Consider the following 144179-nt stretch of genomic DNA (forward strand, 5'->3'; position numbering starts at 1 on the left):
TTGTCTTTAATCGCTTACTATTTAGTACAAATATCGAATCCTAATTAAATTCTCGGATTATCCACAACCCGCGTCTTTTTCCGACATTTTTATCTCAGAAAGTATTGTACGTCTAACTCTTCATAAAGTTTATCAAACTTGTACATCAAGCGCACAATGTTCGCTTGTGACCTTTGACATCACGCGTGCAGAAGTTCCTAATCGTCGGGCTGTTGATTAGGGGAACCCTTACATTTTTGTCCAGTATACGCTCCATGAATGTGTTTCGGGGAATCCAGTATTTTTCTAGTAAGATTGGATATCTCTACTTTCCATACTTTTATTGGAAATAACCACCCGATAAATACTTTTCTGGGAACCCCTCTTTAATGATGGAATTGACAGTTAATTATTAGTACATTATTATGGATGTTACAAAAATGGACAAATTCTACCCATGAAACGCCAGGTAAAACACTTAGTATCATATATATTTAAACCGGTTTTAAGCGTAAACCACATTTACATGGTTGTTTTAATGGTCTTTAAATAATATTCGATGGACTGTCAAAAAATAACCTTGGTTATTGAATTTAAAATTACTAAAACACGAGCAACTACTCCCCGAATTTCATCAGTTCAAATTCTTATCTAACGTTTATACGATTTGACATTCATGAGAAAGTTCTTATACATGTATAACATAATCATGACAGCAACTTTTGCCATACGTCTTTATACAAGAATGGTGGTGGCATAATGTGTTAATCGCATTATATCTTCTGTATCACTGTGGCCATGAACGTTTGCAGAAGGACATGGGATATTCGGAACGTTTTCAAACCACCACCCTCCACAGGTTAGCTGTGCACAATCTTTACGTGGACCATTATCAAAGCAAGTGTAGGTAAACAGGAGCCAGACACGCCGCTAAATTGATAAGATGGGTGTGTCACGTTAAAGTTATCATACAAACAGACCGTTTGATGTGAATGCAAAAAAATTTATAATAATCTCGAGTCGATAATTGAAACTATTGCTTAAGATTTTAAGGGGGTACTTAAAACCTATCCAGAGTTCTGAATGCATATAGCCAAATCCATTAACATATTCTGTCCAGGTCCGATTAAAGTCCAGAGCGAAATAGAGCCCTTATAGGAGGAACTGATGTAACGTTTCTGGCAGATAGGCGCTCTGGATAGAGCGAACTGAGTGGATTGAGATGTTATTTTTAAGTTTATAGATTTATGTGGTAAACTTCGTATCTCGCTTAATATAAAATCATATTTATCATTTCTCACTTTTCTCGCTAGTCTTGGGGGCATCCAATCGAGGCAACGTGAAGTTGGCACGTTATTCGGGATTCGCGAATATCGAACGCGAATAACGAGCCAGTACGTTATTCGTGATTCGGCACTAAAACAGACCAGCCCACCTTGCATCCGACCATTTCCTCTCTACCTCCGACCGTGGGGATACGTGAACGTTAGAAGGCCGACTAGCACGGAGACGATCGTTTGTCAAGCAAGTTGAAGAGCAAGTTATTCGAATCCCGAATAACGTGCCAACTTCACGTTGCCTCCAATCGAAGAGTTGGTTTCGCTACCGTCCCTTTGCAAGCAATCAAGTAACGTGACAAACACGGCAGCTTAAAATTGAATTTTGTCGCTTTGGGTTGTTTTCTTCCGATTAAACTGTTTTGAGATGGTCCTGAAGCTAAGTTTTGATAGACAAACTAGTTTGAATATGTTAATAGTCCATATATGTCATCAACTCACACAATCTGACGTGGGAAGGAATCTTGGAGAAAATATTGGGATCGTATTAAAATATTGTCTTTTTAAATACAAAAAATCTCAAAGCGTCTTCAATCAATCTTTTACTTGGAAGCAAAACATGTAACTTACATACAGCTTTAAAAAAAAATCCACTAAAATTATCCGTTTCACAGTTTTGATAACATACGTTTTTTCCGGTTTCATAAACGATTCATCTTTATATATTATGAAAATAAACATTTAATGAATTCATGTTTAAAAGCTTTCATGTCTAATAAAACAAAAACAATTGTCGGCGGTCTTTTGCTATCACACACTTGCGTGGGCCACGGTGGGACTTTATGGGAACGGGTTTGATTACTATTTCATTTTTTTTTTTTTTTTTTTTTTTAGGTAGATGATATATTTTTTTTTATATCACCAGGTGCCTCGTTAACAGTTTGATATATCTATAATAATTGAGCTCAGAAAAACGTGTGACTAAACGTCAGATGTAAGATAGTTATATTTATAACAATAACATTATTATAACATTATTATCTCCTATAGAAATCATATCCTAATCTCTGTTTGCAGGGAATAAAAACAAATAGAATGCATTATGTAAGAGCTAAATCTGGCTATTTTTGCTTCGAATGTTAAAAAAAAATATTATTTAGACATTTATTCGCATGACAAGCCTATAATCAACTTTATAGATCATCGGATCGCGCAGATTTAAACGGGTTGAAATACGATCGCCATTTAATGATTTTATTTAAAAATGGATAAGCTAGGCTGAGTCTCGATTAACGAGTAACGTTGCTACGATAATAAACAATGTATGTCAAAACTTCAAACAGTGATAACAAATCGCTCAGAATAAAGTATCTAAATCTTACGGGGGGTTTGGTGGTCTAGGGGTTTAACGCGTGTGCCTTAGATCACAAGGTCTGTCATTGAGTTAAGCCGCGTAAGCGAATTATAGATTGTTACCATGAAGATTTCTCTTTAATATAAATGAATACGTGTTGGAATACTGAACCTCTCTTGAGTGGGGCTTGATAAAACAAGCTCAAGTAAAGAATAACTTATTTACCAAATAATGTGGGTGCTCGTCTATTTAAAAATCGTACGCAGTAGGTGAGCTTGGGAGACTGTCTGATGTAACTTCACGTTCTTGCCATTTACTCGGCAACTACGAAATCGATTAAGCTAATATAATTTTCATAAGACCGCATTTTCATCTGGACGTTGATGTTGATCTCACATCCTGGAATAACTGCCCCTGATTGTTTGGAAATCATCTATATAACCCGTGGACCTTCTAGAGGACACAACTGTCTTCATAAAAAGTATATGTCGCGGAGGAGTTCGGTTTTGGCGGCAATATGACCGTACGTAACTTTTCCTTAAAATTGATGGGGTTGGGTGGCCGAATGGTTTAAGGCGTGCGCTTTAGATCATAAGGTTTGTTATTGAGTCAAGGACACGAAATATACCCGTATCTATGGAACAGAAAATCTTAGAATGGTGAAAATCAACCTTGTTCATTCTAACCAAATATATACCACTTCCCCCAATTATTATGGTATATGTCAAGAAGGGCTACACACGTCTCAATAAATTATTTTGTTGAAAATCACATATGATTAGAAAATTTAATCCTTTGAAATCATAAACGAAACATATGCCTACCTCAGCACAATCGCATATTTTTCGGTCGTTTTTTAGTGATTTCGCCGAGGAAACTGTGATTTTTTTGTACTATAACTGATCGTGACACTTTTTTTCTGTTTCGTATGTTCACATAATATATTCCGTTTGTTGGTGTAAGTGGCGTAGCCATGATTTCTCATCAATAAAGAGATGTCAGAAAAGAAAGAAGAAAATAAATTTATTCTAGATAAATACAAGGGTACGTTATACAAAATATACGTAACAAATATATATAAAGGGTATTGGCATGTTGATTGTGGTTTTATAACATTTTCAATTTGCTGAGTATTAACTACATCTGCAAACCTGATACAGGTCATATTACAAAACAAGATAGTATGTATTTAACGCTACAGACATAGCACGACTGACGATGTTTTGATTATTAAATTTAAATGAAAATTTCAGAAATAATTTTTGAAACCAACCTTTCTTAAACAGGGACATGTTATATCGATTTCTGGAATAACACAATCTTCGCCATCTTTAAACAATTTACAATAATTATCATTTTCAGAGATTCGGCAAAACAAATATTTATGGCAATTTTTGTCCAATACACATAAATTAGAGCATCCGACTCGACTTCGCACAGGAGTATCGTATAATGCACCTGTACCAGGTACATTGTCTCTTATTACATTGGTTTTGAAACATTTACTGGGTATACACAACTGAAACCTTCTTATTACGAAATTATTATAATAATCATATGAAGAGCCCCGGGGAAGAACGATCTAAGTCACTTTTTCAATGAACCCCAGTTAATGGCGCCATCTGGTAGCAAATTGTATAAGCTTTCTGTGGAACAATCTATTTCAGGTAAAAACGATCGGAGTCACATCGAACCAAGGCCCTTCTGAAATGGCCTGCCGGACAAATATAAGTTCATCGTACCCTTTATTTAACATTAGTTTGCCTGAAAAGTTGAAGTCAGTTGTACTGGTAATTATGATTCGTATTATACATCATTTTGAAGTTAAAAACCCACTCGTTGTTTTGTTCGCGTCAAACATTATCGCCCAAAAGTATGTTTTGCTTTTTATGCGAAAAGACAAAAATGTGATTTAGATCAATCTTCCCCAGGACTCTTCATATTATTTTCATCGTCGTCATCCTGAACAGTGCAGAACCTGTATAGGGTTTCAGTCTGGAATAAATATGAGCTCAAGCCCTATCGTAACCTTGCATACATGGATGTTTCACAATCGATTGAGGCTTGTCTCAAATGTTTTCTTTTCGGTCAATATATATTTTAATAATAAGTATAAACATCACTGAATCACTTCTTTAACGGTTTGGGGGCCCTTCTTTGTTTTGGATTTTTTGTTTTGTTCTTTATGATATCCTTATTCTTCATTTAAACAGATATAGCTGGGTAGAATAAAAATAATAAAATGATAAATTAGTTTACCACTATGCACATCATTTCTGGACAGACAGGTATGGCAAGATTTTTCGGTCTGGTTACTTAAAGGAACGATGCGTCATTTGCATTTTCATTGAAAAATATAAAATTTTCACACGGCCAAATCAACGCTAAATAATAATGTACTATTATTTAACATTTAATTAAAAAAGAAATAAATCAAAATACCAAAGCTAGATAATCTCCCGGCTTGGATTTAAACTAGGTCCACCAGTTTTCGCCGCTACCAATAAAAGATGGCGGCGTCTTGTTACGCTTGGCCAGCATAGATCGATAAAATTTAAATTGACCATAACTTTGTAATACTGAACGGATTTGGGTCATTTTTGGACCGATATTTATATTATACAAATTTAAATATACACACATAATTCGATTACAAAACAAATAAACACATATGTCTACATGTAGTAATTGTAACGGCTATGAGGGATACTCATTTACTTTAAACTTTATAACAACAAAAAACGGAACGTGTCACAATCATCTAATCAAAATTTGAAGGGTTTGGCCGACACAATTTTTCACCTGTAAAAAGGTTGGGGGTTTTTATATAAGGAATTGCCCAAATTAATAATATTTCGTTTCATGACGTTCTACATGGGATCTTTTTTTCCTGGCATATATATATTAAAATGGTATGGTAATATACAATGCTAGCAAAAAATAAATACACTATAGTATAATAAAAACCAATTCAGCTGGTTTCTAGAAGAAAAACATCACATTAAAGTCAAACAATTTATATATAACTATACACGCTTCCACCCCCGTCAATAAAAAGCCCCTTTGTATCTGCTTTGAATATTTATCAAAAACATTTTACAGCTTATAGTTCAAGATGATGAAGTCCTGGAAGCTATTATCCATGACATCACTTTATTTCCGAGATATATTTATTTATTTTAGTTTGGCTATTTCTATATCTGAGAAGTTCTTGTCTTAATAAATGTCGGTTATATGTCCTTGTGGTATGTCGCATTTCGGCGTCTGTAAACATTTTGAAAACATCGTCTTCGCTTTCGAAACAATTCTTATGGGATTGTGAATCAGTTGTTTGGTGTTTGCTCAAATCACTCAACGGCTGGTAAGAAACACGAGAATTTTGAATAGGCGATCGTGTTTCAATGGTCAGTGTTCCTCGTAACGCTCTTGTATCTGCAGACTTACTCCTATAGCTACTTCTCTCAAGTGATTGCCGTGGTGTTGTTGTATGTGGTCGAAGAAACTTCATTTTTGACATACTACTCTGACTAACCGACATGGCTGATGCCGGGCGATATGTATCCGATGTTTTTAGTCCATAAACAGGGTGGTCTTTCACACTAGCTCTGTGAACAAACACGCCGACTTTCCTGCGTTTTTCAGAAGAACTATCAGGCAATTTCCTGATTAAATAATTACGTTTCACCGTTTCATATTTATGAACCAAATAAGATTGAATAAAACTTGATTTGTCTATTTTGAACTTAGCAGCATCTACACGTATAGATTTTTCCATTAGAGTCTGTTGATGGGTCAAGTTGAGTAGTTCAGAATGAAGCCTTGTCTCCACGAGGCGATTTTTTCTGTAAGCGTCCTTTTCCCCATCACTAAAGAATGCAGCTGGTATTGGAAGTCTCCTGTCTTTATCCTGTAGTCTGTAGATACTCCTGTCGTCGCTTCTTTTGCTTTCTTTTTTCAGTGGATATTGGTACTGGGCTGATATTTGGAAAAGCATCTTAGTAATGTTTTCCTCTCAGGCCTTGCTTTTTAATAAATGTCTTGTATTTTTGGGACAGCCTCCCCGCAAAACATTCGGCTGTGATACTAAAGTTTTTGTTGCTATTTTTTGTTGCTACAAACCACTAAAAATACTCAAGGCGTCTGAATGACGTGGAACCTGATGCAATTATCACGTTTGTCATACCTGTCAACTGTACTTTTCATATGTGAAGTATTAGCGATAGTTCATAAAGATATAGTTAAATGTAATAAACATTCTTTTTATATAGTAGTGTATTCACACAGTATTGATAACCTTTGATTATTTGTAATTTGGACGTGTTAATAACTCTCTATCGAAATATGGCTTGAATGCATCAAAGTGTTATAAACACGTTTCTTTAGATTCCAATTTCTATAGCTTTCTACTGCCAGTGAATGACTGTTAATTTGGACCAATTTTGTGGTATATGAATCTTCGGCTATAAGATGTAATATATTTCGGGGCTAGGTTGGCCGTTAGATAACAAGGTCTGTCATTGAGTCAAGAGGTATGGTTTCGAATCGCCGCTTGTTCGTTACAAGGAGTAGGGTAGATTGTCCATCCTATTGGGTTTTCTCCAGGTCCTCCGATTTCCTCCATCAGCTAAAGACTCCTATCCGCAAGCGAATTGGGACAAGCAACTCGGTGAGTGGGTGGGATGGGTGGGGGAGATATCTCTCCCGGACTCGAAATTGTTTCAAAGATACATGTTATTTAGCGTTATTTTGGCGTGTATCTAGGGTAACTGGCTGCCACTTTGTTTATACTCGGAAACTGAGGTTTAACACAACATATGACAAACCAAATACTATACGTTTTAGTTTTACTGATGTAATGATAATCAGATGTATACGATTTTGACAGGAAAGTTTTAGCAAGCAAACAATGAAAAACAAAAACCGTGACCATCAGCACCAAAATATCAAAAAGATAGTTTAGTTTCATCACACAAATTATTCGTTTATATTTTTCAAAACCCAAAATCATGTTAACTTAATTGATTCAAACGAAAAGGGGCCTGGATGCCCTGACGGTAACGAGAGCCTCGAGCGTAACGAGGACAGACTGGGGCCTGTGAAGGTCTGCGAAGGTTCGTGCAGGTGGTCTATAGTGGTCTATAGTCTAAAGGTTGACTGATAGAATCCGATTCAAATCCTACCTACGTGACTATGTACCAACATTCAGAAAAGTCGCCGATTTTCTTCTACTTTACGATCAAATAACAGTGTATTTTATTTTGTTAAATTTATACCAACAATTTAAAAAGAAACAAAAAAACATTACTCGGCATACACCCCCACCCCCCCACAAGGATTCAGGCCCCTGGACAACTGTCCCAGCTGCCCCCCCCACCCTCTTACGGGTCCTGTCTAGAAGTGCATGATGTGTCATTCTAGTTTCTGTCTTCGACTTGATAAATTCAAGTTTAAAGGAGCTAAATCGCTAATATTTGGGACCTAGAAATTGACACAAATGGGTCGCAACGCATATAATAATGTAATATGAATGTATATAAACTTATTTATATTCAATCGTTTCCGTTTTAACTCTAATTTCAAATCAGTTATGTTCAGTGAAATACGCCAGAAGTGTCAATCGAATGGCTATCTCTAGCGTCTGGTTATTCCAGTCTACGCCGATAGTATTTATTGCGCATGCTTTACAGATAAGAATATAGCTTCACCTTTTGACATGACTTGTGGAATATGTCTAGCCTCGTTCTTCGAGTCCCTTATTACAAATGGCTCTGAAACGCATTATGGTACACGATTCGTGTACCAATGGTAAAATGTTTATTTTGTCTTAAATATTGGATATCAGAAGCCCATCTTTTCAAGATACGATAACAGCACCAATGTTGATTTAAATTGACAAATAATCCGTGTTTTCGATGTCGAAGACTTTGGATGATACTGACCTCATTTCAACCAAATTGAATACTTTTCAAAAACAGATTAACGAGAATCAATGTAATCTGTGTGAATCTCATGTAGCTCGCTGAGCAATTAAGCCAGATGTCATTTTAATTCAATAAGAAAGGGAACGAAGAACAACACGAGACCAACAGTAAAGTCACCCAGAAACTGTATGAAGCTCAAGGTCTAATAAAAATAATTTTGAAGGTGCGATCGCTGACTAACTGAACACAAAAATTAACGAAAGTATAGATCTCAATAATCACAGTCAGAAACTAATAAAATGAGCGGATAGCTCACAATATGGATGGATGGCAGCAGAAGAATATAAACTAAACAGCATTGCAGGACGCAGACGATACTGAATATGGAGTCTGAATCTTCTGCCTATATATTTTGGGCGAATCTGTTACATTTCGCACAATTATTAGCCGGAAATATTAGCAAAAAGAGCATAGAGAGTCCGGTAGGACGTCAAAGAAAAGCAATTTTCAAATGGACGAGAATAGATTGTAATACATATTATTGAACAGGGATATAAACTTCCTCTGCATACTGTGCCCCGTTTTGTAGCTTTAAAATACAATAAATCTGCTTTAAATGAGCCGGGTTTAAAGAAATTCAAAATTTCTGAAATATTTCATAAGCCAGAAGTCATTAACCCTTTAACTGTAGCCAGAAATAAATCAAAACTTCGTCTGGTGTTAGATTGTAGACATATTAATCACCACCTATTCAAGTATAAATTTGAATATGAAGGTGCGGCTTGTCATCCCATAAAAATTTATCCTGACCATATTAAATGCACAGTGAAATCCCTCTATTAATAGTCTTAATAGTGAGTTGGTCTCATTACTGAGTGAGCATGCTTGAGGCAATTTAAAAGCAAAACAGACAGTGTTAGGTAAATTATCAGATGTAATGTTAAAACACATCATGAAAACATAATAATAATTATATACATAAATGATAATTACACATCATGAAAACATAATAATAAAGGGTACATGTATACATAAATAATAATCATGAAAACATAATAATAATTATATACATTAGATTTACTTAAAATATTTCAGAAGAGTTGTCTGTGTATTGCTGCACTTAATCTTTACTGATTCAGCTTCTAAATCTGTTTCAAATGTTTGAATTTGTTCCAAAAGTTTATCTAGATATTTTGATGCACAAAAGTTTTTAAGTTTATCAACATATTGGAAAGCTTCTTATTGTGTAATTTGGTTGCATTGTCCTCGATATCATCTTGGCTATCACTCTCTATTGCACTAATTTCACCATCTTTTGATTTCTTGGCCTCTTCTATTAAATGTCTTTCCCAGTCATCGTCAAATTCTTCACAAACCGGGGGGGGGGGGGTGGATGGCTTAGTGGTTAGCACGTGCGCGCTGTATCATTAAGCCTGTCATTGAGTCAACTGGCGTGGTTTCGAATCCCTGGTTGTACGTGACAAGGAGTAGGGTCGCCTGTCCAGCTCGTGGGTTTTCTCCGGGTCCTCCAGTTTCCTCCGACTGCTAAAGACCCCTACGCGCAAGCGAATTATGGAAATTAAATTGAACCATATGTTAGTCCCAAAATGACCTAGTTTGTGTCGAGTGGACGTTAAACCCCATTTCTCTCTCTCTTTCTCTCTCTCTCTCTCTCTCTCGGTCTCGTCACAAACCGGTAAGTCGCTGTCCATTTCAAGATACTCATCCACTGTCATGAGTTCTGTCAATCCTTATCGTTCTACATTTGGAATTTCTACAGCTGAATACATATTTTCTAATTGGAGAAATAAGGGGTTAAACATAGTCATGTTCTTGAATGATGACACGGGGGGGAGTGAATTTGCCTAGGCTCGTATAGTAAGCGATATTAATAAGATCTGATTTAACAGAATGTGGTTTTCTCATAGCAGAGAGTAAAAGTCAGTGGTGTCCACAACACACCATTCAGTGGTTAGGACTCAAAGAGATTTTTCTAAAGGGAATGTTTATGTTTCCGATTTTCGTATAGGAATCTCTCACACGAGACGTTAGAGATGCTCAGTTAAGTGGCTAAACATCAGATAGTTTTAAAAGCTTAACAAGAAGTTTAGCTCATCATATAGTTGAATCTAAGAGAAAGAATACTGTAAAAAGTTTTTACAGTGGTTTAAAACGATGGTTAGAATTTGCTGAAAAGGAAAATATTACGGTCATTCATGCGCAACCTATCCATGTGGCATTACATTTAGCGAGTTTAATCGACAGATATACAGAATTCTATTTATTCAATTAAGTGGGCCCATTCCATATGCAACAAACCGGGCCCAACTGGAAATAATTATGTGAAGAACCCCTTGGAATATATCAAGAGACATAATAGTGTATCCAAAAACAGAAAATCGATAGTAACGTCTCAATAGATAATTGATTTGTGTATAAAATATCATAATTCAAATGATTGTTTAATATTGAGAGACCTGGCCTATATTGTTTTATGTTTTAATTGTTTTTCTTCGCTTTGAGAAAGCCAGTTCAATGAAATGTAGCGAAATAAATATATTTCACCTTTATCTCAGGTCTTAAAGTGGTATGTGGACAAGAAGAGGTCGATGGCGATATTGGCATATATTCGCTTAGGTTAGGAGGTCTATCCATGGCGGCTCAATGAAATGTAACGGGGAGATGTTTAAAGCGACTTGGACGTTGGAAAAACGAAATAGCCAAGGACGGCTATATTGTAGATTCACTAGATAGTCGGTTACAGGTTACCCGAAAGTTGTAATTGTTGATCTTAGAGTAATAAACACGTCGATTCTCACCAGTTCTTTTATTCTAAGCGTTGCGACGGGCTTAATGCATATTATTTGTTATTTATTGTTTGGGTTGTATATGGGCGAGAACAGACCCCCCTCCCCTCTCTCTCTCTCTCTCTCTCTCTCTCTCTGTAATGTATTTCTGATTATTATTGTATCAATACACACATTATGTCAATTATATTTCAAGTTGGTGGAAACGGGTGGTCCATCCATTTAACTAAATGAATGAGATAATATTCGAATATGCAAGAAAGTGTACCTCATCGGACGTTATCTTTGACTTGGAATGTCAGCGATTTTCCTAAATCCATGGTGTTTCACGGCTGACTACTCTGAAACTTTTGACAAAATGGCATGAAAAGCATAAAATCTGATCTGTACACTTCTTGCCACATTGGCAATCGTCTTTCCTCTTTCACGCTCACGGTTTGTTTCTTTAATCTCTCATTACAAATAATGACGATGTTTCATAGTAAAAGATGATTTTGTTCCTAGAGGGGTCGCGATCATATGATGGTTTCTGGAATGGGGTCGCAACCAAGTCCATCCATTTTAAAAATTTGAATGTTGAAAATGGTACCTTTGTTCCTTCTGTGTTTCTGAAAACTGTCTGAAATCATTTCTGTGCAAACCATAGGATTTGCTTTACTGGATTGGAAATAAATAAGACAATGTGGACAACTAACACGTCGTTAGGGTTTGGTTCCACTATTAACATAATCGAAAGAGCAATCTATTCATTTTATTCAGCGTGAACTTTTTAAAAAAAAAATGAATTTGCAAAAAGTATCTTCAGGTCATTTTGCGGTGTGTATGAAATTATGTATTATGATGGTTAATTTGTTGTGAATTTGGTTTTGGGACTACTCTACTTGATCGTGTCCCTTTGATAGAAATACTAAATACAAGACAACAAACAATTAACAAAAATATCCTAAAAGAAAAAAGATATCAATAAAACTCTTATCTCTTATTATTTTATATAAATTTCAAAGTGAAAACCGGTATTCTTAGCTATAAATATTTCTTGTTTAAAATGTAAACAAATTCTAGTATGGGTTATTCTCTCTTTGATATTTAATATAACGAACAAATGGTTGTATAAAATTTTATTTCAATATTTGAAGACAGAAAAAAGCTATGAGGTAAAACATAGATATTTTGATGTATACAATTCCATATCTGATGTGGTGATAATGTTTGTATATGTTATTATTTAAGACCCTCATATAAGTACAAATAGAAATTAAATATTTATATTATATCAAATTTTTCCGTTTCGCCACTAATAATATAGCGTCTTTAAAATAATAGCCTGTCTTAGAAAAATACCAGTATTCTGAAAAGTATTCAATAATATACTAAGCAGCAAAAGAAACGTCAGGTTGGTCTTTTATTCTGAATAGACGCATTGCATAAAACTTGCCAAATGTTTTTATTGTATATTTGTGACCACATCTTCAACTTTACCTGAGCAATAAGCCAATAAGACTCCTTCCCAAACACTGAATTGAACCCAGGAATGTTCTCAAAACGCAACCTGACTTCTGAGATGGTAATGTGTTCTCCATGATTTTCATATAACTCATGCTGCATGTACTGCATGTAATGTGTTCTCCATGATTTTCATATAACTCATGCTGCATGTACTGTTCACCGGGACCAGCCCTATAAAATGCGCCCCCATACCTGGTTGAATCATTCACACTACAACGTGAGCCGCATGTCACGACTCACAACAGCTCAGAGTAACCAGGCGCTTGAAAGACTCGACGCTGGCCACACTGCCCAAGCCGTTGCCAATCATTTCCAGGTCAATGTTCGGACCATCTACAGGCTTCAGCAACGCTTTCGGGCCACCAACACCACGAATGATCGCCCCCGAACTGGTAGACCAAGGGTTACCACAAGGCGACAAGACCGCCACGTTGTGCGACAGCACGTGCAGAATCCCTTCACACAGGGATCTGAGTCAGCACCGTCAGACAGTGGGAACACACGGAAGACCCATCAGTACCGATACAGTGCGCCGACGTCTCACCAGAGAGAACATCCACTGCCGTAGACCTTACCGTCGACCGATCCTCACTCCTCGCCATCGACGTGAACGTCTACAGTTTGCCCAACAACACCAGAACTGGCGACACAGGCAATGGAGAACTGTTCTGTTCACAGAGGAGAGTCGGTATAGCGTATCAACTGCAGATGGCAGGACCAGAATATGGCGTCAACGTGGCCAGCGTTATTCTGACGAATGTGTCATGGAACGAGACTCATGGGTAGGTCCAAGCATAATGTTTTGGAGTGGAATCGGCATGAACCAGAGAGTGGGTCCAGTGGTGTTCCAAAATCTTCGTCAGGGAGAGGAGGCGGCATCACAGCAGTGCGCTACATGGATCAAGCTCTCAGACCCCACGCCATACCACATTTCGCACGTTATCGAAACAACGCTGCTGTTATTGACATTTCGCGGTGGACACACCAGACACTGATGTATAGACTGTGTACAGGCTCTAAACCTTCCCGTAATGTCTTGGAATTGGGATGAATTAATCACTACTGTGTCAACATACTGTTCACAAAAAATTGCTTTGATCCATTTAGTAAGTCGTTTTCTAGAATGATTTGATTAAAGTGCCTGTCTGATTTTGAAATCGTACTGACGTTTTTGGGGTGGGTTTTTCTTTTTGCTGTTTAGAATATATATATATATATATATATATATATATATATATATATATATAGTGGGCTATATATATATTTGTAGTGGGCTATCTTGGTGTGTATATATTGAGTTATACCTAATGCATGAACAAATAATGTGCTGCATGAATAGTGAAAACACCCAGTCTTAGTAGGTGAAGGGTGTCCAATCCGGTTTTAAGTCCCACTCAGACACTGTATTGCTGCTAGCAACATACGGAGGATAGTCGCCGCCCACGTTCTGTAATCTCTTAGTGTGGTTGTGGGTGACCGCAAAATGTGTTTCTGGGCATTTGTCAACCCATTTATTTGAGAGAAGGTGTTTTCTTTTGTTACTGGTGGTGTGTTTAGTACAATACCAACAGTTCAAATTGGTCGATCAACCGTGGGTGGCCGCAAAATGTGTCTTTGGGCATTTGCTGGGCATTTGTCAACCCATTTGAGAGTAATATGTACTTGTGGTGTGTTTAATACAATATCAACAGTTTAAAAGGGTCGATTAGAAAAGAATTTCTGATACTGAACCACAAAACAAATAACTTATCAAAAAACGCGATATAAATACTGCTACAATTACTATTGACAAAATCAAATACTAGGACCTAACTAGGTTGGTAATTGTATTATATCATTCTATAGATGACCCCACATAGACCAAACAATTCCCCCAATTCATGGTTAACAGACGTATTAATAATCTAAGGCAAGGGGTCAAAAGATATTCATGTTTGGTGTCAGTTATTGTATGAATTTAACAATACTACTTACTCGACTTTTTATATGTTAATATCATTGTAAATGTGTGTAGTGTATATATATATTGTAATAAAGTTGGTTATCGTAGATATATAAATGTACTAATAACTATATTAAGTTTTTGGATTGGAGCTTTTATTTTCACCCTTACCCGTTAATAACTTTAAGTAATGAGCCTGGCCTTGGTTTATATGGTCGTCTACTGTCTGTTAATAACCTTCTTAACGTTGACGATTATGATTACAAAAGAACTATGGGAATACCTGTGTACTTGTCATTTCGACATTAATACTGATTAAGCACTAGTACTGCATGAAAGTGCCAGTCGGATCCAAATCAGTTCGTGTCTATTAGAATCGATATAATCGATGCCATTTAATGTCCTGTTTTGCTCCTATGTACTATCTGGAAATGTGTAAGCCAAGTTGCAAACGGAAGTGAAAATTCAAACAACGCGGAAGAATATGCCTCAAGGTATGTATTTAGAACTTACTTTTGTTGGAATAAGGAAACAAAAATTGAAAACGGACACCGCGCTGTTTATAGTATCAACCATGACGACAACATCCATAATGCATTAAGCTGATTATAACCGGAAGACAGTTCATCATAGTTCAGTATACTATCTTTCAAACCAAAACATATTCCAGTATTAAACAGTCGTAATTTTCAGGTAAGCGAGGTTGTTCAAAAAGTACGTCTTACAAACACACGGACATTGATGAAAGGATCTGGGGCCGACAGTAAGCGTCTAAATGAGGCAAACTACAACAGACAGGCGGGGTAGCTTCCATTACATTGACTCTCCTTAATTTTTTAACAGTACTGTTTTAACAGTTTTATTGACAAAATATGTATTTTTCCAATATAATTAAAATTAGATCTCTTCTGTGAATTAATTTAATATTTTGTTTGTCGATGTCATACTACTTCTTTATGGCTGTTATGTGTGATTCCTATTCTTAGCATGCGTCACATTATACACTGTCCAAAAGCTAACATTTGCCATTCTAAACATACGTCTCTGTTTTGTCTATAGCTTATTTAGTCACAGATGCTAAGTCATAGAAAGATCACAGTAAATAATTAAAGATTGTAAACAATGTATATTATATGGTGATTCTGCAAGGAAATCCTTTAATTGGAAATACTATTTTTACGTGTATCAGTTAGGTTTTGGGGGGTTTTTGCGAGAAATTTAACAAGGATTGCATCCCTGAAATACCCTACATTACAAACTGAGGGAATTCTTAATTTTTCAACTGGCAAAGACGCATTGAAAAAAGACTGTCCTTCTAAATCTGCCCATAATCCATCAATTAACAAGACTGGAAAAAGTGGCAAATACTTTGGACTACCGTTGGTTATCAAATGTTTACTACACGACATGTCATAGCTACTATAGCCATTGATCTTTGAATTTGTCATAAACCTGAACTATCCCGTAATATTGAAATTACTAAACTAGCTGCAACATTGACATCAAATTATGTTAGCACTGCATGTATGTCTTTGTTCATTATTGGTGTTCATTGGACTTGCCGGATATTTTTGTATGAAAGAAGCCGAATTACTGTGTGAATAAGATTTTCGATAATCGATTTAAATCAGTCACATTGACTACTATTACAGTATTGCCTATTTGATCCAATCATTTAGTTTTAAAGAAGGGGTATAAATTCTTTTAGATATGGTTTTAAGTGATTAACATGTGTGTGTGTGTGTCGGGGGATCGAGTGATTTCGGTAGGTATGGTAGACGGTTGTGTCATATTAATTTACTTCAAATACAGAGGTGTTTATCTTTCTAGCGAGTACAGGCTATTGATTTGTTTTTATGGATTAAAGTAACACGGGAATTTTGATTGCTTCTGCTTTACGATTTGATATATTTATTGGTGTTTAATGCACATTGTCAAGTTACAAAGTGGTTTCTGTGCAACCGGGTACACTAAAAGTATGAGATTATATGTAACAGTATATAAGACCATAATTGTTGTATAGCTGGTGTAATTTCCTTTTCCATTTGTAATAGTCTCTTAATAACTAAGACAATCTACTATATAAATAGTTTTGCCAAAGGTCATTGTTTGAAAAAATAGAACTGGAGTGGAAAAAAATCTAATAACTGCCTCCTGCCCCCACCCTCCCTCTAGACAAGGTACTCTTTCGTTTTATAACTGGTATTTTGGTCTATATTGTCTCTAAGTAGATCCATGGGCCGAACAAATGTTGATTGCCGATATTTACCTTAAGGGTTTGCTTTTAAACAGTTTATATCTGTTGTCAAGTTTGCACACTTTTATATAATAATGAATACACTTCCTGTTAGATTTTGAGACACTGATTATTAAATGGCTATTTAACCACTTAATAGAATAATCTTAGATGGAATTCGCTGAATAAATATGACAATAAATATTAAAGTTTCTGTATTCACTGTCTCTTGTGTGATAAAAACTCCATTAATGTTTAATAAGCTTCAATGCGTTTGATAGTGCGTATCCTGAATAAGAATAGTTTGTTGTGTTTAATAAATAAAGAATTGAGTAACATTGTCTGTTGGTTATATGTTGCTATGATTTAATGGTATTATTGTGGTACTCTTTCTTCTTTTTAATAAAAGACTGTGCAAAATAGTCGTAAATTTGATAGGACTATAGATAGCCTAAATGTATACATTGTATGTGTTACATATATATTATGCAAGGATTGATTCACTCTGGGGTTTTTTTTATATTTTATAGTTCGGATCTGAAAATGGCCAGTACTAAACAGTTCATAAGTGATGGCGAGGTGCTGGCCCAGGCGAAAAACAGACATGAAGAAACTTTGTTGGGAGTTCGACTGCAGTCCCTGCGACTCAAAGAGGTGATGCACGAAGATTGTTTAGCAAAACAGAAGGAACGATTAATAGAATTAAGGAAACAAAGTTTAAGGACATCAGGATCTAGTCCGAATCCAAGGATGTATGGAGATCCTATTCCTTCTGTGCAGACAAATGTTTATCAAAAACCCTGGGCGTATACATTCAGTGAGACAACGCATAATGCAGTATATAAAGAACTTGCTCAACTTCCAAGAAAGTTACCACAGAGGAGGAAGCCAGGAATTGTCCCTCGCTCGTTAGCACATTCAGCGCCTGCATCAAATATCCGGAGAGGGGAAACACCTATTCAAACGAAAAATCGGCCTAAATCTGGATGGGTTACACATAGTGGCATTAAGAACAGTAACGTTACTTCCGACGCTGAGGGGGAAAATGGAGTGCAAATTCGACCGCAGTCTTGTTATTTGCCTCGTTATAGTGGGAACCATTATTCGGGAGCTACTAAGCCGTTAGATTCTAATAGTGTGCGATTTTGTCCGACAACTGAAAGGCCACAGACCTGTCAAAACATTCGGTTTGGTGTTCCAGACAAATATATTGATAATAATAGGAAACAGAAAGTGGAATCTGATCCGATTGTGAACATACGTTCAGACGAGATTAATGTGCCAGACAATGACGAAATCGATTACACCAAAAACCTAATAGGAAATCCCAGGAAAATGGCGCGCTATGTGTACCACCACAGAAGTAAAGAAGAGTCGCCTTATGTTTGTTATAAAGGACGAAAATTATTTAATTATATTAAACCGCAAGAACGATACAAAAAAGATCCCCTGGATTTAATGAGACGTGAAAAACTTGTTATGAAACTTTCAATGACTAGTTCGGAATCGCTAGAAGAGTCTCGAAAATCTGCTCTGAAAGCCAGGGAAGCCTTTCCCAAAGCCGCTAGAATCCGTTTGTTGAATCATTTAATAGAAAATAATGCTAACAACAAGTCGAAACGTCCATGTTTAGATTATAACGCCCAGCTCCAGGCTAGAATCAATGGTTTTCTTAAGTCTATAGATGAGTATTGTGAAACTAGTACAATGCCATCGGCTATGTCTACTGCAAATAAATAAAGTACCAAAATCATTTAAAACAATATGAAGGAAATAGTCGCGACTGAAATGGGCTTTATTTTGAGAAAACGATTTGAACTAACTGTCCATTGTAGTGTTCTCTTTCTTTAAGTCATATAAAAATATCGCTGTTTTCTCTCACCAAAGAAAGTGTATATTTTGAGAATATAATAGAACGTGTTAAAAGTTAAGTTGAAAAATGTCTATCCACCAATCCATTACCAAAACATAGACGTCTCTCCATAAAATACGCTGCTCGCATAAAAGAAATGGTTATTTTCAAAAGGGTTAGGTGGGGGCCATGTCCGGCTTGATTCGACTATACCGATGATGTACTTGATCATAATGAGCCACGGTACTGTCGAGGGTCTGGTGTGCATTGATTTCTATATAAAATGTTTTAAAAAAAGAAGAGGCTCTCAAATATGTTACTAGGATAAAGTTTTATTCACTATAATATATCTGAGACTACTTCCTTCAGAGAGATTTCAACCGAATGTCATATTTTGGGTGTGTTGGTTACTGGTTTGTGGTGCATTAAAGCTAATTCAGACCCCATTTGGTCTATTTTGTAATACAATATTAACCAAATTGATAATTTCATTTATAGTTGTGGATGGAATGCTGGGCGGTCGCACAGATCAGGTACACTTGACAGTTCCTGGAAGCTGCTTATATCATAACTACAATAGGCAAATTTTAGATTGCGAATAACAGTGAATGTATGTATGTAAATCATCTGCTTCCAGTGCAAAAAGGGTTAGTGCTCTATATGCGTTAACGACGACGGCATTTTTTTCGGAAATGATATGGGGTTTAACGTTCTTCGTTTCTGCACCAACCAGGTTAATGACGACCGACATACGCCATGCAGGGTGCAATTGGGGAAATTTTGCCCTGACAGCGGCGGTACGGCTTGCTCTTATTACGAGTTCCAACTGTCAAGAGTTATTTTACGTACACCCCAACGTGTACACGGGATCTCAGTTTTTCGTACCATCTGAACGATTGGAAGCCATTCCTTGCCAGGTCTCCCGCACCATTGACAAGGGGGGACGTTTTGGGCCAACAATGAGGTTGAACTCGGAACCTCCTGGTTAGTGAGCCAGGGCCTTACAATATACATTATAATCTGTTAAGAATTGTGTACAGTTTAGTTAGAGATATTCACATTAACATTATTATATCGTTTTTCAATATAAAAAAAACAAAAAGAAGAAAAAAAAAAGGCAAGGATATCCGTTTTTTGTGGGCTTTATATGGAATTAATGAATAGTGACCGATAAGTATACAGTAAATAAAATCTATAATGCCAGAAGCGTGCTTTTATATTTTCAAAATAGAAATCATGTAGATCGAATTATAAAATCTATTGGCGTTATATATTTGACTATAAGAAGTGTTCGTGTTAAAGCGAAATCTTATGAAAAACAATGCAGTCCCTGGGCGTGTCATTTCATACTTTCGTTCAGCAACACCGGCTCTTGAAATAGCTACTACAACCTGTAGCGAAGCTATGGTGGAAAAGGCGTGTGCGCTTATTTATATAGCCTACAGTAATGAAAAAGTTTTCTTTACGCTTTCTGAAAACGAATTTGTAGGAACCTTAAATTCGTTTCCATAGCAACTCTATAGACAAATCACGTCAAATTAACTGTTAAGTTACATAAAGCAGAAGCAGATGCACATGTCAACACAATAATAGGCACAACTATTGTCGCCCAACAAGCCTTAAGCTCTGTTCATACTACATCCGTATCCATAAACGTATCCGCATCCGTATCCGCACCCGTCTCCGCATTTTGCCGTTCAAATAGAAAACGCGAAAACGTCCGGCTTTCAAGTCAGTCTTGAACGGCAAAACGCGGATACGGATGCGGGTGCAGATACGGATGCGGATACGTTTATGGATACGGATGTAGTATGAACCGAGCTTAAGAATGTATATTGGCTTTTTGACTTGGGGAAGGCATTCGTGCAAACTTTGGAACCTCTAAGGTCGAAATAGCATTGTTTTTTAGTATTTAACAACCCACAATCTGTCAAGCAAACTGTAAAGTCTATGACGACAGAAGTTTAATTAGATTTCACTGTAACCCTTCATACAATGGTACTTCTACAATGGAAAAATAAGCCTTCTGTGGTGACTGATTTATATCATGTCGTAATGTCGTGCTGTTGCCTTAATTTCACGACATTTTAACGCTTTGTCGTGATGTCCGGTGTCGGGTTGTGAAAGGCGGCATCTCTACATCACGACGTAATCAGCCACCATACTTGATCGTCTGATTGGCTGTTCATGAAAAATGTTGTTAATTCTGTTTCGTTTTGTTTTTCATACTCTATACATTATCATCTAATACATTTTGTTTGAAGTCGGCGTTCAAAATCACGATGGTAGACGGGATTACGCATCGTGGTGAATTATAACAATGATTTTAGTCCGGTGGCTGAAGGGAGGGAATCCCCACCCGAGCTGTGAATTTATGAGACCAAGTTTTTCTAGACCTGTTTTTTGCGTAGAATCCGAATCTGGGTGGTGATCAGGCGTTTAAGGGGGTGTTTTCGAAAGTCTACAATTGAGGGGAAATGTCATTATGTTGACATAAATGATTATCGTGTTATATATTAATAAAACATAAATTTCTAGGACTGTCCGTCTCTAAAGAAGTGTATATGATGCACTGGACAACTGTTTTGATTTGTGGGGAGGCGGGGTGGGGATAGCAGGTGAGCGTGTATGATGTATGGAGGCGGGAAATGAGTTCACTTTGATTTAAATGATGATTTTCTTAGAGCTTGATAAAAACATTATTACTTTTTAATTCCGCTGCATATCTCTAAATAATATGTATGTAAGATTCCCGTTGTATTTGACGAGGGGGGGCGGTGGGGGGGGGGAGTAAATGTAATTTTGGGGACAGAAATCACTTGGTTCAAAATTGACCTGAATAGTGTTTTCTCGTATTTTAATCTTTTAATCAGATTGCTTTTTCGTTCAGTGCCAATTTCGCCATTCCAAATATTAAATTATAATGGTACTTTTCAAGAGATCTGGAAATGTACATAAAAAAACCACAGTAAATGAGAGACATGTTTAGATATTAATTTATTTTTAGTCTTCATCAGAATATTCAAAATCAAAGTTCATAATATGAGCGGGATAGATATCTTCTTGATGGCTAATCAACAGCTCGCATATATCCTTTGGATATGCTTCAGATACCAATTCACATTGTATATCTTCATTCCAGCCTTGTATCGCTTGTTCGATCATATTGTTGCAACATAATTGTTGCGTTTAATGTGCAACAAAAGACTACTCAGGCAAGATGGTAATAAAGAAAGAAAGGTCTGTTATTTTTCATCACAATTAAAATTCCTGCGGAAAATCTTTCTTCTAGTGTCATCTACTGATGTAAGTCGCCTTTCGCCGTACATTGTACAAACATTTTTTTGTAAACCAGCAATTACGCCATCAGAAACATCATTTGTCTGTCCCAGCTCTTTAAAAATTGTTAGAAAGTTGGAAAAAGAAAGACAGATAGTCATTACCACTGAAAGCATGTAGGCCGAGATATTCTCGAAACTTCAATACTAATCTTGATGGGATCAAAAAATATATCAAGATTAGTATTGAAAGTGTCCAGAATATCCTAGAACTGACAACAAACAACGAAGACACCAAAATAACTTACCTACTCCTCTTCGCATTGCAAATTAATAGAGGCGCTGAAACAAATTGTATTTTGCGTTCTTGCTCGGGCGAAATAGATATCCCAATCATTCTCCTCGCAAACAATATACACATTTTGATCGATAATGAAACGGGCAAAGGTAGAAAATATCGCGGAAGGCGACTTATATCAGTAGATGACGCTAGAAGAAAGATTTTCTGGGTGAAAAAATAACAGACCTTTCTTTATTACCACCTTGCTGCAGTGGTCTTTTGCTGCATGGCTGGAATGAAGATTTACAATGTGAATTGGTATCTGAAGCCTATCCAAAGGATATGAGAGCTGTTGGTCAGCAACCAAGAAGATATTTATCCCGCTCATATTATGAACTCTGATTTTGAATTTTCTGATGAAGACTAAGAATAAACTAATATCTAAACATGACTCTGATTTACTGTGTTTTTTTATGTACATTTTCAGATCTCTTGAAAAGTACCATTATAATTTGATATATTAAATGACTAAATAGGTACTGAACGAAAACGCTAACGAGAAACCACTTTTAAATATCTAAGGTCAATTTTGAACCAAAAGATTTCTGTCCACAAGAACACATGTTGCCCCCCCCCACACACACACCACCACCAACACCAACACGGGCACCCACCCCGGCGCACACCCTCACACAATGGGAATCTTATAAACATATTTAGAGATGTTTCAGCAAGCTCTAAGATAATCATCAGTTAAATCTAGGTGATCTCATTTCCCGCTATATAATTTTATTACCCCCCCCCCCCCCCCCGCTTCCCCACACACACGCAAACCTGCAACCACCCACCCCACCTCGCAATAAAATCAAAACAGTTGTCTAGGGGCATCATAAACATTTATTTAGAGATGGGCAGTCCTAGAAATTTATGTTTTATCTATCTATATATATATATATATATATATATATATATATATATATATATATTATTTTATATATATATTTGTGACTGTCGTTTGTCTGTCTGTCTGTCTGTCTGTTCGGGGTTGGCGTCTACACTAGGTCTGCCCCGAGTCTGAAATTTGGGGTATAGGGGTAGCTCGGACCGGGGAGTAACATAGACCAGGTGGCGTTAGTCTACCACTTCCGGTTTCGGAGTTATGACCCCCGAGCGAAGCCGGTCTGTTCGGGGTTGACGGCTACACTAGGTCTGCCCCGAGTCTGAAATTTGGGGTATAGGGGTAGCTCGGACCGGGGAGTAACATAGACCAGGTGGCGTTAGTCTACCACTTCCAGTTTCGGAGTTATGACCCCCCGAGCGAAGTCTGTTCGGGGCTGGCGGCTACATCTGCCCCGAGTCTGAAATTTAGGGTATAGGGGTAGCTCGGACCGGGGAGTAACATAGGCCAGGTGGCGTTAGTCTACCACTTCCAGTTTCAGAGTTATGATCCCCGAGCGAAGCCGGTCTGTTCGGGGTTGGCGGCTACACTAGGTCTGGCCCGAGTCTGAAATTTGGGGTATAGGGGTAGCTCGGACCGGGGAGTAACATAGGCCAGGTGGCGTTAGTCTACCACTTCCGGTTTCGGAGTTATGACCCCCGAGCGAAGTCTGTCTGTTCGGGGTTGGCGGCTACACTAGGTCTGCCCCGAGTCTGAAATTTGGGGTATAGGGGTAGCTCTGACAGGGGAGTAACATAGGCCAGGTGGCGTTAGTCTACCACTTCCGGTTTCGGAGTTATAACCCCCGAGCGAAGCCGGTCTGTTCGGGGTTGGCGGCTACACTAGGTCTGTCCCGAGTCTGAAATTTGGGGTATAGGGGTAGCTCGGACTGGGGAGTAACATAGACCAGGTGGCGTTAGTCTACCACTTCCGGTTTCGGAGTTATGACCCCCGAGCGAAGCCGGGTATCCTGCTAGTTAATATATAACATGATTATCATTTATATCAACATAATCACATTTTCCCCAAATTGTAGACATTGGACATCCCCCATGTCCCCTCAAACACATGATCAACACCCAGATTCGGAATCTACGCAAAGAACTGGTCTAGGAAAACTTGGTCTCATAAATTCACCGCTCTGGTGGTGATTCACCCCCCTCCCCGCCCACATCCCCCGCCTCAGCCACCGCTCTATTTGGATAATACATGAATAAGGGCCGTTCACCCGCCTTTCAAAATTTTCATCGGATAAAATGTGGGGTGATATAAAGATTAGGCATAATGAACTCCAAGCACCTTCCCAACTTGTCAACAAATTCCGCATATTTTTAACTTTTCATAAATATTTGGATATTGTGAAAAAGGTTGCGCAGTATTCTTGTAATATATAGCGTTGATAAAATGACTGAATGTTTCAATCAAGTTGGTCCAAATTTGCTGTAGAAAAATGAAGTGAATCTTAAAATCAGATATTACATATATCAGCATTTCGGGTGAAATATACATTTTTACCTAGTTTCTTTAGGAACTGTATCTGGGCGGACGATGTCCACTGACGGTTCCTATCCGGCCTTATATAGCTGCAATATGAAAATACCGCTCTTTCCCACCTCTGTTCTAAGGCTATTTTAGAATTCTTACCTACTATATTTCACCTTAATTCTACTTTATTCGCCACAGGAATCATTTCTTGCCACAGCTAACGCACATTTATAATGATTCAACACTATTTTTAAGTAGAATCCTGAGATTAAAAACATACACAAAATACGTTTGAACTGATCAGCTATTACGACACCTGTTTATTTCATCGCTAAATTTTACTTGAAAATGGTGTTGAATTATTATAAATTTGTGTCAAGTATAGTGAGAAATGGTTCCTTTTGGTGGAAAATAAAGAATCACGGTGAAAAATAGGTGGTTAGGGTTCTAAAGCAGCCTGACTAGAACAGAGGTGGGGAAAGGCGGTATTTTACCATATTTTCATATTGCAGCTATACATAGGGCCGGATAGGAACTGTAACTAATTTTTACCAAAACAATGTATTCTGAAAAATGCCTTCAATTTCAAAGTTGGTGCATCATACCTAATAGAAAATGAAAATAGCACTTTATGTTAACGTAACACGATTTATTCAGCAATTGCTCTATCCATAAATTATTAGGCAGTTTTATTGGACATATACTTGGGACCTATGAAATATATCTTTTTAATGGTAATAAAAATAAAGTGGGCTATATAGGACTAAGACTAGTAATTGTTTCCCCTGATTCTTGTCCGTCTATTTGCAGCAATTCTTTTCTTTTTCCCATTTCACCTCTTTTGCGGGGCAATTTTTAGAAGAGCTGGAAGGATTTCGGAGTAAAGGAACGTGAATTAGGGAAATCACCTACCAAAATTAGGGAAATCACTTTCCAAAATTACGTCACAGCCTATAGATTCCTTTGATAATGCCTAGAAAAAATTCAGACGATCAAACCCCTTCAATATTTTTATTAGACAACTGTGATTATGAAGACTGAGATCGTCGGAAAGATAAAAGAAAAAAACGATATAGACCAAGCAATGTCATCGATTGAAGAGAATTACTTGTCTCAATCCACGCACCTGTTTGTGGTTGTCTCCCTTGTAGGAAGTCAGTTCCAAAATGGCGGCGGTCAGTAACATGGCGGTAAATTCAGGTATATTACAACACGAAATATAGTTTTATTGTGATTTTAAAAAACTATTTACTAAGTAAATTGTTGACAATAGTTAATGAATAATCCCCAAGTGTTAATTTTGATAACTAATTGCTGGAAATTTATTTAAAACAAGAAACAACACACTTAATTTTGTAGGAAAAGTGAAAGTAAAAAATAGAGAGTGTAAACCATAATGCGCTAATATACTAATACGCTAATATTTGGGACCTAGAAACTTGACACAAATGGGTCGCAACGCATATAATAATGTAATATGAATGTATATAAACTGATTTACATTCAATTGTTTCCGTTTTTACTGTAATTTCAAAATTTACATGTATGTTCCGCGAAATACACGTCATGTCCAACAGAGGATTTTGTGAAGTATCTCATTGAAGTTGAATACGCCAGCAGAAGTCTCAATCGAATGGCAAGCTCCAGTGTCAGGTTATTCCAGTCTGAGTCTACACCGATAGTATTTATTGCACATGCTCTCCAGATAAGAATATGGCGTCACTTTTTGACATGACTCGTGGAATATATCAAACCTTGTTCTTCAAGTCCCTTGTTACAAATGGTGCTGAAACACATTAGGAAGTGGATATTTAACCGTATACGGCAAAGTATCTACTTCCTCTATTATACCGTACATCGTTTCTGATTGGCTAATTTGTATGATGATGTCATACCTTATTCAAAATGGCGGAAAGTACAGATGTTCTGAAAATAGGAGATAAATTTGAACCCTATACCTAACCCATTTTTCTAATCCTTCAAAATGGGAAATTAAAATAATTACAATAGTGTGTTCTTAATTTATTTTCAAATTTGGGGATTAATACTGATTTTTAAGATAGCCGTATGCGGTTAAATTCATCTCATGTACGGTCAAATAATCCAGGAACTGACACTTGATGACGTCACTATATTCCAGCCAATCAGAAACGATGTACGGTAAAATAGCGGAAGTAGATACTTTGCCCTATACGGTTAAATATCCAGTCCGAACACATTAAGGCATTATGGTACGGAATCGTGTACCGTCCCTATGGTAAAATGTTTATTTTGTCTTTAAAATTACTGGATATCAGAAGCCCATCTTTTCCCAGTAAGATCACAACATCAATGTTGATTTAAATTGACAAATAATTTGTGTTTTCAATGTTTGAAGACTTTGGATGGTATTGAGATTTCAACGTTTTATGTTATTACATGTTCCATAGGGTTTTCTCTGATGTGATAGATCTAGTAGATGTTGACCTACAATGTCAGTAGCTTTCATGTGTAGAATTAACTATAGTTACTTTAGTAACGATATCTGATCAGACTCATGTACTCTCATCGTTACTGTAACTCCCTATTATTATTATTAACATGTGAACATTTTACACCACGTCGGTTATAAGGCTATTTTGGAATTCTTACCGTCTATTTTTCACTGTGATTCTTCATTGTTCACCAAAAGGAATCATTTCTCAACACATCGGACACAAATTTTAATAATTCAGCACTATTTTCAAATAGTATTTTATGATTCAAAAACACAAACAAATTCATTTCAGTTGAACTGCCATGATGAAACCCAAGCTTTCGCAGACCGGAGGTTACAGGTTCATGGCTATTGTTAGCCACTATTCAAAATCTAGGAATGGAATGTTTACGTAGGCTAAACAAAAATTCTTTCTTGCTTTACTTCAATTATGTATTAATCAGTTCTAGTAATAGTTGTTAATGTATGTTGACAGTTTAGTCTGTTAATTATTTACTTCTTATACAGCATACCAAGTTTTTTTTCTTTAAGCTGCTCGTTTGTGGGGACCATTTCGATCTTTGTATGATACAGTTGATGCTGCAGTTTTCCGAAAACAACCAGGTGCAGCATATGATCTTGAAGTAGCTTTAAGGAAGCATAAACCTGACTTTATTTCACTCTTGAAAAAACCGGTAAGTCCATAATTCTTAAAATATAAATTTTTATCTATCGGTACTAACAACCAAGATTATGTGTGTACGTGTATATGTAGCAAACGAAAGCAGAAATTTAAACGAAATTCAACATGTTCAAAGTTCTTAACATTATTAGCTGGCTCTTTGCAGATCATTGAACAATCATCAATAGATGATCAAATAAAAAAACTATCTTTCTACTTACAGAGGACGGTTGTGTGGTCTATTGCATGTGTTGATGATCTGATTGTTTATCTGTGCACATCATAGAGTTCCAACCAGGGTTTGTACAAGACATTGAATAGATCGGTCACCTGTCTGACTTACCTAATAGTGTTGACAGCAAAATGTGAAATTAATTTTTTAAATTTCCACTTTAAATTTAAAATGACCGATTTCAATTGATATTGTATTTTACAGGCCAAGAACAATGCTCACAGAGAGGCTGTTAAGAAGGCTACAACAGAAGGACTGGTAGTTCAGGGAGAGCAAAGAACCCAGACATTATCACAACAGTTTATATCTGAAGCTCTTATTATCAGTGATCTCTTTGATATGAATGAATTAGCAGCAGTAGAATTATTGATGGCAGGTAAAAATGGTCAAAACAAATTTATTGTTGTCCTTACAATGTAATCTAATTCACATGATAACACATGATCAGTAGACATACTATTAGAAGTTAAGTTCAATTTTTACAGTCTGTTTGAGGTGTAGCCAAAGATATATTATATAGCACATTGTCTCACTTCAGTGCCGAGGCACCAGTTCAAGATGCCCTATGGATGCATGGAATCTGAATTAAATAAACATGAACAGTAGTATCAGTTGGCAAACTCAAAATGATTCAGTGGTACCTGTAAAAGGTCCATGTGAATATTCAGCTTTATCAAATACATGTATGTACATTAATCATTTACTTTTGATTAGGTGAAAATCAACTGCCTAACTATCCTGGTCTAACACGTGGTCTGGTAGCTGTTTTATTATATTATGATGGTAGAAGAAGTTTGGTTAATTCTTTAAGAGCTATGATACAGGCTAGAGAAGGTAGAACCTGGTCACTAGGTGTACCATCTGATGTTGTATATATTATCACACAGTTTACAGATCAACTAATAGAGGAAGGAATAGTTAATAAAATACTAGGTATGTATGAGAATTATGAACAGTGTAGTTTATCTATTTTAGTTCAAACATTGAATTTCAGTCTATATTACAACATAAGTAAGTCTGTATCAAATGGATATTTCCTACATAAATTATTTTGCCAAACTAAATGATTATTTGTCTTTTGATAAGATATTATCAGTCTCTCCAAGAAAATATTGTAAGTCCTACCTAAGATCACCTGAGAATCATCATATTTTCTAATATCTTGCAACTAACATACTTAGAGTAAGGTATTTGTCATTCCTGAAGCAGTGGCACAAGAAATCCCTCTCTTGCTATTGCTGGATTGGCTTCTGATACTTGAAATTTTGAGGGAGTGTGTCTATTCTTCCCGTTCAGTCAAATCTATCCCAAGTACAGCAACATGACAGCCCTTCGTTTAATCAGGGGTCTTCCCTGAAACTTGGACAGTGATTTAAGGTATTAAAAACGGTAAAAGTATTGTTTGTCTCCAAACAGTATTGTTTACATTATATTCATTTTGATAGCATCGTTTGTCACACAATTAGTTTATCTGCAATATTCTGCTATGCTTTGGTTAATTGGGTGTAATAAAATCGCGAGTCATGACATAACGTTAGGTAAACATATTTGGTCCCATTTGGTGCTCTGTTTAAAGTGTAATGATGTTGTTACGCAGTTAGCTATTGGTTGTTAATCGGACTATTGACCAGTCAGAATTTGAAACTTTTATTTAAATTTGTTAAACATGTTTTTTTATCTTTCAGATGTTATTAAAACAATGGATTTAACAATTGAATTAGATAAATTACAAAAAGAAAGAGCCCTGGGACCACCAAAACACAGAAAACAAGTAAGATTATTAATATACCCAAATTTACAGCAATGGTTAAGAAAGTAATGATGTCTTTTTTTTTTTTTTTTTTGCATTTTTGAAAATGCAGTTATTGTCCCTGTGAGCGATGTCAGAAGGAATAATATATTCTTTTATAGTTTTCTTATTTTTTCGTCCCATCCTTCTTTCTTGCTTGGCACAACACTGGAAAATCTAGAGAAACTTTATTGGCCAATACCGGGATCATGCCTGGGACCTTCTGGTTAGTGAGCAAATGCCTTACTCACAGAGCTACTATTGATCCCCCACTTCCATGGGAGGAAAATATTGACTTGTACCCCTATAAATATGTCAGTCTTGTTTGATACTAAGACCAAAGTCCTTGCTATATTGTATTCTCAGTACCTCTGCCTTATGAACGAAATGAATCAATCTCCTTATTATGATATAACTCTTCTTATTTGCCAAATCCCTCACTGGGGGTATTAGGGCGATTTTTGATTTTGGCAAATTAAGGAGAGCTTTTTTCAGCTTACCAACAAAATATAGAAATCAATGACTGAATAATAGATGCTATGAAATTTATATTTTGCAGGTAATATAACTCTTCTTATTTGCCAAATCCCTCACTGGGGGTATTAGGGCGATTTTTGACTTTGGCAAATTAAGGAGAACTTTTTTCAGCTTACCAACAAAATATAGAAACCAATGACTGAATAATAGATGCTATGAAATTTATATTTTGCAGGTAACGGATATGTTTAATGAAATGAAATTAAATCTTGCTGAAAGTATATTTTGTTTAGCTTGTCAACAGCCATTAAGGAAATCGGACACTCAACGTTTGATTGCTCATTTAAAGTCGGATAACTCTAGTCAGGCAAATGCCTCGCTTGATCCAGTAACACTATGTCTTTTGATGTCTTTATTGTATTGTTTCGATGTTAGTATATTGGAACGAGAAGATGCAGAAGGTAATTTCTGACCTTTGTTACTAGACTTTATATTCTTTATGATTATAAGGAGTTTATGCACTGTAGTTATTAGAGAACTAGACTAAATAAATATGATGTCCGCAGCTCAAATCCCAGTGTCAGCCTTAAAGACTTGAGATATTTTATGCTTTGTTGATATTATGGAGGGACAAAATTTAAGAAAGTCCATGCAAAAGATCCATAGATGAAAGGAATTAAAAGAAGCTGTGTGGATAAAATGCTTTAATGGTCATACATTAATCATTGCAGAAACAGTTCAAAAATTTCCATTTATGACTGATGCTAGTTATATGGTAGATTTACATAGAGAGATGACATCACAACAACAATGGATTAATCCTGGTATTAAAGCATTATTTTTGTTTGCCTGGGCCAATATGTTACGGCAATTATCACAGTATCCATTACCCCAAGGTAATATATCATTTCTTATTAACAATTAATAATCAGTATTAGTAATATAACATACTAGTGGTTGACCTGAACAAGAAGTACTGTAACTTTGAAAGTGAAACTGGCAGTACCTATTTTACTCCCCGCCTCCAGCTGCCCCCATAACCCAATTTTGAGCATCAGGGCAAGATTCGGGTCCGCCAACTCCAAATGGGAAGACAGACAAATGACAGCAACAATTATAGATGTATAGATGCAATATCTATCAAACTAGACTATTACCCAGTTCAATAATTCATGTTGCAGTATGTTAGCACTCTGTCTGATTTAAAAGATTTGAGTCGATCAGAATTAACAGAGAGTCGGTAACAATTGATTTGTAACATGCACTGTGGTTGATGCAATTGCTAAAATTTGCATTCATAGTTAACACAGTGGATTGAAATAACTTTCCTGACAAGTCGGTTATTTTGTAATATCTGCTGAATTGTACTAGTCATTTGAAGCAAAGTATGCATGAATCACTTCATCAGTAAAACAAAGGTTGTTTTTGTTGTGTCAAGTGAAGTATTCGATAACAATACTTGTAAAATATATTGTTTTCCTGTTCAAAAGTTTAAATGTTAGTCTTAATACTGCTTCTTCTATAAGTCATATAATGTATTTATTTTAATGTAGGATCTAATGAATTTTGTGAGGAAGATGAACATCTCATGGATTCAGCAATAGATGGTCAAGTCTTTAATTTTATCAATAATTCTGTTTTATTAACTAGAGAGTTTTTCCAAGAGGTAAGAATTGATTTCCATTGATAAAGATAGAAAAAATTTTGAGGTTTCAAATTGGGGAAAGTGTAAACATCGTGTGCACAGAATAATAGAGGTGGAAAAAAGAATGTTAGCAGTCACATCAAATGTGTCTTTGTTTTTCAGAGCTCAATTTTTACTGGACATTACTTAAATTTCTCTCTCTTCTGAATTAAGATTTATATGATTTTTGTAGGAATTCTATATTCGAAGAATACATGGTTTGATAACAGATTTTATATATCACATGCCATTAAAGGTCAGTATTATATCATGGCAACACCATTTAATTAGTATCTGATTTCTTTCTGGTTTTATTTTGGGTTGGGGCACATGAAGATTTAACTACTTGGTTTTTTTTTCTCTGATCTTTCATTTCGTGGCAGAATGAACAACCAGAAGGTGAACTCACACAAACTTCTCAAAAGATGTTCTTAGACCTTACTGTAGTGTTGATGTAAAAATAAATAAGAACTAAACTAAAATGAAAGTAAAGAACATTGGTATTAACAGTTGTTTTTTTCTTCGCTAAATTGAAAAAATTAAAAATTATTGGCATTTATAGATCAAGACCTTTAAAGATAATGCCCAAATAAAGAACCACGTAATCAAATATACAAATCAAGGCTCATAAATGATTGATATTTAAGGTGAAGGAACTGAGAAATCGTGGTGATGAGACAGCAAGAATAGTTATGGCTCATCAAAATGAGGGCCTACAAACTCCTGAACATAGAAGAGATTTTGAAGAACTTTTATTAATGGTAATAAATAACTTTATAGTTGACAGAACAAGTTTCATTTTTATAGCTAAATCTCTAATGTATTGTTCCACTGCCAACTTTTTAAGAAAGAAAATTAAAGATAATGGTTACAAAAATAATATTTTGGTTCTCCAGACAATCCTGCAAAAGAAATCTCATGTGGGATTGAGGGGTTTTATTTTTTCAAAGGATCATATATGGCTAAATTACTTTTAAAAACACATGTCTTTCCAAGTTTCTCCATTTATCTTATAGTTTTTTTCTTGCTGTTTACTGAAATTTGTTTAACTAATTACTAATTCTCCTGTTACTTATCTAAACCTGACTGTTGTGGTACACTAATTTCAGTGTTACATATCTAAAATTTAATATACACTAAGCTGAATACACATCTATTTACAAGCAGTAACTAATTGTCATCAAGGTCTAAGGTCAAAACCAAAGGTTATGTGTTCTCAGGTGACTGCTGCTCCTTCCATCTCCATGTAGTATAATTTCAGTCATATCTGTTTGATTATTAGAAGAAGCTTACAGGATTATTATCATTCACAAAAGAATTGACATAAAAGATCGGTAAAAATTAAGCTGACACATGATGGTTGCCATTTCCTGGGCCCGATTCCTAGAAAATTCTTAAGCACGTTCTTGTGCTTAGATTTAAGTAGACTTCGCATTTAAGTAAACTTACCTTATTTTGTGTTCCCAGAAAATTCTTAAGAACGTTCTTGTGCTTAGATTTTAAGTAGACTTCATTGTAAGCACAAGAATGTTATTATGCGTTCCAATAAAAAACTTAAGCACAACTTCGTTCTTAAACATAGTCAATCTAAGCACAAGTCCCAAGCAAGGTATACGGCTTGCTTACCAACCTTAAGCCTGTTTCCACTTCAAAAAGATGGCTGACCGTACAGTTATTCGATGGCATTCCCCGACACCTTTTGATACCAAAGAGACAATTAGGCCTACAAGACAGAGAAAATCCTCCAGAAGAAATTAAGAATAGGCATAGGCCTACTATAGAAAATTTCACTTCTACCCTGAAACCATTTTATTTATTTGTCAATTAGTAAACAATAGGCTACAAACACACAGGCTACTTAAGATCAGGCGCTCTCACAATTATTCAGTTAGTTTGTATGTGCCTGCGTTTTTTTATCTTGTGGCACATTTTATATGTGTATAGGGGACATGTCAAATGCATCTAAATCAACCATATATATGACATCAATGAAGCAGACGACAAATTTATGACGTAATTCGCATACCAAAGTGGTTTTTGTGACGTTAAAGAGCATCGTAGTCTCAGTTTATGGTAAACTTTACCAGTCACAATGTGCTTAGACTTACACTTGACTTGTGCTTACGTAAGAATGGTCTTGAGAATTTTCTAGGGACGGTATTTTTATAAGTTTCTTACGTAAGAAAAAGTGAAGCATGACTTTGTGCTTACTTTAAGAATTTTCTAGGAACCGGGCCCTGATAACAGTAAGCCAGTTGTGTTTTATATGACCTGAATGAAAATATTTTATATGTAGATGGTTAACTTGTATAGTGAAGATACATTAAACTTGGAGTTATCATTAGATTATTGGTGTCCAGCTGAACCAACAGGTTTACAAGAATCAATGTATCATTATAGACCACCTCCTAGACAGGTCAGTTGGTATTCATTATTATTCTGTTGTCTTCACAGTTCATCTCCAAAATAGTTGAAATGTTCTAATCTGCTCTACATTATTTTGTAATCATTATTGTTAGTGTGAAACATCAACAATAGCATGATCAGACAAACAAACACAAAGGGATTTAAATCAGGCTTTCTTTCAATGATAAACATGTTCACAAATATTTCCAGTATTGTTCTTTTCGGAAGATATAAAATATGGAAGATGTAATTTTAGATAAAAGAAGATGTTCCTGGAACTTGCTTTTCAAAATATATAGCTGGTAGCTATAAGGATAGCTTGAATAATTTAATTAGAATCTAATGTATTTGATGTTTTCGCTGATCTGTTTTGATGATAATTGGTAATTTAACTTCTTTTTAAATTTTAGGTGGCTTTATATAAGTTTGTACGACTAGCAGGAGATCTGTTACCGGCACCATTGTATGTCCCCTATATAAAGATGATTACGGGATTAGCTAATAGTCCACAGTGTGCTCAACATTGTTTTAATCTACTTAAGATAAATGGAATGAATTCAGGTAAGAACAACTAAAATTTTTAGCTTTAAAGATTTTCTTCTAATTAATTTCAAATAAAAAATATATGGTAGCTGTCTTTCCTGAAATGATTTTAATTCTTTTAAGATGAGAGGTTTTGTCCAAAAACCACACTCACTTTGGGGAATCAAATTTAGGGACTTTGTAAAAAATGGCTTTGCATGTTGTCAAATATGATTTGTATATCATATGAATTAAATTAAAATAAGGGAACACAAATAAAATAAGTTGTTTCTCGGGCACCGCCCGCACGCAAAATTGGTTGCGCGTGCGGTCTATTTATTAGTCATGATGAAAAATAAAAAATATGTAACGAACATCGATAAGCAAGTCATAAAAAGAATATGCCGCATGTTCCTACATGCGTCATATGTGTATATCCATTCAAATGTATTAAACTGATTCAGATGTAAATGCTCATTTACAAGTCGTTTTTATTGATATCGAAAGAACCTCCATTTTTGTATCACGTGATTTTAATTACCTCCCCTGGTGAACTAGAATTTGATTCGTGTTAAACACCGAAAGTCATTGACAACAATGCAATGTATTTCAATCATTCGATATTAATCGGCTCATTATTGCCGGCTTCAGTCGGTCCATGTTTAAAAAATCCTCCTTATAAAACAATGAATCGTAGAACAGGTTAATTATTACTTGTGGCTACGAATACGATACGATTATAGTCACCATACCTTAGTCAGAATCTGGGTCATTAGCACATAAGAGTAGTTTTGATAATCCGGGAAAAAATAATTGGATTACACATATAATGGTTTTACTGACCATTCGATATAAACCCCAGATAGAACACCGAATATTTCACGAATCCCGATGACACGTGACATGCATTGGTTGGAATTAGGTCAAACCAGCGATACTAGATTTAGTTCTAAGTGTCGTTTACCGTGATGATTATTTTTGATACACATGCTGACTGAGGCTTACTCTTTAAATTATTGTTGTTATTATGGACGGCTATTAATTGTCGTACGGAATGTTATTTTAAACCAATTTCAATTATGGTTGTCACCATTACCATTTGTAAGCTACATTACGTGAAATAAATATGGAAATTATTTTCCTTTCAGTCAGTGTTCAGTGTTTGAGTAGACTTGATTTTGGGGTTTATGTTCTAAGTATGTACACTATACTGAAAGCAAAACCGTAGACAAGTAATGACTTTCTCATTAAAAAAAAAAAAAAAAAAAAAAATACAAGGCCGCCCTCCAGCCCCAACAATTTTCAACAATAGCCAAATTTTATTTTGCACCATCCTCTAGCTAGCAATGAGGTAAAAAAAAAAAAAGAAACCGCCCTCCCCCCCTACAGTTTCAGCTGTCAGTTGCCCGAGAAACAAGACATTTATTTTGTGTAGCCTAATGCGTGAAAATATTATATTTTAAGCATTAAGAACTCTTTGAAGTGTTTGAATATTCACACATGTAGCTTTCCTGGAAAAGCATGAAGTCATACATATGTCACTTTTCATATTAAAGGGTTAAATAAGTGTTTTGATTGTTCTTTATTGTATCTACATATTGAATTGTTTCAACTATCTATGTGTTTATTTTAAATAGGTGGTTCAGCTAGCATGGTATCATGGGATCATATATTCATGTCATTAAATCAGTATTATACTAGTTTACGTAGAGAAACACCCAGTACCATGGAAGCATCACATGCTTATAGAGCTGTACATAATAGAGGTATATCAGCTCATGAGTTAGATGGAATAATAGCTGTCTTAAAACTAACACAATGTGTTATAAAACAGGTATATTGTACATTCATTTATAACCGAAACATGATCAGCATGTGGGCTATATAATCCAACAAGTTAGATGTTCTGCTGTCATAACATCTAAAATCTGATCTCTCAAACCTCTCTGCAAAGTTGATAACTGCTTTACTTCCTTCAACTTATGGCAAAATTCATAATTTCCCTTTATCTCCACTGCTAGCACTTTAAACTTACATATCTAGTCCATTTATTTTTTACTATCCATTTTTCGAGAATTCATAAAAGTCATCACACTACACAAGCCAAAATGCAACTCAAAAACGAGGGGAGCTAATGTTGCAGTGTGTTATTTCATAATTTTCTATTTTCTATTCAACTTTTGCTTGGTGTGCGTGCTGTCGCCTTACATTTTGTCGTATCTTTTACTTTTTGACTTTCGCATTCTGAAGGGGCGAAAAGTAGAAATTACAAATGGTAGTTATAGGCTTCTATACTGATTTGATAAGCAACTAGAAACATATTTAGCAGGAAATGACCTGGATGTAAAACAAACTTAATCTGCCAATCAAATTCAGAACAGGATTCTACACAAAACAAAAAGTTCAGTGAGTTTCTAAGACTTGCATGTGGAATTTAGCGATTAACATCTTTAAGTTAGTGTGTAGGTTTCATTGTTTAGGGAATTTACAGTTATAATAGATGTGTAATGATATACATCGTGACATCCTGTAGTAGTGGACAAGTAGTTTACAGTATTGTAATCCAGATCTTTGACTGATTTCACTGTAGGTTTAAGAAGTGATTTACAATGTGGTGGTCCCAAATGAATCAGTTTTGTTGTGTGACTGATAAATTCCACCAACTCTCTAAAGTTATTTATTAGAACAATCTGGGAATAATTTTAATTGAAACTTATATTTTGTATCCTGTTTCTTTTAACCGATTATTTTTTTCTGTATTAAAGAAAAGATCTCTTTAAGAATGTTGTTGTTGAATATATTTACTGATGAAACAGCATGAAAAAATCTTATTCACTGGTTTCGGTTTTGTTTTGTTTTTTCAGAATGAAAATTGTCGAAGTGCTGTGTGGGAGAATCAACAGTGGGGAGTTAATATACTATTATTTGGTTTAATTGGTTGTAGTATACCATCTATATTAAAAGCAGAATTATTAAAAACCCTGGCATATTTAGCAATGACACCAGCTATAGCTGCCAACATATGGCAAACATTAGAAATAGCTCAGGTAAAGTATTGTTTTTCAATAATACAAGTTTTAAGTATAAAATGATATTAATGACTTGTGTTCAGTGTACTTGAATGGTATACTCCAAAGATTTCCAGTTTCTCCTAAATTCCACAAAAGAGACAATCCACCAGAGTTTTAGATAACAAAAGGAATGCATAATGATTGAATTAGAAAATATTTCCACTAATTATATTACGGTGCTTATACTAAACTTGTTACTGGAACTTCAACAGATCTCTATTGCAATTCTGACCATTTCAGACTTTCATTCTATCCATCACCTGTCTTGTTCTAGTGCAACCAACCAATGATATTAGAATGGTTTATACTCTTCTGTTTTTCTAGATTTTACCGACTATACCAACAACAACAGAACAAACTTGTGGTATTGTGGTAAGTTTACTAGCATGTTATTTTTTTTATTTACGATTTTAATAGTTTAACAGACACAAATTGATTATAATCTGACATGGGTATATCCAGTAAATAAGCTGTACATCATACAAATTGATTTAGTATGTGAAATGATGAAACAAAAACAAAGCCTGGCATTTATCTTGTCTTTCTTTCTCCATTATCTATTTCTAGGTTGAACTAGAAGAAATTGAAAGCAGAAATGAAGAGTATCACATGACCCGCGCGTTTCTACTCTTACTCAATCAATTAACTAATATACCAATACCTGCAGCATTAGGTGCTGGCTATAGACCACCAGGATTCGATCCATATCTAGAATTTATCATCAATAATGTCTTCCTTAAATTCTACACTAGAGCTTACAAAAATACAGAAGAAAAGGTAAGATAATGAATAGTTAAATCAGTACAATGACTGCTGACGTTCTTTAAAGTCTCTGAATATCATTTGAGGGATTTTTAATTCCCTACTATCTACAATAGTGTGAAAGTTGAATCTGGACAAGAAATATTCGTCCAAGAATGGTTAATTCCATTCAGTATTTACAAAGATATGATGAATTGAAATTTATCAACATTGGGCATCCACTGAAGACGATATATAGGATACGATCAAAACAAGTCAGTTCCACCTATAATTTTCACTGAAATCTATTGGTGGGCCTATTTTTAATACAATTTAATCCAGGCCGCGAAATTATCTACCGTCAATATTTTGATCAGTTAAATGTTAAGTAATTGAATACATTTTAGCGTGGATTGAGCTGTTAAAAATTAGATACAGTAGAATCTGCATTAAGCAGCCACCCAAGGGAATTTTCACAACTGACCGCTTAACGGGAGTGGCCTCTTAATAAAATCTTGTTGCTTTTTGTGCCGACATAAATTAAATATTACGCTTGGATGCATTGGAAGCGGTAAATTTGGCCGTCGCTGAATCTTGCGCCGAACGAAAATTCTTTACTCAAATCTCGGACATAACTTAACGGTAGTGGCCTCTTAATAAAATCTCGTTGCCTTTTGTGCCGACATAAATTAAATATTACGCTTGGATGCATTGGAAGCGGTAAATTTGGCCGTCGCTGAATCTTGCGCCGAACGAAAATTCTTTACTCAAATCTCGGACATAACTTAACGGTAGTGGCCTCTTAATAAAATCTCGTTGCCTTTTGTGCCGACATAAATTAAATATTACGCTTGGATGCATTGGAAGCGGTAAATTTGGCCGTCGCTGAATCTTGCGCCGGACGAAAATTCTTTACTCAAATCTCGGACATAACTTCTGTAAACTTGTCATTTTGTACTAACCTTCGATACTACTGTCTACCATTGTGATGCATTCGATAATATTTATCCATTTTTGTGAAGAAAATCGATGAATTCATTTTATTTTATCAAAAAAACACATGAACAAAAAACATCGCTAATTTTATCACCTATTTACAGGGGGTGTAACTCTGTATGTAATATTATAGGAGGCGCTAAGAGAGATACTAGATGATCGTGACAAAACTCGGTACTTTTATTTTATTCAATCAGTATCAAATAATGTGTCGTTACGCGTGAAAACAATGATCAGGTTAGTCGTTTAATAAAACAAAAGATTAATTAACAGATAATCCCGGGTTGATTGGTATGTTTACATTTCTTTTTACCTGATCAGTGGGGGTCCAGTTAATTAACTACTACTCACGGGATTAGCGGGGGTGTTACAAAGAACGACAAGATGGTATCATTTAACAATGGCCGTTGAATGGGCGATGTTTTGTTGAATTTATTAGTAAAATAGTGACCGCTGGCCGCGTTAGAGGAGTGACCGTTGAATAAAGAGATGAAACAACAGAATTTCTACGGGGGGAATTTATCGTGACCGCTTACAAGGAGATGTCGCTGAATAGGAGTGGCTGCTCATACAGATTCTACTGTATATTCTGAAATGTGCAAATGACATTCATCGACTTTTAAGTTAAAAAAAAATGGTATGAGAAATTACAAATTGGAAAATGTTTTGAAATTAAGTATTACATTTAAATATACTATTTTATTCCATAGTTAGTTGCAGATTGTGATAATTGATCATTATCTACCATGATTATCTAATATATCAATTTGTGTTCAAATCAACTACAATTCTCTTCTATCTTTCTATTATAATTAGTGGCAGAATTTTCAGATTAAGCAAGATGTAATCATATTTATTTGTTTTATAGTGGGAGATAGCTGTATGTACATTAGAGATAATGTGTAAATTATTACATGAACATGAAGTAAAAGAGATAGATTTTATAGATCAGGTAGTGGAGATACAGGGTGGTGGTGCTGTATCTACTAATAAACCACCAGGACATGTTCTATTACTTCATATGTTAAATGATTCAGGATTATTGAAGATGGTAAGTACTATTTCAAAATTTATATCCTTTTTGTCTCAAAGTAGTTTTCTATGATTCATTCTCTGTTTACAAATAAATATAGACAATTGAAAAACAAATTCACACTTATTGTTTCAAGTTGAAAATATAGACATTGATCGGTGACAAATGTTTTGTTTTTATTTTGATATATGCTAAAAAATTTAATGCTGATCTAATATCTTCTATTGTTGTGTAGATCCTGCGAGTTTTAGATGATAGTGTTCAACAGTTTGAGAACTATACATCTTTTCCAGGTAAGACTATTTCCTGGAATCATGATATGACTTTAATGAAGATTGCATGATTATTGAGGGCTTCATTGAACAGATTTAGTAGATAAATTGAATGTAAAGATTGAAGAGATAACAATGTTGTTGTATCTAGAAATAAGCGTCTCAAATAAGAATTGTTTCTACCAAATAAAACTAATGTGAAACAAGAGTGAGATTCCTCACCAAGATAATATATTGTAATTTACTGTTGTTTAGGCAAGAAACATCTTGAAAAAGCCTCCCTGTTATCTCTACGAATGATTGAACTGGCATTAGAAAAAGAAGAAAAATTTGAAACTATGATACGTGAATCTGGATCTCCTGTTATGATAGCTACCATGGATAAATTATTACTTAGTATTAATCCTAGAAGTAGAACAGCTAATCATTTAGTTAATATAGCCAAGTAAGTTCAGTAATATTTAATATAGACTGTAGTCATGGAATACCAGAACTAGTCTATATAGAATCAAGCTCTATACTACTAAATTTTCGTTTTAAATATGGTGAATGACACAGTAAGTTATATCTCAACGTGGGCTTTATAGTCTCAACGTGGGCTTTATAGAACTGAATTGTTGAACAAAGATTGTCATTCCATAAAACAAATTAACACATCAAATCCATTAAAATCAACACTTTTATTCTTGACCCAGACCATGGATTTTGACCATCTTATTAAATCATAAAGTGCTTCATTGTTTGCTGTGATTTAAAACCGTTGCAAATAATTTTACAGCTTCAATGTTGTTTACTATTATTACTTTATACATCCTCATTGGAAATCCTTGTTATCTACAAAAGAGTAAAATTGTTCCAACATTTATGGCCTGCTTGGACAACTTAGTGGCTGTGGCAGTATAAGTTCTGTTGCCAGGAAACCTATCAAACATGTTATTATTCACTGTCATATAAATATTTATTTCAGATTTGTAATGTTTAATACGTTATTACCAGAACAAGCTTTTTCAGCATCTAGGATATTATATCTAGCATGTAGATCAGCTCCTATACAAACAGAACTAGTTAATCTATTTACTGTAGATGAGGTAAGAAATTTATTTTAGATGTGAAAAGTCTTGCAGTGACCTAAGATACAGAACATTCAGAGTGATTTAACATGTTTTTGCTGTGTGTTTATTAGTATTAAGGATAAAATTCTGATAGTGGTATCACTTGTTGTTAAACGTAACATGTAAATGTATCTATGGTAGGCCACAGCATTTATTGTATTTTGTAGAATTTAATTATGTTTATATTTATTGTATTTTGTAGAATGTAAATGGAGGTTTAATGCAGGGTTTTGTAGAATGTTTAGAGTGTGATGAAATAGAACCTATATTAAATAATAAACATGATATACATGCTATAACACCAGGTAAGAATAAAAAATAATTATTGGTTTGGTAAAGCCAAGAATTATATATATGTATGTATGTATATACAGAAATATAAAAAACAACTGATAATTAAATAAATATGGAAAAAAATGAATTTAATGTCGGTGGGGAGTTAAAAGGTCGTATCTGGCATATTTTGCAAAATTCACTTTTTTGCTTCTTCAGAATGAGAATTTTCATGCGCATCTTTTCATCTGGTATTCCTTTTTCTAAGCCAATAAAAAGAGGTTTTATAGATACTGTTTCAAAATGTCATATATGGGATGTTCCAAAAAAAATAAATATAAAGAGTGAAAATGTCGTATTTTCTTGAAAAAATCAACTTTGTGTCTAACCAAAGCATTACAATCAAACGAAATATGGCCAGTATTGTTTTATGGTTAAATACGTATTTTTGAAATTATTGTTGAGACTCTACTGTGTGAAATCTATGAAATTGAAGCAGGGAAAGCTGAATATTTTCCTGAGATACGTCTTTGCTGTATAAAATTGCAAATAACTAGCTTTCACTCCTTATTTCTGCACTAGATGTTGAGCTTGATATGTGCGGATCGTTACATACTGTTTAAATGGCTACACATTCATTTTGTAAATAAATATTTGAGAAAAGCTTCAGAAATACGACATTTTACATACAACATTTTGATGTGACGGTTTTGTAAGACATTTTGATTCTTAACCTCTGGGCTAGTTTTGGCTCTCCTTGACAATTTCATAAAATCCTGATACGACCTTTTGACTCCCCACCGACGATAAATACATTTCTGTTAAGTACAAACCCTTATCCTCACCCCTGTAACATACAATCAAAACAAATACCATCTTTAGAGAAAAAAAAACAAATGAAACCCAACTTACTATAATTATACTAGCAGATTTTTTCAGGGCACTATTTATCTGCTTTTAATATATATCTCATAAATTCTTTTGTTGCCCCTCACCTGAATATTTACAGGGTTTTTTCTATATGAATCATCACATCAAGGCAAAAAAACCTGTTATTGTGAATCAAAGATTATTTTGAACCTGGTTTAATAAAATAACATTACGTTTGTAATACCTGTAATAAATGATTGTTATTCATATAGTTTTAAAGTAATGGGTAATGGTAATTAATTAATAACTTTCAATGTAATGATAATTAATTACATGATAAAAAAGAGAAAGTAATTGTAATTTTTACATTTAATATAGGTGTACAAACACTAAAGTTCAAAAAGAACCTACATATATTTCAGAATTATTATTTCTTATATATGAATACTAACAAGTAATGATAGTGGTATAAAATTCGTAGAAACTAATGGCCACAACTTTGTTAGGATTGATCAATTTTAGAGATCAGTGTCCCTACTTGTAGTGGTAATTCTGTTTAAAAAATTTAGTTTTTCTTCTTGTCAGCTTACCCAAAAAATGTTTAGGTGGTCAGTATATTAGTTTTATGTGTATTTAATTACAGAAGAAGAGTTTTCAACAGCTCATATAAAGAATGCTACAAGACAACACATAATACAGTTGATGTTATATGCTATGGAACAATCTGCACCTAATCTGGCACATTGGTTGCTGGGATTTGAACTACGTAAACCTGTTACAAAAACAAACTTACAAGATCCAGGTAGGATTCACATTTTATAGCTTCGATTGACGTGATCTCATAAAGAATACCATATTGACAAACCATAAAACACTGTTTCGTTTCATTTCTTAATTTGAGAGGCTCTCATTTTAGAATAATTAGAGAATGTTTATGCTGTGTAATTTTAATTAATGATGCAGATAGAATAACGAACTTCAGAATGTAAGATATGTCAACATCACAGACTCAACCTAATAAAATTTTATAAGCTGCGGGTGACTAAATTTGCATAGTCACCGTCTTTGAACTTTGAAAAAAAAATTCACTGAATATTGAAATAAGAAAGAAATTTGATAAATTTTAAAAATATCTATAAAATATGTTAAATATATTATTAATTATATTTTGTATTACAGGCATACTAGGTTCACCTAAAACATGTCTTCACTCTATATTAACATTACTAAATGATGGTGTTGGTTCACGTAATGGTCCAACATGTTTAACACAAACACCACGTCTAGCTGAATTATGTTATCATCTGATATATATACTATGTGCTAATAAAGATACAACTTCTCCTATATTACGTTATCTACGAACAGCTCATGATTTCTTGTATAGACAATTACAACATTTACCATTTAAAACAGATGAACGAGGTAGGTGTAGTTTTGGAAAATAATTATTGTTAGGAATTTGTAAAATGAATAAAATATTACTTACTTAAAATCAGAGATGTGCTGTAAAAGTAGTTAAGAAATATCTTATCGATACTGTGGAGTGGTTTCGATCCCAAGCTTGTACGTGACAAGGGTCACCTGTCCAACCCCCATGGTTTTCTCCGGGTCCTCTGATTTCCTCCCACTGCTAAAGACTGTTGAAATATTGAAATAAAAAACTGTACCATATATGGCCTAGTCTGTGTTGTTAAACACTTAAACCCCATTTCTCTCTCTCTCTTTAAAATAATCAACTATCATTTCATATTATATTTCATTTAATGTTACTAAAACCATGATTTATCTAACATATGTTTCTAGCATCCAATTGTGTTGGTCCACAGTCCTGGTTGTTGAAGACTGTGGCTATAGAGTTAAGACTAACATCTTTGAATAGACAACGTTCACATACACAAAGATTATTACATTTATTACTGGATGACTCAGATGAAGCACCAAATTTTGGTTTGTATAAGCTCATATTCTTTGATTTGTGTATTATAAATCGGTGTTATTTATCATTTTAATGAAATGAATTAGTGATTTCAAACTTCATTCTTCATCTTCATGTTCAGAAGAACCTTAGACTAACCAAGTTTATTCAAAATCCAAGCACTTTATAGTCAAATCAAAAAAAATATTTTATACTGACCGGTGAAGATCTCCAAAGTAATCATGTGTCTTTAATGTTTTGCCGTTGGTAGAAATGTTTTGAGTGAATTCTGTCTGCCAGACAAGACTTGGTCTACTTTGATAAGTGAAATTCACACCATTTGTTATGGTTTTAAGCAAATGATATTATTAATTATTACAGCTATACATGCTGGTGTAACTGATGTATATTATATTATTACAGCTATACAGGCTGGTGTAACTGATGAAACAGATGTATCAGGTTGGGATAGAGAATCTTCTATGTTTATAAGTGGTGCAGCTACACAAAATAAAACTATAGCTTCTTCAGGTATATTGTCTAGTCATATCCCCTACACAGTTTTTATTAAAATGTCAATACATTAACATTCTTAAGTCATCAAGTTCTAGCCTAGTGCTATAAATCAAGAAAACCAAATGAAAACATGCTGGAATTCTCAAAATGTTGATTTGATATGGGACCAGCTCTGATGACAATAAATTTAAATTCTATATTCTAAGATATTTGAATTGGCATCTGCACTTACCAAAAATACAAAGTCTGTGATATTAAACTTTGAAGATGGCATACACTAAAACTAAATTTTCTGAAAAATCCAATTGAAAGTTATTAACACAAATATAACAAAACACCATAGCATCCAAAAACAGTGAATTCTGTGAATTTCTGATAACCTTTTGCTTTTAGGTGTTAAGAAAATAAAAAATAAGTCCTCTTTGAAAGCAAATACGAGTATGCTGGAAACTCACAAATGCCAATTTCGCATATTTTGGGCCGTATCTGAAATAAGGGGTCTGCGACAGAGCTGGTCACATATACAATATTTTGAATTGAAGTTACATGTAATTCATTTTATTTTAGGTAAAAGAACAAGGAGAAAGTTATTGTGTTTGCTAGATTCAGTTAGTTTTAATCAAGATTATCCAGAACAACTTCAGCTTGATTTCTTTGATCCTAAACTAATTGAACAAGTTATATCTAATTGTGAGAGTAAAACAGAAAATGATGTCATATATTGTGAAGTACGAACTTTACATCGTATATTGATGTCAGAGCTTAACAATCAACAAGGTAGTTTAATGGCTGGACAGAGACCTTTAATCATGGGGGTATGTTTACTGTATATTAAATATTTAACTTTCTGTGTTCCCCTAACACTGTCCCATTCCAGATTCAGTTTACCAGACTTCTTTTCATGGTGCTTTTGTGAGTTGATTACAGATCAATTTCAGATAACTTCAGCTGTACTCTCAGAAAGCTTGTTATATTTTAGAATGACATCGATTCCTGTATTATATTGAAGAAGAAAACCTATCTAAATAACCTGTGGCTGAAATTGAAATAATAATAAAAAAACAGTCTGCCATATGTTAGTCCTAAAATGACATGCCTGTGTTGACTAGATGTTAAACATAAGTTTTATCTCTCTCTCGGGTCTGGATCTAGAAATATTATGTGTGTTGATAAATGTTTGAAGATCAATCAAGGTATGTAAACATTGAGTGACATTTGTCGAAATTTTGTGCCATATATGTGTAACAAAAGCATTGGGGTATGTATGAACCTTGTGATACAGGGATAAACATTAAACAATTTCATTATTTGCAGGAAATCCAACAAATATTAGGTACAGTGGTATTGAGAAATAAAGTTCGTGGAAGTCTTTATACCAAAAGACAGTCATTTGAAGCATGGCGTCAAGTAGCAGAAGTACTATTAACAGCATGTCCTGAAGATGTATTAAATGGTGAAACTAGACAAACAGTTATTTTTGAATTATTACAAGATCTTCTGTTAAAAGTAAGTTGAACTTTCTCTCCATTATCTTGAGTGGAATTTGAAATCCCATCTCTTGTTGACTATATGAATATAAAGTACAAGGTTTAAAAATCAAAAAGGTAAAAGAATTCTAAAGCTAAAAATATTTAATGCAAAAAATAAATCCAGATTCAGATATTAAGCAATTAAACGTGTCCTTTGATTGTTTGATTTCAAAAATGTTCTAAATATTTCAGGTAGCTACAGATGATTCTCTACCTGAATTAACTGCCCCTGTTGCTGGTGTCGTGCTCACTCTGATGGCCAATCTCCTTCAGTGTTTTATATCTGATGTCAGCCAATCAGAGAGAGTAACACACGCTACTGGACAGTATGATAATACTGGGGCTGGAGCTGGTGATGCACCAGGCATCAGATTAACTCGGTCAACATGGAGTCAGTCAGCTGGATCTAGAACTTTATTTGCAACATCTTTACAAATAGTATTGAAGGGACTTATTGACTATATTTTAAAAACTAGTAGGTGTTGATATTTTTAATCTATTCACCTGATTTATCAATTTTCTCTTGGCTCGTTGTAAACTGTAATACTAAATTTGTAAATTCTATATTGGTAATGACAGAATCTCAATCAAGTCATGTGCAATTGAGTTATGTCTGTATTGTGAGTAGAATCAAAACATAATCAAGCAAAGGGAATTTGTTACGGTGATGATGATTGGTGGAGGATGGGGATATTATTGTATTTAGGTAGTATAAACACTGTTGCCCTCAAGTTTACTCGATTGTAGTCTTAAGTGAATTTGAGAATTCATTTTCAGAAAATTGGACCAAGTATTCCCAAGAATTTTCTATTATTATTTTAGGTGCTGGATCTCAGAGAGTAAGAGCAAATCTGTATGGGGCTTTACTGTATTATCTTCAAATAGCACAAAAACCTGAAACATTGCAAGTCAAAGGTAAAATTATATATTTCTTGTTAGGGAGCTTGTAATTGTTTTGCATATAGTAGCTGGTCATCATCTTTCCAATACCATGCGGGCATTGCTATTGGTTGATAAGCTTTTCATTGTGTACAGGTAATCAATGTCCCAATATTCAATATTAAGCAGCAAATATAGACTTTATTATAACAACATTGGTTAAAAATTTATTGAAATCATCCAAAGTTAACATTACTTTCTATTGATTTCACACCACCATCTTTATTACATTTTATTCAACTTTCAATACCTGAATAAATCTACAAATATCAAAGTTAAAATAGTATCTAACCTACCTATTTGGTTTAAATCATCTACTTCTGCCACATCGTGTCTTTTATCAAAGCTGTACATATACTATTTATATAGAAGTAAGAATCAAGACAAGTTGGCATTATATCTTACAAACAATAGTGTGTAATATATAAATATCTTTCTAATGTTGACTGCATGCAGCTAAGGTATTTGATTTATATTATAGATGATAATAGAACAGTTAGTCGTGTATTAGGATCATCAGATACAGAATATGAACAGTTATCAAAAGAGAATTTGTCTACTATAATGGCATATGGTGATAATTTAATGGATGTTGTATGTAAAGATGCTTGTGATGGACATGATATAGGAAGGGTAGGTTATATTTTATATTAAACTATAATGTGTTACCTTTCAATAAGAATCTAATTGGCTCTATCTGTATTAGATATATAGAGGATATTTGTCGTTTTAGAGTGAATAACATATTTTATTTCATCGAGAAGCAAGAAAACTTATATTTTCACGAATGCATAGCATGAGTGAAAATATAAACGTTTTCTTGCTTAGAGATGAAATAAAATATGTTATTCACGACAAAACGACAAATGTTCTATTTATTTTATGATTTTACAATCATTTTAGGTAAAAACAACATAGACTACTTTAGCCAGTGGAATAACACTTTTATTTCACTGATAAAACGCGGTATTCCACTACTGATCATAAAAAAAAAGTGTATATATTACAGATATTAACTTTATATTATAGATGCTAGCTCTATCTGTATTAGATATGATTGTATCAACTGATGTATATCAACAATGGTTAACCTATCTAAGTGGAAAAGGTTATCTGCAACATTTAATAGATAGTTTATTACAAGATGATGTAGAATTACAGAAAATACTTCGACCTAATCCAGACCAAATACGTGTTCTCTATATTTATCAGTCAAAAATGGTAAGGTTTGCTCAATTTATTTTTGCATTTAACTCAATATTTTTTCAGATAGTTATTTTTGAAATTCAACAATTTTCACCATGTTTGATATTAAAAACTATCTGAATATTATTTTCAATGAGGGGGTGTTGGATGGCCGAATGGTTAGCATGTGCATGCTGTATCATGAGGTCTGTCATTGAGTCAACTGGCATGGTTTCAATTCCCCGGTTGTACGTGAAAAGGAGTAGGGTCGCCTGTTCAACCTGTTGGGTTTTCTCGGGGTCCTCCAGTTTCCTCCCACTGCTAAAGACCCATACGCATAAGTGAATTATTGAAATAAAATTAAAGCACATGTTAATCCCGAAATGACCTAGTAGAGTGGAGGTTAAACTCTCTCTCTCTCTCTCTCTCTTCAATGATATGGTTTGTTGTTTTGTTCCAGAGTTTATTGACTAGATTTGGAGAAACAACTGCTGGTGCTCATATATTAATTAGATGTGGAATCATGCAGAAATTATCAGCCTGTTCATTTTTTGACCTACGACCTGACAGTGACAGGTATGTCGGTAATTTATTTAGACAAGAGAATTTTAAAACAGAAGTATAGAATGAGGGACCACCTGAGACTTCTACTGTACTCCGTTCTCCAACACTTAATAAAGGGAACATCCACACACAATCTCCCTTAAGCCAGACGAGTGCACAAAAGAACAAAACTAGTAGCTTTATGAGATAGATCTGGGATGGCTACCTGCCACAATATAGATTTCCAAGAAAATTTAAGATATGATCCATTTAATAATACATTATTATATATTTGTTTTAGAACTGTAAATGCGGGGAGTACAGAGAGATGTGATGATGAGTTTATACCAAATCCATTAGTTAGATATCGTATATTACTATCATCAGCTATTAAACTATGTCTAGCTGTATTAACATCTGTTGGTGTAGAAAGTAAAGATATAGCTGCTCAAGTTATGTTATTTGTTGTTACACACAATGAAGTATTTACTACCATATTACGTGACCGAGGACCTAGTTTAAGTTTAGCTGCATTAAGAGAATTAGCTCTCACTACATCTCTAATATCTAGAGCCAACTATCATAGTAAGTATTATTTTTAGGAATTTAAATCCTGTTTCTGTTCTACATTTTGGTGCTGCAGTCTTATTAAAAGTATACATATGTTTCTGTCTGTTTGGGTCCAATACATTCCTTCAATAGGGTTTTCAATATACCAGCTCAAGAGCTAAAGTAGGATGTCGGCTTATAGTCATGTATGTCTTTTGTGCTTTAGAAATTTAAACAGAATATTCAAGCACTGTCCCAAGATTAAATAAGAAACCTGCACTGTCTATAGAAAATCAAAGGCACTATTATGTTTATGTCACAGACCCAAAACACAGTTTTCTTAATTAAAGATACATTATGGGAGATTCGATAACGAGTTGGCAGTTTTCACTATGATAGTTAAAAACTAGATAATGTAAAGGCAATTTGCTGAAAATTTCATTCAAATTGATCAACTATGAACCGAGAACTAAGCGTTTGAAATTTCCGCCTAGCCTCGATCATCATTACTAAAGTCAGTACGATAAACAGCATAGTCTCGATTATCCATTTAATCGTAAATCGTGAAGGAAAGTTGTCATAAATCTCATAATCCACTGAAGATCGCAGACTTGATTATGGTCTGGATAGATTAATTTATGTCTAATTAATAATTTAGATAACATTTCAGGCCTAAAGAAAGACCTGCAATAGACAGATTTAGCTCTTGCATAATGTATGTTTAAGATGAGTTTAGTGACGAGCCAAATAAAGAGAATGAAAAAAAAACCTTTTAGTTTTTTCACTGCCTGGTGCTGTTGTCTTTTGTTATGGAAATGAAATCTTGAATTATTTTGTGTTTGGAGTATGCTCATTTAAAATAACCGAATTCAAAGATTTTTTTTGCTCCCCCTCCTTTCGAAGAAAGCAGGGGACTATTAAAATGGGCTCGTCTGTCTGTCCGTTACACTATTTGGGACACAATAACTCTCATTCTAATTGAGCTAGAATGTTCTAACTTGGTGTAGGTGTTAATTAGGTCAATGCCTTGATAGAGTTCGAAGATGAGCATTTTCTGCTTGGGGTAAGCAGAGATAAGCAATTTGATTGGTTGATGCTTTGGGACACGAGAACTTTAGTACTAATTGAGTGAGAGTGATGAAACTTGGTGTATAGTTTCATTACATCAATACCTTGACTAGAATGTTCACACTTGGCGTAGGTGTTTATTAGGTGAATGCCTTGAGTTTGAAGATAAGAATTTTCTGCTTAGTGTAAGCTGTGATAAGCAATTTAATTGATTGATGCTTTGGGACACGATAACATTAGTTCTAATTAAGTGAGAGTGAGGACACTTGGTGTATAGTTTTATCACATCATTACCTTGACTATGTTCGATAGTGAGCATTTTCTGCTCTGGGTAAGCTGAGCGATAAGCAATTTGATTGGTCGATACTTTGAAACACAATAACTCTCCTTCTAATTGAGGTAGAATGTTCAAACTTGGTGTAGGTGTTCATTAGGTGAATGCTTGATGGAGTTCGATGATAAACATTGTCTGCTTATGGTAAACAGAGATAAGCAATCTGATTGGTTGATGCTTTGAGGCACGATAACTTTAGTTTTAATTAAGTGAGAGTGATGGAACTCCAAGTATAGATTTATTATATCATTACCTTGACTAAGTTCGATGATGAGAATTTTCTGCTTAGGCTAAGGAGCGATAAGCAATTTGATAAGTCAAGACTTTGAACATAACTCTGATTTTAATTAAGGTAGAATGTTTAAACTTGATGTAGATGTTCAGTTGGTGAATGTCTTGACTGAGTTCAATGATTAACATTTCGAGCTAAAGCTAAGCAGAGCTAAGAAATTTTATTGGTCGATGCTTTGGGACAAGATAACTTTGATTCTATCTGATAGAGAGTGATGAAACTTGGTGTATAGTTTGATTGCTTGATACTTTTGAAAAAAATAAATGTGCGATTAATTGATATGTGTCATCTATTTATTTCAGGATTTCGGCGGGGAAATCAGCCTCACTGTTGGCTTGTTTATTCTGTAGTGTTCTTCAGAACTTTATAAGATCAGTTAAACATCATTAAAATATATTTTTTCAAAGTCATATAATTGAGACTGCATGTGGCATATTTGATACCTTTTTCAGCTGACCTAGGTTCAGAATACTTGGATAGTGAAACAGCTATTATAGAATTTAAAGGTCACAGAGCAAGAATTCAAAGACAGATGCTGTCACTTCTACCACGCTATTGTTTCTCAGAGAAATTTAGTAAACAGTTACGTAATATGGACCAAACACAACATCAAGGCAATATTGATGTACAAGCTGGTATTATTTTGGCTTTCCAAGAAATCTCAGCTAATCTAATATCTTATTGTAAATCTCTACTTACTGAATCAGGTAAATATTGTAATTCAGTAAATATCAGCATTATATTGTAAATCTCTACTAACTGAATCCCATAAATATGGATATCGTATTGTAAATCTTTGCTAACTGAATCGGGTAAATATCCTATCTTAATTCAGTAGATATCAGAATTATATTGTAAATCTACTAATTGAATCCTGTAAATATTGAGATCATAGTGACAATCTCTACTAATTTAATCTGCAAAATATCAATTGAAATTTAACACTGTTTATTATATTTTATTGCTGTTTTATTTGTGACCATGAATGTTAAATATATAATGATTTATTTTGAACAGCTACCAGTAGTCAGTATAGTAGAATATTGTTTGGACCATGTTTAGATGAAGCTGGTGCTAGAGATTTACAAACACTTGATGGTAAGATTACTAAACCTTCTACACAACATTATTTATTTTGGGTTTTAATTATTTGTAGATGATTTGATGTATTTATTATTAAAAAAGAGAGAGAGAGAAAGAAATGGGGTTTAATGTCCACTTCACACAAACTAGGTCATTTCGGGACCAACACATAGTTCAATTTTATTTCAATATAATAATTTGCTTCCACGTAGGGGTCTTTAGCAGTGGGAGGAAACTGGAGGACCCGAAGAAAACCCACGAGGTTGGACAGGCGACCCTACTTGTCACGCACTACCGGGGAATCGAAATTCCGCCAGTTGACACAATGACAGGCTGTATGATACAGCGCATGTGCTAACCATTCGGCCATCCAACCCTCCATTATTAAAAGAGGGGAGTGAATAGTCAAAGAATGTTGACCAACAGTTAACCCTTAACCGGTCGACGTCATGACGTCACGTGGTCAGGCTAAATAAAGGCTCCTGTGAAATATTTTGTATGCCTATTTCAATCGACTACTGTCGAATAATTATAAGTGATAGACTCTTGACATCAATAAAAAAGTTAAAGGGGGTAAGTTGATCTATAATTTGCAAATCATTCTAAGTCCTTTTCATGAGAAATATCATCTCCAGAATCGGTGTTATCAATATAATCCGAGTCGGAATCATTTATAAGTATTTCAACCACTTCGAGCGTCTTTAACCTTTAACCTTAGCTGTATAACATTACATGTTTTGAAGTTATTGTCATGTAATTGAAGATTTCAAAAATAATGGAAGATTTAAAAAAACAATGGAAGATTTCAAAAGTAAATATTTAAGAAAGAGTGTGAGCTGATTAAAACATTAACAAGTGTCTTTGGTAGTAGCTAAACTTATAAATTTCTGAATCTTACCTATCTTGTTAATGTTACAATATCAATCTTTACAAACATTATTAACTTGACATTCCATATTTTTATCGAAAATGGTACCGGTACCAATATTACGATCAGATGACTTTGAAAGAAGCTGAATCACAATTTAATTTTGACTACTTATTTGACCCAATTAATATATATTCGGTTTTATCAGGGATGAATTTTAGAAAAAAAAACTCAACATCTATAACTCAATTTTTTTTCAAGTGATAATGATTTGGAAATAAATTCACAACTTTCTACAGCATGGGGCATAATTTTATAATGATTTTATCAATGTTTTATATTTCGTAGATTATTCAGTAACAAGTTTATCAACAACACAGACACCTAATCTTGGAATTATAATATATCAGTTAAAACAGAGTACTAATCAGTTTATGACTGTGTTTGATAGTCATAGACAACATGAACAAAAACTAGCTAGTCTCTCAGACCTTAGTACAGATGATTTAAAAGAGGTAATAACATTTATTTACTGTATTTTGTGTTATCAGTATTTGGTTAATTTATTTTCTTTGATTACTTCATATTCCTCAAGTAATGGGAACGAGCATTATCACCTCATAATGTGTTCCATGCTTAAATAGCAATTATGGGTGATGGCCAATCTATACATCTTCTCTATTTTTAAAAATGGAAATCTGGAAGTAACATTACTACTATAATTGGATATGTAGATCAGGGTTCTTAATCCATTTTGAAACCAACCGACCAGAATTGGGTAAAATGAGGTCCTGGTCTCGGTTTTAAAATTTTAAGCTTCCATTCCCTTTAATATTACCAGACTTCAACAAAAATAATTCTTGGTAATTTGTTATGGAGAATATCGTATTCTACTGTATGTAATTACCACAAAATTACAACAACAAATATTTAATTCACGTACTGGCTTGAAATTCATGTCAGTAATATTCCTGAATCAATTACTGTATTTGTTTTTTTCGATGGATATAAGCTGATACGGCACCATGGTATTTCTTTATAACACAATTTGTAGGGTTCTTTTCTATCAAGTAACTTGCAAATGTTTTTATTCATTCGTCCATTATAGACACACGGCACAGTGATCACGCGACAACCATAATTGAAATGGCTTTAAAATTAGATATTCATAATATATTATTAATGACTGTTTCAAAGTGTATTTGGTGTTCTACCCAAGAATTATATTCAGTTGGTCAGTGAAGCCATTAAGTTACGATCCAATTATTATTTAAATATCTACCGGTACACCTGGAATTCATATGGAGCATCGAAGGTGGGCAATAGATGCACAATCCATGTCGAGATCTTCTTCCTTCGATTGCCATGTGGCTTATTTCCTTACTGAACCTGTTATGAATAATCAGCAAGCTTCTTTGTTATTTTTACTGGATTATCAAAATTACTGTTACTCATGCTAAATACTTGGATTATGAACCATATGGCCGATTCTCACTAAGGTATGACTTTTATCGTAGCCGACAAGCAAGTTGATTGACTACTTAATTAACAAGTAATAATTAACCCATTGTAATTTAGCCGAAAGTAAATTGGTTTATGATACGATAGTGACCGGTTCATTGTTTTACCAATCGACTTGATTGAACTTCTAGTGGCTAAAGCCGACAAAAACAGCCATCCCTTGTGTAGATGTAAATCTAATGTTCAGGTTTATAATTTATATATTACAATTTGTTTCTTTAGTTTTCAACTGTTGGTAGCACTGAAAAGATGTCATCGCAGCAAAGACAACTCTTAGCCAAAAAACGACTACAGCAGATTGTTAGAGTTAAAACTAAAGAATTACAACATCTAGCCTGTATCCTTTATAGTCTATGTTAATAACCATATTTAGGTAGTTACACTAGAAAGAATCAGTTATCTTAATTCCAGAACATTTTGACATTATTTATATTTTATTGAATATAAAGATTTAAATGTAGATCAGATTAGCTCTTGACATTTTGAATAGATGTCAAGACCAAATAATACTCATGAACAGTACTTTGTAATCAAAGATCAAACTTGTCAATACTCTATTCCTTAATCCTGAGTGAACAGATTTAAAAAGATATTGGACTGAGTTATATTAAGATTATAGTGTTTATATCAGAAATAGTTGAATATCTTTGTTTTCCCTGAATATTTGTTTTCCCTAACCAAGTGTTCAGTTATAATAGAAAATTGTCTGTTTATTATATGGAGACATCTAGAATATTATTTATTACATTGTGTACCTGTCAATCAACAACCATTGGCCTATCAATCACACATCAAACGACAACACCAAATAAGGCGGTTACAAGGTAAAATACTGTTCTCTTGTTTTAGTTTTATTATACGTCCACAGTCATAATGTGGACTGTGGACGTATGTATATTGCCGTCACCCCTGTCTGTGTGTCGCCTACAGGCCGCAATTCTTAAGTGATCATTTTGCAACTTTACATACTTATTCCTTATACCCTAAGGATGGTTCCTATTGTTTTTGGTGCATGCCCGACCCCAAGGGGCAGAGCCTCACCAATTTCTTGTATTTGTTTGTCTACAGACTGCATTTCTTAACGTATCATCTTGAACCCTGAGGAACATCCCTATTGTTTGTAGTGCATGCCCAACCCCCAGGGGCAGAGCCACACCCATTTTCTTTTTGTGTGTCACCTACAGACCACAATTCCTTATCAATCGTAGTTCATTTAGGTTCCACTTTCCACAAGATTTTTACAACCCACCTTATGGTGACAAAAGTTTCATTTGATTTGATTATGGCAACACAGAGCAGTAATATTTACTAGAGTGCAGGTGCTCTATAGATACATTATATAATATTACATAATGTTAATCCAATGTACAGATATAACAGGAGCATCATCTGTATTAGAAGATTCTGGCTTAAATAGATCAGTACTAGAAGAATCCATGCAGGGCGTAACTAAAGAGGAAATAGATCTATTAAAACAAACGGCACCAAGTCATGTAAATGAATCCTTGTTTAAAAAGATACAAGAAATAAATCAAGTAAGTTTGTGATTGTTTTGGGGTACCGGTATTTCACATCTTTTAGAAAATACCTTGACCAAAGTTTAGAAAGGCTTCTGCTTGGGAGATCTTCACTGGTCAGTAAAAAGGTGATTTAATTGTTTTCAGCAATCAGGGGGCTTCTCAATTGTGAGTCCGGAAGATTCTGAATTCAGTGATATGAAATTGTGTCTTGTCACAAAAAAACACAGGGAACTGGCCCATTGCCTTTAGGGGAAACTCTTTAGTGTCTTGCAGATTATATAAGACACTACATGTAAGACACTCTCTCTTGCAACACACGATAACTAAGCTAGTATTGTATTAAATAGACTATTTATTTTCCTGCTGAAAGTGTCTGATCATTGAAGTAGAAGCAGATTATTATTTAGTATTCCTTCCCCACATAAAATATCTAAATGTATATTATGCACACGAAAGTATGTGGTGTTAAGAGTATTCATGAATCTGTTTATTATATTTACAGGTTTACATTAAAAGTAGAACTCACTTTGGATTTACTGAAGCTGTTTTGAGAAGAATAAAAAGATTAATGCGTCTTCACACGGGTAGTTGAGGAGGAGGATTTCATAAACAAATATGCTATAATGGAATATATTACGAGATAAATTTGTGCAATTGAAATAAGACAAAATAATGTACCCAGTGGAATAAAAAAAAAATAATGTCAGCTGTTAATAACAAAGAAAAAAAAAAATCATGATAAAGGAGTGTTGTCTACATTCTGAACTTTGATTGTTATTGTTACTATGTGACTGATGTATTTTTGTATCAATATTCATTGAAAGAAGATATATAAATGATGTCCAAATAGATATAGTTGTTTTATTCATGTTACCCAGTTAAATCCATGTCCCTAGCCTAGACCCAAATAGAAGGATTGACAGAATATCTGTGTGTTCTGCATGAAGATTATTAAAGATACATTATGGGAGATTTTAATAGAGAGTTGGCCATTCTTGCTATAACATTTTAAAAATAGATGATGAAAGAATATTTTGAAAATTTCAGTCAAATTACTTTATTCTGAACAAAGTTATCACCATTGTAATTTTTGACAGTCGTTTGATTGACAGGCGTTAACTCCAAATACATAATTTCGATTATCAAGTAACATTTTCAATGACTGTGGTCCCGTTAGCCTCTTCGGTTTGAGACAGGGTTGCAATTCAATTCGTATCATATTTATTTTTACTACAAATTAAAAATAAGACTTTTAATATATAGATAAGAAGCAAAAGTTTGAAAGGAATGGACCAAAATCAATGAGGCATAATTATAGCCGACTTGTGTACTCTGTGTAACTGGTAGGTCTACGTAACTCCCGAAGCAGACAAATACTAGGAAACAGTGATCCAATGGGGCTGAAATTCAACTGGGGTGATATTAGCTGCGATGTTTATCAATTTCCAAGTGACAAAAGAGCGTATAATACCGACATTCAAACTCTCATTTTAACCACAACTAAATATAATATCAAGGCCGTATATATCGAACTTTTAAGTTTCAATCAAATTCAGAAATTGACTGACATGCGGCCTCGCTTCGTACATTCTATCATTTAGCCTTGATCTAAAATTTCCAGGAGTATGGCGTCAACGTAACGGTTAATCTCCGCCCACGACGCCATTTAAAAATTTAATCAATCAATGAAATCCTGTTCGAATCCAAGCCATCCGTGGGTCTACAGAGTTGATTTTGTGCGTGTTGTGTAAATAAAGATCTAATTTATAATTTCTATGACATCTGAAGCCTAAATAAAGACTTGCAATAATTAGATTTAGCTCTTGCATAATGTATGTTTAATGGTTTTAAAACTGAGTTGATTTTTTGATGTTCCAGAACATGATAAATATTTGATAAAATGCATACTTTCAAATGTTCCCAAGTGAAAGTAAATTAACATACAGTTTTTATAAGCCCATATTTTCATGTTGACGTATATTGTCATCCCTGTGGCGGAAATCAATTTTTATCCAATTTTGACAAAACTTGAAATATCTCCCAAAGATCTCTGTTCCTTTCGATATTGTCATGTATCGGACAGTAACTTCATGGATTATGGCCCACAATTGTATGAAAATCATTTTTTTTAGCTTGTGGACACTCCAGAGGTCATAATTTTTATCTGATTTAAAAAAATTTTTTGAATACATCACTGTTACACCATAACATTAAAATCGGACTCAAATTGCCCGACAAAATGGCCGCTTCACTTACACAAATAGTGTAAAAGTATATATAATACCAAGGTTGTGGACCGTCTGGAGGTCACAATTTTTATTGTGACAATACTTGTGCATATCAGACCATAACTTTCTAGATTATGGCCCTTGATTGTACTAGAAATTTTCTTTTGTTTAGCTTGTTCTCTGTCCATCTCTTGCAAAATGTGGGCATATCTTGCATGGCAACCACTTGTTTTGTGGCTTTAATGTATAAATTCAACCAATTTCTTCCCTGTTCACAATAATTTAAAACAAAAAGAGTTAAGTTTTAACAGTGAATTTAATGGTCATATTTAATATGTATTTATGAAGCAATGAACCAACAAAACAAAAGCTTAACAGTATATATATATATAAATCAAATTAGCTTTCTACATTCTTATATTGAAAATTAAATTATTTTAATGAAGTGAAAGAGGAATGGTTATATTTATCTGTAAGCTAATGAATATGAAATCTGACAACTACTTTATAATAAATCATGTATAAATATTTGAAATTTTTAAAGACCCAGTAGTTGTTCTTAGCGTTTAACGTCCGCTTCCACCGAAGGTGATATCGCAGTAGTACATACCAATGTTATTTATACATTTTTTTTTATAGAACTTAAATACTGGTATTCACAATTATTTAATTAAATGAGAACCTCTAACATTTGACTAATTTCCAATGCTTCATTTTGATGTTTTAGTTTTGACATTGTTCTGTATAATTGAAGCATGATATAATACAAAAATATAATTTACTAAACAATCCCAAAATTAAAAACAATGCATCTCCCAAACTATTTATTAGAATATGATAATCAGTATCTATTTTCAGATTCACTGTTCTGGGGATATTGGGACTTGGAACATTAAATTCATTTTCATTTAAGGAAATTTTGTCAAAAATAATAACCATGAAAGCAGAAACTGGAGTGCAGCAAAAAGTGGAAACTTTGAAATACATATTCATATTTGTCTGTAAGCAAGTCAACATTTAACACGACATACATATTATGCAGCTATATACTGAAAACAATATCTATAATACTGTTAAATGTATTACTTATCAAATAAAGAAAGTAAACATTGGGATTTATTTTAATATGCATAGAAATTTTAAATACTACATTATGATTATGCATAATGAAATACTTGCTGGATGAAAGAAATTTTAAAAAGATGTATTTTCAAAGACATCCACTAAACTCATATTTTATAATGTACAGTGACCCTGTATATAAACCGAATTTGTTCATTGGGTTTAATAGCAAATAAAGAGTGAAATATATTATTCTTAGAAATATATTAAAATATATGTGTTTTGTGAGATTCCCTGCACAGAGATGTATCATATATATATATATTAGTATTTAAAACATGTATATTAAAATCAAGAGTCAATTTATAAGCACTCACTAGATTTCAACAAGTCTGAAGGGAGAATTTATAAGGCCTCATTCAAATTTATGTTCAAAATTAGTGTCAACTTTTAGTTTGATATCTAATCTTTCAACAAAACAAATTCAACTGGGGATTATTTTGAAAAATGGAACAGGACATCTCATAATTTTCAGCTCCCCAAATAATTTGATCAACTTTTAACCTGTTGCAATACATTTGTAAATATCTCTCTATATAAATTCAAATTTTAAAATAGGTGCATTTAATGCTAAAACTACAATAAAAACATCGGCTAATCTTTAAACAATAATTGCAAACCATATATGATTTAGATGTAAGTAACCGGTAACAATGTTTAAAATTATCAAAGTGAGATCAAGGCCACCACACTCTATATGTACAATATCATCTAAAAATGTAACTGAATAGATAATTATAATGTAAAATCCACTATTACAGTTAAACAACATTGGCCTAAATTTACATATAATAAATTAATAATTATCAAATTTTTTTGAAGATTTTTTTTTTTAATGTGGGGCATCCACATTACAGTAAGCAAGTCCTACACACGGATTTCATCTAAAAATCAAATTCTGTAAATAATGCACTATGTATATGTAGATTCTTAGTAACCTACATATTTATGAGGTTAAACATTATAATAATATATGAGACATATATTATATATGAATTAATATACCTAATAAATATTTCTAAACTTGTATTTTTGTAAGTAATCATAAGACTGAATAATGTATATACAGGATTAAAATATTGTAATATGTTATTGTCTATATCAAATATAAAAGTATAATCAGAGTCCTTTAATGATGGACAGGTTTGCTTAATACAAATATAATAGGCATGATTAATATCACAGAAAACTTATGGTCGTTAAGATTCACAACTTTAATAATAGGTAAAAGACAGGGGTTGCAATAATTAAGATGATGAGTTTCATTGGGAAAGCTGCAGAGTCTGTGCATGCAAAAGTCTTAGAACATTTGCAGCCAATTTGTTTTAATTTTTAAAATGTCTATTGGGACTAAAACAACCTTGTTTGTGCAGGAATTTGAAAAGGGTTTAGAAAGACAATTTTGACAAACACCCTTTGTGTTTAAGGCTAAAAATGTTGGTCGGGACATTAGCTTAACAAAAATGAACAAAAATTAGGCTCACAAAATTTAGTAGTTACACCCTAACAATACAAATCTAACCCTGTACCTTAAAATTAGTTTTGTTAAATTTAATAACAAAAATGACAATAATCAGTATCTATCTAGTTTGAAAAGAGCACTATAAAATACCAGAATAAATCTAAAAACAAAACATACTTCAATGAGATTCAGTCTGTTAACAATCCATCATGTCAATTTTTAATTGATTCTGAAGGAAGATATACCAGTATTATATATTATCTATTAAACATCCATTTTAGATTCGATCAAATTTAAAATTTTAGAAAATAACTTAACTGAGAACAGAGAATTTCTTTTGTTTTATTATATTTCAATTTGTTCTAAAATTAACTAATAATTATATTATTAAATTATAAAAAAGTTTGTCACATACACCAACAACAAATTATACATACACAGCACAGTACAACATTACAAATAGGCCTACACCCAACCCAGTCAAAATGATACAGTTGATTCCAAGTTCTCATTAATAAAAATAATAGCTATAAAACTTAATATGGCAACAACATAATTTAACAATAACAATATAATAATAATAATAATAATATAATAAACCTATTGCTGGTCTATAGTACTTGCAGTACCTTTCTGGTTCATTCTATTCCTTAATTTCTGTAAGTTAGTTTTGGTTAAAGCATCATCTGGTTTCAACCGTAGTGCTTCAAGATAACTTAACTCAGCTTCCTGGAACTTTTCATTAGTATGTAACATTGCACCTAGATTCATATGAGCTGTAGGCACCTATAATAACAAATATGTCTTTATCAATATAGCTTAATACAATAATCATAAAACAAGAGTCAAAGCTCTTTACCATATCAAATGTGTCACTTCACTACAGTTTTCAAAGAAATGAAGACGGTTATAATCCATACAGTGGGCTACGAAGGAAATTTTTCCCGGTCAGTGGCGCTACAGCCTACTCTTATTTAGAATTCCAATTGTCAAGGCTTATTTTACATACAATGTGTACATGTGACTCAGTTTTGCGTCCCATCCGAACGACTAGACACCATCCTTGATGGCCCTCCATTTTGCACCATTGACAAGGGGAACCATGATGTAAAATCCTAGGGAACTTTCTGAGCGAACACCAGGATCGAACCCCGGACCTCTTGGTTAGTGAGCCAGTGCCTTACACAGAATGTGGCATAGACATTTTTGTGGAAAATTTGACACTTATGTGTTCAGAGTTCACAAAATATTTTCTACTTACATTTGGTTTTATTTTGACTGCTTTTCTATACATTTCTTCAGCATCTAAATTATTTCCAATTTGTCTGAAATCATGATAATACTTACATTATGGTAATATACATTAAGATTTCATAAATAAGAAATGGCAAATTCTTAAAAGGCAAAAATTGTTAGTGGCATTCATATATTATGAATTATCAAGACTAAATGAAGAAACAAGTATGGCTATAACAACAGCATATTCAGTATTAACCCTTTGAACATGAGCTGTCAGATTTCCAACTGTGTCCACAGTACGGTTCTTTGCCCACAACCATCACTTCGTACGAATGGCACCATAAAGTAGAATATTGGAGATAAACCAAGAAAGTAACAATGTAGGACAGTTTGTGTCACTTTTATATCATTTAATTGTGTTTCCAGATCTTTACAACAAAGATTTGCCAGCAGAAAACAAGTTGGAAATACAGTCCCAGGTACTTAGTGTAGAAGCAATGGAATTTTTTGTGACTTTGCAGTCAAAGAGACAACAAATTTTAAGTCTGAACATTTTCTCTCTAATAGATTTAATCTTTTATTAAAAAATTTGATAAGGAATAACATAAATAAATACCTAAAGACATTAGCAGCATTGAAGAGAAGTTCAAAATCATCTGTACTTTTACTTATAGCTTTTCTATACATAACAGCAGATTCTTTATCTTTACCGATTTCAACTAAAAACTGAGCTGTAAGACAATAAATTTACACACTAATATATAACTAAAATTATGTGAAAAGATTATGATTCTACAGTTTTACTTTACAACTAATGTTCATTAATAAAATGAACTATCTTATAGGTATAATTCTATGATGATTAGTGGATAACTGACAAAACACTGACAACTGAGATTAATGTGTCATTCTTACTTTGACAATCATAATTATGAAAGCAAACATGACAAATCCAAGCAAAACATGATTTAACATTTTGCTCTGACAGCAGAAACCTTTTTTGGGATTCGAAAGTATACTAATGATCAGTCAATCTTAATACAATATTTATGTTTTGATATTAACTTATCTTCTGTGACTTATATATATATATAGTTACCATAGTGATGTAAAACAGAAACATCATTTTCATCTATCTTTAAGGCTTTTTCAAACCATTGTTCAGCTTCACTGATTTGTTTCTGAAATATGAGTATTAAAGTTACAATTTCATATTTTCTAAGAAAGTCAAAACATAATAATTTCTATGTCTTTTGCTCAATAGGTTGTCAACTCATTATTATACGATCATAGGTGTCATTCTCACACTTAAAACTCATTTACACCGGAAATAATAACACGATTACCTCCCAATTACCTCCCTTGTTGTCTATTCTCCACCATGCAGTAGCGATTTTCAAACGTTTGAATTTGAAGAGGAAAATGATATTTTTGCCAATTTCTCAACTGGCAATAGTGAATTATAGGATTAATAGGACTATTCTTTAACAAGGTAGGACTGTTTATAGATACCATCTATTTTAAGGCTTTATTTTAATAAATTTTAAAAATATAACGTAAAAATATGAAATTGAAACTTTAAGAAATTATACTTCAAAAACAACAAATTTAAAAATGTCCATACTGTCACACTCAATAATAATGTTTTAAAATTTACCTTCTTTTGTAGAAGTTTTCCCATGGTTAAATGAGCGGGAATGTGATCAGGTTTAGCTTTCAGTGCTTCATTAAACCATTTAGCTCCTTCATCTAACAGATTCATTTTGACATAGGCTTCACCTTTATAACACAAAAATAAGAATCTATAAATATCATTAAAGACAGGTTGCCAGGCAATGATACATACTCCCACAGAAGCGAAGTCGTCCGGGCAGTCAAAAAGGGTTGTCACATATTTTTCTTTTTGTCAGTAATGAAACCATTTACAACACACTAAAATCTGATTACGAGTAACAATCCATTAGCCAATTATCAGAAATCATTAGAATTTGTTTGGCTTCTAGTTCTGCCCTATATATACTAACCTTTAGTATACAAAACATTTGATATCAAAAGCCATGACTTTGGAAGTAATTATCGGAAATCATTAACAATCAATAGGGTTATTCGTTTCATGACCTTAACACTGTGTATAAATTTAAAATCAATCAGATATTAACTTTAGCCTCTATAACATCCACAAGTCTGTTCAAAGTGATCAAGGGCCATAACTCTTTCAGTAATTATCAGAAATCAATCAGATATTAGCTTTATCCTCTAGAGCAATTGTGAACGCTGGACCAACAACAACATACAACTACATTTCAATATTAGCATATAAAAACTTATACATTTTAAAGAAAAGAAAAAAACTGTATGCATAACTTATATAAGTGATGAATATAAATCATTTTCTTTCTTTGTTTAATTGACAATATTAAATATTTACCTAACATATTGTACAAACTTTGTGGTGCATAATGATTTGGTCTTCTTTTTAAAGCTTCATGATATGTATCTACAGCTTCCTGTCATATAAAATATAAAGACTGCTATTAAAAGAGGATTAAATATGGCTGTGTCTGTATAGAAAATAACAAATAGTGAAGAACAGGTTTAATGATCTACATAAAGTAATAAAAGTACTAGAGTGAAACCATTGTTTATTATTTTGTGAATTTTATAGAGAGAGAGAGAGAGAGACAGATTGGGTTTAAGGTCCACTCGAACCAAACCAGGTCTAGTCAGGACTCACACATACAGTTTTAATCCTACAACAACTCACTTTGTGAAAAGTACCTGGAGAAAACCACGAGATTGGGCAGACAACCCTACTACTTGACATATACAAGCTTGGTATTGAAACCATGCCTCTTGGTTCAATGACAGACCTTATGATCTAAAGCGCATGTGTTAGACCACTCAATATTTGATTACCTTCAGTTTTTCTTGTTCTGTATATAATCTACCCAAGTTATATAAACATGATATCTTGGTTCCCTCATGTAACCTAGGATCTTTTAAACCAGATGTATCTAAATCAGCACAAATTTTATAAATCTGTAAAATACAATACACAATAATAATTTACAATACATCTTACAATACAATATACCATAATAATTTACAAAACATCTTAAATCAACACATAATATAAACATAAAAAATATAACTACTGAATCCTTATTGCATCAAAAACACTATTACAGTATTGATAATCTTAAATGAAAATGAAGAATACATATTTACCTTTTCTGCTTCATCACTTTGTCCTAACTGTGATAAAATGATACCCAAATTTAGATAAGCCACTAGAAAAAAAAATACATAAATTGTCAAATTATCTCTCTTCAGTCTTCAAGGTTTCAGTTATCCCCCTTTAGTCTTCACAAATTTTTTTGTGGTGGAAACAAGTACTTAGAATTTATGCTTAGTACAATTATAAATATACATATATATATATATACATGTATGAATGCAAAATAAAGAAATAACCATGTTTGTTGTAGTACTTACTAGATAATTTTGGTCTAAAATGTTTAGCTTTGTTATAGCTATCTATAGCTTCATCATATCTTTTCTGTTCTTGAAGTAAAATACCGCTGTAGAAAACAATTCAAAATATACTATTAAAAAGACAACTTAATCAAAATGGTAACTAAGCATTTTTAAAAATGCATTTACCTTTTTTTCAAACACTTTGACGGATGGCTTGAACTCGAGGTCTGGTCTCAATTTGTTTTATTGAGCATGTTATAATAACATCACTATTTAGCTACTTTTATTTAAAACAACTGATAAAATGAATGTAGGTTAACACAGGTAAAAACAAAATCAATCTGCTTTGATTAACTTTACCTATTTCATCCCCCTCAGTGATGATAGTAGTGACTGAGTCAAAATATACTGAGGATCAATTTGAATGACAAAATCTACCAACTTGCTGTGATGGTTGAATAATTACCGATTTATCATCAACAGAAATATATCTAATACAGAATACATCTACTTACAGATTATAATGAACATCAGCCATATTTCCTCTATATTTTAAGGCATTTCTATATGCATCTTCTGCTTCTGCTGATTTTCTCTGGCCATTCCAGATATTAGCCAGATTACCCCATGCTGTAGAAAATGAACATTATTATTACATTATGTACAAACTAAATCAAAATTTAGTATTATGCATGTTTGAAAGTTATCTATTCAGCCAAAATATGATGACTTTTGCTTTCTACAAAATAAATAAAGGATTTAACTCATTAACAGTATTCACAAGATTCCATAAAATGAAAAAAGGGCCATAACTTGAGTCGTATTTGACGGAAATTGTTGAAATTCAAAATACTTCTTCATTTCAAAATTTTTGAATAATGTACATGTATATAAAGTTCCTGCAGACCAAATAATATATTTTGTTCACCATATTCTACAAAGTGAAACATCCACTCGACACAAATAAGGTTATTTTGGGACTAACATATGGTTCAATTTTATTTCAATAATTTGCTTCCACATAGGGGTCTTTAGCAGTGGGACGAAACCAGAGGACCCGGAGAAAACCCATGAGGTTGGACAGGTGACGTTCCTCCTTGTCACATACAAGCAGGGATATTGTAACTTTAGTATATAAATTATGTACATAAGACATCCAATAACACATAGTATATATATATCATGACAGTGGTCTATAATAATGTCAGAGTATAAAATAACTATTCATTTCAGTTCAATGTATTCAAAACTAAAAAGATAGCTATTATATAAATATATGCTTACCTTTAGGTGGATTAACAGCGATACCAGATTTATATAATCTCTCTTCTGTCTGCCAGTCCTGGTTACGTAGGAATGTTTTACTACTAAACAAAATCACAGTTGATATAAGGGAGACAACCATTAATGTCTTCTGCCAGTGTTGGGAGCACTTTTTATACAATATAAAGGATCCATGAGCCACTAGTAAACAAAAGCCCATACTAGGAATGTATAATATTCTTTCAGCTATCACAAACCCAACATAGAAAAATGTGTTGGATGCAGGAATGAATGGGAAAATTATAATCGATAAGGAAATGATCAAAATATCTACACTTGTTAGCGAGTGAGTTAAAACAGGTACATCTTCATAACTATCAGTGGAACTGTTTGAACCACGACGTTTTAAACGGATTTTATTAGAATTATTTAATTTTGTACTTGAGGATGAATGATGTCCGACGCCATTACCATTGGTATGAGGCTTAGGGATGGGAATAGCTGAAGTAGTATTTTTATGTAAATCTTTCAATATTTTATATGCTATGTATAATAGCAAGGAATATAGAAGTATTGTCCACATATTACGAGGATCTGTCACTGTTTGCACTAGAGGTATCGATTCCATTGACCAATCAAAACTCAGCACTCTAGGACATATTAATATCCATACATTATAAGCTGGTAGCAGATTGTAAGTCAGAGTTCGTGTCAGAATACTACTGGAATCGGAAGCTGGATTATCCGACGGTGCAAACTCTGGAGGTTTATTTCCCATAAAATATATACGTAATATAACTAATATAACACCATACACTGTCAATAACACACCACCTTCTAATAAACGAGACTGAAAATACACAAAAATCATTCAATTATTAATAGACGAAGAAAACAATCATATTTGACATAACTGAAAATTCTACATAAGGAAATCCAGGGAAACCTCTTTTTCATTTGTCTATGAGCAAGTATTTCATATATTGAATTTCTACAAATATATGTGTGAAACATATGAAACAGTATCAAATAAATATTTCATATATAAGAGAAAAATGTTTATCACATGTTTTATTATTATAGGACATCCAATCTTATCAGTACAAAACATTAAAGCAATAATGATCAATAAAATATAAACTAAATGAATTTTGTGATATTAAACACCCGCTTCAGTACAATGTATATCACATAAAAAAACATAGCATAACAGTAATTTGACAATAAACCACTATATCAAAGCTGTTGTTAATAACTTGCATAAAATAACAAAATTTCATAACAGTTTGCAAATTCATCAGAGGATTTACTGCTTTTGGGACAAGCAAGTCATCATTGCAATTTTACAATTGAGCAAATCAGATAATCAAATTGTCTTGCATCCAGTTATGCCGCTTCATTGACCAACAACTGATTGTTTTCTACAGATGTTATTACTATTCTGCAGTTTGAATATCTCTGATGATAATTCGAAGACAAAAATTGGTTTATAAAATCACACCAGTTCAACTTGGCCTAAGTAAAGAATGGCAAATTAACATCCCAGACATTTTGGGTTCAACAGGTTCTTTAAAATATTTGTCTACAATATTTCAATGTATTGTATTTGTAATTAAATTTATTCTTTCAGTGTAATGTATCTTGTAGAATATGTTACATATAAAAATCTTCTATATAGAACAGGTGTCCGTTTCATCAGAATATACTCAAAACATTTATTATTTTCATGCATAATTTATGTATAAAAAAGGTGTTATCTTTTTTCTAGAATCCTCAATATGTCAATTTCTTTAAAAGAAAGTAAAGAAAGGAAATGACTGAGTTTGTATAAACGTCCTACAATGCACCTATTTCAATATTACACTTCATTATTTGTACTTGCATCTTGTCAAGGACATTATTATGTACATGTATCTCTTAAATATTAATCCTTTCTACCTGGCTCTGTCTAACTTTTGTTTCCCAAAAATGTTCATCTTTTTACTTTCGGTGTCATTATTAAGTAAGAATTCTACAACCCTTTTATAAACTACCGGTATAGCTTTCTAAATCATTTTTTATGACTTATCTGAAAAGGGGCACTGATCTATAATGGTCTGTGTAATATTTTTATATTGTTTGTTCTGTTTTTAATTTGCTCTTGGATATTTTATATGATTATCAAAAAAATAGATCAATTAATGGCTGTATAGTTAAATCTTGTTTAATCAAGCATTTACAGTGCACTGTCATTTATATCTTTTCCTGTATAATTGAGTAAGCTTCTAACCTTACAATAAATCTTTATGTGTAGATGTGAGATCCAGATCTATAAAGGGCCAATAAGTTGGTGTTGTATGTAAAGTGTAGATAACTATCCGTGTTTCTAAAAGCTTTATACTACCAGTTGGTCCCACCTTTGATTTATGAATAGGCTATAAATGATGTAATTGAAGGCTAATACATGATTCTCCAGAGGTGATACCCAATTAAGCATGGATAGTGAATAGGGCTCAGACTGGCAATTTCCACACCCATAACTTGGGTTTGATCTTCTCTCTATAATTATTTTAGATGATCCGTCAGAGCAGGAGAAATAGGCCTAATTACATTCTGTCATTTAATAGTCCATCCAGACCATAGATGAACCATAAAACAACCATGCTCACACTGAAAGTTTTATAAGACTTATACAATAGAACTTTTTTTTTGATTTGATATGCCTGGAGGAATACAATTTTAATGAAAATTGTATAGTTTTAATAAATCTGTATATGATATACTATATCTAATTTCAATTTAAATGATTATGAACAGGAACATAAATATTATTTTACATAATGATACCTTACATATTAACTCAATTAACTGCTGTTAAAATACTGAACAGTTGTATTTTCAGTAGAATGTTCACATTTAGGTGTGTCAATATTAATCTTTTATGCCAAGATAGTTTCAATGACCTTTAATTATGTATGCATCATGTCTTAACATGTGATATTAAAGAGAATTCCTTATAACACTGAAATTATTAGGAATGGCCAAGAGTTTGATGTCTTGTCATTCTCAGATATTTCCACCCATGGGTTTTTTCTTATATTCCTAATGTCAATGAATCTTTTAGAGTGTGTAAAATAATTCTTTATCCCATTTGAATCTCTAGACCAGAGACATTTGTGAAAACAGTACATACATCGGGATTCAAATTGACGATCTCCGATTGTATATACATGTAAGATTTCTAAAGAGAGAGGAAAGTGTATATCCACAACTACTGTCACTGCCCTCTCCCTAACAAAAACATAAGACTTGGAGGTATTTTCTTCAAGTTCGTTTAATAGAAAACAGTGGACATTAGGCAAAGTAAAATACTAAAATGATACATGTATTTCAAATATTGCCATATCAATAAGAAAAAATTAAATTAAGATCTTTCTTATCCATATTTTCAGTTTAAACATAATTTATTACTTAACTGACAGACTATAAATAATACAGTTTATTTGTATGCCCCAATGGAAAACAGTCAAGATGACTTTTAAAGACTTTAAAGGAAACAGCCCATCTGTTTATATTCTAACAAACAATAGATAACAATGGCAGCTACTCAAATCAACTTTCAGAAATATTCTAGATTCCCTTGTTCAAGCGTTGTTACTTAAAGAATGTGTTAGGGACATCATCAATACTAACAATCTTTCAAAATGGCATCCCCAAACTAAAAATTGTCACTTATATCAATAAATCAGTCACATTTAATTACGAGCATATTTTGTGTTGAGAAATAAACTATTAGTGATGTTTCCTACTCCTTATAATTGACAGTTGCTAGTTCTGATTCTGCCTGTGATGTCCCCAAAACAATAGTGTAGCTTTCAAACAGAGATGTCTAGAAAGTTTTCAAAAGTTGATTCTAGTAGCTGTCATGGTTAGTAGAATATAGAAATTGGTGGACCATTTCCTTTAACAATAGAATATTAATCTTATTATTCATGTAGATGTAATTTAAGGATTGCATAAACAAGTCCATCACTAAATAATGGCAGATTTGCACCCAGATTTTGGGTTCAGATAACCAGAAACTGGTGAAAGATGTGAAATTTTATTGTTATATTAGCTCATATTGTATTTAGTATGTTGACACCTAATAGATTATTATTAACAGTTTATAATGATTTTACCATTACATCATGGTTCATGTTTATTGTTAGTTCACACTGTATTATAAATAGCTAAAACACACATTTTATGCAATCAGTCTACATAACATACATATACTTCATTTCTCAATTTACACATTCAAACAAGAACAGAAAATTTGCTATATTGTTTAGTCATCATCAAAACTTAATCTTCATTGAATTTAGTTGCATGCGTTCTAATCAGAACGTATTTAGGAACAACAGAATCAAATTAATATTCTGAATGGTTTAGCTACATAAAAAGAAATTAAGTCCTATCTTAACATCAATCAAATTCCATTTTAGCTCAAAAATAGAGGTTACTGCATGTATAATCAATATTGATAGAGAGAATAAAGTTTGCTATATGATATGAGATATAACATTTGAAGAAATTTCTCTATTGTTTTAACAAGATATAAAACTCACTATAAAAAGAACACATCATTTTAGATATCTTTTAAGTAGCATCCAAAATAAATGTTAGAAAGATGGAATTCTGGATTATAATTCTTAAATTCATGAATAGCAGACAGAACATGAATTTATGAAATTTAAAGCACCTCTTGCAAATAATGGTTAACATAAGTAATCTCTCCAAAGAAGTTACAAGAGGTGTGTATGTAGACAATTTTTAAAAATATTTACATTTTAAAGAGATTAACATGGTCCAAGAAATCCTCCCAAACAGTATGCTGAATCCAACTAATAAGGAAAAATGTTAACTTAATAATGTAAAATATTCATTGAGTAGTAATCCAATGTCATCGACAAAGCATGACAACCATACAAACATTATCGGACCTGTCATATTTTCAGTATTTCCTATCAATTATTAATACTGTTATGTCTGCATGCTACTCACATCATTGTGAATCATATTATAACATCATTAACTTATCTTGATGAATTTTGTTCAGAAGGTCAAAAAGATCATCTGATAATTAATTTATCAACAGAATCACATTAATTATTCGCATAGATTTCTTTACTAATAAAATGTGGACTGAATGTTTACTCACACCAGTCTCAACTCATTTTAATTTAAAAATGTGATCTTTTGTGCTTTAAGAGATGTTATTACATGTAATTGTTGCAATGAAATGCTTTGAAATCATAAAAGATAGTTTGCCAGGCAACAAAGCACATAGCAGCTATGTTATTTTCAGTTTAATCAATGGTCTTCTTCATCACATGGATATAAACATTGTGTACAAATCAATAGGCTTCTTCATGTGATGGACATGTTATAAACATTGTTTATAAATTTAAGTCAATCGTGTGATAACTCCACAAAAAATCTAACACGTTCAGTGTTCATAACTCAGTATGCAATTATCAGAAACTGATTAAAATCATCAAGCTTGTTTGTTTTAGGAACATACTCTCACAGCATCTAAGTTGTCCAAGGTAAACAGAGTATTTACCTGGCCCTACATTTGAAGAAGTAGGAGAAATGAGTGAAATACGATCCACATCTAGCCATTTTCGTCTCTCTGATCTAAACACTGCAATAATTACTGTTAGCTCTGATGACTATTGATAATTGGATTGGCTAATGTACATGTGCCTAGTCAATTTCTTTTTTCATATGATGATCTAATGACAGTTAGATGATGAACTGCTGATTGCCCAATCATACACAGAATACAGGGCATGAAAAATGGATGCATACAATATAATGTAAGGTATCGTTCATGAAGTACATGCAGGCTATCCATCATTTTGATATACATGTAAACCTTATAGATTCTGATGTAAAAGTTCAACTACTTACCAATTTTAAAATTTTTAAAGATATGATATCTGTTATCTTCACACGATGAACTATAAACATATCAAAACTGAGACATACGCCTAAAACTGTTATAGCTTGTTCTTTAGTTAACATACCAGCTGTAGTAAACATATAAACACCTGCCATATACAACCATCTCTTCCGCATTTTACCCTCATCATTGGTATCACGATATTCTGTATATTTTATATAATTTAAAAATGTCAAAATAAAAAATAAACAGGCCCCCTCATCAGCCCTTCCAACAATTCCTGCAACTGCTTCTGTATGAATGGGATGTGAAGCAAATAGGCATCCTGCTACTAACGTCGGAAACCAATGTTTTAAAAACTTTTTAGCTAAAAACGTAAAAACTGCTGTCACTAATGAATGTAATATCACATTTCCTAAATGGTAACCCCATGGTTCCAGCTTTCCGAGGTAATAATTTAAACGAAATGTTAATACACATAATGGTCTGTAGGATTTGTGTGATCCACTGTGAGTTAAAGGTGTTCCCCAGAAATCATCATAAAATAGGTTAATCAGTGGAGTTTCAGGCAGCAAGTCTGGATTCTTCAATATGGCTCGACTGAAAAATACAAAAATAATATCTTAATTATTTTATCTACTATGCGTTTAAAAGAAATTCAGAAAGTTACCAAAACCAACTGTGCCAATTTGTCAAGTGGTTACTATGGCCTGCACTTATTTATGATATGTCATGAATGAGAATTCCCAATCACCATTGGTTACATCTCGATGTTTATTTCACAGGTCACCCATACAGTGATTGGTTTATACGAAACTGAAATGAATGGCCTCAGGGGCGTACGTACATACAGATTTTGTTTTGGGGGGGGGGGGGGGAATGTTTAGCAAAAATGCGACCGACTGATGTACATGTCCTTAATACGAGTGATGCAGTCAGGGGCCGATCACCACAAATGATAGTTTTCTAGGGGCCAGTAGCTGATATGGAAGCTGGGAATAGATGGTGGGGTTGGTCGGTTCCAAATCTAGGGCACCATCCACAATCATACCCCACAATGAAAGTCATCAAAATACCTAGTATAACACTGGGCGTCCCGGTAGAACATAGATCGTATTGCCTATATAGTTGTTCGCTGATCGTTATCTCGTCGGAAAGCAGTTTTATTCAAGTCGACATAAAATTTATGTCATATAATATGATGATTGTTATTGATTTTGTAATTAAATTTAGGGACAGTGGCTTTAACATTGAGCAACCTGAGAAAATTTTGAAAAATTGAACCAATATCCTGACACTTGAGGTCATTGCTGGGAGCAAATTCTTGTGAACAAGACAAGAGAACCAGAAATAGGAGTCAATGGGACAGAATCTCGAAATCTGCCCCTGTCAATTGGCCTGTTTTGCCAGAGTTGTCACAACATTTGTGCAGTCTGAAGCCTCACGCACCAGCGGTACTACTAACTGGTCAGTTCACTGTAACCGTGAATATGACAGTGCTGGGGCAATATAAGACCACAGAGAAGTGGAAGAATGATGCCATAATGGAATTTAGCGGTGTAGGAGCGAAAAAATGTCAGATATGTAACTGAGCTTTTAATTTTTTGGGACTGGGCCTGAAAAATTATAGTCAATGTCATGGCAAATGGGATCAAATTCTCCTTAACGAGAAGATAAGAAATGGGACAGAATCTTGAGGCCTGTCCATCAATTTCGCCCGTATTGTGAGAGTAGAAATAACAATTCTACAGTCTGTCGCCCTGCTCAGTGGTACTACTAACTGGGTGATTCACTGTAACTGTGAATATGATAGTGATGAGATTGTATTTATAAGACAGGGGAGTTGAAGAATAATGACAATAGAATTGAGCGACGTTGGCGTGTAAAAAATTTAGATTATGTAACTGAGCTTTTAGTTTTTTGGGACTGGGCCTGAGGGGACTTTGTCTCACGGGGGCGCTTACTTGGTCTCTGAAATGCCATTTACTGGACTTTGGGATCTGGGGAAAGGTTTTGCAGAATTCTGATGGTCAGAAAATACTTACAACATGAGTCAAATACGTTTTTATTTCTACTGGGATTAAATATGCAATAAATAAAAATTCTCAAATTCAATAGATCGCCTTAACATTTCATAATTTAAAGATTTTTTACGTATTTCTGAAACAAACTATGCTTCCGATAACTTCTTACCAACTGTTCGGCTAATGTTATTCGTATGACAATCAATAATATAATTTAAGTTATCAAAATATTCGTAACAAGCTCTCTCAATTTTATATACCAACATACTCATAACAGGGAATTTTTTTTTTCAAACATGTAAAGTTGACTAGGTTATTTTATACTATACCGTTGCAATTTACGTGCACAAAAAATTTTCCCTTCTATTTTGGCATTGTTTACCTCATTAATTCATTTAGTCTGAGATCGACTGCAGTGAGCACTTATTTTGAGACCGACTATGTGACATAAGAAATTTAGGAGCACGTATATTAAGTATTTGAGGTTTTTCCCTTCTATTCTGGCATTATTTGTTTACCTCATTAATTCATTTTGTCAGTCGCCCATGCATAATTTTGAGACCGACTGCAGTGAATGCAGGGTAAAAAACATTTTTTCAAACATGATAAGTTGACAAGGTTATTTTACACTAAAGTTTTGGGTGAGTAGCGTGACGAATGCAATTTAGGTGCACGGATTCACGCAAATACATAAAATTTGGGATTTTTCCTTCTATTTTGGCATTGTTTGTATTAATTCAGTGAGCACTTATTTTGAGATCGACTGCACTTATTTTGCGACCAACTGCATTTATTTAGCGACCAACTATTTTTCTCCCCAAGGGAAATTTTTTACTCACAATAGAATAAGGGTAAAAAACATTTTTTCAAACATGATAAGTTGACAAGGTTATTTTACACTAAAGTTTTGGGTGAGTAGCGTGACGAATGCAATTTAGGTGCACGGATTCACGCAAATACATAAAATTTGGGATTTTTCCTTCTATTTTGGCATTGTTTGTATTAATTCAGTGAGCACTTATTTTGAGATCGACTGCACTTATTTTGCGACCGACTACATTTATTTTGAGACCGACTATTTTTCGCTGGAGGAGTGTACCACACACCCCTCCCCACAATTACGCCCCTGAATGGCCTTCTTCCAAGACTTAAAGAAACAATCTCAGTTATAAAAGCATGGATTATCTATACATTTGTCAATATGAATGGTAATCCTTGAGTGGCATTTAGCGATTGAGCACATTAAAAAACACAACACAATTTACATGGAAAATAATCCCAGGTTTTCGACACGTATTCTCTTATGCTTGAAAACGATAAGAGAAATACTTGTCAAAAAGTTGTGCTATATGTGTATAAACCTGTGATTGTTTTCCAGATAAATTGTGTTGTGTTTTTAAATATTAATGGTGTTTAACATCCTACTTTTCTGAAGCAACTTGGCTATTGAAAACGGACATACACCATGCAGTGTGCTGAAACTGATGGTTGATCTAATAAAAAATATGTTTTTTCTGCTGAAAATGGATTTTGCAATATATCACAATACTGTATACTGCAATACAATTGATGAGGTATCACAATGATTTTAGGTTGAAATATACAGTCCTATTGATGATTGTAGTTGTTTTATCTTCTAGAACATGCTTTTAATATGTCAGAAGGGATTACCAAGAGCTTAGACAGATTTAAAAAAGGTGATCCGACAAGTACCATAAACTTCAATTCTATTCAGACCTGGGGTCTAGATTTCACTTGTTGTTACCAAACACTGTAATCTAACTGCACAAGTCAAGAGAGTGGATAGCTTAAATGTAATAAGGGAAATATTTCATGGCCATTAAGATAAACAGATTATGTCAAATGTGATAGCAGAAAACATCCTAAATCAACAGATTTTATATCTAAATAAACATGACCTGCAGTTTACACAGGGACTAACATCAAACTAATCTCTGCATAAAAAAAACACAAACCAACCAGCAACATGGTACAAGTACAATACACTTGACAATTGTCAAGATACGAGTTGTTCTACCACATACCACAGAGCTTTCATTAAATTTCACATTCAGCTTAAATTCAGATATCAGTATTGAAAGGATTTATTTTATTCAATTTATAATGACTGAACACTTTTCTATTTAAATTGAAATGCAATTTAAATACTGAACATAACTTAGAAAAACATGTCACACCCAAGAAATGCTTGCAAATATATATAAGCAAACATGTGTATTTTAAAAGTGGACCACCATACATGTACTTGAACATCTAATAATATTCAATCTGAAATCTTTAAGTACCTACCATTATGGGATCTAGTATGAAGGAAGTGGGTACTAACTTTATGACACTGGATCTTTGATATGATATTTATAGTTTGACCTAGAATAACCCTTTATAAGAATAAGAGTCCCACTGAAACATACTGATGTCTTGTTTGATCTCAAAGCCTATTCATCACTTTCATTGACAATTCTTAATACAAAATGATGTGATAAAATACTGGTTCACTTCACAGAAAATTGTTATGGACTTTTATATATCCCAATACCTATACTAATAAACTACAAATAAAACAGAACTGTAAGTAAATGAGAAACCTTTCAAATGATAATAATTACATACCATGATGTAGTCAAAAACATTATTAAAGAGAATAAGAGTTTATGATCCTCATATTTTATTTGGTTTTTATGTATATACACTTCCCATAAGGATTGTTAAATCATAAATTTCTGTGAAAGCATGCTGTGTCACTCAAATACATGACATACACACATTATTTCTTTATGTAAAATCATCATAGCAGAACAAATAGATATTGGTTTAAAAGACTCCAACAAGGTGCATAAAAATGGAGATGATATCAACTTAAGAAAGTGAGATTATTTTTTGAAGAATATGTGGTTTATTAATTCTTATCAAACTGATATCTATCAAATTGTGTAATAAATATTACATATACAAAACATTTGCACTAGTATTATTCAGTTGTAGTTAAGTCTAGCCTATATATTATTATTACCACAGATTTATATAGCGCCCTTTTCATAAAATGTTCAAGGGCGCTTTACAATAAAATGATTATTAGTATAAATACATAATATGTAATGTAAAATGTAAGTGTACATCGAACATAAATTAAACAAGCCAATAGTGAGGCTGATGTCCCCCGCCGAAATCCCCAAATAAATAGATGACACATATTAATTAATCGCACATCTATTTTTTTCAATAGCATCAAGCAATCAAACTGATTATCAACTATACACTAAGTTTCATCACTCTCTATCAGATAGAATCAAAGTTATCTGGTCCCAAAGCATCGACCAAGGAAATTGCTTATCTCTGCTTAGCTTTAGCTCGATATGTTAATCATTGAATTCGGTCAAGACGAACATCAACATCCAGTTAGAAGCAGAGTTGTTTTGTTCCAAAGTCTTGACCAATCAAAATACACCAAGTTTCATCACTCTCACTTAATTAGAACTAAAGTTATCATGTCCCAAAGCATCAACCAATCAAATTGCTTATCTCTACTTACCATAAGCAGAAAATGCTCATCTTCGCACTCTATCAAGGCATTGACCTCATAAACACCTACACCAAGTTTGAACATTCTAGCTCAATTAGAAGGAGAGTTATTGTGTTCCAAAGTCTCGGCCAATCAAATTGCTTATCGTTCTGCTTGCCCTCAGCAGAAAATGCTCAATATCGAACTTAGTCAAGGTATTGATGTAATGAAACTATACACCAAGTTTCATCACTTTCACTTAATTGGAACTAAAGTTATCATGTCCCAAAGCATCAACCAATCAAATTGCTTATCTCTACTTACCCTAAGCAGAAAATGCTCATCTTCATACTCCATCAAGGCATTGACCTAGTAAACACCTACGCCAAGTTTGAACATTTTACCTCAATTAGAAGGAGAGTTATTGTGTTCCAAAGTCTTGGCCAATCAAATTGCTTATCGCTCTGCTTACCCTGAGCAGAAAATGCTCATTATCGAACTTAGTCAAGGTATTGATGTAATGAAACTATACACCAAGTTTCATCACTCTCACTTAATTAGAACTAAAGTTATCGTGTCCCAAAGCATCAACCAATCAAATCGCTTATCTCTGCTTACCCTAAGCAGAAAATGCTCATCTTCGAACTCCATCAAGGCATTGACCTAATAAACACCTACACCAAGTTTGAACATTCTAGGTCAATTAGAAGGAGAGTTATTGTGTCCCAAAAAGTGTGACGGACAGACAGAGACAGACAGACGAACCCATTTTAATAGTCTCCTGCTTTCTTCGAAAGGCGGGGGACAAACACATTAAAATAAAGATAAGCCTAGGCCTAGAAGAAGTCTAAATAAATATGATATAGATATAAAACAAAATACAAAACAATTATCTAAAAGCAATATTAAATAAATATGTCTTCAAGCCTGTTTTAAAAATAGATAATGAAGCGCTGCTTCTGATGAAATAGGGGATCTTATTCCACAACTTAGGAGAAGCCACTGAGAAAGCCTTTTCTCCATATGACACCATATTGGTTCTATTTTCTACTAAAAGATATAAATCTGCTGCAGACCGTAAGTTTCTACATGGGGTATAAAATCGTAAAAGACTAGAGAGATATGATGGCGCTAGATTATGGATACATTTAAAAGTTATACTGAATTCTGAAATGGACAGGCAACCAGTGCAAATTAAAAAGAATAGGAGTAATGTGATCAGTAAGAGGCCCCTGTTATCATTCTAGCAGCACAATTCTGAAGTTTTTGAAGTTTACTAATGTGTTTTAAAGGCAAACCATATAAAAGCGAATTAAAATTATCTGTGGTTATATATTTCCTGATTTTACTGATATTACGAAGAGTTAGATAACCTAATTTGCAAATATTATTGACATGACTTTCCAATGACATATTAGAATCAAATATGGCACCTATGTTGCTACATGTAACTACATGTACAGAATTGACTGAACTGTTATCAACATTGATAGATAGATTATTACAAATAGGTAAATTCATTTTTGAACCAATAACTATGAATTCCGTTTTTTTGTCATTGAGTTTTAAAAAGTTGTCTGTCATCCAGGATTAAATTTCTGAAATGCCCTTTCTCTAGCTTCAACTTTGTTGGATCAATGTCATTATTTACAGGTTTGAATGAGATATAAAGTTGGGTATCATCCGCATATAAGTGGCATGATAGACCGTATTTTCTGACGATTACACCCAGTGGTTTATTGTAAACTAAATAGCAGGGGACCGAGGACGGAGCCTTGGGGAACACCATATGCCAGGGATGTTTGTGACGATGATATGCCATTCGCATAAACACTCTGTTTTCTATCAGTGATGTAAGATTCTAATAGTTTCAATGCATTGCCGGTTATGCCAAATTCCAGATCTAATCGTCTGAGTAAAATATTATGGTCTACAGTATCGAATGCAGTTGACATGTAGAGAAGGATCAGAAGAACACAATCACGATTGTCTAGGCACGGAGCCTTGGGGAACACCATATGCCAGGGATGTTTGTGACGATGATATGCCATTCGCATAAACACTCTGTTTTCTATCAGTGATGTAAGATTCTAATAGTTTCAATGCATTGCCGGTTATGCCAAATTCCAGATCTAATCGTCTGAGTAAAATATTATGGTCTACAGTATCGAATGCAGTTGACATGTAGAGAAGGATCAGAAGAACACAATCACGATTGTCTAGGCACAGATTGATATCATTGTGAACACATACAAGTGCTGTTTCAGTGCTGTGAAACTGTCGGTACGCACTTTGAAATTCCACCATTAAGTTATTATCACTGACATACGATGTTAACTGTGCAGCAATAACCCGCTCCAATGTTTTCGACAAGAAGCTGAGGTTCAATACTGGTTGATAGTTTTTGTCGACATTCCTGTCCAGATTCGGCTTTTTAATTAATGGAAAAACAACTGCTGCTTGAAATATATTTGGAAATATAAATATAAATATTCTATAAATATATAGAATAAAGAAATATTTACTGAATACATATTATAGTCCCCCCCATGCGCTTGGATCATCAATATTTATCTGATTAAATGGTCTGACCAGAAAAGTCATTAAATTTCTATCAACCTATCTATTATTACTGAGGTCTCACTATCCAGACAGTCCCAGTGGTAGTGGCCGAGAAAGTTCCTCAAGATTTACCCTTGTCAGTGGTGTATGATGGAGGGTCTGGCAAGGAAAAACGTGAGGAGAATGTAAAAGTACCCCTAGCAGGAGGATATTGAAGAAATGTTGGCAGAAACGCAGCTGTTTGGGTAAAACTGCCCTTAATGCACACTGTATTGCACAGGCTCATCTTCATTAACTCAGTTAAACCCCATTTCATTTCATTTTATATCACCTATCTATACAATGAAAATTTTGTATACAGAATTGTAAATAGTTACTAGAAAGTCATCTTTTGTATACTTGATGGTTAAAACTCCATGCTTTCAGTAAAAAAAAAAACATTATAAAAAGATGACCTAGTCCACGATTGTCATTGATTTTACAAACAGTAATGATTCTATCTTTTTATTGCATGTCTTTTCATCAATATTTGATCACAAAAATAGGGTTTTTTTGATAACCAGGACCAGATTGACAGGAGATAATATAATCAGATAAGATCTCTTTACACAAAACTGGAAAACTAATATTGAACAATTTCTGTAGCCTATATTGCTAATGGATGTGCGAGACCGTTTGAAGGAGGTAGATATTGTTATATCTCGGTCTTTATTAATCATTTAAAAGTGTGATAAGTTTCAGTAGAAATGACACCTGTTGTTGGATAACCCTAGACAAAAGACATCCTACAAACATGCTGAAGTACTGTTCATAAGACATTGATATATACCTGGAGGCAAATTCTTATCAATAGACATTACAAGTACACTCTTCAAGATAACATTGAGAGATATTATACAGTATAGTCCCCTTTCAGAGATTATTTAATACATGACTAATGTATTGCTTCTCACCAGCAAATAACATGAAAGGAATTTTTGTTCAGAAATGGAAACTGCATCCCAAACATAAGAGAGAATTGATTTGAGAACAATTGAACTTTTACTCTTGGTTTATGTAAATAGATCTTCTTTGCTTGGTATTATTGTATTCCCCTGTAATGTTGTTCATTTCTATAGAGTTAAACTTTTAGATTTCTACAGTCACATATATATTGTAATTGACTTGTTCCAACAAAAAAATAAGTTTATTTTGAACTGAAATTTAGCATCCTGTTACAGCAACCACAGAATTCAATTTACCAAATTCAATAAAACTTTGGGAGGGAATGTTAAATATAATGATGGTTTAATAAGATGTATTTGTATGAAATCTTTCAAAATCTTTTATTACTATCTTCTATTTTCTACATGTCTAACATTATGGTAGGTCTATTAGGAACTTTCTCAACCATTAATCACAAGAAAAAAACAACAATTCAACTTTCAATTACTTTTTCAAATCTGTTTTCCTAGTTCTTTTCTGAAAACACAAAAGATGATAAATGAAAGGGTGTTTTAATTGACAAGAATTTTCCACCCTTTTTTCTTTCCAAAATGTTGCTGGAAAATTTTAATGTTTTTTTATTCATCAACTAAAACAATGGAGTACAAACTTTACCTAGGGTCAATAAAAACAAAAAATTTTAAAAAATATATATTACCTTAACCTTTGAAAATTTTATCCATAAGGTTTTCATAGATTAGTAGTGTTTTTATTATATACAATATGCCTATACAAGCTTCATATAGTTTCTACTTCTATCAACAAATGAAATATGTAAGAATTTAATGCTTTGTCAAGATCAAATATCCTACAAGGATGTCACAGTGCCACCTAATTGCTCATTTGTGTACATAAAACACACTGGATTCTAATAAAGGAAATGAAAACAGAAGTCCTATTTTCAATATTTACACATTAAACTTTCATGCATTATCAAGTATAGTTTAAAGTGTATCACAAGGGTGGGTGTTCCTGCATAATAAATTTCATTTAGTCAAATCTACAAAAAACTTTTTACAACTTCTATAAATCCAGGTTAAGTAAGTGAACTGACTATAAATAAACATTTTTAAAATCTTCCACTGTCTCCCACTATTTAAATAACACATATCCTTTCCCCCTGGCAACCATAAAATGCTGTTTGACAAACCCCAATTTAAACCACTTAACACAGACTTTTTGATTTTAGCTAATGTAAACTAAAATATGTTTGATTACGGATACATACTTCTGCCTGTCTAAGCCATGACACAAGGAGGTCCCATTATAAATTATAAAACTGTATTGAATAACATTAATCTTTTAATATAAGTAGTTGCATGACGCCATGTTGTATAATAGATCGGATTGTCATGGTGGTTTTTGTTGTCTGGATTAAAGGGGGAAAAAGTTTAGATAAGGCCATAAATTATTAATACTGTAAATTATGTTAAAATGACATATTGCTGTCTATTTAATCATCTTCTCTACCATACTTCAATGTGCAGTAATTGAAAACTTATGGATAATGCTTCAACTTGATACTGAACTCTTAAATATTCTCAGGTTTCACACTAGTTTAAGCCTAAAGTCATTCATCTGGCTAATAAAATAATATAATCAGAATGATATGTTTATCTTGGAAAATATTATTATATTCAACAATACTATTATTATAAACACTAAATCCTTACAGATAATTATGGTTTCACATTATTACTGGCAATATGCTTGTTTGTTAGGTTTGTTTTTTTAAAAAAAAAAGCAAATCTGGTCAAATTAAGTTTTTGGGAGTGGTTGATCATCAAAACTAACAACAAATTTTTATATAGAAAGATTCATAATTGTTGAAGTTTCAGACAGAAATATCTTAAAATATATACTGATACTGTATTATCATGCATAGATGCTGAACCAAATATAATGACGACAGTTTTATAAGGCCACTAATTAGTAATTACACTCTATTAAATTACACTCATTGTTTTAGACCTTTCTAACCTAATTTTTGAAGACCAAATAGTAAGTTTTTACATTATAAAATTTCAGTGAAATATAAGCATGTGTTCGGTTTAAGGTTTTAGAACGAACACATGCATATAGCCATATCAAAAGGGAACAAGATACAAAGAAACTCTCTTGTAAAACTTATCTAGTAAATAGATTTAGGACTCCTTCAGATTTACTGGATGTGTTCCAAATACAAGTATACAATAGATTTTAATTAAAATATTAATCAATGATATTAACTCTTCTTCACACAAAATTCCTCGGTAATCAATATAAGGTCCTCCTATGAAAATATCAGGCACCTAAAATAACACCATCATATTGATACAAAACATCTTCAGTTGCTAAGACAATTTTTTTATTTCATAAGTCTTCGAAAACTTCTTCTAAAATAAAAGATCTACATATAATATTAGGCGGATATTGTCTCCGTTTTCATTTAACCTTTACAACAAGCATACACACATTCTTGATTTCAGATATTTTTAGAGATCATTAGAACAGGAATACTTGTTAATTTCTAGCTGAAACTGTATCTTACATATACATGTATATATAGGGGTAAAGACCTACAGTTTCTTTCTATGGATCAAAGAAGGAAGTAAGTTCCACATCTGGTCAAAAGAAATATAAAATCGATCACCCAATCAGTACTGTTGTGGATTTACAAATCATGACTCATATTAAAACAGATATCTAATGAACCAGATATTAATTCAATTGATCCGAGGCACTCTTATCACTTCACATCACTTCACGGAACTACTATACAAGCACATATATTGCATAATAAACATCAATGGGTTAAATAATCCATAATGTTTTGTTTGTATACACTTAGTGGCACCCCAAGAACACTCTGTATTATCCTAGTTTTAATGTTTATTAAATAAACACAAAATTGCTCAATCTATTATATACTATTCAAAAAAAGTAGGGGATATTTGATTTTGGGGGCATAATACTAAAATATGCAAATGACTACGAAAAAAGTCAATATAGAACCTAACAGAAGAAACATTTCCAGTTACATGTGACGCCCAAACGCACCAATAGCTACCGCATGGAATGCAGGTGATGCTTGGGATCATCATGGGGGTCCAACCCAAGATTTGCACGACTCTGACTTTGAATGTTACAGTCATTGTGGCATTGAATTCCAGGGTGGAAACATCAGTTTAATTGTTTTAGTGACCAGAAAACAAATTTTGATATGCGTCGGCTTACCCAAAATGAAAGGTTACGTGCCCTTGGCATGCTACAGATCGGCACAACACAGGCGGTTGTGGCGCGGACGATGAATGTTTCTCAGTCTGTCATAAGCAGGCTATGGTCCAGATACCGTGATACACAATCTGTACAGGACAGACCACGCTCAGGTCGACCAAGGGCGACAACTCAAGCCCAGGATCGATTTATCCGTACCTTGGCCTTGAGAAATCGTGTCATCACAGCAAATCAGATCAGCGCTCGTCTTCAAACAGACACTGGTGTGCGAGTGAGTGGCCAGACGATTCGGAATCGACTGCATAGGGGTCACCTTCGCGCCCGACGTCCTCGCGTGATCCCTTGTTTGAGAGATCATCACATTCAGGCAAGACGTCGTTGGTGTAGGGATCGTCAACACTGGGATAATCGACGCTGGAGCAATGTGATGTTTTCAGATGAGTCAAGGTTCACTGTTGATTTTTTGGACAGACGTAGGAGGGTGTGGCGTCGTGGAAACGAGTGCTTCTAAGACGTTAACGTCATCAGACATGATCGATTTGGGGGTGGTTCTGTTATGGTGTGGGGAGGCATCACTGTTGCTGGAAGAACGGCTTTACATGTTGTTGCAGGGCGTGTTACAGGCCAGTACTACCGGGACAACATCTTGGCAGTCCATGTTGTGCCGTTCGCACGACGTCATGGCCGCCGTTTCATCTTCCAGGATGACAACGCAAGATGTCACAGGGCCAGGATCGTTACAGGTTACCTCCAACTGAGTCCCGACCTCTCCCCCATCGAGCATGTCTGGGACATGCTTGGACAGAGGTTACGTCAACGTCAACAACGTCCTGCCAATGTCCAAGAACTTGCTGCTGCGTTGCAACAGGAATGGGACAATCTGGACCAAAATGATCTTAGACGTCTCATTAGGAGTATGCCACGTCGGATCAATGCTTGTTTGGCAAACAGAGGAGGATTTACCCGTTACTGACTTGGTCGTGATGCTGTGGTAACTTTGCTGTTTGACCCCGGGTATCATTTTACCCTTATAATGGTCAGTCTGTGCCTTACTTAGTCTAACGATCATTTGGAATAAATCGATGAATGTGAACTTCATTTCATTTTGTTATTTGTTTCTTCGTCAGTTTCATTAGGTGACTTTAATAACACTTAAAAATCAAATATCCCCTACTTTTTTTGAATAGTATATTAGATGCACCATGTGCTCTACATTTTTTTATTGGCAAAACTCTTGAAACTCAAATCAAGAAATAATACTAAACAATAAAACAAAGAATTGGACAAAATGAAGAAAAATATGTTTCATTTTAAAATAAATATCTGTGTATTCATACATGTTTTAGAAAAAAAACATCTGACTGTTAAATCTTAAAAGAATGACTGCACTGTCACAAACAATGAAATTCTAAGCCTTTAAGACACATACCATATGTAAAGTTTGCCTTTGGAGGACAAAATTTCAACATAAAATAAAATGAATTTTGATAAAAAGATATTTTTTAAGATTTTAAACTATATCAGTTGTCTTTAAACTTTTTAATCATCAAAGAAAGGGGAACATGAACTGCACACATGAAGATTTGGTGTGAATTCTTGCCTGAAAGTTGAAGCTGTGAACAAATAGATGTATATTTGTAGATTTCTACTGTCAGTATAGATGAGTTTTGTTACACTGTTTTAGTTTATGTGTATACTGATAGAAGAATTTGTTTAGACTGTAGTATACATGTTAAAAGCTTATGTCTAATGTATGTGAAAACAGAAAATGTAGAAATAACAGCCTACATATCTCGTAACAATAAACTTTGAGAAGCAGATTATTTGGAGATAGATTTCATCTTATCACCAGCTAAGATCTTGCATTTTTCACAAACCAGTTTATCAAATGACAGAACCAAACTGTTAATAATGGATGTTTTGTAAAACAATTATAACTTTCAACTGTATTTGTGAAGGATTCTAAAATAGCTGCCACTCTTCTTTAAGTCCAATGGAATCGTAACAATAAATAAAAGTGCCTTCCTGCAATAGTTTTAAAAAAAAGAAGTAGCAGAAATTTTAACACATCTTATTTTTGTCTCCTTGGAAAGCATACATGTACATTGTATGACAACAACCAGACATATAAAGAGAAATTAGATTTAACATTAACCAGTTCATTTTGAGACTACCCCCCCCCCCCCAAAAAAAAAACCAACGGTTAATAGGAGACCCTACTTCTTAACACAGGTCAATATGGAATTGAACCCATGCCTTGCATAGATAATAGGCCTTATGATCCACAGCACGATAGACCTCCACAAAAAATTAACTGCTTTTGTGATACTTTTAAACGATGCACTTTCTGGAGACTAAACCAGCAACTGTGGGTACAGATAAATGAAAGAAAAAAATCAGCCAATGTCCTGAAATTAAATGGGATTTAACATTAACGCCCTCCCCTTTTCTGCACAATGAGGAAAGTCTGACCGGACACCCACATTTCCCCCTATTCTTCAACAAATTCAAACTACCAAGTGTTCGTATATATATGTACACGGAACCTCATTTTTTATACTATCAGAACGACATGTTGAAACAACAATGACAACTCCTGATGTACTTTCTCGGTTAACATCACTGTGTCCCTCATCCAATGTCCAGAAAAATAAAACCATTACAAATATTTTTCATAAAATAATGTTTGACAATTCACAGGTCATTTATGATCCAGTTAAAAGAAAATTTATAGAAGGAGTTACCAAGATATTTGGTCTATCTTAAAGCCTTCATCTCAGTAGGCACCTTTGATAGTTTCACATTTCCTCTGCTCAAACACTATGCCCACATCTTGTCCGTTTAGACCAAGGGTAGATTACCAGAATCAATTGTTGAAAGCTATGTGGACAGAATCAATTGATTAAGAAGTTTCTATAAGATTAAATTGTTAAAAGTTAGGACATTATTAGGATCTTTACACGGCAATGGCTAGATAATTCTCTCTGCTGCTCTAATAGCTATATTTCTATCAATTTGAACAAGCTTCCAATCACTTGAGCAATGTTGGATATGCCTGGCCTTGGGCATTTTGGGATGATCAGATTGACATTTACAGCTTGACTACACACTGAGCTACAAATAACCTGACAAAACAGAACAATAAAACTTATAAAGATCTGCCATTCAATTAGTCACTCTTACTCTCTTTTCAATTAGCTCTTGCCACCTACATCATCCTTATCTCATCATCCAATTACTTATTGTTACCTACTAAATGACACACTTTTCCCACTTATATTAATCACTTTTTCATGTCAAAAAATATTGACCTAAAATTATAAAATTTAACTTTTGTTTGTCATTAGTATTATAATATAGAAATATGGATCAAAGCAATGATACAATCTAACAGTTTACAATTAATCACTGAATTTACTAATTCAATTATGATTAGTATAATGATATTGAGAAAATATAATTTATTACTTAACCATAACCTAACACATATTTATCTATCTAATTTAAATCGCATGTTCTTTTTGTTCCATTTTTTCAGATGATAATTCCATTAAATCAAATGTCTTGATAATTAAATCCCTTCGATAGATTTCTCAGAATTTTCTGTATGACTTTTTTTAATTGGTAGGTTGATCTGAAGTAGACTTATAACTATAAGTGCTACAGATTCTGGGCATTCTGGATGTGCCCTATACAAAAATTTCTTTAAGATGAAGATGAGTGAACAAAAATAAAATAAAATGGAATAATTTATAGGTATAATTTTAATAATACAAATTTATCAATCCAATGAATTTCTTAAATCTTATTTTCATTTATGTAAATGAGGTTGTCTTTACACCACCACACATAACAGATGATTTAATACATAATCACAGTTGATTATATGACTACAATAAGAGCAAATTTGAAATCTTTAGTTCGTAAATCATTTGTCAACATATTTCTATAGATTAAAAATTCAATGGAAAAATTTGTTAAAATTCTTAAAAAATTTCTATTGGGACTCTGCAAAGCAGAAAGTTTATGACACCAGAACAGGAAAATGTGAAAGCAAACATATAATAGTTCAAACCCTACTCATGATCAGTGAATTGGAAAGATTTCTCACCAGATCTACTTAAAGATGCACTAGAGCACAACCTCTGAGAAAGGGTTCACGCCAAGGGTGAATATAGAACAGTCTGTATTAATGGGATAAGGTGACCTTTAGTGATCAATGGGTCTCAAGAATTTTGAAATGGCATACCTGTTGTTAATCATTTAATTTGATCAAGGTAATGGCAATAAATATGATTTATGAATCAGAAACCTGTAATTGCATATATTAAATTACAGAATTTACATGTTTGTGGTCGGATCAGTTCTTTAATTGGTACATGTATTAGTCTACTGGCTCATCCATTAAACAGTTCAAGACAAATAACAGCAACATCATCTAAAAATAATCTGCCTGTACAGGTTTTTTTTTAAGAGATAATATGAATTTGGGTTTAATGTCCACGACCATCAGGGCTATTGAAGAAGTTGAAAAAGGGCATATGCCATGCAGTGTACATGTGCTATGAGGGGAAATTTTGCCCAGACAGTAGCATTTCACACTTGACCTGCTGAACTACGTTTCAGCATATTATTCTTCATCAAATTCCAATTTTCAAGGGTTATTTTACGTGCACACCAGTATGTACACAGGACCTCAGCTTGTCATACTAACCGAACAACTAGACACTGTTTCTTGCCACAAATAGCTACAAACTGACCATATAGAGATAAATCAAAATAAGCTGAGCTAGTCACTAAGTGGATATAAATAATAAAAAAAAGGATTTATGGGACTGTTTTTATTAAAGTAATATTTATTATAAATTATATACAATAAATGGACAGTGTATAATAACAAGTGCTCTTGTTGTAGAAGATTCTTATAATTATATGGTAATTATTAGTAGTCTTTTATACCCATGTGAATAATGTTTTAAATATAGGAAGGTACTGTATTATATATTTACATGGATTAGTCAATGTCTAGGTCTCTAATCTTACCCTCAATAATAGTACAATTTTCTTTTATCAGTCCATATGGAATTGAAGGCATCAATTACCTGACAATAGCCAGCTAAACATGACACCAGAAAGACAAGTTTGCTCAACCTGAACGCCTCATTCACACAACCCTCAATTTGTCAGGTTTTACAAACCTTCTTTAAACAGAAACAATATAATATTTATCCCTGGATATTAGAATTTTCCCTGGAATATGTACTTTTATACCAAGAGGAGGAAAAACTATTTGCATTCACGAATCAACGGTGTTTTAATTTTCTTTTATTCAATAAAAAAAATTGTTTGGTTCACGAGCAACTTTCAACAAATCAGTTTTTGACTAATTGCCAAAAAGCAATTTTTATTTAATTTCATAATTCTTCAATCAAAACACAATCTAAAGTTGTGCGTCGCATTTTTTAAAAGACGATGCGGAAAGTAGTCAAAATAGAACACCATATAAATGAGTCATCTGAGTTCATGTTTCTTATATTTTGACATTAGCTTACCCAGTAATGAATGACAAGTTTTATCAATTTGTATACACACAAAGGAGTAAAAACAACCACATAATATACTTTTAATAGCTTTCCTTCTTTACTTATCTCAAATCTTTTAAAAAGATAAACCAACCATTATCAACAACTTTTCTTACAGCAGGAAAAAATCCAATTAGTTTAGAACATTTCAACAATATAAGGGTTCAAATGAATGTAAAACCAGTCTTGAGATACACATTAAATTAAACTGTTGTGATAGACATCAATAAAACCCTGAAGGCATTTCTTTAAGATACATGTACCAGTATGTATGGAGTCAATCAAACTCAACAGCTCTAGACATTTTATTGTATTACTGATTGTTATCAACTTAAAACAATAATTACTTTCAGAAAGAAGATTGCTCTTATATTTATAACTGAACATTTCCATTGACAGATGAAAAAAATCACACAAAAGAAACGGCATTACCTCAGAAAAATAATAAAGAGAGGTGGTCAAGTACGAAACATGCACCCCCAGCTGAGAAAGTTTCCCTGGATTTACCGACCTGGTTCCCAATTGTCAGTAGTGTGGAACAGCTTCTTGTTGTTCGGTTGTGATGAAAAACTATTAAGTCCTATGTACACATTGGCATGCATGTAACAGAACCCTAGACAGTTTAAATTCAAAGAAGAGTAGGCAGAATTTCTCTCATAGCACACTGCATGGCAGATGCCTAACTTCATTAGAGATGTAAGTGAAGAAAAGTAAGACATCAAACCCAATTTCATTTTATTGCATAACCTATAATACATGCATGTACACCAATTGTTTAATAACATGGGATGCAATATAGGATTGGGTTTTACATCTACTTGCACTAAAGAAGATTAATGACAACATAAGATTAGTATGGTATTTAGAGTTTATCTGGTGTCAGAGTAACAGCATGATGTAAATACAGGGATTACCAGCTGTCACTAGTATTACTTGTAAATAAGTGAATTCTCTTAATCTCTACAATTATCTCTTTCACACTTTCTCTTGTCAAACATCCAAATTCACTACCTGTTACATGCAAATTGGAAAACTATCAAAGGATATCGGGAGTGTTCATAATAGTTACATATTGCGTTTCATATTGGATTCCCAATATGGTCAAATGTTATTTGTATGTGAATATGACAAGCTGCAAGTAAACCCTGGTTTTTATAATTTAAAATAAATGTTCCGAATTCCAATAAATAGGTGAACTAATCTAAATTCAGGTAACAGATATGATTACCATTTACTGTATCTGCTGTGATCACATTGATATTATATGTACCTGAACTAAATAGGTTTTATTAAAGTTTTGTTTTCACCCTGACAGGATTACAATTTGTGTAAGCAGACGAAAATGATCTCACATGACAGTATTGAAATATTGTATCACCAAATCTGATTAAAAAGACAAATAAATTTTGTTTTGATTCTTTACACTTTCAATGGTTTCCATTTCATGTATAGATCTGACACAGGGGCATTTTAGAGAATAGGGTAGGCCCGGGTAGGTTTGGTATGTTCATGTCATTTATTTATAATTTGTAATAGTAATAATGCTTCACCATGCTTCCTCGGTGACTTTTTTCAATATAGCAAACATGATTTTTTTTTACCCAAGATATACATGTACGTCAGAATCCACCAAATGGCATTGATTTTTAAAAATTTTCTAGGGGAGGTCTCCCTGACCCTACACAGCTGGGGGTTGCACTCAAGGGCGGCAAGCTACGCACATCACACTGGATTATCACTATTTATTAATTGGACAGAGCCTAATTCAATTTAGGAAAACACCCCTGATTTGACAGGTTTGCATGTGATGTTACATGTGAGAAGAATGTTGTAATACGGGGGCCTGTTTCACGAAATTTTAACTAAAATAAAATCCAAATTTTAGTAATTTGATTGGATAATATTAGATTGATTTAAGTGCTTAGCCAATCAAAACTGAAGTATCTACTAAAAGTTTTGTTTTGTTTTCAACTGTTTAATAGGTGACTCCCCAGAATTCTATGCACACTCCTGCAAACCTCAACTAAACTAATCATTTCATTGGCTAATACCCTACATAAAACAGAATGTTGTTTATCCTGCTATCCTTAAAACAAAATGTTAACAAGCCAACAGTGAGGCTGATGTCCCCTGCCGAAATCCCCCCCCCCCCAAAAAAAATACAGATGGCACATTAATTAATTGCACATTTATCGTTTTCAATAGTATCGAGTAATAAAACTGATAATCTATGCTTAGTCTAAGCATAAAATGTTCACTATCAAACTCAGTTTTTGAAGTACCAGGTAGTGGGTGAAACCATATACTAAGTTTCATCACTCTCCATCAATTAGAATCAAAGTTATCTTGTTCCAAAGCATCAACCAAAGAAATTGCTTAGCTATGCTTAGCTTTAATGGGAAATATTAATCATTGAACTCAGTCAACGTCAACACATTTACCTAATGAACATCTATACCTCAATTAAAAGCAGAATTGTTATGTTCCAAAGTCTTAACCAATCAAATAATCAAATTTCTTATTGCTACTTAGCCTAAGCAGAAAATTCTCATCATCGTACTTAGTCAATGTATAGATATAATGAATCTATACTCAGAATTTCATTGCTCTCACCCAATTAGAACCAAAGTTATCGTGTTCCAAAGTCTCAACCAATCAAATTGCTCATCTCTGCTTAGCCATAGTGAAAAATGCACATGATCGAACTCTGTCAAGGCATTCACCTAATATAGACACCTACACCAATTTTGAACATTCTACCTCAATTATAAGGAAAGTTATTGTGTTCCAAAGTCTCGACCAATCAGATTGAAGTCTCTACTTTGCCTAAGCAGAAAATGCTCAGCATCGAAGCTTGTTAAGGTATTGATGTAATAAAACTATACACGAAGTTTCTCCACTATCACTCAATTAGAATCAAAGTTGTAAATTCATCGCCAGGAATAAGAGACAGCCAGGGTTATAACAGACAATGTCATTCTGTCAAATGACATCAGCAAAGTGTATTAACAAAAAACTTGATACTGGATGCAAATACAAACATTTTAATTTGTCCTTTTCTCAAAAAAATAAACCCAACCTTTTTCAAATAATTTGGAAAGGCTCAAGCTCTCTAACTTCTGCATCCTCTTTATATTTTTTTTCATGTGGTTGAAGTGTGTTAAAGTATATATGCACTCCACCATCAATTCACATACCATAATATTGTTAATCTTTCATCTGAAAATAACAAGCATATTCATGATCTCGTCAAACATCAATAATCATACAATTCGTATTATAATTTTTGTTGTTCTTCCCATTTGTGATCAACAAAATTGTTGTCCGAGTAAACTCACAGGATTTAAGATAACCCTTTGTTCTGTCTTACATCACTTACATAATCTGAACTGTGGACCACATACTTTAAGATGAGTGTTTAGATTTACTCTTAACCACAAACATCTCCTCTCTACACTCAACTACAGCTATCTGGAAATCATATTCTGTACAAATAAAATACTTTGAATTTCTCATTTCTTGTAACTGTTTGTTTGCTGGTTTCGCTCCTATCATTGATAGTATCAATGCCAAACATTAATCAATAAGAACTTTGTTAGTAAAATCACCAAAATCATCCTGTTTATCAAATATAAATCTAGCCCACATACAATACAGATATCTTCAAATTAAATGGAGAATAAAACACATGTACATTTTCAATCATTAGCCAGATAAAAGGGATATATTTAATTTGGTATTCACACCCTATTACAAAATGATAGAGTCATGCTGGGATCTTGGATCTTCACAAATTACATGACAATATTTTTTTACTACCCCTTCTTCAGAGGTGCCATCAATGATCAATTATGGGAATTTCAGACATCTGCTACAGTTCTTATCTAATTCAAAATCTCAACTATGCTCTTTTTTAAGACTTAAAAAATATAGGTGAATTGATTACCTCCAATGAAATTTGGATTAGCACGTCATTCGTATCTTTCTGCTGTTGATAATGAAAGGCAAGTTTTTTTATGGATTTAAAGTTAAGCATGTACAACATTTTCTAAGCACTTGACAAGTTGCAGCCTGAACTCTCTCCCGCTTCTCTTGTGTTTATTGTTTACAAACTCTTGGCATAAGCAAATAGCCGTAGTCAGATTTTTACATGTCAGAGGCTAGCTTTTGTTGGGCAACCTGTAGATTTATTTGAAGGGGAGGTGTTCAAACATAAAACATACCCTCAGCGGCAAGGAATAAAGAATTGTGCCAAAACAATATTACTGTATTTCTTTTCATATCACCCTGTTTGTTTCATATCACTGAGGTTAGAAATTAAAACAACATGGCATAATCTAGCAAAATCTTATAGTTTTGTTAACATCATCATTTGTATGGCTCATGTTTTTCAACTCGTGCACTTCAAAATAATTTACATGTTTAAGAAAACATAAACATCCCCCTAAAAGATGTATTTAAAACATGGCATCCTTATGCTGGGTGTTAAGACAGAAATAATTGACATAAATGATGGGAATGTGAAGATTTTTCATCCATACATCACAGTGGCATAATGCGTCAAGGCAATCCAAAATTCAACCATTTCAAAACATTCACCTCTCAAAATAGGTACAGCCAACCAATTAACAAATCCATGCAACTGCAATAATACAATTTTTTGCCATTGCTGGGAGTTAATGAATAATTTATCAAAAACACAACAAGCTTTTGGTGAGAGATTAGGTTTCATTTTATAGACATGATGTAAAGTTAACAACATTACTTTTGCCAGATGTTTTCATTAATTTGAATATTTCCAAGTAGCCTAGTTGAATTCATAAACAGTGAATATTTAATGTATTTTGAATTCTATGATCACAGATTCTGCACCCAGTGCTTGCCAATATGAAAAGCCTGTCAAAAATTTGGTACAGAAATTCATATGAATGAGCCAGTTTTTCAGTATGATGATAAAAAAATAAATGAATTAAGGTGACAAATTGATACATGTGTTTGCAGCACAATGGGAATTAGCTCTGTGTTCTATCCATTTAAAGAAGTAATTTAAAGGACAACATAACGGGGTCATTATTTAAAGAGACATTACCCCATGTTAAATTCAAAGAAAGGTTGCCAGGCAATGAAACATACGTCCACAGCAGCTAAATCGTCTGGGCAGTCAACAAGAGTTGTCGCATATTTTTACTTTTTTCAGTAATGAAACATTTATTATACATTAAAATTTGATTCAGAGTAACAACTCATTAAGTAATTATCAGAAAACCATTAGAATTTGTTTGGTTTTTATAAAGTTCTGCCCATGCTAACGTTTAGTATACGAAACTTTTAACATAATGGATTTAGCTGTTCAAGTCATAAAAATTCATTGAAAATCAATATACTTGTTCGTCTCAAGACCTTAAACTCTGTGTACCAATCTGAAGTCAATCAGATGATAACTTTAGCCTCTAGAGCGTCACAAGATTTTTCAAAGTGATCAAGGGCCGTAACTTTGGCAGTAATTATAGGAAATCGTTGAAAATCAATAGGATTCTTCGTCTCATGACCTCAAACACTGCGTATAAATTTAAAGTGAATCTGATATTAACTTTAGCCTCTAGAGCGTCCACAAGATTTTTTGAAGTGATCAAGGGCCATAACTCTGGCAGTAGGCTTCTTCATCTTATGACCTTAAACACTGTGTATAAATTTAAAGTCAATCGGATATTATCTTTAGTCTCTAGAGCACCCACAAGATATTTTGAAGCGATCTAGGGCCATAACTCTGGCAGTAATTATCCGAAATTGCTGAAAATCAATAGGCTTCTTCGTCTCATGAACTTAAAACACTGGGTATAAATTTAAAGTCAATCAGATATTAACTTTAGCCTCTAGAGCGTCCACGACGGATGGGGGGGGGGACAACAATATACGACCACATTTCAATGTGGGCGTATAACAAAAATGTATGGAACAAGTTTATAACATATTTATTCATATCTAATCATAAAGCTTAATTTAGGTAGAAATATGATTCCAGGGTTATTAAATTATTATTCTATTGTGGACTCCCCCATAGCTTCACAAACATGATATAGTAGGCCCACTTCACTATTTCATTCTCATCCCCGCATTATAGAAAATAACACTTCAGACTTGCCTGGGAATATTTTTTAGGCTGCTCAAAATTTTTGAGAACATTTTATAATTTGATAGTAACTTTAGAAATGATAACTCTGAAAGCCTCTTATTATAACCATTGCTCAAGGCAGAAAAGAGACATAATAGATAATTTTCAAACATTCCAGTACTACAGAGATATTAAAATAGCCATACATTATTATATACCGCAAGTCATATAACATGTAATATATTTTGTCTAGATTATACCTGTTCACAGACATGCACCTTTACATTTTTATCTGGCTATGCACAACAGTACCAATAGCTAGTTATGGTAACTTTTGAAACATTTGACCTTTTGTATAGAAAACAGCATCTGATATTGAGAAAATTCTATTGTTGTCCTCATTTTTCAATTGATAAACTGTGATTTTTGTGAAATTTAAAAGAATGCAAAGGTGGGATGTCACTTCAAGGGTAAAACTACTGTACCTGTATTATAAACAAACATACACAAACAAATACATCTAAATATATTAAATCTATGCATAGTGTTATAGTCATACTGGGTGTTAAAGTGACAGTTTACATTAACCTTTACTCCAATCTTCTTCCATTGGCTTTTAAAGTCAGAATTATGTAATGTAGTCACCAGGTAAAATAAAAACAGTAACAACACTGTGAGACTGCACTGAGTATTTACCTCCATCTTACCAACGTTTATTCATGGTGTATCGTCAAGTTGGAGACAACCATCTCACTACAACAACTCAGTGCTGGGAGAAACATGACCTGCCAACATGTATATTCCTTCAATTGTATTTTTTCTTTTAAATCTACCTAAAATGTAGTCTTGCTATCAACCACATCACTGGAGTCAGTGGTAGGCAGTTTTTGTTTGAATTGTTGGTCACACATTATCCAAAGAAAATGTGAAAACAGTATTTCAGTGTGTATTAGAGGATATTTCAATATCTTCTCTTTTTTTAATAATGTTAGAAGTGTATTTATTTCACTGATATGTCCGTGGACAACAATACCCAACTATTGTATCATGTCTTAACATCTCAAAAATTTCACACACCAAAACATTTGGAGCCTATGTGTTAAATATTACAGTGTCGCAACATTAAGAGCAAAGCACAAACACTCGTATTCAGAATACATGCCACACAACTGATTCCAGAAACAATACAAATCTCACATTAAAACTTGAATCAAATTTCAACCACTTTAGTGGATTTATTATGGTGTTTTTTTTTCATTTTTGGAAAGGTTTTCTTCACTGATGGATCACCATATATAGTTTCAAATACATCTTATTACCTATTGATTTCATAAATATATTGAATGTATTAATTTGAAAATCACCAGAGAAAGTTAATACTCTAACCCATAACTAAAACCTTGTCGGTTCGTCCCCTTCCACCGAAGTGATATCGCTGACAATGAACCAGCTTGGCAATCCTTTATGTAGTAACAAAATGGTTTATCAGATGTATAAAGGGATTAGAGTGACCATGTTTACATTATGACTGATACTTTATTAGCCACGTGTACAAGTCTTTTATACTGTTAGTATTGACAGGTAAAAGAAACCTGAGCCTCATCAGCAATAACAATGGCCACTTGCCACTTGTACCTCTTGTTTAGATACCTGGTCTTTAAAAGATGCCATACATCACTTAAACTCTGTGACCACTCAATACACATATCTACAATATCAAAGGTAAAATCATTGAGCTTATGAATATATTTCCTGAGCAGCATCTTCATTTAGAAAAATGTTCTCCAATCACCAAACATTTCTCAGAAAGTTAAACAAGTAAAAAAGACAATCCAAATGAGTGAATTGTCCCAGTACCCTTGTATTTAAAGGGACATTATGTATAATTTAGATAAAGAGCTGGCCATTCTCACTATATTTAAATTTAAAAAATAATTAATGCAAAATGAATATATTGAAAATTTCATTCAAAATTTATTTTGAGCAAAGTTGTCAATGGTTGTAGTTTTGGCAAGATGTATGCATTGATTGTAACCATCATACTGGTTGTTCAAGACTTAGCTTCTCCATTTTTAGATTAAATCATTAAATAGTCAAACCGTTCTAATCTACTTAAAATCGGAGCCATCCGATGGCATCGAGAGTTGTTGATTAAGGTCTTGTGATGCTAATAATTTAATGTCTAATTAATAATTTATATAACATTTAAGGCCCAAAGAAAGTCCTGCAATAGGCAGATTTAGCTCTTACATACATGTAACGCCTGTTTAATATTAAAGTTGAGTATTGATTTTAAAATGTTATTTTACGTACCGCAGTCAAGATACCAGATAAATAATTCAATGTTTGATGTAATTTATATGATTAATATCATAACAATGAAATATTTGTTTTGATATTTGAACACCTTAGATACTTGTTTGCTTTCTGTTAGAATATGACATGACAAAAACCCAATGTAACATGCACGGGTGACTTGTACATCAGATCTTCTTATACATATAAAATAAATTACATCTTTTTCTTGGATAATCCAATTGAATGTTTAAAAAAGTCAGAAAACAAATCTACCTATGAAGTACATGTTGTTAAAGAAATGTAAACAATAGTTACATGTAGATGTAGTCCCCAAAAATTGTTGGGGTTTTTATACTTCAATATAAAACTCACTGATGCATGTCTGGTTTCATTTCATGTAAATGTTTTCAATTGAAAAGTTGTCTCAATCATCATACATTGTTATGATAATATTACAAACATGATTTCCTTTCAAATCATTCAGTACAGTTTAACTATATAATATGGTAAGGTTAATGGAAAGGTGTTCTTTAAAAAAAAACATCCTGATTTGTGCATTGGAGCCAATTTGAATTTCTTGACCGCAATGGTGATCATGAAGATGAAGTACTATGTATAGTTGGGAGATTATGCTACCCTGTTCCTTCAATCAGTCCATTCATCTTCTGTCAAAGCCATATATACAATAGATATGTGTTTACCATGTAAATTGCTACCACACAACTTTTATCCCAATAAAGATCATGGACAATGGAACAAAAATGTACAGACAAAACTCAAGGGTGTGTTTTGAATTGTTTGTACGTTTTTTGAATTTTCAGTTCTACTATTTTGTGTAACAGGTGGAGAAGTCTAAACATGGCTATTAACCTTATCTCTAAGTTAACCAGATTGATTATATGTTACACAAATTGTAACAACACCTGGCCTTTATTATAAAATACTCCTATTTTTCTCTTCAAAAACTTATCTTATAGTCTTTGATAAACATTATTAGTTTCACAATAAAACAATCAATATGATGGCTAATAAATACATATTATATTACACATATTTCACCTGTGACACATATAATAGATATGCCTACATGTGTACCATTAAAAAAGCAAAAGCAATTACACCACAATTATTTCTTGAAAATAAACTAAAAATTATAAAAATAGCAATGTGTTTACTAGAGGAAGATGGAATAAAAAAATGTAAACTTGTTCATTGAGTATAGATGTACATGTAAGGTCAACTCGAACCCCATCTACACTGGTCCTTGATAAAGCGCGCAAATCTGGACTTGATCGAATTCAAGAAGATGTAGCCTGCCTATTTATACTATCTGTGCCAGAACTGTTTTCGACATGTGGAAGTTTTCACAGGAAAGCCAATTTAAGCTGGATACACCTACGCTCATGTTAGAAACAATTTTACTGTCACTACTAAACACCTGCGCTGAGACAATAGTCTATATCTATTCTCCTTAAGGAGGTATTATCACTCATAACAAAAAAATAAATGTAGATGTAATTAATTTTAAATAATCTTTGAATCATCTGATCATCAAATATACAAGCACTGACCTTATTTGAGTATTAAGTGTTTTATTAAACTCATCGAAAATCACACAAAAAATTGTAGGTCTTGTCTACATGTACATGTATTGAATGTAAAAATATCTGGAGAAGGCCACCAATAACCTAATGCCTCTTTAAGATATAAATATTTGAGTCTAAAATACTGTAATTACAATGTGTGCTGTATAAAGACTGTAATTTATCTATAAGGCAGTATAATGATAATAATTACTATCTACATACAGCCTTGTAGTTGTACCTAAATAATAGTTTGATGATAATCACCTGTATTTTTATAAATGTGAAGATAAAACATTTCCTATTGGATTTAATAACAGAGAAAAACTGCATAACTACATGTAAGTCTCAGATAACCTACCTCTTATAGGTACTTACTGTAATGTAAAATAACCCAGGATCAGAATGGAAAAATTGCTTTGTATCAAAAAATGTACTGGTAAAAAAAATATATATCCTCTTTCTTTAAATTACATGTGTATAATTCATTCATTACCACAATACTGCAGCTGACCAGGGGGCTGTTCCAAGAAATGTGCATAAAGTTGCATTCATGTAAGTCCAATAAAATTCTAATAGTATAGCACACCAGAAGGAAGGCAAAGGTGGGGGGGGGGGGCCAGACCAGCATCCATTCAGATGGGTATCCAAGCATCATCAGCAACATCATATCCATACCCATTTTATATGATTTGTTAAGTGACAACAGTGTTTCATTATTGGAATTTTATTGCAAAAGTTGAACATCGATAGGAGGGAACTATTTTTGCAATAAAATCCATATTTGCAATAATTTCTCCTTTTTTGGCTTGTTTTTAATTTTCTGGCCATCAATAACATATGCAATGAGTTGTTGATGATTATCACAAAAATAGTTTTTATACAATAACTACCTGAACAGAATATCATTGAAAAGAATTGTAAGGCCCAGTCATTAAATTTTACATGAAAACTCCATTCCGCTTTTGTGCAATATGAAATGCCCTGTTATACAGCCCCAAAAAGCTTTTTATACCCATGAGTGGAAATGAATAAAGGTGCGTATAGCTGTTTTTAAAAGCCACCGATTTGAGCCTTGAGGTCTCTTTTGTGTCTCGAGTAATTCATGATGTGAACTGTAATAGGACTGGGATCCCATCAAGTGCCTTAAACGAATCCTAGCAACGTTATGCCAACTTGTAAGAGAGATAGAACACAACATAGCAATTTGCTAATATTTCGTACTGTACTGTTGAGTACTAAAAATTTGCCCGGTTCAAAGATCTCGTGTAGCAGACGATTCTTCGCCACATGTCAATCATTAAGATATCAGTAACTCTCGAATATGTCATGTCTAATATCTAGACAACAAAGGTACTAACATGTAAATAATTGGCAATACACGGTTACCGTCAAACAGCGCTATCTTGAAGTCACCACACTGTTGCATTTCACGGAATCGGAATTCTCAATATAACTCTACTAGTAACGGGATGTCTATTAGGCTATATGAAATACACAAATTTGTACGATGACAATGTGTAATGAAATCTAATCAATGACAATACCGCGGTTTGTCGCCGGACTAAATTAAAATTCTATTTAATTTACCTGTCATCATAGGCAAAGTCTGCAGGCAGTGTGTTACTGTATAGCCCTAGAGCCAGAAAACTTGCTGCTAAAATCGTGTAATCCATTTCGTTTCTTCCTTGCTTTCTGCCATGACTCGCTATAATATTTACTTCGGTTAATTGACGCTCAGTGCGCATGACTGTGTTTTAGCTTCACCTGTTTCGTTGAAATGTATTGTCAATAGAGCTGGTTGAACAAGTTTTACACCGCCCTCGCGGTGCGGTTTTCATGAAAGCGTATTCATTGAATATTTATCTCTTATTGTTCCATACATGTGACCAAGCTACATTGACAAAATATTATATTTTCCGTATATTTATAGTCGCATTAATACATTTTATGGACCGATCCAGTGAAAGGGTTTTGTAGATGTATAGTATTCTGACAACTTTTGGCTTTCATTTTATTTCACTAATTCATTGAAACAAAATTAATGGCTGGAAATAAAATGTTAATCTAATGTCGGTAGTTTCTTTATTGGTATTCTCCCGATCAGGTCTTTATACAAATCATTATGAGGCCTGTAGACCATCGGACAAAAAGATGTTAGAAAATAATAGAAACTGTAAAAAAGGGGCAATAAAGGGTTTGAGGATATTATCGGTGTTAAATCGTTTTGGTGATATTGAAATAATTAAAATGTATTGCACATATACCTCACATGTAGATTTTAATTGTTACAATGGTAACTGTTCTTCATTTGGACGCTTAATGTGGCGCGCGACTACCTTTTAAAACAATCGATTTGGGGAAACATCGAACGCCGACCGAGGTACAAAATACACAAGACTTTATCCGACCTGGGTAAATATACCTACAGTAAATCAATTAAGAAAATCAAGTTTTCTCCATTAGACAACCTACTTCATATGAAAATACCGCCTTTAATTGAGACCATGGCATCATTAATCAATTTTTTCGTGATATTTGGCAGGAAAATACTCGAGCAAACTATTTTCATAAATATTACAGAATAAAACGAAGAACCATTTTAAAAGCATGCGTGACAATATTATCTTCAATATTCAAATAATACTACGATGTGCAAAATATCAAATCCTCCTATTGGTGGAAGACTTAAATCTAATAAAACGTTCCAATATTCTATCTTGAAGATTTCGCCCTTAATTTTCCGATTTTTAATCCAGATGGATCACGCATATTTCTAAAGTCAAAAATATAATATGTACTATTTTTGGAAAAGAGTGATGTTATTGTGTAATTAAGCTCAACCGACTGTAAAAATAAATGAATTGTGAAATCAATAAAACTCAACAAAAGAAAAGATGGGGAAAAACATAGGACACCCAACTATAACTCATAAACACAATAAACATCTTTGATTAAAACTATATTCTACATTACTCTTTCATTTGTCGAAAAGATAAATACATTAATAATAAAATGTAGGTCTGATTATATGACGCTTTTTTTTATTTAGTGTTTTATCTATAAAATCACCATTTTACACAATGTTTTTCGACATTCATTAGATCTTTAACATAGTGTAATAGAACAAAGAATGATTGACACCTTGAGTGATGGTTGTAATTAACATCCCATAAACAGGTGTCAATTACCCTTGATTTACTAATTGGCTATCATTTTAAAGAGATGTCGCACTCCCGAGTTTATACCCCAAAGTGTTTCGCTAAATGTGATTTGAATGCCGGGGTTTATTTTGCCTTGGTTATACAACACAATATACTTGGACTAACCCAAAGTATTTTTTATTATTAAAGATATTTAGTATTCAAGTCCTGCAGTAGCCATTGTGCAGCTATAATTTGGTTAATGAACATTTCTATGGTATTATGCAAAATTTATAACGTTACAATATACTTGTATATCGTTACGCAGGTATTTTTAGGCAACGTCCGTCTATAGAAAACCCATGAACCTTTGATTTACCTGCCTCATTATTAGTTTTTATGCTACTGCGTAGTATAAAAACTATTGTTTTTGTTCGGATTATTTTTTATTTTATTTTTTTTTCCATCGCGTTTTTCGAAAAAGTACATATTCTACAGAATTAAACTCGATACTAACCGAAAGGTATTCAGTTGGAATTGTGAATGAATAACATAAAATTTTAAAAGTGACGTCATCGACGAAAATAGACCAATATTAGACATCAAAGGGAACTTTTTTGTTTTTCAACCAATTTGAATGCGGTTTTCACCAATTTGTAGCTGTTCGTATTTCGGGGCATTGCGGCCTCTGCGACGCATGCGTATGGCCCAATTTTAAGTTCAAAGGTGAAAAGAGTGACAATTCTGAGTAACTTTTTTTTATTTTTGAAGAGTTCGACTTGAAACCTTCATAATACATTACAAATAGGTGGATTAAGCCAAAAATGTCAACAAATATTTTCCGATTATCTCCCCTTAGAAGATGAAGTCAGCTTTTCGACTTCTTTAAATTTGTCTTATTTAAAAATATATGTCAATAGGAGTCGTCTATCAACTTTTTAGAGTAATCTTTTCAAGTAAAAATTCATCGGAAGTGCCACCATTTTCAAAATGTAAGTCAATCTTTAAAATCCTACTCATGATACAATCTTTATCCAATTTTCAATATCGTCATATTTTTGGAAAGCATTCACGATTCGCAATTGATCAATACGTTTAGAATTTTGATATTTGACCTAGAATTTTTTAAAGTGACGGCATAAAATTGAAGTTTTGTTGGAGGGTTTTTTTGGGGGGGGGTTTAGTGTAAGACTTTGAAATCAGGTAAAATGTCAATGACAAACGATAAATTGAGTCATTTGGTGCATATTCTAAAAGTTTTTTCAAAATCAGATTATAAACAAGGTACTGTGCAACTTTTTAAAAAAAAGATAGATTATGGCCCAGCGCCTTTAATATTGGTTATGTGTAATTAAACTGTTTGCCAAAATATGTGTTTTTGGCTATTACAGTGAAAATAAGTCATTTTATTTTATGATCAGTAGTGGAATACCGCGTTTTATCAGTGAAATAAAAGTGTTATTCCACTGGCTAAAGTAGTTCATGTTAATTGTTTTTACCTAAAATGATTGTAAAATCATAAAATAAATAGAACATTTGTCGTTTTGTCGTGAATAACATATTTTATTTCATCTGTAAGCAAGAAAACGTTTATATTTTCACTCATGCTATGCATTCGTGAAAATATAAGTTTTCTTGCTTCTCAATGAAATAAAATATGTTATTCACTCTAAAACGACAAATATCCTCTATTGAGTATGCAATTGTGTGCCATCGAATTTATATATAGTAGGGGAGCAAGCTGACCGTTGTTCCTAAACTCGCGGACAAAATTGGCACTATGCCTAACGAGGCACCATGATGGCCGATGATCAGAATGGGGTTTCTTAAGTTGCACATCCCCTGGGTTTAGGGACTGTACACCCCCGAAATCGCGGAAAAGGTCGATTTACTTCAAATACTGAAAAAGGAATCAAAGTTGTCCATCATATTTGAAATAAATCTACGTACTCGGGTCACTAGGGAGCGTTCTAAAACCAGAGGCCAGGGGAATTTTTTTGTTCTGAAGGGCACTTTTAAAGTTTGCGTTAGCAACGTGAACATATGTAGCGAAGATTAACTTTGTCCGCCAAAGTTTGAAGTAGATCAACTTTTCCCGCGATTTCTGGGGCGTACAGCCCCTAAACCCAGGGGATGTGCATCTTAAGTATTCCCATTCTGATCATCGGCCATCATGGTGCCTTCGTTAGGCATAGTGACAATTTTGTCCGCGAACAACGGTCAGCTAGCTCCCCTACTAATAACACATCTTTTGTCTGCATGACATCTTCATCGAATACCATTAAAACTAAAGCTCCCCTGTGGCGCTGTTTTAAAGTAACTTCCAGCATGATTCCCCGTTGTCAGTGATGCAGGATGGAGGGCCTGACAAGGCCAGTTGTTTAGTCGTTCAGATGGGACGAAAACCCGAGGTCCCGTGTACATATTGGCGTGCACGTAAAAGATCTCTTGACAGTTGGAATTCGATATAAGAGTAGGCCGCAAAATTTCCTACTAGTCCGGTGACTGAAGGGGGTGGGGGGTCGCCACCCGAGCTGTGAATTTATGAGACCAAGTTTTACTAGACCAGTTTTTTGCGTAGATTCCGAATCTGTGTGGTGATCAGGCGTTTGAGGGAGCAAGGTATAATGTTCAGTCGTTCAGATGGGACAGAAATTGAGCTGCTGTCCGGGTAGCATATGTCAGCATTTTGCTCGATCACTGGGAGGAAAGGGTTCACTCCCGTTGTTGGCAATTTATAAAGTCAAGATCAACAACACACATTACTTTACTGTATATTTGTAATTGATGTATAATTTAGTGATAATCTAGTATAACTTGTTTTCTTTTACTGCAAAATTCAAACCGTTATAAATTATTAGTAAAGATGCTATGTATAAATTGTTAAATGATTTGTGTATTGGACCAAATTTATTCGAATTAATATTTTCTGAGCGTTTAATATATACTAGAGAGATAGAGTTCTCACAGGTTGGAAAATACCACGTTATCATGATTTAATGACAATAACTCGAGTCTACGCCTCAACACATCTTGATGGTGGTAAATTAGTTTCGACTCGTCCCTTAGGCAATTGACCAAACTCTTAACCCTTATATTTTATTTAAGGACAACCATATCCGTTATCAACATTAATATAGGCAATACAAATAAAGTCACACGGTAAATCTTCATAATAACTGTCAGAAATAATGTATGGCTTTATATATATACAGTTTACAATACGTATAATAATTCATTACTATATTCTGATCTGATATATATAGGCCTACGACTAAGAACGTCTATTTAGGACTACGTGCGAATTTGTCATAAATTTAACAAAAAATTACAAGGGTTATGTGTCATTAGAAATATTGTCTAGGTGTGATGTTCTGAGTTATTCTGTCTTCATGTTACCACATATTATATTGCATTGTTTATTCATATTTAATAACTGTGACACGCGGGCCATAACTGTGCAAGTAGGATATGATATTTTAAAAAATAAATTAATTTATAAAGGTACACACGTTATTACGAAAGCCCAGAAGGCTCATTCCAAATTCCAAATTCCAAATGCGAAATTCCAAATTCCAAATTCATGTCTTACCAATCAAATGAATCAAATAGCAAATTGACAGCCCCCCCCCCCTCAATTAAACAAATTAGAATTTAAATAAATTGTAATTTAACACAACTTATTACTGTAATTAGTGCTAGTTTACCTATCTGATGCCTGGGCCGGATAAACACCCGTTCCAGATTATTAGATTTGAAATTCCAAATTCCAAATTCGAAATTGCAAATTCCAAATTCGACATAATCACGTGACATTACAATCATCATTACTGCAGAGAAGATAATACGCCCACAGCAGCTAAATCGTCCGGCAGTCAACCAGAGTTGTCGCATATTTTTACTTTTTGCGGTAATGAAACATTTATAATACACTAAAATCTGATTAAGAGTAACAACTCGTTAAGTAATTATCAGAAAATCATTAGAATTTGTTTGAATTTTATAAAGTTCTGCCCCATGCTAACGTTTAGTATACGAAACACTTAATATCATGGATTTAGCTGTTCAAGTTATTAAAATTCAATGAAAATCAATATACTTGCTCGTCTCAAGACCTTAAACTCTGTGTATCAATCTAAAGTCAATCGGATGAGAACTTTAACCTCTAGAGCGTCACAAGATTTTTTAAAGTGATCAAGGGCCATAACTTCGGCAGTAATTATCGGAAATCGTTGAAAATCATAGACTTTTTTCTTTCATAACCTTAAACACTGTGTATAAATCTAAAGTCAATCGGATATTCACTTTAGCCCCCAGAGCGTCCACAAGATTTTTTGAAGTGATCAAGGGCCATAACTCTGGCAGTAATTATCGGAAATCGCTGAAAATCAATAGGATTCTTCGTCTCATGACCTTAAACACTGTGTATAAATCTAAAATCAATCGGATATTATCTTTAGCCTCTAAAGCATCCACAAGATATTTTGATGTGATCAAGGGCCATAATTCTGGCAGTAATAATCGGAAATCGCTGAAAATCAATAGGCTTCTTTGTCTCATGACCTTAAACACTGTGTATTAATTTAAAGTCAATCGGATATTAACTTTGGCCTCTAGAGCGGCCACAAGATTTTTTGAAGTGATCAAGGGCCATAACTCTGACAGTAATAATCGGAAATAGCTGAAAATCAATAGGCTTCGTCGTCTCACTACCTTAATCACTGTGTATAAATTTAAAGTCAATCGGATATTTACTTTGGCCTTTAGAGCGTCAACAAGATATTTTGAAGTGATCAAGGGCCATAACTCTGGCAGTAATAATCGGAAATAGCTGAAAATCAATAGGCTTCTTCGTCTCACGATCTTAAACTCTGTTTATAAATCTAAAGTCAATCGGATATTTACTGTGGCCCCAAGTGCGTCCACGAGAATTTTTGAAGTGATCAAGGGCCATAACCCTAGCAGTAATTATCGGAAATCGCTGAAAATCAATAGAATTCTTTGTCTCATGACCATAAACACTGTGTATAAATTTATAGTCAATCGGATATTAACTTTAGCCTCTAGAGCGTCCACAAGCAATTGTGGACGCCGGACAGACGGGCGGACCGACGGGCGGATGGACGGACGGGGGCGACGACAATATACGACCACATTATACGATCGCATTTGGAATTTGGAATTTCGCATTTGGAATTTGGAATTTGGAATTTCGCATTTGGAATTTGGAATTTGGAATTTCGCATTTGGAATTTGGAATGAGTCTTCTTGGCTTTCGTATAGGTAAACTAGCACCAATTAGTTGTGTAAAATTACAATTTATTTAAATTCTAATTTGTTTAATTGAGATGCCAATTTGCTATTTTATTGGTAAAACATGAATTTTGAATTTGGAATTTTGCATTTGGAATTTGGAATGAGCCTTCTGGGCTTTCGTACGTTATCATCATCATGAGATTTCCACGAGTAGGCTATAATATACAAAGTCAATAAAATAAATCGGCATAATTTTGACGATTTCTTTGATTGTTTCTCTAACTTTGAGAGTTCGATATTTAATCAGTTGCTACATTCTATGATGCAGGGGCTAAGTGAGAGGGACGCAATGACGAGCTTTGCGTCATGGTTTTGAGTTTTTGCGCCCCCTTGAGTTTTTGCGCCCTTCGCAAATGGCAAAAAATCACGCGGTTTCAATGCGGTTTTCAACATTATAATCATAATTACATGTATAATGCCCAACCAGTGTCAAACATATTATACCCTGAGTCAGATATGCTACAAATCGACTCTTGCATGTTCCACACAGCCCAATATTACCCGGTGGCACTGGAAGGGACTGCCACCCCACCCCCTTTCCCGCACAAACATATTAAAAAAAAAGATTTTGGGGCGGGGGGGGGGGGGGGGGCGGGGTCTTATTCCTCATGCAAAATCATGGGTCACCACACCCCTATTTCGTAAAAGCTAAATCTATCTTTAGCCCCCATTCACTTCACTGTACAGCGTAAAACGGATAATGTCCATGCTCATGGGCGCCCCCCCCCCCCCAATTGTTTTTCAGGGGGGAGGGGGGTCTGAATATACTTGGACACCCCCTCTCCCAACCCACATAGTAGGCTGTGGCTCCTATGTATTTACAACAATTATTAGGATTAGTTAAGTTTCTATCTGTATAAAACAATGTACAAATTAAAACACAAACACTTTTTGGAATCCATTTATAATACAACAAATGTACAAAATACTTTAAATATCTATACAACTTTCTTGTAAATGTCAATGTGTATATGTATATAGTATTGTCGTTAACAAGGTGATTGTCAAATATGCATCCTCATAAACTAAAGTTATGTGATCAAGTTTTGTTTCATTTGGATCCGGGGATCACGTGGCTAAGTGGGTAAGACGCTAGCTCGCTAGCCTGGAGGTCGGGTGTTCGATCCCTGCATTGGCCGAGAAAGTTCATCCAGATTTTCCGGCGTGGTTCTCCCTTGTCAGTGATGCAGGACGCAGGGGCTGACAAGGAAAGCTGTCTAGTCGTTCGGATGGGACGAAAAACCGAGGTCCCGTGTACACATTGGCGTGCACGTAAAAGATCCTTTGGCAGTTGGAATTCGATATAAGAGTAGGCCGTAGTGCCGCTGTCCGGGCAAAAATTTCCCTCATAGCACACTGTATGGCGTATGCCCGTCTTCATTAGCCCAGGTTAAGAGCAGAACAGTAGGACGTTAAACTCCATTTCATTTGGATCCTCATTTGCCCCCCCCCCCCCCCCAAAAAAAATTATTTTCGGGCAATGAAAAATTCGACGACCATTTTTTTTCTATTACCGTTTAGAGAAAAAATATAACTAACTTATTTCTATGAGATCCACACTGCCCGAAAAGTATTTTCTCGTTTTTTTCTTGTCCACTGCATGCCCGAAAATATGCCCGAAGCTCTCTTATGATATGTTTGCCCGAAAAAACGGTATTGATTTCGGGCAATTTTCACTTATGCCCCCCTGAATTACTTTGAGCTCCTACGCCTCCTCATAAAAATTCCCCTACTAAACTCTAGCTCTTTGTCGTGTTGTTCATAACTTAAGCGTAACATTCAATATGTAAAAGTCATGAAAATGAAAAAAATATGAATACGGCACCCCCTGACTTAAACATGATAAACATTGAATTGGTGTGATGTTTTAGTTGGGTGGGACGATTTACCCAATACTACCCAATATCACCCCAATACCACTACAATATAACCACATACTACCTAATACTCCAACGTAATGATGTAAAATGTGCATATCAATTGATTTTTTAAAAAAATAATTAATTATAGCGCGGGAATTGTACTTTAAATGCGATTACCGATCTCTGGCTGTTCCATTTGCCTCCCTATATCAACCAAAACAAGTAAAAACTAACCCAATTCTACCAAATACTACCCAATTTTATCAGTTAGCAACCTAATATTTTCAAATAGCAGCACATTAGTATAATTACTATAACGAATGTTCGATAATTTGCAGAAAAATGAAATGTTTGCGCAGTTATCTCCCTTTACAACCGATAAATTGCTTTCCAGATTAATCATCCTCTTTTGCTTTGCAGTGGGTTTCCAGGAGGACGAAGTTAGAATAAGAAAAACAAGTATTTTGTTGTGTATATTTTAATCATTATATATAGCTACTGTATTTTTTATATAAGATGGCCATGGGTATCGTCAGGCGGTATCCATGTTTGCGTGGTTCGGAACCATCTCCAAACAAGTGCGATATCTCAACTCTACTAAAGAGATTCGCACCCTATCAGCTGCGTTGAGACTGCATTGAAGAGACAATCCCCATCGCCCGTAGATTTTACTGCATTGACATTGGTTTATTTGGTATACTGCCTCAATAATTGTCAGCTACTTCGTCAACAGGGAATTTTATTGGTACTATTGTAGGGGATAAATCGACACGCCTCTATTTGTGAATTAGCATTTCTCTTTCTGCGACACTTCTGAGTTTGTCAACATTGTGATTTGCGGCCTGAAAATAAAATACAAAGCCTTACTTTCACTAATCTGCTTAAACACTTACAGCTCTGTCGGTTTCTTTGATGATCAAGCACAACAAAACGTGATTACCCAATCAACAATCTTAACCCGTTGATTAATTGTTAAGTCAGGTGGAATGTATATTCGAGTAGAGCATTACACATTTGCAATTTCGTTCATTTTAAAATGAAAGTATAGTTGACATGAAAAAATATAAACATATGCATTTTTTTTATTAAAGGACGTGCCTCCTGACGATACCCATGGAGGGGTTGAAATTGTTATTTATTGACCGCTGGCCATCTTATATAATAATACAGTATATAATTATATATAATAGATTAAAATATACACAATATAATACTTGGTTTTCTTATTTTAGTTTCGTCGACTTGGAAACCAACTGCAACGCAAAAGAAGATGATTAATCTGAATAATCTAAAATCTCTTTATCGGTTGTAAAGGGAGATAACTGCGCAAACATTTAATTTTTCTGCAAATTATAGAATATTCGTTGCAGTAATTATACTAATATGCTGCTATTTGACAATATTAGGTTGTTAATTGATAATATTGGGTAGTATGTGGTAGTATTGGGTTAGTTTTTGCTTGTTTTGGTTGATATAGGGAGGCAAATGGAACAGCCAGAGATCGGTAATCGCATTTAAAGTACAATTCCCGAGTTATAACTAATTATTTTTGAATAAATTCAATTGATATGCACATTTTACATCATTATGTTGTAATATTGGGTAGTATGTGGTGATATTGAGGTTGTATTAGGGTGGTATTGGGTGGTATTGGGTAGTATTGGGTAAATCGTCCCGCCGGTTTTAGTTTAACCCCGTAAAATATGCCAAAACAGTGTTTACAGAAGCTGAAACGTATAAAAATTTTGATGGGGGTGCCCCCTTCCCACACTCTCCCTGTCGCGCTACATCCGGCGACACAGATTGTCAACATTTTATATAATTTCATTTGCGCCCCACCCCCCAATATATATTTCACGGCTACGCCTCTGTCCATATATATTATATATCCCAGTAGGCAAATGTTGCGTTTGTACAAACACTCGTTAAACAGAAAACCCACAAAAATTGGCATACAAGCACCAAGATATATATTATTACAAAAACACACTGTATAAAAACATGAATCGAATACTAAATTTTGCTCCTGTCTCGGATGATGGAAGGTTACTGGTTACATGGTGAAAGTGACGGAGTGAACCGAGTGTCGGGCATCTTGTCGAGTAACTGCTATGACACCAGCCATGTCTTGTCATTGAATAAAAACTAAACCCAGATGACACGAAAAGGTCAGAAAACGATACCGAAAGTAAACAGACTAAAGACAAACAATGAGAGAATGTTTATTCAGACAACTAGCGAATGTCTTGTTAATACGTTCTGATAGTCACCGTGTTACTCATCTCTCGTTATGTTCAACATGTCCACATCTCCTGGATGCTGCCTTCAAAGGCCGAGTTTACGACCAAAGACATTTTTTTTATGCTACGTTTTTTGTAAGATCCCAGAATATATTAAAACAAGACCTCAAAGTCTTGTTGACTGACGACAAGTATCAAACGAATTTATTTAAGATAACCAAGCGTTAACGGTTTCTTTATTTTCAGACGAAATTGGTACCACAGATTGGCGTATAGTTAATTTACACGAGTAGTATTGCGCCTTGCTCTGTATATGATGCTAATTCAAATAGAAATATACACGCATTAACAGATGACTGTACAAATAACATGACTTTCACTATTAAGACGCTTCAACCCATTGCAATCGCAAATCAATCACACCGAAGAGAAACTGTCCATTTTAGTCCTATTAATTTCATGCCACAACGAAAATAAACGCTTACAAAGACGTTTTCTAAGAGTAAAACAAACACAGGAATTCAACAATTAATATATATACATAAAATTATTGCAGGAATTTTGTACAGGTCTTTTAAATAAAACCCAGTGGTTCATTGTAGGCCTACTTTAATACTTTTAAAAATACATAGCATGACACAATCGACACTATGAATAGATAATTACACGTTTCTCCATATATGGCCATTGTAGTCAGAATGTGATCAAAGATACAGCTTTTTGAAAAGGCAACAATAGTATCATCCAAAGCCTTGGACTTTGAAAACACAACTTATTTGTCAGTTTAAATCAACATTGATGTCGTGATCTTACCGGGAAAAGATGGGCTTCTGACATCAAATATTACGACAAAATAAACATTAATTACCATTGGCACCATAATGCGTTTCAGTGCCATCTGTAATAAGGGACTCGAAGAACGAGGCTAGACATATTCCACAAGTCATATCAAACGCTCACGCCATGTTCTTATCTGGAGAGCATGCGTAATAAATACTATCGGTGTAGACTGGAATAACCAGACGCTAGAGATTGCCATTCGATTGAGACTTCTGGCGTATATCGCCGAAACATAACTGATTAGAAATTACAGTAAAACAGAAATGACTGAATGTAAATCAGTTTATATACATTCATATTACATTATTAGATGCGTTGTGACCCATTTTTGTCAATTTCTAGGTCCCAAATATTAGCGATTTAGCTCCTTTAAGCTAAACTTCATAAAATATCTTTTACAGAAAAGGGATGAAAGGGTTAATGTTAGGCATGTCAGTGCGATTTTCTCTCATCTTCAAAACTATAAAAAGAAGCCAGTCATAATTATTTATTTTCACGTATAATTATTATTCTGCACCTACTGCAGACGGACATGCGCTTTGTATTAATGATGGTTGAATAAATAAAACAACTTGAAGATGGTACCAAAACCCTTAACCGTAGTTTTAATTGATTCAACTGGTCACCAATTCATTATAATTAAACACTTAAACTAGAATCAATATTTATACACCTGCGTTTCTGTATAGGTTTAATACTTGGCTTTGTACGAAACTAAAATCTGAACAAACAACCACCAACATACAGGGAAAGTCATTTTTAAATTAGTACTGTGACTAAGAAACGAAAAACGATTTTGTAACTATCTTTGATCTTGTACTTCAATTTGCGATAAATCAAAGTGAATTCAAAGCCTGTTAAAACTGCAATTTTAAATATCTGTGAAGGATTGAGGAAGACATTGGTTTATATTTCTCACTGATGTAACAAACTATATGTTAACACACCCCTCATCATGTAAATTTTAGCAGTCCACGTTTACTAGTCTTTTTTTTCTATTCACAGATATTTGATTTTGGGGGTAAACAACCCTGTACTATTTTGCACCTTCCAGTAAGAACTCATTTAGTTTCAAAATGTTTCATTGGCATTTAGTAAATAAACCGGAAATAAAGAAATCTATGGATATACAATTATTGTTTATTATCAATTAATGGTACAATTATAAAGCATGGTGAGGCATTTATATGACCAATCAGAGATATGCCACTATATAATTGTCTTGATGAAACTTAAATTAATTAATGTAAACCATTAAAGTTTTGTTGTTCTCCGAAAACGCCTTTACACCATTCAGCCAATCCGCCCAACTTTCTGACTTGCTAATCATACCCCAATCCAACAAAATCCCAATATGCAAATTTTTGCGTTCCCATAAAAAAAAAAGGCAAATAGGCTATGTTCGTTCCAGATTTTTGGTTTGTAGAACATTCACAATACAGACTGAAAAACGATTACTGCCTGGCATGGGTGATATGTCGGGTCGAGGGAATAGGGAGGCAGACGCTCCTAGGCACGGGTGTGAAGGAATTCAAATTTTAATCTGGATAATTGTTTTAGCTTGTTAATTAATAATCAAGCCCTCTCCGTTTTTCAGATTTATATTTCTGCTCAATTTTAAGAGACACATTTTAAAAAGTGCTGCTTGCAATCTGTGTCACAGAGGATTACTAAAGTCTTCTAAGATATCTGTAAAAGATAACTGCATTTAACACGCGACGTCACATCACGCGACGTCAATCATTGGCTAAATGGCGCGTGCATTGCTTACACAAGACGTTACTGAATGGGCAGAATGCTGCCTTTTACTCATTTAAATACCCATTTACACTAAACATGAAATAATGTTTTACCTACAAACATTTCAAACGCCTTTATTTATTTTTCTAATACATAAAAAAAAAGTTTTAGAATTTAATTTGTCGGTGGAAAAAAGTTAATATTTGTGACTCATTAAGTCACATCGATGTCATCCTTATCAGTGATTGCAGCGGCCAAGCGAATATTCACTGCTGATCAGTGTGTGGTGCTTGTTATAACATTAATTCGGTATAATTATTAAATATATTTTATTTATTGTTTGTATTCTTCCTTTATTATGAAATTTACCCAGATTTAATAAATATTCCGAAATATATGGCTACCCCCCCCCCCCCCTCCTTTCAATTTCATTTCCATTGAAAAAGTTTAATGAGATCGTCCTATATTTGCTACAAAAATGTTATACAATGAACATATAATAAAAGCTGCATCAGTGTCGTGTGTTGTATTTGTGCAGTATTACTCACGGGCCTGTATACTTAATTACAATTCTGTTGGCGCATCTTTCATTTATTTAGTAAATTAAATGTAAAGAGCTTGTGCTCTAATTCGTGACTCTGATGTGTGAACAGTTTAAGCCATGGGGCGGATGAAGAATACTTTACAAGCATATCATGGCGCAAAGTTACGAAAGAAAGAAGTGTTGTCTAGAAATGTCATCATTGTTTATTTTTACAGTTTATTGTAAAACTCATTTACAGTAATCAATTAAATTATAAGCAGTACTTTTGTCAAACTAGGTAGAACGACAAGCTAAACTAAATCTGTCAAATATAATGTCTTTGTGAATTATACATTAATTCTGGTAATCGGCATCATGTCCGATACCCCAGAGGATTTTAATATGCTATCCAAATTCATTGTCTTTGGATTCCAATAATGTATGTACAATGTAATTTTCTTTAATAAACACATGTTTTTCTTTGGTAACTTTGTACATAACTTATGTGTATTAGTGGGATTTTGTGAATAAAATATTTCTTTAAACTTAACGATGAATGAAAACGAGGATGGCTGAATTGACGGAATGTCTGCAACAATTAGTTTTGAATCATACCAGCCATTCCACAATCAATGATAAAATTTTGGTTTTAATGAGAATTTGAGTGAATGACAAGGGTTGTATTTGTTAGACCATACCGTAGTCCCATTACAAAATGTAAAGCAAATATCTCTAGATTTGTTTAAAAGGTAAATTATGCGTATCGCAGGCGAGTGGCGAACATAGAGGTGTACGGTTAAATACAGAATTTCTCTTTCATTTTAACATTTCTGAAAATCACGAACACCGAGGAAAAATTCCCACCACTAAAAGTAAACATAGACACAGTGAATCGAGTGTATATATCTTGAATGAAGGTATAGCAAGGAGGCCTGTCTGTTTATGTTAAAGGTACAAGTCAAATTTCTACTTTCACGTCAAGACATCGATGGACCCAACCAAACTTTATTTTCAGACGAAATTGGTACCACAGATTGGCGTATAGTTAATTTACACGAGTAGTATTGCGCCTTGCTCTGTATATGATGCTAATTCAAATAGAAATATACACGCATTAACAGATGACTGTACAAATAACATGACTTTCACTATTAAGACGCTTCAACCCATTGCAATCGCAAATCAATCACACCGAAGAGAAACTGTCCATTTTAGTCCTATTAATTTCATGCCACAACGAAAATAAACGCTTACAAAGACGTTTTCTAAGAGTAAAACAAACACAGGAATTCAACAATTAATATATATACATAAAATTATTGCAGGAATTTTGTACAGGTCTTTTAAATAAAACCCAGTGGTTCATTGTAGGCCTACTTTAATACTTTTAAAAATACATAGCATGACACAATCGACACTATGAATAGATAATTACACGTTTCTCCATATATGGCCATTGTAGTCAGAATGTGATCAAAGATACAGCTTTTTGAAAAGGCAACAATAGTATCATCCAAAGCCTTGGACTTTGAAAACACAACTTATTTGTCAGTTTAAATCAACATTGATGTCGTGATCTTACCGGGAAAAGATGGGCTTCTGACATCAAATATTACGACAAAATAAACATTAATTACCATTGGCACCATAATGCGTTTCAGTGCCATCTGTAATAAGGGACTCGAAGAACGAGGCTAGACATATTCCACAAGTCATATCAAACGCTCACGCCATGTTCTTATCTGGAGAGCATGCGTAATAAATACTATCGGTGTAGACTGGAATAACCAGACGCTAGAGATTGCCATTCGATTGAGACTTCTGGCGTATATCGCCGAAACATAACTGATTAGAAATTACAGTAAAACAGAAATGACTGAATGTAAATCAGTTTATATACATTCATATTACATTATTAGATGCGTTGTGACCCATTTTTGTCAATTTCTAGGTCCCAAATATTAGCGATTTAGCTCCTTTAAGCTAAACTTCATAAAATATCTTTTACAGAAAAGGGATGAAAGGGTTAATGTTAGGCATGTCAGTGCGATTTTCTCTCATCTTCAAAACTATAAAAAGAAGCCAGTCATAATTATTTATTTTCACGTATAATTATTATTCTGCACCTACTGCAGACGGACATGCGCTTTGTATTAATGATGGTTGAATAAATAAAACAACTTGAAGATGGTACCAAAACCCTTAACCGTAGTTTTAATTGATTCAACTGGTCACCAATTCATTATAATTAAACACTTAAACTAGAATCAATATTTATACACCTGCGTTTCTGTATAGGTTTAATACTTGGCTTTGTACGAAACTAAAATCTGAACAAACAACCACCAACATACAGGGAAAGTCATTTTTAAATTAGTACTGTGACTAAGAAACGAAAAACGATTTTGTAACTATCTTTGATCTTGTACTTCAATTTGCGATAAATCAAAGTGAATTCAAAGCCTGTTAAAACTGCAATTTTAAATATCTGTGAAGGATTGAGGAAGACATTGGTTTATATTTCTCACTGATGTAACAAACTATATGTTAACACACCCCTCATCATGTAAATTTTAGCAGTCCACGTTTACTAGTCTTTTTTTTCTATTCACAGATATTTGATTTTGGGGGTAAACAACCCTGTACTATTTTGCACCTTCCAGTAAGAACTCATTTAGTTTCAAAATGTTTCATTGGCATTTAGTAAATAAACCGGAAATAAAGAAATCTATGGATATACAATTATTGTTTATTATCAATTAATGGTACAATTATAAAGCATGGTGAGGCATTTATATGACCAATCAGAGATATGCCACTATATAATTGTCTTGATGAAACTTAAATTAATTAATGTAAACCATTAAAGTTTTGTTGTTCTCCGAAAACGCCTTTACACCATTCAGCCAATCCGCCCAACTTTCTGACTTGCTAATCATACCCCAATCCAACAAAATCCCAATATGCAAATTTTTGCGTTCCCATAAAAAAAAAAGGCAAATAGGCTATGTTCGTTCCAGATTTTTGGTTTGTAGAACATTCACAATACAGACTGAAAAACGATTACTGCCTGGCATGGGTGATATGTCGGGTCGAGGGAATAGGGAGGCAGACGCTCCTAGGCACGGGTGTGAAGGAATTCAAATTTTAATCTGGATAATTGTTTTAGCTTGTTAATTAATAATCAAGCCCTCTCCGTTTTTCAGATTTATATTTCTGCTCAATTTTAAGAGACACATTTTAAAAAGTGCTGCTTGCAATCTGTGTCACAGAGGATTACTAAAGTCTTCTAAGATATCTGTAAAAGATAACTGCATTTAACACGCGACGTCACATCACGCGACGTCAATCATTGGCTAAATGGCGCGTGCATTGCTTACACAAGACGTTACTGAATGGGCAGAATGCTGCCTTTTACTCATTTAAATACCCATTTACACTAAACATGAAATAATGTTTTACCTACAAACATTTCAAACGCCTTTATTTATTTTTCTAATACATAAAAAAAAAGTTTTAGAATTTAATTTGTCGGTGGAAAAAAGTTAATATTTGTGACTCATTAAGTCACATCGATGTCATCCTTATCAGTGATTGCAGCGGCCAAGCGAATATTCACTGCTGATCAGTGTGTGGTGCTTGTTATAACATTAATTCGGTATAATTATTAAATATATTTTATTTATTGTTTGTATTCTTCCTTTATTATGAAATTTACCCAGATTTAATAAATATTCCGAAATATATGGCTACCCCCCCCCCCCCTCCTTTCAATTTCATTTCCATTGAAAAAGTTTAATGAGATCGTCCTATATTTGCTACAAAAATGTTATACAATGAACATATAATAAAAGCTGCATCAGTGTCGTGTGTTGTATTTGTGCAGTATTACTCACGGGCCTGTATACTTAATTACAATTCTGTTGGCGCATCTTTCATTTATTTAGTAAATTAAATGTAAAGAGCTTGTGCTCTAATTCGTGACTCTGATGTGTGAACAGTTTAAGCCATGGGGCGGATGAAGAATACTTTACAAGCATATCATGGCGCAAAGTTACGAAAGAAAGAAGTGTTGTCTAGAAATGTCATCATTGTTTATTTTTACAGTTTATTGTAAAACTCATTTACAGTAATCAATTAAATTATAAGCAGTACTTTTGTCAAACTAGGTAGAACGACAAGCTAAACTAAATCTGTCAAATATAATGTCTTTGTGAATTATACATTAATTCTGGTAATCGGCATCATGTCCGATACCCCAGAGGATTTTAATATGCTATCCAAATTCATTGTCTTTGGATTCCAATAATGTATGTACAATGTAATTTTCTTTAATAAACACATGTTTTTCTTTGGTAACTTTGTACATAACTTATGTGTATTAGTGGGATTTTGTGAATAAAATATTTCTTTAAACTTAACGATGAATGAAAACGAGGATGGCTGAATTGACGGAATGTCTGCAACAATTAGTTTTGAATCATACCAGCCATTCCACAATCAATGATAAAATTTTGGTTTTAATGAGAATTTGAGTGAATGACAAGGGTTGTATTTGTTAGACCATACCGTAGTCCCATTACAAAATGTAAAGCAAATATCTCTAGATTTGTTTAAAAGGTAAATTATGCGTATCGCAGGCGAGTGGCGAACATAGAGGTGTACGGTTAATACAGAATTTCTCTTTCATTTTAACATTTCTGAAAATCACGAACACCGAGGAAAAATTCCCACCACTAAAAGTAAACATAGACACAGTGAATCGAGTGTATATATCTTGAATGAAGGTATAGCAAGGAGGCCTGTCTGTTTATGTTAAAGGTACAAGTCAAATTTCTACTTTCACGTCAAGACATCGATGGACCCAACCAAACTTTTTCACATGTCTAATAGTCTGTTGCTGAAAACCCGAAAAAATAAATAGACGTCTGTCTTGAATGTCATCCTGTCGACTTTTCTTATTTCAACCGTAAACTAGAAAATTAAAGAGTAGGTACACACCACTGTTTGATAAAGCAGCCAGAAAACAACACTATACCGTATGCATGTGAAGTAGCGGTGCTAAGCATCTTACGTGATTCTGTCCGGTTGCCACGACTGTGTGCTCAGCTCTTAAAAAATAGAAAAGGTTTCTCAATTTGCTGTGAATGTCGGGATATGCTAGAACTCTTGCTATAGACCTTTAACTTTCAGATAAAAGTCACAAACTCTAATAAACGTTACATGCACGTCTTTAATATGAGGTGCCAACTCTTAATACTCTTACACGACGTTTATATATCCCACAAAATACACCGTTTTCTATAATAACCAGTAGATAGAAAATTATATAAACAAAATGAAGAAACGGTCCCTTGATTTCTTTTGGCGGTCGGGGGTTTTGTCTAATTAATATCGACGTATAAAATGTCGCCAGGTGTATTCTGGTGTAAATGCAATTTTGCATCATTCAAAATCAATTCCTTCATAGACTAATCTAAATATAATTTGATTTTTACTTTTTGCAGATTTCCTGATTTTTGTTGGTCCACTCCACGTGAAGGTCTACGGTCTGTTTCAAGAAACTGCGATTAGTTTAAACCATTATTGGCATTATTGCCCAAGACAACGCGTCTTTCCATTGGCTAAATGAGAGGAAATGTCACTTAAGCTTAAAGGAGCTAAATCCTAATATTTGGGATCTAGAAATTGACACAAATGGGTCGCAACGCATATAATAATGTAATATGAATGTATATAAACTGATTTACATTCGATCATTTCTGTTTTACTGTAATTTCTAATCAGTTATGTTCGGCAAAATATGCCAGAAGTCTCAATTGAATGACAATCTTTAGCGTCTGGTTATTCCAGTCTAAACCGATGGTATTTATTGCGCATGCTCTCCAGATAAGTATATAGCGTTACCATTTGACATGACTTGTGGAATATGTCTAGCCTCGTTCGTTGAGTCCCTTGTTCCAAATGGCGCTGAAACGCATTATGGTACACGATTCGTGTACCAATGGTAAAATGTTTATTTTGTCTTGAATATTGGATATCAGAAGCCCATCTTTTCGCCGTAAGATCACAAGACCAATGTTGATTTGAATTCACAAATAATTCGTGTTTTCAATGTCGAAGATTTTTGATGATATTGAGTTAGAGACTTAGCTACTTTAAATTATTAAAAGATAACTGCCAGATTTCATGCAAATGGATATACATTGTCTTCAAATTGAACTGTTCGGAAACGATTGCTAAAACTGCTTTAAAAAACTGGTATCATCTATTGATATGCCACCCAACAACATGGTTTAAAATAGTAGAATTAGCTCTCTCATGAAATGGTAACCCCTAAAGTCTCAACTTGAGTAATTCAAATTCTTCCATTAAATAAGGACCAATGTATTATATTCTTAATCTAGACACGCGCGATTAATCATAACGTTAGAGGTTTTAATAATTCACAGGACTACACAAACTTCACAGAAAATATACATGTCATATTATTCTTTATACACATGCATAATTCCATTACCTCTTCGAAAACTTGATGTGAATAGAATAGACCCTATCTATTTCAGATTCTTTGCAGATTTATATTATATTAACGATCGCTTCTTCAGATCTCTATTTTGTTTAATCAAATACAACCTCTACTAGTATGCGTCCTTATATAATATGATGAATATTTATTAATTAAAATATGCACGTGAAATTTTATTTTCAGACATGAGCGAAATAATCCTGTTTTGGGGATACATAATTTAGTCGAATGTTTCTGTCTGCCCAATTATTATCTCCCTTTTTTAAAATTAATTCAAGTAATGTAAAACATTTTAACCCGGTCCCTTTCAGAATTCATGCATACGCCTCTCCTTCTGGCAAACATCAACATCTTTCCTAATCAGACGATCAAAGCATTATTGTTTTTAATAGAAATGTCAGAATAAATATCGTGGTTTACAAGAAATACATTAAATACGTTTAATGTTATTTTTCACACCGCAGGAGAAAACGGTAACCCAAACAAACTTTACTAACATTACAGTAGTTGATTGTTCAGCCATACAAGTAAAATTTCATTTAAGTTCTATAGGCAATAAAATTTGTTTTCTTTCAAATAGTAGAATAGGTATTGTTATCAGTAAAGAAAGCAGATCCCTTTACCCGATAACTATAGTTGGGTCATGCAAATTGAAATGAATAACACTACAAACAGTCGCGTGCGTCGTGTGTGCCATGAATGTAATGGGTAGAAATATAGTTTATTCATCAACACGTGTGTTGGTTGATAAAATGCTAGAAGTTAAATGTATACTTCATGGCGATGAATCGTTTATGTATCATATTTCTACCAGGTTGATAAAATAACATACTACAAACAACATCGCGTGTTTTGTTTTCTTCCTGATAACATAATGTCTTTTCAAACAAAGAAAATTCTGAAATAAAAAAAAACGAACAAATTAACCACAAGCCGCACAATACTAGACCTTTGTACGATCTGAGAAATATCTTCCTCTAGGGTTAGGTTTAAAAATTTGGGGTGGAGGTTAAGTCTCCACATAAGCACTTACTAGCCGTATGAATATTCAAACCTAGGGGGGGTGGGGGGGTGTTGTTTTCAATTTGTCAATCCAGAATTTTTCTCTTGTTAGCCTAAACGTTTTAATTTCTTCTGTAGTTTCAAAATCGATCTTAGCCTTTTCTATTGGTGTGACAATGAGATCAGAAATGTCATGATTTGGTTGGTTGAAGTGAATTGATACCGGTTTGTCTTTTTGAGTGACTATGTCTGACCGGTGACCGTTAATTCTTTCCCGAAGTGCATTTTTGGTCTCACCTACGTATTGCTTGTCACACTGTCTGCATGAAATTAGATAGATTATGTTTGAACTACTGCATGAAAGGTGATCTAATATTGGGAATTTTGTGCCAGATGTTTTGTTATGGAAATGATCGGATGTATTTATGATTTTGCATGTTTGACGTCTTGGGTGGTCACAAGTTTTGGTTTTGACTGCTGATTGCATATTATTTGTTTCTTTGGCGGCAAGTTCAGCTAGAGTGTTGTTTTTATACGTCGGAGATATCGTTTGGAGTAAAACCGAGGTCCCGTGTACACATTGGCGTGCACGTAAAAGATCCCTTGACAATTGGAATTCGATATAAGAGTAGGCCGTAGTGCCGCTATCCGGGCAAAATTTCCCTCATAGCACACTGTATGGCGTATGCCCGTCTTCATTAGCCCAGTTCGGAGCAAAACAGTAGGACGTTAAACCCCATTTCATTTCATTTCATTTCGTTTGGAGTATCCCCTTTCCCTTAGTATGCTAAATACCAATGTACACGCTGACTCAAAGTCGGTCTTCTGAGTACATAGCCTATGAAAACGGAGAATCTGAGATTTAATGATGCCAGAGAACGTATGTTTTGGGTGAAAGGAGCTTTTGAACAATAATTGATGTATGTCGGTTTCTTTGAAAAATACTTTAGTTTCCAGTTGGCCTGTGATTTTGGTGTTGCTACTTTTAAAAACTGTAGTGTCAAGGAAATCTATGCTGTTGTGACTTACATTTGCGGTTAACTTGACAGATGGATGATGATTGTTCAAAATGTTGAAAAACGTCCAAAATTCGTCTAGCGTGTACGTCCAGACTATGAAAACGTCATCTAGAAAACGCCCATAGAAATCTGGTTTTAATGGGCTGAGCGGCAGAACTTCCCTTTCCCACTCAACCATGAAGAGATTTGCATAACTCGGGGCAAATCGTTTTCCCATCGCAGTTCCGGAAGACTGGAGGTATACTTGGTCGTTGAAAGCGAAGCCATTCCTCCTCAGACAAATGTCGAGTAATTTGAGGATTTCTTCGTCCGGTCTGGATGCTTAAGGGTTCCTAAGAAATGCTTTCCTAACTGCTTCAACTCCTGTGGTATTATCGATGTTCGTGTACATGCTCTGTACGTCAATGGATATTAAAATGGTGTGCTCAGGTACTCTTAACTGTTTGACTTTATGAATGAAATCGTTAGTGTCTTTAAGGTAGGATGGGTGTTGGCATGCCAGAGGCAATAAGAAATGGTCTATGTATTGTGTTACGTTGTATGATTCGCTGCCATAGTCTGATATTATTGATCGCCCCTTGGGTAATTTATTAGGTATAAACCATTCCGTTTCTGGATTTTTGGTAGCGTATAGAGATGTCGTTGTCGACAGTCAGATTTAGCGGATAGATAATCATATTGTTTTGCTGTTATGTATTCCTTGTCTTGCAATTCATGTAAGATGTTGTTTATTAAGGTTGCAGTGTCCTTAAAGATGGGTTGGTCTAATTTAGTGTAATGTTTAGGATTATTTAATTGTTTTTCTGCTCAGAGATATAGTCTGCGCGATTCATTATGACACAACACGAGCCTTTGTCGCTTTTCTTGATTATTATGTTTTTGTCTTTTTTGGGGGTGTTTAATGCTGTTTTTGTTGCTCGATTGAGATTTTGTTCTGTGATTGTGGTTGATATTTCTGTGTTCATTTCGTCTAAAGTTTTTAAGATGGTTGGTGATAATGACTGGGGTTAGGTTTAAGAATTTGGGGGAGAGGTTAAGTCTCCACATAAGCACTGACCTAGGATGATGAAAAATTAGTTCGTGATATTTCCTAGTTTTATTAAAAATACATACAATACATTAGATTTATATACAAAGGCGATTTCACTGTTTTTTGGTGTTGGTGGCGCTGATGGTCTTCCTTGGATGGTGCTTCTGGTATTCTGGTATTATTGTCTCTGAAGAAAAAAGAAAATAAATTTGAGCCACGCCCAATTTATGTGTTTAGCGCCCGATGGTCACAATTCTGAATGGATTATCTTGGAACTTAGTATACTTATTCCTTATACCCTAAGGACGGCAACTATTGATTTTGGTGCATGATTTCCCCCGCCCACCCCCCAACCTTTGGGCGGTGCCACACCCACTTTTTGTTAATATTTTGTCTGTAAATGATATATAAGCTGCAATTATTAACAGATCTGGATCCGATTTGGGATGATCCACCATAGGGTTGTACCTATTTATATTGGTCCATGTCCAACCCCCAGGGGCAGAGCCACGCCCAACTTTTGTGTTTTTTGTCTACAGGCTGGAATTCAGAATGAATCATCTTAGAACTTAGCATATTTATTCCAGTAAGGATAGCAACTATTTATTTTGGTACATGTCCAGACCCCAGGGGTGTGGTACCACGCCCACTTTTTTGTCTGTAAATACTCTACAGGTTGCTATAATTAACAGATTTTGTTCAAATTAAGCATTTTAATTATTTCAGTAACAGGGCCGTACCTATTTACATTGTTCCAAATTCAATCCCCAGGGGCAGACCCACGCCCAATATTTGTATTTATCATCTACAGCCTGCAATTCTGAATGGTTCATCTTGGAACTTTGCATATTCATTCCTTATACCGTAAAAGCAGCAACTTTTTCGTTAATATTTAGTCTCTAAATTTGGCAAAGCAAACTCAACGCTTAGCCTTCTTTGGCTCCTGACATATTACGGTCATTGCAGCTATTTCATATTTCATTCTCTTCATTTTAAAAAGTACCATATCAATGAAAGCAGGAATGTGGATGTATATTGCAGCGTTAGCGATGCTCTACGACAGTCGGTGAATAATCACCGGATTGGATTAATTACACAAACAGCGACAAACAATACAAGACTATTTAATGGCGGTAATAATACAGAGAGAACCGGAAGAACACAACATCACGTGGTTAACTGACCACAGGGAATTGTAAGATAAATAACATAGGAGTTCGTACTAAGCCTAATACTAATGACTATGGCGCGACCACTTTTTTACTTGTGAAAGTTTAATATAAACTAAAACAATATCAATATAAAATATAGTCATGATATCGCGATGGTTTTGTCCTTGGTCGTTGGGGTCGCCGAGGATAGTTGATATCAAGCTGAGGCTCTTCAGAATCTGAGTCGGTGATATCTGGATCCTGCGATTCATTGTGGAGTTGCAGAGTTGTGTCTTTTAACTCACGAGGAACAATGACACTATCATCATCACTATCAGAATCAGAGAGAGAGGCGTTCGGCATTGAGCTGGTGTGGCTTGGTATCAGATACACCTCCGATGGTTTGACGACATAAGTTCGGGATTGAATATTAGAGTTAGTAAACTTCTTAACATGGAGTAAACTATCATGAACACTAACCACAATATACTTATCACGTGCTTTGAGTTTGTTACCATCACTATATAAGTAGACTAAATCACCAACATCAGCAGTAGAATCTGGGAGGGTTGTGCCTTTGGGATGTTTTGATTTTTCACTGTGTGGATGGTTAGCTTTGCGACGGCATTGTTGCTTATCGATTAACAGTTGATCGTCTAGAGGAAGCTGTATATTAGTCATTTGATCTCTCTGACACCACATTTCGCGAGCAGATAATCCACCATTACGGACCCTCGAATTTAAACGAGCAATTACAAGGCTAAGTTGGAGGGGTGTGATTTCGCTTCCTCCAGGAAACTGTCTGAGAATTTCCTGTTCGACTTCCTGAATTGCACGTTCGGCGACTGGGTTCTTGTTAATGTTTTTGATACGTCCTATTTCTAAGCGAATTCCATATTGTACCAATAATTTATCATCCGACATAGCCTTAAAACACGGTCCGGGGTCACATCTAATTACACAGTTACCTTCAACAGGTAACATATCAATAGCCAACTGTAATAGAGCATCACGGACAGTTTTTGTTTGTTCGTTGTGGATAATACTAGAAGCAGTACGGGATGTTACACACTCACGAAGAACTAATATACGTTGTTTATAACGACATATTACATCACAAGCGAAATACGAACCAACAGTAGTTGGAGGAGGTTCTGTAGACTGTTTAACTAAAGATGATGGAACCTTTTTCAAGGCTGAACACTGAGAACAATGTTTTGTTACGGAATCGACAACACTGTCCATATCTAACGCGTAAAAGTATCTGTGAACTATTTTACGAAGCTGGTACGCCGTGGGATGGTCTAAACGGATGTGAAGGGCTGTCAAAATTCCCGGGAGTAAAGATCGGGGAACAACAATTAATTCGCGGTTAGTCATAAGAGGATCTGTTTTTTTAACCACAAGAGTTCCATCAGCCGAAATAGATATATTGTTGAGGTAACGTTTGACATCGTGTGCATTCGTAACCTTCTTGGAGGGTCTTGTACCCTGTGATAAATGAGCATGCACGCGACGTAAGTCCTTACAATCCAATTGAGCGGATCGCCACATCGTTCTATTTAAAAATGGTAACTTGACAGTTCCGTCCATGATATCTTTGACAGAGACAGCACGGACGGCAGATTCAGCAGTTTCGGAAACAAAAGTACAAATCTGACATGAAACCAATTCGCATTCTGGAGCATTGCGGCTACCGAAGTCAGTTGGTACATTCGCTGATCCGGCCAGGTGGCGAACGTGGATGTGAAATCGACTTGCAGTGGACAAAAAGGTTGCTACACGAGGGCTAGCTGAATACTCTTCCCTACACAGTTTAGCGAAGGCTTCGACACAAGGTTTACTATCTGTGAGAAGCTGAGTAACTTTATCCGACTGGACGATATAGGGAGAAAAGTGTTTCACGGCGGCAGCTATTGATAAAGCCTCGACCTCACAGGGGCTCCATCCAAACTTGCGATGAGGAAGTTTTGCACTGTAAAATCCTGCGAGTTTAAGTCTACTGTCACGAACGAGATAAAGTGTGGACGCTAAACCATGATCTTTAACCGCACCATCAGTGACAATCCATAGCTGATCAGATGGTATGGGTAAGTCGATGACTTTAGCACTGCGCAAATAGTCCTGAGCTACCTGAAACGCGCGAATAGTATCATCAGTCCATGCCAATTTATTTTTTGATGTGGCACCTCCTACCATAGAGTCAAACGGGGTAAGGTATTTAGAACATTGAGGTAGTACTCTGGCCAGGAACTTGTAAGCACCAATAAAGGCTCGTAGGTCGCGGACAGTTTCAGGGCGTTGACATGTCGATAAAGTAGCAAGTTTGTGAGGACTAGCACTTAACGTACCTTGGCACCAAATCCAGCCAAGTATTACAGTTTTATGAGGAGCAATTACAGTTTTCGAAGCTTTCAAACTAAGTTGGGCTTTTTGTAAGGCTGTGAGAACTTTTTACCAATTTGAGATGAGTTCTTCGTGAGAGTTTCCACCACAGTAAAGGTCGTCAACAATTTTAGCGACAAACCCATCTTGAATCAGGTCACCGAGCACACGGCACATGAGCTCTTCGAGAGCAGTCTCCGACCCTGGCATACCCATGGCACAACGAGTATACACACGAACTCCCTTAAAGGGGGTAACAACCCCACAATACTTCATGGACTCTGAGGATAGCGGAATCTGGTAAAAAGCGTTCGACAAGTCGGTAACGATGATGTATTTCCATCTAGCAATAGATCGCAGTGTCGAGTCTATATCTGGCATTAGTGAAGGCTGTGGCGCTTAGCATACTGGCCCACTTCAGCAAAAGCTGTGACGAGTCTACAAGAGCCGTTCGGTTTTTTGACGAGGAAAGAGGGATTTAAATATTCTGCTACAACATTAACATCCTCGGGGCGCTTGAATACACCACATAGCTCCAACTCGTCGAATTTGTGTTGCAACTCGTCGAGTTTGTCTTTGGAATACTGGGGAATGCGACCCTTTCGTTGTGGAGGTAAAACCGGTCCCATATTAACAGTAGCGGAAAAAGGTCCAAATGCGCCATTGTATCCTCTTGGTTCAGGGTGAAAAACGTCATCGTAAGTATGTAGTAATTCCTGAAATCGATGCCGTGTGGATTCGGGAAGTAGATTATCGGGATCTAGCTGAACAGCTTTGGAGTATGTACGAGGTCCATTGTTGGAAGGCAGTTTTCCAGCTGATGATCCGCCGGTGTCGTTTTTAGCAGGAGTATATGTAGGCAAAATGTGGGAAAAGTGGCTATTGCGGCGTACGGTAATAGGGAAATTAGTATTATTAGGTATGCGAACTTTTCCTCCAACACTGTGAACGAGCGCAGGTGTTGGCCATTCTATAGTATCATCGCTATCGGCATGAAAAAGATCTGGTCTCGGTTCCAAAGCTAGGTCTTGAGTGTCTTTGATGTTATCAGATACAGTGACCTCGATAAACTGGCCAGGCCATAAGGTAGTTAGAACACTGGCACGAAGAATCGATGGATGAGTAGAGCGAGCGGTGGTGTCCTGTGAATTCGGAGTAGTACCATAAGAGTAAGTGTCAGTGTCGCCGATAATAACTTGATATTTAGAAGGACGAATTGATATGTCATTCAATGACATAAATGGTGTTCCACCCAATAAATCGACGTCTAGCGATTCAACAACCAAGGCACTCAGAGTAAGAATGTGGTCGTCTCGAGCGAGATTAAAGTGAACTTCACCCCTAACATCGAGTAGAGTTTTCCCGTCAGCCTGAGTTGCATGTTGAGAATTTTTACGAATGGTAAGTCCTAGGAATAGTGTTAAACGTAGACTGATCATATTGGTTTCAGCGCCTGAGTCGATGGTGATGCGAACGCAATGCTCGTTATAAAATGTATCCATATACGGAGACTGGTTGACTTGAACTCGACGTGACGAAGTTGGTAGAACTTGGATAGCATCACAGTGTATCGGAACATTAGATACGGAAGTGTCATCTTCGTCATCAACAAGAATTTGACGTGCGCGGGACATAAACTTCCTATCAGATTCCGGCAGATACGGACATAAACTAAGGAAGTGATCTGAAGCAGGTCTTTTAGATTGAAGACACAATGGACACGATTTTCTGTGACGTGCAAGCAAATTACCGGAAGGTTTATTACGCACAGGCTTACCGCTACCGTAACTGCCCATTCTCATACATCGTACCTCTTCACTAACTTCGAGTTCGTCTAACAATGATGGTAACGATTGAGAAATATCCTGTTTCAACGACGCAAGTGTAACAGAACGTAATTGAGTTGCATATTTTTGCTTAACTAACTTAGGTAAACCAGGATTGACTAAGCGTAGCCAAGTTATAACAATTATGTTTTCAAGGGATGGCGTAATTTCTTCTTCGACAATGCTGTCACCGTGATGTTTTAGACCGCACCCATCCACAAGTAGATTGTCCTCAATAAAGGCCACAATTCTCTGATATAAATCCTCAGGTCGTTCTTCCAATTCTAATTTAAGTCAGTAAAATCCAAAAACTGAGCACCGTTGTTTTGAAAGCCAAAATGAGCCCGAATGGCTTGCCACACGCAGGTAATGCTGACAGAATGTTTCACGATGGTTCCACGGGCTATTACAGGACAGTAATTTGCTATCTGACCAAGCATTAATTCTAAGAGCACAACTTTTTGTCTTGCTGTTTTGCCATTTGCACCCTCGTCGTCTGTGAAACCCCTGTCTGGGTTATCTCGTCCTTTCTTTTGCCATACACAATCGTCACGTAGAAATGGCGCAAAATGTTCATCAAGGGACAAAATGTAAGTCAAATTTTGTTTCCATGACTCAAATGACGTAACAGTTTCTGTTTTGATAAGTACTCGTTGTTTAGGGGCTCTTAATGTTGATGAGGCCATGGCACCAGTATATTATTTACCACCAAATTAAGTCCTAAAAATGCGTGATTTAACCACACGCAAATTGTTATCTATCGTACGAATCAAGTACGCCCGTTTGCTGTCAAAAGACAAATTTACCTTTTCCGGGAAAATGTGGTATGTTTTCCTTTACGAAAAGTTAATACCTTTAGAAGAATGGAGTCTGATCCAACTCTAGCCACCACGACAGTCGGTGAATAATCACCGGATTGGATTAATTACACAAACAGCGACAAACAATACAAGACTATTTAATGGCGGTAATAATACAGAGAGAACCGGAAGAACACAACATCACGTGGTTAACTGACCACAGGGACTTGTAAGATAAATAACATAGGAGTTCGTACTAAGCCTAGTACTAATGACTATGGCGCTAGTTGTAACTAACAGACGAAAGTTACCGAGCTATACAACAGGAACCTATTCAAATAGCTGCGCCGGGTTCGAATCGCAACTTGTCGCCTGAACAACCCCGGGATATTTCAAATTATTTAATGTAATTAGACGCGTCCATCCCTATTTTATACCCGTCATTAATTTTATAGAATCCGATTCCTGAAAACCTATTTACTAACATTTTCATATTATCTGTTATAATATCTGAATCGTATTTCAATGTGAAACGAAAACAACGCAAAATCCCCTTGACACCGGAAAGGAAATCATTAAAATGTATATAATTGAACCATTTTACCTCCAACTGTTTTAAATTACTCTATATAATTCAGATGACATAGGCGAATACAGTACATTAGATTAAAGCAGGGATGCAAACCAAATTTCAGGATCATTTATAACGATTTTCTTCGAGAAATAAAACCCCGTTACATTAAAATTCCTTGTACGAAAATTACAAACAAACAAACAGTTTATTTATAACTATAAGGCAACAGCCTACAGTACACATACAATAAATCTGAAAGATAATGCTATAAGTAATATCAAATCTTCAAATTTAATTACAAGTTACTTTCTATATTGATGATACATATTTTTAACGAAAGTAAAGCGTATCTCAACAAAATTGAAACTTATGAGATTTTAAATATATAATACAAGCAGGTTACCCGGCTTCGCTCGGGGGTCATAACTCCGAAACCGGAATTGGTAGACTAACGCCACCTGGCCTATGTTACTCCCCGGTCCGAGCTACCCCGATACCCCAAATTTCAGACTCGGGGCAGGATACCCGGCTTCGCTCGGTGGTCATAACTCCGAAACCGGAAGTGGTAGACTAACGCCACCTGGCCTATGTTACTCCCCGGTCCGAGCTACACCTATACCCCAAATTTCAGACTCGGGGCAGACCTAGTGTAGCCGCCAACCCCGAACAGACCGGCTTCGCTCGGGGTCATAACTCCGAAACCGGAAGTGGTAGACTAACGCCACCTGGCCTATGTTACTCCCCGGTCCGAGCTACCCCTATACCCCAAATTTCAGACTCGGGGCAGACCTAGTGTAGCCGCCAACCCCGAACAGACAGATAGACAGACAGACAAACAGACAGACAAACAAACGACAGTCACAAATATTAGTATATAAAATAGATTCTTATTGGAGACGATATTTACAATTTAAATCTTACTGTTTTAGTTAGAATATTCACAATAAATAGAATAACTAAAGTTCCTGTTAATAGCTGAGTATTATTTGTCTTAATTCTATACCTTTTGATATAAACAAGGATAAATTCCCTAATACAATGTGATCAGTCGAATTGAAAAGTGACACTAGATTACTTACTGTTGGGGATCTAATAAATCATGACGGTAAGAAATTGTGTCTTAGATCTCGCATGATTGGACAGTATCATGAAATGGATTTCATCTCCCACTTGATTAGTGTTACACAGTTTGCATATACGTTCTCCGAGGGGGGTTTTGTCCCCACGACATTGTTCTACCTCGAGAAAAATAGTTGAACATTTAAAGTTTGCTAATGCAAATCTCAGCTTATGTGGAAGATTGTTGTTTAAGTATGATTCGCAATATATACTAGATTTAAAGTAGCTAAGTCCGTAACTCAATATCATCCCAAATCTTCGACATTGAAAACACGATTTTTTTTGCAATTTAAATCAGCATTGGTGTTGTGATCTTACCTGGAAAAGATGGGCTTCTGATATCCAATATTTAAGACAAAATAAACATTTTACCATTGGTACACGAATCATGTACCATAATGCGTTTCAACGCCATTTGTAACAAGGTGCTCAAAGAATGAGGCTAGACATATTCAACAAGTCATGTCAAACGGTGATATCATATTCTTATTTGGAGAGCATGCGCAATAAATAATATCGGTGTTGACTGGAATAACCAGACGCTAGAAACTGACTTGCGGTTGAGACTTCTGGCGTATTTCGCCGAACATAACTGATGACAATTCACAGTAAAACGGACACGATTGAATGTAAAACAGTTTATATAAATTCATATTACATTATTATATGTGTTGCGACCCATTTGTACTAATTTCTAGGTCCAAAATATTAGCGATATTTACACCGCGCAGAAAATATTTACACCGCGGAGAAAATGTTTCCACCGCGGAGAAAATATTTACACCGCGGAGAAAATATTTCCACCGATATTTACACCGCGGAGAAAATGTTTCCACCGCGGAGAAAATATTTACACCGCGGAGAAAAGGAGAAAATATTTACACCGCGGAGAAAATATTTACACAGTTTTCTACGGCGATTTCTCATATGAAGTAAATTTCAAGAAAAAGGTATAAATAAATGTATGGCACTAACAGGCCACCGTAGACTCCACCTTTTGATTTTGAAAGATATTTTTGGATTATTGTATTTAAAACAAATATATTGTCAGCTGTAGAGTATCCACGACAAAAAGCTGCCTGTTCTTCAACAAGCACATTTTTCTCATCAGACCACTTTACAAGCCTTTCGTTCAAAATGGTGCATAGTATTTTACAGGCGATATCTATCAATGAAATTCCCCGATAATTTCCAGGGTTATCAGTGTCGCCCCTTTTATGCAAAGGGTGAATAATGCTATGGGGCCAATTTTTAGGGAGCACACCACTAGTAAATATACAATTATATAGTTTATGGAGTAATGGTAACATTTGATTGGATGCATGCTTATAAAAGTCAGGAGGAATCAGATCCTCACAGGAGCTTTGCTGGATTTTAAATTTGCAATAGCAGAGAGAATTTCACTATGTGAGATATCACGATTTAGTTCATAATATTCTGGTTCCGAATGACATTCATCATGTTTACATTTATTATCAGGTATATATTCATTAATTAACATAGCAATCAAATTCATCATCTGAGGATTCAACTGACGGATTAAGTAAAGACTTAAAGTGGTTGTACCAGTTCTCAATATTAATATTTATAGCAGGGGGTACCCGTTTCTGAATATAGACTTTAATCTTAGTCCAAAATATTTTAGGATCCTTTTCGTCGCATAATTTTTCTAATTGTGATTTTTGATACATTTTCTTTTTGGATTTACAATCTAGTTTAAATCTATTTTTGACATCTAAATATTCATCCAAATCAGCCTCATTGTTCGTTAAACGGAACTTGTTTAATAGTTCACATTTTGATTGTTTCAATACTTCTAGGTCTGAGTCAAACCAGGTCTGTTCTCCACACTGGTCATGCTTTTCAACATCAGGTTTTCTTGCGTTAATTATTATCCAGTCAGAACTGGAAAAGCCAATTATAATCTGAACAATATTTGACAAACACATGAAAAATAAATGATTATGGAGTTTAATTTAAAGATTTTATTTCCCTTGTTTAAACCAAGCCACTTTAGAATTAATGTTTGTCGTACCTGTGTAAACATTCCACAACAAAAAAAAAACAAAACAAAAAACGCTGTGACGAAAAACATGCCTGGTCTATGTGTAAATTCGTTCCGATATTTGTCAGCTATGCATTATGAGCGAATGTCACCTTTATGGTGAAAGAATAAAACAATTACAATGGCGATGCAAGGTTCACGAAGATCAATAAGAAACTGTGTTAAACACCAAGTGCATTTACTAGACTTCTTGTCAAGTTTATTTAAGACTGTCAAAGTTTAATTAGTTGAAAGAATATTGCCAAGCCGCCAGAACCTCAAGGAAACGACAAAAATCTATATTTCTCATGCTGTGAAACTGGTTGTAAAAAAAACGCAGAGGAAAAAAGGTTACAAAAATAATATTTAAATTTGAAAGTGTCAAACTTGATTTGTTGAAACACCCAGTGTTATAATGTGTGTGTGTCTAACTTCGTAACCTTTCTGTCCTGGGTTGAAATGTGTCAAAGTTAACTGTTTTAAAGAGAATTTGGCCGTGATATGTTTACTTATAAAGTTTGAATATACTAAATAGGTGCGGTATACTCAAATTTACAGAACAAATTATGTTGGGTATAGAGAAAGAATAATATTGTAACGCACTTAAGCAGTTGTTTGTGGTCAAATTTCTGTTTGTAACCATCAAGTATACATAGTGAACTTAATTTGAACAATGAGCAGTCAGTTTGGTATAGCTATAGATATTCTGAAATATGTCGTTTATTGCTAATTAGCTACGAGAAATGTTGAGATATACTGATGTGCTTGTTTTTAGCTACGATTGAGTGCCTTTAGTTCCCAAGTGGCAAACTCAGTTTCTTTATTAATACATGCAACATCTTAAAAATAAGATAATGTTATATTATTATGGCTAATTAAAGGAGCTAAATCGCTAACATTTGGAACCTAGAAATTGACAATAGTGGGTCGCAACGCATATAATACTGTAATATGAATGTATATAAACTGATTTACATTCAATGGTTTCCGTTTATACTCCCAATTTCAAATCAGTTATGTTTGGCGAAATAAGCCAGCAGTCTCAAGCGAGTGTAAATTTCTAGCATCTGGTTATTCCAGTCTACATACGCTGTTTCATTTGGCGCAATGTGTATAGCCTCGTCCCTCGAGTCTCTTGATACATCTGGGTCTGAAGCGCATTATGGTACACGATTCGTGTACCAATGGTAAAATGTTTATTTTGTCTTAAATATTGGATATCAAAAGACCATCTTTTTCCGGTAAGATCACAGCATGAATGTTGATTTAATTTGACAAATAAATCGTGTTTTCAATGTTGAAGATTTTGGATAATATTGAGTTAGAGACTTAGCTCCTTTAAACTTACAGAGGCCAATGTAGTAGCACAATATTATCGCCTAGCTCCAAATATTCGCGTTTAAATTAATGAAGCCTTGTTTTTATCCAACATACACCGTCATATCTCCCGTTTAAAAATGACGTTCCTAGTAACGGCTTAACGCCTCGATTTTAAATGATTTATACCCGTTTCAGGTAGGATTTTATGCTTAATTGTAGTTGGATGTGGCAGAAATATTATAAATAACAATAATCAATCGTCGTTTTGATGAATATTGTCAATTTTCCTTACTGAGGCCCGATGTGATTTGCGTTGGGCTTTGCTGCGTGAAACTATATAGCACCATCTCTTATCTCGAAACACGGAGGGTTGAGAGATGAGGTTTGTTATCTCATTGCTAATTAATCCCGTTTAACATAAATTAATAGTGTTGAATATTTGAGTCATGTTCTCCAAAATCAAAGGATTAAAGTCCACCCAAATCATATGTCATATATAGTATACATGTACCCTTAAAAACAAGTAGGAGATATTCAGAAACAATACAAAACTGCGGAAATGCACTGCCGTTTTTATTAGAGGTAACCAGTGTATGTTAATAACAGGCAAATTGCCTACACATGAACATAAACAGTTCATATGGGCGGCTTATCTGACGGCCCCATTTCACGCGCAAAGAGATACACTGTCAAAAGTGAAAATGGACGTTTTTGATTTTTGTCTTAATAATGAGTAATTGCTCCACCAATCCTCAGACATTCAGCAATTCGTCGTGGCATGCTCCTAATCAACCGTCCAATCACGATTTGGGGCAATCTGACCCACTCATCTTGCGGTGCCACGGTCAATTCTTGCAGTGTTGTCGGTTGACGTTGACGTCGACGAACACGTCTCCCGATCAAATTAAATGTAACACACTAAAGCAAAGATATGCTAAACAGTAAATCTTATGCAAGAACCGATAGGAAAGCAAACATGGATAGGACAACCAGCAAGCGGCAGTTTTCATCAACCCTTCTTTGAAGTGTCAAATTTGACAATGAACCCCTCCCACGTGTATGGTGTTGTTGCGTGTCGCATGTGCAGCTCAGTGGTTCTGTTGGGGCGATATGTTCTTCATCTGTGAACATACCCTCAAAGCATATCAAGTGTCCATGACTATTTATCATATTATCACAACCTGCATAGGTATTTGCATTTCAATATCCCCTACTTTTTTTCAAGAGTATATATCAAACTGATGCGCCAATCCAGAAAGTCAAATGATCAAGTGAGTTTTGTTCTATAGAAAAATGAAGACCGCCAAACTTAAAGTGTAAAATAATAACACGCGGTATAATTTTATGGATACACAATTACTGAGTTTAATACTAAGCGACGATTCGACGAGGATACTCTCGTCTTTAATATGTGCTTTTTCACCTGACTCCCTAATTTGAATGACGAATGACAAAACAAATATGTCATTTCATGGAATGGGTTTAATGAATATCGACCTCAAGGTTTAATGAATATCGATCTCGAGGTTTAATGAATATCGACCTTGAGGTCTCCGTCTTTCCCCCAATGAAATTTATATTGAGGTTCGATCGATCTAGAAACTGAAACGATAAACCGACTTAGTCTAAATAGCTGTTTTTGTAATATTATTTGTTATTTTCCGGTATAAAAGTATGATTACTTTGTTTAATTATAAGGAACAAACTTTTGAAAAGTTCCTAGCTTTGCTTATGGAATGGGTTGTTGAGTGGGATGGTTTGTGTGGCCAATGTCCCTTTTTGCCCAGGGGGCCTGATCAATGTCACTCCGCCCAAGTGAATGACAAAGAGAATGACACAGGTTCACCACACGAATGACAAACAGAATGACACGTTCAGTTGATGGATGACAAAGATAATGACAGGTTCACCAGGCAAATGACAAAGAGAATGATAGAGCCACAGATGAGGTATGGCAAAGAGAATGGCTGGGGTTCACTGGGCGAATGACAAAGAGAATGATACAGGTTTACCAGACGAATGACAAAAAGGATGACACAGGTTACCGGGCGAATAACAAAGAGACCGGCACGTCAGGTTAATCAGGCGAATGACAAAGAGAATGGCACAGGTTCACCATACGAATGACAAAAGTAATGACAGAGGTTCGCCCAATCTGTTTCACAGAGGATTACGAAAGTCTTATAATATCTCTGTAAAAGATGACTGCCTTCATCACGTGATGTCACATCACGCGTCGTCGATCATTGGCTCAATGGCGCGTGCATTGTTTACATAAGTCGTTACTGGTTCGGGCAGAATGGTGCCTTTTACTCATTTTAATACCCATTTACACTAAATGGGAAATAATTTTTACCTACAAATATTTCAAACGTTTTATTTATTTTTCTAATACATAAAAAAGATGCTTTAGAATTTAATTTGTCGGAGGAAAAGGGTTAATATTTGGGGCTCATTAAGTCGCATCAGATGCGATGTCATCCTTATCAGTGATTGTAGCGCCCTATAGCGAATATTCACTGCTGATCAGTGTGAGGGTCACCAGGCAAATGACAAAGAGAATGGCAGCTTGGTTCACCAGATGCATGACAAAGAGAATGACAAATTCACAAGACAAATAAACGTCTATTATTCCCAATGTCATTCGCTTGATGAACCTGTCATCCATTTTGTTATTCTTCCAGTGAATCCCGTGTATTCCCTTGCCATCCATATACTGGGCTTTATTAGCCTATTATTTCAGTCATCCATGAAAAGAATGTCTGTCGAGAGTCTCTTTGTCATCCGTCTAGTCATCAAGCAACCCTCTGTCATTCTCTGTCATTCATCCATTGATCCTAGCTCTGTCGTCATTCTCTTGAGCTGACTATTACATATAATCTATATGCATTGTCATGCAAACATTATTCAGAACACTAGTTCATTCGCCATTCGTCATTCAGATTAGGTAGTTCCTGTTTGACCTGACTTCCTAATTTCGTCTATGTTAAGGTTCCAAAGGAAAGAGCCATACACCCTTTAATCAAGATTTTAGTGGGTTTCGATTAAGGGGGAATAACCCATTCCTATTCATACAAGAAGTATGAACCAAGCAATTTTGTAATGGAAATGAAATGGTATGGGGTTTAACGTCCTACTTTTCTGCACCAACAGGGATACGCCATGTAGTGTGCTATTCGTATAGGACTGAGCTCCTGGCAAGGAACAGCGTCTAGTCATTCGGATCGAACGAAAACCGAGGCCCCGTGTACACGTTGGCGTACACGTAAAAGAACCCTTTACACAGTTAGAAGTCGATTTAAAAATATACCGTAGCACCGCTGACGGTAAATATTTCCCCCATAGCACACTGTATGAGAGAGAGAGAGAGAAATGGGGTTTAACGTCCACTCGACACAAACTAGGTCATTTCGTTACTAACATATGGTTTAATTTTATTTCAATAATTCGATTGCGCGTAGGGGACTTTTAGCAGTGGGAGGAAACCGGAGGACCCGGAGAAAACCCACGAGGTTGGACCGGCGACCCCACTCCTTGTCACGTACAACCGGGGATTCGAAACCACGCCAGTTGACTCAATGACAGGCTTTATGATACAGCGCGCACGTGCTAACCATTCGGCCATCCAACACCCCCCCCCCCACACACACACACACAGACACACACACACAAACACACACACATTGTATGGCTTGTGTCGGTTTTCATTAGCCCAGTCGGTGAAGAAAAGTAGAGGGGGGGGGGCAACGCGTTTTCCTACTATTTCAGCCCGCGAATAAAGCAACTTGAAAGTGATCCTGAATCCAATCAATCAGACTGTTGTAGCTGCATTCAAAGGTCGCCAGCAATTTCAAATAATGATGATGCCAAAATAAAAATTCGCCCATAAAGTGAGAGAGAGAGAGAAATGGGGTTTAACGTCCACTCGACACAAAGTAGGTCATTTCGGGACTAACATATGGTTTAATTTTATTTCAATAATTCGCTTGCGCGTAGGGGTCTTTAGCAGTGGGAGGAACCCGGAGGACCCGGAGAAAACCCACGAGGCTGGACAGGCGACCCTGTTTCGAATATTTATAGTATGACCTACATACGAAAGTTGTGGCTGACGTGTACTCCCAATTAAATAGACGAATCCAGTTTCTGTATGTTGGGTAACTTTACGACGTTTTGTTTACCTTCAAAGATCACAGCAAATTGCAGCGATTCCATTGGCTGATAAGTCGGTCAGCAGTTATTTACCAGTTAAAGCTGAATCTGCGACAAAATAAAATCCTAAATCAAGAAAATAATTTGGATATCTGTTTTGCAGGTTTTTCGCGCCTATTGAGCTCGTTTCGGCAACTTGGATACTTTATTGAATTTTTAAAAATAGTTTTAGCCACAGGACCGGACCGATGGGTGGAACAAAAAGTCATAAAAATCTGGCCCAGCTTCTGGCCATGTAACTAGATAACTAGTTCACTTCAACAAATACAATCAAATTTTAATGTATCATGCGTAGGGGTGGCTCCAGCTATGGGATCGATCGTGTAAAACGCCGAATGACGTCATCAGTGCGCAGCGGAGTAACTCAGATGCTATTACGAAAATCGTGGACAGAAATATGCATCTCATACCCGATTGATGTGCATAATTCTTTCATAATCAGTAACTTACTGTCCTCAATACCCAGTCGTTTTGAAGGCGTGAACAAATATCATCATTCCCTACCCTATGCCCAGACAACACACCATATTTGGCACAGACATGGCCCATATCTGGCAAAATGATTGGGCCGGATATACATATCACACCGGATGAGGCCCAGTCGGAGCCAGATCTGGCCCACATTCGCTAATTCACACACCCACCTTATATGGTCCAGATCTGGCTAACAGCTGGCAAAGATATGGCATGCCACATGTGGGCCAGAGATAGCACAACTGGCCCATTCCTGGCCCATATATTATGTCCCATACATGAAAATCGTGCCATGCCAGATGTGGGCAAACGATGGTAACCTTAACCCATACGGTTATTCCCTGTTCTACCCCTTCTTAAAGAGGGAAGTTGGCTGGTCTAGTGGTTTAACACGTGCGCATGAAATTATAAGGTCTGTCATTGAGTCAAGTGACGTGGTTTCAAATTCCCGGTTGTGTGTGACAAGGAGTACAGTCGCCTGTCCAACCTCTTCGGTTTTCTCTGTTTCCTTCCACTGTTAAAGACCCCTAATTATTGAAATAGGGTTGAACCATGTTAGTCCCGAAATGACCTAGTTTGTGTCAAATGGGCGTTAAAACCCATTTGTCTCCGCTTCTTAAAGTCTCTCAAGCAGAAACAGCCAAGACTTTCTTCCGGGAACTATAGATGGTAGAAATTGAGGGTATCTTACATGCAGCACATACAACATACATTAACAACAAAAGCAAAATCTTCAATTATAAAATTTATTTATCTATATCAATATCACCCCCCCCCCCCCGTTCCCTCTCCTGCAGCTGTCTCCTCCTCCTCTTTTCCCCTCGTATTTTTTTTTCTTCCCTCATTTATCCAACCAGTTTTTTACAACATGTTTAAAATTATTTTCCACCGCATCCTTATTATGGTGGAGTTTGATCACACCTGCAATAAATGCAAAAAATGTACATAAAAAAACATATTTTTACTTCTTTATATCAAGCATGGTTTAGGGGTCTGTCAATGCAAGTGTCAATGCGTTAAGTCAGATAGTTCTTATTTTTGGAAAAAATGTATTAGTTATTAGTTAGCCCATGATCTCTTCTAATTTGATAAGCTTAT

The 144179-nt window shown here is 34.5% G+C and overlaps 3 protein-coding genes across 5 annotated transcripts; 2 read left to right on the top strand and 1 right to left on the bottom strand.

Annotated features, from left to right (window-relative positions):
- The first annotated feature begins 14964 nt into the window (after positions 1-14964).
- On the top strand, positions 14965-20191 carry LOC126811698 (uncharacterized). Of its 3 annotated transcripts, none has more exons than XM_050537531.2 (2): positions 14965-15280; positions 17553-20191. In XM_050537531.2, the coding sequence occupies exon 2, from the start codon at positions 17566-17568 to the stop codon at positions 18760-18762; it is 1197 nt and encodes a 398-aa protein (XP_050393488.1). In that variant the 5' UTR covers positions 14965-15280; positions 17553-17565; the 3' UTR covers positions 18763-20191. The 3 variants fall into 3 exon arrangements, with proteins under 3 accessions (XP_050393488.1, XP_050393489.1, XP_050393490.1); XM_050537532.2 differs by lacking the exon at positions 14965-15280 and adding an exon at positions 15313-15479; XM_050537533.2 differs by lacking the exon at positions 14965-15280 and adding an exon at positions 16483-16551.
- A 5805-nt stretch (positions 20192-25996) lies between these two features.
- On the top strand, positions 25997-56174 carry LOC126809474 (nuclear pore complex protein Nup205). The gene is made up of 37 exons (XM_056099157.1): positions 25997-26054; positions 27862-28004; positions 28428-28599; positions 28938-29156; positions 29909-29994; positions 30725-30950; positions 31221-31385; positions 32043-32155; positions 32367-32429; positions 32821-32934; positions 34470-34589; positions 34990-35140; positions 36739-36935; positions 37966-38148; positions 38497-38544; positions 38740-38949; positions 40778-40960; positions 41178-41235; positions 41470-41659; positions 42182-42302; positions 42529-42631; positions 44113-44271; positions 44649-44894; positions 45276-45419; positions 45811-45918; positions 46471-46718; positions 47218-47409; positions 47625-47907; positions 48255-48347; positions 48853-49004; positions 49401-49592; positions 50017-50132; positions 50401-50684; positions 52795-53049; positions 53360-53440; positions 54642-54808; positions 56037-56174. The coding sequence occupies exons 1-37, from the start codon at positions 26021-26023 to the stop codon at positions 56172-56174; spliced, it is 5757 nt and encodes a 1918-aa protein (XP_055955132.1). The 5' UTR covers positions 25997-26020.
- A 3685-nt stretch (positions 56175-59859) lies between these two features.
- On the bottom strand, positions 59860-103670 carry LOC126809648 (protein O-mannosyl-transferase TMTC2). Its single transcript, XM_050534318.1, has 13 exons — positions 103526-103670; positions 74063-74654; positions 68147-68975; positions 67378-67492; positions 66881-66966; positions 66614-66675; positions 66302-66424; positions 65814-65892; positions 65043-65164; positions 64485-64566; positions 64002-64116; positions 63408-63471; positions 59860-62932 (listed from the first exon to the last, which is right to left on the bottom strand). Exons 1-13 carry the CDS (start codon positions 103609-103611, stop codon positions 62747-62749), a joined length of 2541 nt encoding a protein of 846 aa, XP_050390275.1. The 5' UTR covers positions 103612-103670; the 3' UTR covers positions 59860-62746.
- Positions 103671-144179: the final 40509 nt, after the last annotated feature.

Source organism: Patella vulgata, chromosome 2, assembly GCF_932274485.2.
Source record: "Patella vulgata chromosome 2, xgPatVulg1.2, whole genome shotgun sequence".
NCBI classification, from domain to species: domain Eukaryota; kingdom Metazoa; phylum Mollusca; class Gastropoda; family Patellidae; genus Patella; species Patella vulgata.

Excerpts from the sequence above, each read along its gene's own strand:
- LOC126811698 (XM_050537531.2), top strand. The coding sequence starts at position 17,566 with ATGGCCAGTACTAAACAGTTCATAAGTGATGGCGAGGTGCTGGCCCAG.
- LOC126809648 (XM_050534318.1), bottom strand. The coding sequence starts at position 103,611 with ATGGATTACACGATTTTAGCAGCAAGTTTTCTGGCTCTAGGGCTATAC. Across the intron at positions 68,976-74,062 it reads CTTTAAAAATTTTAAAATTG|TCTCGTTTATTAGAAGGTGG; the intron begins GTAAGTAGTTGA and ends GTGTATTTTCAG. Across the intron at positions 66,967-67,377 it reads GCTGATGTTCATTATAATCT|CGGTATTTTACTTCAAGAAC; the intron begins GTAAGTAGATGT and ends TGTTTTCTACAG.
- LOC126809474 (XM_056099157.1), top strand. The coding sequence starts at position 26,021 with ATGGCGGCGGTCAGTAACATGGCGGTAAATTCAG. Across the intron at positions 32,156-32,366 it reads CTAGAGAGTTTTTCCAAGAG|GAATTCTATATTCGAAGAAT; the intron begins GTAAGAATTGAT and ends TGATTTTTGTAG. Across the intron at positions 38,950-40,777 it reads ACAAAAATACAGAAGAAAAG|TGGGAGATAGCTGTATGTAC; the intron begins GTAAGATAATGA and ends TTTGTTTTATAG.